The sequence below is a fragment of the Xenopus laevis genome, chromosome 8S (assembly GCF_017654675.1).
Source record: "Xenopus laevis strain J_2021 chromosome 8S, Xenopus_laevis_v10.1, whole genome shotgun sequence".
NCBI classification, from domain to species: domain Eukaryota; kingdom Metazoa; phylum Chordata; class Amphibia; order Anura; family Pipidae; genus Xenopus; species Xenopus laevis.
In genome coordinates, this window is record NC_054386.1 from 93,693,887 (window position 1) to 93,838,065 (window position 144,179).

General features: G+C 37.8%; 6 protein-coding genes across 7 annotated transcripts; 2 read left to right on the plus strand and 4 right to left on the minus strand.

Annotated features, from left to right (window-relative positions):
- Window positions 1–33,876: 33,876 nt before the first annotated feature.
- Window positions 33,877–50,641, minus strand: v2rc-1.S (vomeronasal receptor C-1 S homeolog). The gene is made up of 8 exons (XM_041574697.1): window positions 50,394–50,641; window positions 47,588–47,879; window positions 45,569–46,321; window positions 42,868–42,990; window positions 42,556–42,679; window positions 39,436–40,339; window positions 37,867–38,011; window positions 33,877–34,044 (listed from the first exon to the last, which is right to left on the minus strand). Exons 1-8 carry the CDS (start codon window positions 50,639–50,641, stop codon window positions 33,877–33,879), a joined length of 2,757 nt encoding a protein of 918 aa, XP_041430631.1.
- Window positions 50,642–56,420: 5,779 nt separating this feature from the next.
- On the plus strand, window positions 56,421–76,811 carry LOC108700685. Of its 2 annotated transcripts, none has more exons than XM_041574422.1 (15): window positions 56,421–56,520; window positions 59,729–60,076; window positions 61,676–61,828; window positions 63,136–63,231; window positions 64,288–64,368; window positions 66,659–66,736; window positions 66,858–66,962; window positions 69,441–69,524; window positions 71,739–71,822; window positions 71,936–72,019; window positions 72,102–72,185; window positions 73,361–73,444; window positions 73,559–73,642; window positions 73,725–73,808; window positions 76,207–76,811. In XM_041574422.1, the coding sequence occupies exons 1-15, from the start codon at window positions 56,460–56,462 to the stop codon at window positions 76,293–76,295; spliced, it is 1,599 nt and encodes a 532-aa protein (XP_041430356.1). In that variant the 5' UTR covers window positions 56,421–56,459; the 3' UTR covers window positions 76,296–76,811. The 2 variants fall into 2 exon arrangements, with proteins under 2 accessions (XP_041430356.1, XP_041430357.1); XM_041574423.1 differs by having other exon boundaries at window positions 71,751–71,822.
- Window positions 76,812–84,328: 7,517 nt separating this feature from the next.
- On the plus strand, window positions 84,329–85,255 carry LOC121397642 (olfactory receptor 10A4-like). Its single transcript, XM_041574698.1, has one exon. The coding sequence runs from the start codon at window positions 84,329–84,331 to the stop codon at window positions 85,253–85,255; it is 927 nt and encodes a 308-aa protein (XP_041430632.1).
- A 4,317-nt stretch (window positions 85,256–89,572) lies between these two features.
- Window positions 89,573–101,447, minus strand: LOC121397643 (extracellular calcium-sensing receptor-like). The gene is made up of 5 exons (XM_041574699.1): window positions 101,190–101,447; window positions 97,243–98,085; window positions 94,445–94,672; window positions 94,023–94,146; window positions 89,573–90,489 (listed from the first exon to the last, which is right to left on the minus strand). The coding sequence occupies exons 1-5, from the start codon at window positions 101,445–101,447 to the stop codon at window positions 89,573–89,575; spliced, it is 2,370 nt and encodes a 789-aa protein (XP_041430633.1).
- Window positions 101,448–108,361: 6,914 nt separating this feature from the next.
- LOC108700597 (extracellular calcium-sensing receptor) lies at window positions 108,362–117,768 on the minus strand. Its single transcript, XM_041574700.1, is given in 6 exon segments — window positions 108,362–109,263; window positions 110,518–110,641; window positions 112,455–112,679; window positions 115,308–115,427; window positions 115,430–116,155; window positions 117,511–117,768. Coding segments are annotated over 6 exon segments (2,355 nt in total).
- Window positions 117,769–127,221: 9,453 nt separating this feature from the next.
- LOC108700598 (extracellular calcium-sensing receptor) lies at window positions 127,222–133,162 on the minus strand. The gene is made up of 5 exons (XM_041575068.1): window positions 132,881–133,162; window positions 131,715–132,557; window positions 129,647–129,874; window positions 128,483–128,606; window positions 127,222–128,138 (listed from the first exon to the last, which is right to left on the minus strand). Exons 1-5 carry the CDS (start codon window positions 133,136–133,138, stop codon window positions 127,222–127,224), a joined length of 2,370 nt encoding a protein of 789 aa, XP_041431002.1. The 5' UTR covers window positions 133,139–133,162.
- Window positions 133,163–144,179: the final 11,017 nt, after the last annotated feature.

Below are 144,179 nucleotides of genomic sequence, written 5' to 3' on the forward strand. Positions count from 1 at the left end.
TACCAGCTCGGGGTGTCAGGTAAGTAAATACAACCACTTGGGGGTGCCTAACTTTTGGCACCCCAAGTGTAAATGACTTTCCTTCTCCTTTAAGTGCCAGATGGACATGAAATGCATTAGGCTGTCTTTCTACATGATATTTAAATAAAGAACTGTAATACTGGCCTGTATTTCGGAACTTTTGTCCAAATGCACGTTTATATGCTATTATGGTGTTCTACTCTATTTGGATGATAATTTGGAGCTTGGGATCTAAACCCAATGTTCCTACTTGTAATATTTTAATTTAACATTTTTATTTCTTTGAGTACTAGAATGCAGCCAGACAAGGGAAATACATTCTGTGTGAATGAGCATCAAGGTCTCTTGATGATCTTGTACTTTCTCCCTCTTTCTCTATAAGTGATACCTATTCATGGGGGTTAGTGGGTTTCCAAAAGAATCTGCTAGGATCCGTATGATGCCTAATGGGTGTCAGCTGAGTTTACATAATACTGGTAACATTAAATGAATGGCAAATGTGTCACTACAAATGGTAGGTGTGAGGGATGACACATTCTAGTTCAGTCATTTTTAGCCCCATCCTAAGGTTATACTAGGGGACATTTACTTTCCGCACCACAGTTGCATGAATGAAGAGCTTTTTTTCTTTGAGACATGAAAATTGCATAAAATGTCCTGAAGCACATGATATATTCTGTACATAACACTTGTGGGAGATTCAGAATGGATACTCTATGGGGCAAATTCACTAAGAATCGTAGTTGCGCCAGGCGCAACTTCGCCACACTTCGCCAGGCGTAGTTTCGCCAGCGCTCCGCAAATTCACTAAAATCCGAAGTTGCGCACAGGGGTAGCGTAAGGTTGCGAAGTTGTGCTAGCGTTGATTCGCAAAGCGAAGTTACGCTAGCGATGGTTAATTTGCATACCGCGCCAAATTCAAATTTCAATGGAGGAATACGTAGAATCACTACAAATACCTGGGAAACCTTCAAAACATCAAATAACATTTTTTTTTTTTGCCCTACACATGTGCCCACTGTATAGTTAAGTTGCCATGAGTTAGGAAATGTAGGGGGGAAGGAGGGGAGCCCCAAAATATTTTTCGATCTTTTTCAGCCTATCACCCATAATATAGAAAACACGCCAGCGTTTTTTTGGGACTTAGAAAAAATTTGAACTTTTTTGAAGCAATCCCTATCTACTCTATTGCTCTTCGCCTGGTCTGAGGTGGCGAAGGAAGTCTAGCGTAAAAGGTAGCGTTCAGTACACTGCGCGTGTTAGTGAATTTGCGTAGTTACATCCGTAGCGAAAATTCGCCAGGCATAAGGGTGCGAAGTAACACTAGCGAATTTACGCCAGCGTTCGTTAGTGAATTTGCGAAGTAAAGGAAATACCCAACGCTAGCGAATTGACGCTAGCGTTCGGCGCTTAGTGAATTTGCCCCTATATCAGTATGACACACACAGGGAGCAAAGGACAGGCAGAGTATAACACACACAGGGAACATAGGGCAGACAGATTATGGCACACACAGGCAGAGTAGGAGAGGCAAAGTATGGCACACACAGGGAGCATAGGCCAGACAGAATATGGCACACACATGGAGCATAGGGCAGGCAGAGTATGGAACACAGAGCATAGGACAGGCAGAATACAGCAGGAGCCGGGTAATATTATCAGGACCTGGTGCCTCTTCAGCAGTTTGTGTGGTGTGAACAGGGGAACAATGTGGGCATTAATAGTCTGGAACTGGGGTGTGAAGAGTACCGAGCTTTAGGGATGTGAACAATAGAGATGTCATAGGTGTAAACAGTGTCGGAGGGATTAAATCTGTGAACAGTGCTGGAGTTTAACGTCTAAATTTGAGGTTTAAACAATGCATGGGCCAGTTAATGTCAGTACTGATACCTTTTAAATCTTACACAAGGTAAGCAGACACAACATTCATGTGGAGGCCACACAAGGGGGTTGACCAGTTGGACAGCACTGATCTGTATAACGACCCAGATTCAATTAAATTTTGTGATAAATGTATGAAAATATTTCTTTACCACTGAAAAGTAATGTGAAACGTTTCTGAATTCAATTCATTGTGATATTAAACTTACAAGAAATGGTAAACTTTGCATGACTGTGTTATTGTCGTTTCTGGTTTCACATACTGTTTTTGTGGAATGTGTACTTAATAATCTGTACAAGTTAACACGTGATATCAGTTACATCAAACAAATGTCAGTTTAATGATTCTTAATTACAGTTTTTTTGTGGCAAATAGCATCTGGTTACCCTCACAACTAGTTAATATTTCAGTAAACGTCACTATACTATAAAAAGCTTTTGCACTTCTAGGAATTTTTTGGGACTGCCTTTGCACACTCCATGCTGTAGATTCTTGTGTGCTCCAAGTCTGCTATTCCAGGTAGGTGTGTCCTTTAAAAAACATTTAATCAACCAACATGACCATTTTAGCTTAAATTTCACTTTTACTGTGTTTTTAATGGACTTTTGATTGTATAAATTTGCACTCTAAACAATATTGTGCATACTATATCATATCAAAAATGAAAAAAATGCCAGCCTTTTTTACAACGAATTTCCAGCATACAGGATATGATGTCACTGATATAAGATTGAGGAGGATGTAGCTTCATTTTATCAATTCGACAGGTCTATGGTGAAGAAGGAAACTCTGGCGAGAGTTCACTTTAGTGAATTTGTGGATTAAGAATCATTCACCTGCCCCTGGTGATACAGCGCAAAACTGCAATAGTGACTGTCTCTTTGGCTAGCGAATTGTCATCTACGCCATTAAGTAAATTAGCGATGTCCCTGCGGATGAGATTTCTGGGGAATTCTCGTTAGCTATGGCTTCTTTGCCCTTTTCATAAATCTGCCCCGTTGTGTCTATAAGTCTGTCTAAAACAGGGGTCCCCAACCTTTTTTACCCGTGAGCCACATTCAACTGTAAAAAGAGTTGGGGAGCAACACAAGCAACACAAGTCCCTTGCCAAATAAGGGCTACTATTGGCTATTTGGTAGCCTCTATGTGAACTGGCAGCCTACAGGAGACTCTATTTGGCACTATACTTAGTTTTTATGCAATTAAAACTTGCTTCCAATCCTGGAATTTAAAAATAAGCACCTGATTTGAGGCCACTGAGAGCAACATCCAAGGGGTTGGAGAGCAACATGTTGCTCACGAGCTACTGGTTGGGGATCACTGGTCTAAAAGGTCCAAACATGCTTTATTTCAACCTAGATAAAAAAATCTAATAAAATAAGGAACACAGACGACAGACAGGTTTTTGTTGAGATTTAGAACCTCAATAAACCTAGTATGATGTCATATAGCATTTAAAATACAAGAGAAGTGTCCATGAATTACTTGCTGGAGGACCTGGTGCCCACATTGTCCTGCACCTGCAGGATAAACAGCAGGATCTTCAGTTTGCTGATCATTTTTAATATGTTCAGGTAATTGGAGATCCACCGACAGATGATTGTTTACTGCAATATTGTATAAAATGCAGACCAGGTGAATACTTACATAATATTATTATGTGTACCACATAGATCATTTTAATACACATGGCAAGAAGATATAGATTGGCCTAGTTGTAACTGCCCTTACATCACTTGTATGAAAAGGCACATGTCAGAATAGAAGAGACAAAAAGGCTGTCAGGTTACAAACGATAGCATTTCCGCCAGTTCAAATTGGTGTAAGGGAAACTGGAAGATAACACAACAAACTTCATTCATTATGCTTTTTCAGGATGAATTGAATTGTGAAAATTAAGTCTTCCTAGCCGTTTCATTGAGATGCTAGCTTGTAAAAACTTTAGTAATGAAAAAAATCAGTTAACTCTATAAGAATTTAGAATTAATTGAATTGGGTACATGCAAAAACAAACACTAATCGGCAGATTTATCAAGGGTCGAATTTCGAAGTGATCAATACTTCGAAATTCGACCCTCGAACTGAAATACTTAGAATAGCGAAGTCGAAGTATTTTTCACCGAATTTGGCCATTGAACGATCTAAGTAAAATCATTTGATCGAACAATTAAATCGTTCGAATCGAACGATTCAAACCATTTTAGCATATGATCGAACGATTTTACTTTGATGTGTGAAGACTTAGAAAAATGGTCTAGAAGGTCCCCATAGGCTAACATAGCACTTTGGCAGGTTTAATTTGGCGAAGTGTTGGAAGTTTTTTTTAAAGAAACAGTACTTCGATTATCGAATGGTCGAATATTCAAACTATTTTACTTTTTCAAAGTAAATTCGAAGTCGTAGTATCCTATTCGATGGTTGAAGTATCCAAAAAATTACTTTGAATTTCAAATTTTTTAACTTCGAAAATTCTCTCGAATTCACTTCGACCCTTGATAAATCTGCCCCTTATTATATGAAAAATAACATATTACATTGAATTGAATCAAGGCCGATATGTAAAATAATCTTTCTTGTTTCAGAAATGGAGAATTGCATGAGATGTCCTGAAGACCAATGGTCCAATGAGAGAAGAGATAAATGCATCAAGAGAACCATTGACTTCCTTTCTTATATTGACCCTCTTGGTTTGGCCCTAACCACTACTGCTTTAGTCTTGTCTTTTTGCTCAGCTGCCGTTTTTTGCATCTTTTTAAAATACAGGAAAAGCCCCATTGTGAAAGCCAATAATCAGGAGCTCAGTTACATTCTTCTTCTTTCCCTCACGCTATCCTTTCTTTGTTCCTTACTATTTATTGGAAGACCTACAAGAGTGACTTGTTTGTTGAGACAAACTTCATTTGGTATCATCTTTGCTGTTTGTATTTCTTCCATTTTGGGGAAAACCATTACTGTTATTATTGCCTTCAGTGCCACAAGACCTGGAAGCAGGCTCAGAAACTATGTTGGTACCAGGGTCCCTAAATATATTCTTCTTCTATGTACACTTCCTGAGGTTTTCATCTGTGGACTTTGGCTCATAATCTCTCCCCCATTCCCTGACTATGACACTCACTCTGACACGGGGAAGATGATTTTACAGTGCAATGAGGGATTATCTAGTGCCTTTTACATAATGGTTGGTTACATTGCCTTGTTGGCTTTTGTTAGTTTCTTTGTTGCTTATCTTGCCCGTAAATTACCAGACATGTTTAATGAAGCACAATATATAACCTTCAGCATGTTACTGTTCTGCAGTGTGTGGATCTCCTTCATTCCGGCCTATGTGAGCACCACGGGCAAATATTTAGCAGCAGTGGAGATATTTGCAATTCTTTTTTCCAGTGCAGGACTTTTGTGCCTTATATTTATCCCGAAGTGCTATATTATCTTTTTTAAACCACCAGTGAACACTAGAGTTAATTTAGTAGAATCAAAAGTAAACTATACAGTACAATCTACTATAAAAGTACTAAAATAGTTTAATGATATTCAACATCATTAGTTACATTTTTGCCATTATGTCAAGATATAAAATAAATTGTTGCTACTAGTTAAGGAAACATTTTAAATTAAAATTTAGCCTCATGGGTGGAATCTATTGTAAGGCATTTCTGGTGGTCAAATCTATTTAGAAAAATGTGTCCATCATTCTGTTAACCATCATACACGGAAGGGTGCTAGTAAATATAAAAAAAACTGCTCTGGTGCAAAACTCACACTCAACAAGTAAATGTTTTCTGGACTCTGACCTTGCCTGAATCTCGAGTTCTGGGTGGACTGTATGATACCCCTCTCTCAAGCTCTAGTGGAGGTTTATCTCTGTTCCTGGTCTTATTTGTGAGTATGTACTGACCACTCAATGACTCAATGCTCTGTGTTATTGCATAATTCTCCTTTGCGTTTAGTTCTAAATAAATCAGTTCTGGTTAATGCTTCACAAACCATTGGTGCCCATTCTTTGGACATCTCACTGATTACAGTTATATTGTACCCTGCCTCCACACCATTGCTAGGGCCCACCCCTGAGAGTAATAGGTTTTCATCTGGAGCAACTATCGGGGTAAAGCTAATATATGACTGTTAGAGTAACCGTGCTGTTCAATTCACTATAGCCTTACACATTAAGGGGGTTATTTATCAAAGTCCGAATTTATATCAATAATACTGTTACAAGCTCTGATTAAATCCGCTCTGTTTTTTTACACTTATTTATTATTACATTTTCCCAAAAATTTGCTTTGTGGGAAAAAAATCTGATTTTTTTTTGGATTTTTTCATCCGATTTTCAAAATTTTTAAAGCCAATTAAAATAGGCCCTGCCATTTCAGATACACAGAGGCCCAAACAGTCCCCACCAGCCCACTAAATACTGACTTTCTATGGCACCTTATAGCAGCCCCTCTGGCATTTGCCAGAACCCACAGATTGCCAGTCCGGGCCTGGTCATAAAAACTAAAGGGCAGTCTTCAAATCTGAATTAAGAGAACATAGGTAGGGATGAGTGAATTTTTGAAGTTTCACAGCAGAAATGACGCCCATAGACTTCAATGGGAGAGTAAAACGGACGCGGGCCAAAAAGATTTTGACGCCCATAGACTTTAATGTGTTGCGGCATATTTTGCGGCTAGGTGGAACGGGTCAAATTCGCCCATCCATAAACATAGGCATAAGTCAAAGGTGACTAAAAAAAACGGTAATATAGTCCGAAAATCACTCATACCCGTTGGAAACATGGCATTTACTTTATTTTTAATCCAATATGTCTCTGTATGTATGTATCTATCTATCTATCTGTTATTCATCTATCATAAATGTATAGTTTAATAAAAAAAAAATTATATAAAAAGTATGGCTAGATGTAATCTTTCTCAGACTTGTAGTAGAATCCAACCAATATTGAAGAAAAAACATGAAGTTAGACAAAAAAGACAAGAAAAATGATACCAAAATAGTGCTGCACTTTGTAATTATGTTGACACACCATTTAGTGCTTAAGCGAAATAATGAACATAAGTGCCCTTATTATTCTGCTTATCCAAGCTATGCTCCCCTTGTAACGCCACTCCAAATCATGCGGTGTGATATATTCAAATGGTGGGGTACTCACAAACGTTTAAAAGGAAATATGCATTGAGGGAATTATTGAGCTGAAGATTCACCAATCTGCTCCAAATGCTGCAGCTCTATAAGAATGCACTGACATAGTGTAAAACCGTAAATACTTTAATCGCCAATAAGTTAAAATTGCACTCACAATGGTCTTTGTAAAAATGTGCATAAAACAATTATGAGTCAACGTCTTGCTTTCTGGGTTCTCCGAGCAGTCTGTGCAGATGGTAATTGCCGGTGTCTTGACCGCCTTGTGTAAACCTGGGCGCCTGTGGATGATATCACTGCCCAACGTGTTTCGTCTTTACGACTTCCTCAAGGGCTTTGGAATCTCCATTGCGAATGTCCTTCTTATGTGCATAGTAGTCCTGGTAACGTGAGCTCACTTCCGCTTGCTTTGCTTCCTGCAACTTACTAGCTGCTTTCAAAGTCTACTACAAGTCTGAGGGAGAACAGACATTATTTAATCCGGCAGAGGAAGCGAACCACCGTTGCCTTGACATATCTTTTTTTGTAGATGTAATCTTTGTAACATCTTTGCATATCACATCTTTTTGTCCCCTTAAATTGGGACATTATTGACTTGGCTATAACGATAGGAACAATGCCTTCTACTTAGGGTATAACTTATTATATTGTGCCTGCTGTGAATATATTAACTTCTGTATATCAGAACTTTGTGATTTTTGAGATAGAATGAAACAGACTTTCAAAAAGGTTTGCATAACTCTGTCTCTAATAAAACAATTGCAAAATGTATACAATTTATTTGAATTGCCTAGGGCCAATACTTAGATTTCTGTAAAAAGTCTCTTTGAAAATAAGAATTTCTTGACAGAATTCTTGATTTCAGTGTTTGGTAGGCTGTATGCCAGTGGGCTGAAAAGTGGGGTCAGAACAGAATGGTGAATCGCTGTTGCTAGGTCATATTCTGAAGAGTATCTTTTGTGGAGTTCAAAATAAATAAAGGCTCTGCTTCCATAGAAGAAGAAGGCAGTTATAATGTGAGATGCACAAATTGACAATGCTTTCTTTCGTTCCTCTTGTGTTCTCATTTTCAATATGACCAAGAAAATTTTTGAATAGGTCATTATAATCAAAAAGGCAGTTACAGTTATTGGAAGGGATGTAATGGCTAAATCAAGGAAAACTTTGACTGAGTTGTTGGCACAGGCTAAAGTTAAAAGTGGAGAAGAGTCTGATTTAATTTGGCCCACAGAATGGCATACCTGAAACCAGAATGAGCAAGATTAATGGGGCCAAAAAACCAAAGAGGAAACATCCACAGATCAAGACCTTACATAGCTTAGATGTCATGATAGAATGATATCGCAGTGCATGAACAATGGCTATATATCGATCAAAGGCCATAACATTTAGCAGGTAATTTTCAGATATAACTAATGAATGGAACAAATACATTTGAAGGAGACAAAATCTTAATGAAATGTTTGTCTTTCCAAATAAAACAATAGGAAAAAAAGTAGGGAATACAGATGAAACAATGCTTACTTCAATCACAGACAGGGAGCAAATGAGATAGTACATAGGGGTATGGAGGCGATGATCATAAAGGATAACTAAAGCAACCACCATATTGCCAGTCAGAATAACAAAATAAGCTAAGAGTACCAACAGGCTCAATATTTGTTGATGTTGAGTCAGTTGAGTGAATCCTACTATAATACACAAAAGCCATGAATATCCTGTAAATTATATCCTTATAAACGGTGAGTTCTGATGTCATCAGTTATAAACGGTGAGTTCTGATGTCATTTCTGTCACATGACTCACTGAAATTTGTGTATTATAATTAGTAAAGTACCCCCAGTTGTAAAATATGAGGATATTAGAAGTTACCTCGGAGTTCCATGACCTGTATAAAAACACTCGGCCTCGTGTTTTTATATGGTCATGAAACTCCTCGGTAACTTATAATATCCCTATATTTTACAAAAGGGGGTACTTTATTCACTATATAATAAACTCTTTAACAGACTGATTGCTTTCCATTGCTAGTAGATAGAATTCTGTTGATTGTTGAGCAGAAATATTGACTTTTCTGTGTTTTTCTTGTCCCAATTAGGCTGGCAGGGCATTTTTATTATCAAGTATGTGACATTTCATGGCTAGTTTTCTGCTGCATATTCAGCTTTAATATACTAAGATAAATAAGTATCCTCCTTCGTTTTTCAGATTTCCTTGTGCTATTAAATCAATAATGCCATTTTAAGAAACAACAATCCTCATGCATGTCAAATATATGAAGATTTATTCCAGATGATAAAAGTAACTGTAGTTATGTTAAGAGTGTCTGATTTCATCAGAAGTAACTAGGAATAAGAAATTAAAAATATTAGTATACAGAATGTCCTCAATACCTTTTTGATGTGTACTACCCTGTTTGGCCAGCTTCTTGCAGAATAGCTAGAACCTTGTGAATATTAGCTCTGCAGTGGATTAGTGAAAGTACCTAGTACCAGTGTCGGACTGGCCCACCGGTATACCAGGAAAACTCCCGGTGAGACCAGGTGCCAGTGGGCTCTCTTGCTTCTAACCGTTTGGCCTATTTCATGGTCATTCCCTAATTCTTTATGGGGAAAATGCTTAATAATGGAAGAATTTAGTAAATTGTTATACCCGACTAGGAGAATAGTGAGTGAGTGAGGAGAGGAGGAATAATATAATGTATTGTCTGTCACAATGCAGTCTTTGTATAACCCATTCCAGAAGCCATTAAGCCTCCCAGTCAAGCCCGTGATAATATATAATACTTGCTTATCCATAGGGGACAGAAAAAAGCAAAATATTAAGTCTCTGAGGAGGCTGACAGGTGCCTTTTATTACAATAAATGCTTTGATTGCTAATAAATTGTGTTGTGAGTAATACCGGTAAGTATTACTCACAACACAATTAATTAGCAAACAAAGCATTTATTGTAATATCTTTATAGAAAATGATTCAGAATTACCTACTGTAGGCAGTTGCTGTATAAAATGCAATTAATCTAGGGGGAATTAAATAACTAGGGGTAATTGTCATTTTTCAACATACCTATTTTAATACTATTATTATTTTGCCAGGTAGACAGATAAACAACTTTTGGAACTAATTTACTAACACTGAGCAAAATTGCCATAATGCAATATGCCATGATGAGTCTGCTAATGGTAAAATACAGAAAGCAGATATCTAATTGGTGCTATTGATTACTGCATTGAGGCAATGTTGTCCTTTATTAATAAATGAGCGCCAGTACAGTCTATGTCTAATCTACTTGTTCACTGACATAGTGTAAAGTACTTGTGCAACTAACTCTAAGAAAAATGCATCAGTACCTATTTTTGATTTTTTTCCTTCCCAGAAGTATGTTCTTATTTGAAGGTAATGAATAATAGGTGATTTTTATTGGGTGAAGTTTGAAAGTAGAATTTGTACTGTATAAAACAAAAATGTCAACTGGGTTTCATGTTCTCCACCATTGAGATATTGGGCATCCTTGGGTTCTTTTTTACAGCACTCAAAGGGTTATACTCCAAACCATTGGCACAGGTGAAATCAGCGGGTCTACTTTTATTCACAATGGTACAAGACAGGACTGCCCACTGTCCCCCTCTCCTGTTTGTGTTGAGCTTAGAGCCTTTCACAAACAGTTTAAAACAGTTTAAGACTTAACCCAGATATAAGTGGCATTCACTTGACAAGGAAATTATTTGAAGTCTGTCTATTTACATTGACTTGACCTCTTACATCTCTTCCAAATCTACATCAGGAATTCAGTTACTACCATTCAACATATTGGCAGCTACTTTGAAGCTGTTGAAATTAAATTGTGACTACCAGTGGCAAACACATTGCCTTAAATACTTGGGAATTCTTATCACCCCAAACTATAACACCTTGTTTAAAGCAAATTATGTGACATTATGGAGATCCATGACAATAGACATACAGAAATGGGGGAAATTGAACTTATTGTGGTTCGGCAGGATTGCCATGCTGATAATTACTATTTTACCCCAACTATATCACTTTGTGACCCTCCCAATAGCTGTTTCCAGACTGGCCCTGTAGAGTTTTCAAAACTTATGCTATAAATATATATGGGGATGTATTAGACAAAGAACACATAGAGGGATCTTGCAAAGACAACAAGCACAAGGAGGTCTAGATGTCCCTGATTTTTATACATATTTAGCTACACCGGTCAGGCAGGAAATACAATGGTCCTTCAGATTTGCATATGCTAAATTGATGGAAATAGAGTAACTTTCCCTTGCTCCTATACATCCCAATACACTTCTATGGACCAATAAGAGTCCAAAACTGGAGAGTTTAGCCCAATTTATACACTAAAAAGATATGCTCCAAATGGTTACCCTAGCAACCATGCATTGATTTAAATAAAAGACTGGAATATGAATAGGAGAAGGACTGAATTGAAAGATGAGAAATAAAAAGTAGCAATACATTTGTAGCCTTACAGAGCATTCATTTTTTAGATGGGGTCTGTGACCTCCATTGAAAAGCTTAAAATAGTTACATTCTAAATTACATTTAGTTAACATTAAAGTTATCTTAGAGGTGAACTACCCCTTTGAGACAAGGTTATTAACAATAATGTTTAATTCAATGGAATCACATCACTGGTTAGTTTCCAATAACATTCTTGTGGAATTGTTCAATACAAATAGTATTTATGGAATGCATAATGATTGCAATAAATACTCATTTTAAATTTGCATAGTACATTATACATTTATTTCTTTGCATAGAACTATACCCTTTTAGCAAGTTTTTATTATGAACACTGCGCCTGGTGCAATCAATAAAAATGCAACTTTTCAGTGGCAGACCAATAAATAGATTTGGGGGTTGTTTGAAAAAATTGTTTGCATTTACATTAAGATTTTTATTTTATTTCCCCTAAGTATATAAACCATTAAAATATATTATTACAATATTATAAGCATCATTTTCATAATTTACTGCATATCAAGTATGTAAATCATACCCAGACATGCTCATGGCACTTACACATAGTTGCTAATGTGCCTGCCCAGTCTTCTCTGGTGCACAAGTGTGTCTATAGAAAAATTTTGCTGCAACAAAAAAGTTGCCAAGACAAAATTGTCACAGAGACAAAAAATTCACTATTATAGAAAACACCCGTTGGCTTTAATGCATTTGGAGTGATAAAAAATTGTTGGGCGTAAAAATATTTTGATGCCTATTAACTTCACTGTGTTTCGAAAAATTTTCACTGATTTGCTAATTTTTTCACAGATTTGCTCATCACTGCCTAATGATACGTGAGTTGTATGATGGAAGACATACATTTTTTTCATTCATATTGCGTTCCATAGCCGACATTTAAATGAATGGAAAGTAAATCACCCCCAAAACAGGCAGTTTTTCAGTTCTTTCAGAATACAGCAGTAATGCAATTTTATTTAGTGTAATGTAATGTTTAAGTGTTTATAACTGAGCAGACTATTTATTTTCCTGACAAATTAGCATTCCTGAAAGAATGTTCTCTCTTGGGTAAGATTCTGTTTTCTTCCGATGCTGTTTTCTTCCTTTGGGATCTAACTGAAGTTGGATGTTACCTGGGGAATACACTATTTATAGGTTACTTAATAAAGAAACTAATTACTGTGGTTCTTCCAGTCTAGCAATTAGAATAATTGCACAAATAACATATTCATTATCTATTCCTTCGACTCCCAGTGGAGTATAGAGCATCCATGAAGACTCTCCATTCAGATCTATTTGTTGCTATTCTCTTGATCTCATTCCATGTTTTTCCCATCTTTATAATTTCTTCTTCAACTGATCTTCTCCATGTTTTTCAAGGTCGTCCCCTTCTAGGGCTCTTCTATCTATAGATTCCTCTCCCTTCCTGAGTGTGTGGCCTATCCAGCCCCATTTCTTTTTCCTTAACTGAATTTCTATTGGTAGCTGGTTATTGTTTTTCCACAGTTCTTCATTTGTCACTTTCTCTGGCTATTTTATATTTATAAGTCTCAGTAGGCACCTGTTTACAAAGATCTGGATTTTTGTGGTAATAGGTTACAAAAAAAGACAAAGTCCACCAAGTTCAACCCCTCCAAATGAAAACCCAGCATCCATACACACACCCCTACCTACTTTTACATAAATTATATATACCCATATTATACTAACTATAGAGCTTAGTATCACAATAGTCTTTGATATTATGTCTGTCCAAAAAATCATCCAAGTCCCTCTTATAGTCATTAACTGAATCAGCATCACAACATCACCCGGCAGTGCATTCCACAACCTCACTGTCCTGACTGTGATGAACCCCCTACGTTGCTTCAAATGAAATTTATTTTCTTCTAGTCTAAAGGGGAGGCTTCTGGTACGGTGATCCACTTTATGGGTAAAAAGGTCCCCTGTTATTTGTCTATAATGTCCTCTAATGTACTTGTAAAGTGTAATCATGTCCCCTCGCAAGCTCCTTTTTTCCAGAGAAAACAACCCCAACCTTGACAGTCTCCCCTCATAATTTTAGTCTTTCCTCCCTCTAACCAGTTTAGTTGCACTTAGTCTCTGCACTCTCTCCAGCTCATTTATATCCCTCTTAAGGACTGGAGTCCAAAACTGCCCCCATACTCCAGATGAGGCCTCACCAGGGACCTATAAAGAAGGTTGTGTGACCTTCCAAGTTTCACTTGCTTATAAAAGGACTGCTTTAACATTAGTATTAAAAATGCAAACGTTGGTTCTTTTTGAGATGTTTTTATTTCTCCATATAGGGTACAACTGGATAAATGCTCCATTTACTTTCTTTATTCGATTTTTTACGTCATCATCTTCTGCACCACCATCTCTGGTAACAACACTTCCCAAGTAGGTAAACGACTCCACCAGTTCTATTTCATAGTCTCTAATATTCAATCCCTCAATAAATACCTCAATAAATTATAAAAGACTTTATTATTAGCACATTAGTTTTTTTAACTATTTATATGAACTACTACTGACTAGTTATTGGTCCCCATGGCTAGATACAAATGAAAGCTACAAAAATACAAATGAAAGCTAGAAAGGCACAGCTTGTATTCTGTTAGATCAGTGAAAGGTATTCATGGGCAATAAATTAGGAAGTTACAGATAGATAGAGATCAAATGTAGGGATAATACAATGAATTAGGGTGGGTTGTAAATAGTCCAGGAATCTGGATTCAGTCAGGTCACATAGTGTGACATGAAACCTGTCCATACATTTGGATTCATAAATCTTCCTTTCCCGTTCAGTTTTAAAGTTCCCTTTTAGAATTAAGACCTGCATGCCCTGAAGACTGTGATTTTGACTGCAGAAATGTTGCCCCACTGGTGTATCACATGATTTGCTGTTGATTTTATGTCTGTGATGGTTCATCCTTGTGCGCAATTTTTGTCCTGTTTCACCAATGTATTTGCCTCCTGTAGAGCACCTAGTGCATGTAATCATGTATACCACATTGGATGAAGCACACAAATAGTGGTCCGGAATGGTGTAGACTTTTTGTGTATTCGGAATTGCAACTTGATCTTCAGGGTGTATTTGCAGGTTTCACATCTGTTGCTGTTGCAGGAAATGTCGCTGCTTTAGTTGTTTTAGGAAGAGACTTCTGACAATCATTTCCCTCAGATTAGGTGGTTGTCTATAAGACAAGAGAGGTAGTTCCGGGAATATTTGTTTTGGTCGGGTATCTGTATGGAGCATGTTTTGCAGGTTATTTTTCTAATGATGTTCAGTTGTGGGTTGTAGGTAACTTCAATAGGCTACCCTGTTGTTTTCTGTCTTTTATTTGTAATCTAAGAGTGTGTCTCTGGGTGTTTGAGTTGCTCTGTGGATTTGATCATCAATAACCTGCGGATGGTATCCCTGATTAACAAAAGTTTTGCGTAAGGAATGGAGATGTTTATTTCTGTCATCAAGGTTTGACCAAATCCGGTTGTATCTCAGAGCCTGGTTAAACACAATTGATTTTTTTATGTGATGAGGATAAAAACTGTCCCACATAATATATGCAGGATGGCCTGTTGGTTTTTGGTATAGGGATGTTTGTATGGTTCCATTTTTGATGAAGATGGTTGTATCCAAGAAGTTGGTGTGTGAGTAAGAGTGGTTAAGGGTAAGGTTGATGGTGGGGTGGAATTGGTTAAATATTTGGTGGAATGCCAATTGTTCTTTTTCTGGTGCTGTCCATATGATGTTGTCTTCTATAAACCGTAAATAGGTTAAGGGTCTGGTGTTGCAGGAAGCCAGGTAATATTCCTCTAACTGTGCCATAAACAGATTGGCATACTGAGGTGCCATTTTGCTTCCCATAGCTTTTCCCATCAGTTGGAGGTATATGGCATCCCCTAAAGAGAAGTAGTTGTGTGTCAGTATAAATCTGATCAGTTGTAGAGTTGGGACTGTGGGCATATGATTTTTTTCTAGGAAGTGCTGGCAGGCTGCAATACCATCTTCATGTGGGATGTTGGTATACAGAGACTCCACATCTATGGTAGCTAGGATGGTGCTCTCTGGAAGTGGACCTATATTGGCCAGTTTGTTTCAAAGGTCAGTGGTGTCTTGTATAAAGCTGGGTGTTTTTCCTACAATTGGCTTCAGGATGTTTTTTACCCAGACAGATATGCCCTCAGTTAATGTTCCAATACCAGCAATGATTGATCACCCTGGGTTTCCTTCCTTATGTATTTTGGGTAACATGTAAAAGATGCCATGATACATATGAAAGAATAAAGGCAGTTTTATAATACAATTGGGAGTGCTGCCAATTTCACACATTTGTTCTGTAAAAGCATGTGAAGGTGAACACATGATGTGGCGTGCACCCTTCTGATAAGAAAAGAGACTATTGAGGAGTAGGGATGTAGCGAACGTCGGAAAAAAAGTTCGCGAACATATTCGCGAACTTGCGCAAAAACGCGAGCGGTTCGCGAACGGTTCGCGAACCCCATAGACTTCAATGGGAAGGCGAACTTTAACATCTAGAAAAGACATTTCTGGCCAGAAAAATGATTTTAAAGTTGTTTAAAGGGTGCAACGACCTGGACAGTGGCATGCCAGAGGGGGATCAAGGGCAAAAATGTATCTGAAAAATCTGCCTGTGTGTGCTTGGAAGAGATAGTGTAGGGGGAGAGCTGTTAGTGATTTCAGGGACAGATGATAGTAAGTTTGCTGGCTAGTAATCTGCTTGATACTGCTCTGTATTGGAGGGACAGAAGTCTGCAGGGATTTGAGGGACATTTTAGCTTAGGTAGCTTTGCTGGCTAGTAATCTACTGTTCTCTTTAAACAACTGCCATACGTTGACCTTGTAGGCATTGTTTGCCCAGTTTTTTTGGACGCAGCCACTGAAGCACAGTTGCCAGAAAAAATATGCCATATAAATGCTGAAAATAGTCATTTTTCGCCATACGTTGACCTTGTAGACATTGTTTGCCCAGTTTTTTTGGACGCAGCCACTGAAGCACAGTTGCCAGAAAAATTATGCCATATAAATGCTGAAAATATAAATTTTTTTGGTTGCAGCCACTGAAGCACAGAGGCCAGAAAAATTATGCCATATAAATGCAGAAAATATGCATTTTTTTGGTCGCAGCCACTGAAGCACAGTTGACAGAAAAATTATGCCATATAAATGCTGAAAATATAAACTTTTTTGGTTGCAGCCACTGAAGCACAGAGGCCAGAAAAATTATGCCATATAAATGCAGAAAACATGCATTTTTTTGGTCGCAGCCACTGAAGCACAGTTGACAGAAAAATTATGCCATATAAATGCTGAAAATATAAATTTTTTGGTTGCAGCCACTGAAGCACAGAGGCCAGAAAAATTATGCCATATAAATGCAGAAAATATGCATTTTTTTGGTCGCAGCCACTGAAGCACAGTTGCCAGAAAAAATATGCCATATAAATGCTGAAAATAGTCATTTTTTGCCATATACGTTGAGTCAACGTATGGCAAAAAATGACTATTTTCAGCATTTATATGGCATATTTTTTCTGGCCTCTGTGCTTCAGTGGCTGCGGCCAAAAAAACTGGGCAAACAATGCCTACAAGGTCAACGTCGTTGACCTTGTAGGCATTGTTTGCCCAGTTTTTTTGGCCGCAGCCACTGAAGCACAGAGGCCAGAAAAAATATGCCATATAAATGCTGAAAATCGTCATTTTTTTGGTCGCAGCCACTGAAGCACAGTTGCCAGAAAAATTATGCCATATAAATGCTGAAAATATAAATTTTTTGGTTGCAGCCACTGAAGCACAGAGGCCAGAAAAATTATGCCATATAAATGCAGAAAATATGCATTTTTTTGGTTGCAGCCACTGAAGCACAGAGGCCAGAAAAATTATGCCATATAAATGCAGAAAATATGCATTTTTTGGATGCAGCCACTGAAGCACAGTTGCCAGAAAAAATATGCCATATAAATGCTGAAAATAGTCATTTTTTGCCATACGTTGACCTTGTAGACATTGTTTGCCCAGTTTTTTTGGTTGCAGCCACTGAAGCACAGAGGCCAGAAAAAATTAAACCAGTAGGGTTTGCACCCTAGTTTGTAACGGTGGCGGAGGGAGGAGGAGGACGCTAAAGGACAGCTGTGTGTGGAGGCATGAGGCTTGAAGAGAAGGACAGCTGCATAGAAGTCAGAACAAGTCTTCCGGCGTGCAGTAACCCTCCGAGATCCACCCCTCATTCATTTTAATAAAGGTCAGGTAATCGACACTTTTGTGACCTAGGCGAGTTCTCTTCTCAGTTACAATCCCTCCTGCTGCACTGAAGGTCCTTTCTGAGAGCACACTTGAGGCTGGGCAAGACAAGAGGTTCATGGCAAATTGTGACAGCTCTGGCCACAGATCAAGCCTGCGCACCCAGTAGTCCAGGGGTTCATCGCTCCTCAGAGTGTCGATATCTGCAGTTAATGCCAGGTAGTCCGCTACCTGCCGGTCGAGGCGTTCTTTGAGGGTGGATCCAGAAGGGTTGTGGCGCTGCCTTGGACAGAAAAACATTTGCATGTCTGACGTTACAGACTGGCCAAAGGGCTTTGTCCTTGCAGGTGTGCTCGTGGCAGGATTACTGGCACCTCTGCCCCTGGAATGTTGATGAGTTCCTGAAGTGACATCACCCTTAAAAGCATTGTACAACATGTTTTGCAGGCTGGTTTGTAAATGCCGCATCTTTTCGGACTTGTGGTATGTTGGTAACATTTCTGACACTTTATGCTTGTACCGAGGGTCTAGTAGCGTTGCGACCCAGTACAGGTCCTTCTCCTTAAGCCTCTTGATACGGGGGTCCTTCAACAGGCATGACAGCATGAAAGACCCCATTCTCACAAGGTTGGATGCAGAGCTATCCATCTCCGCTTCCTCATTATCAAGGACTGCATCATCCACGGTCTCCTCCCCCCAGCCACGTACAAGACCAGGGGTCCCCAAAAGGTCACCACTAGCCCCCTGGGAAGCCTGCTCCTGTTGGTCCTCCTCCTCCTCCTCCACAAAGCCACCTTCCTCCTCTGACTCCACTTCTGGCACCTCTCCCTGCGTTGCAGCAGGTGCCTGGGTTCGTTCTGGTGATTCCGACCAGAAATCGTGCGCTTCCAGCTCCTCGTCACGCTGGTCTACAGCCTCATCTGTCACTCGTCGCACGGCACGCTCCAGGAAGAAAGCGAAGGGTATTAGGTCGCTGATGGTGCCTTCGGTGCGACTGACCATATTTGTCACCTCTTCAAAAGGTCGCATGAGCCTGCAGGCATCGCGCATAAGCACCCAGTAACGGGGGAAAAAATCCCCAGCTGTGCAGATCCAGTCCTACCACCCAGTTCAAAAAGGTACTCGTTGACGGCCCTTTGTTGTTGCAGCAGACGTTCCAACATAAGGAGCGTTGAATTCCAGCGAGTCTGGCTGTCAGAAATCAAACGCCTGACTGGCATGTTGTAGCGCTGCTGAATGTCAGCAAGGCGTGCCATGGCTGTGTAGGAACGTCTGAAATGGGCCGACACCTTTCTGGACTGGGTGAGAACGTCCTGGAATCCTGGGTACTTGGAGACAAAACGTTGGACTATTAAATTTAACACATGTGCCATGCAGGGCACATGTGTTAAATTGCCTAGTCTCAACGCTGCCAACAGATTGCTTCCATTGTCACACACCACTTTTCCGATCTGCAGTTGGTGTGGGGTCAGCCACCGATCGGCCTGTGACTGCAGAGATGACAGGAGTACAGATCCGGTATGGTTTTTGCTTTCCAGGCACGTCATCCCCAAGACAGCGTGACAACGGCGTACCTGGCACGTCGAATAGCCTAGGGGGAGCTGGGGGTGCACAGGTGTGGAGGAGGAGAAGGAGGACCCAGCAGCAGAGTAAGAAGAAGAAGAAGACGAGGTAGAGAGCGATGGAGGAGTAGAGGTGGTGGCAGAACCGCGTGCAATCTGTGGCGGTGACACCAACTCCACTGTTGTTGTTGAGCTACCCATTCCCTGCTTCCCAGCCATTACCAAGTTCACCCAGTGGGCAGTGTAGGTGACATACCTGCCCTGACCATGCTTGGAGGACCATGCGTCAGTAGTCATATGGACCTTTGGCCCAACACTAAGTGACAGAGATGCGGTAACTTGGCTCTGCACATGTTGGTACAGGTGTGGTATTCCCTTTTTAGAAAAAAATTGCGGCTGGGTACCTTCCACTGCGGTGTCCCAATTGCTACAAATTTGCGGAAGGCCTCAGAGTCCACCAGCTGGTATGGTAAAAGCTGGCGGGCTAAGAGTGCAGACAAGCCAGCTGTCAGACGCCGGGCAAGGGGGTGACAGTCAGACATTGGCTTCTTACGCTCAAACATGGCCTTCACAGAAACTTGGCTGGTGGCAGATGACTGGGAATGGGAACAGGTGGTCAAGGTGGAAGGCGGAGTGGAGGGTGGTTCAGACGGGTCAAGGAGAGCAGAGGTAGAGCAGTAAGATGCTGGACCAGAAGGAGTGTGGCTTTTAGTTTGCCTGTTGCCTTTGAGGTGTTGCTCCCAAAGTGCTTTGTGCTTGCCGCTCATGTGCCTTCGCATAGAAGTTGTACCTATGTGGCTGTTGGGCTTACCAAGGCTCAGTTTCTGACTGCACTCATTGCAAATTACAATGCTTTTGTCAGAGGCACACACATTAAAAAAATCCCACACTGCTGACTTTTTGGAAGTGTGCGATCTGGCGGTAACAGTAGAAGTTGGCGGAGTTGGCGGTATTGGCGGCAATGGCGGGTGCGTTGGCCGGCTGAACACAGGTGCCGATACATGTTGTTGCCCTGCTGATCCCTGTGGGCTGTCCTCCCTGCTTCTTCTAAGTCTTATTCTCCTACTGCCTCTCTGACTCTCCGTCTCTCCATCTGAACTACCTCCTCTTGCTCTCTTCTACTAGGCACCCACAAAACATCAATCTCCTCATCATCATTCTCCTCAGATGCATCAATTTCTTCTGACACATCACAGAAGGAAGCAGCAGCGGGGACCTCCTCCTCATCACTCATTATGTCCATCTCTATCGTGTTCTCTGCCAGAATTAAATCTGGTGTAAGGTCCTCATCTCCTTCATCTTCTTCTGGCAATAATGGTTGCGCATTACTCAGTTCAAGAAACTCATTGGAAAATAACTCCTCTGACCCCAGTGAAGAAGGGGCACCGGTGGTGGAGGAAGTGTTACGTGGGTGGCCATAGCAGTGGAGGATGAGGAGGATGTTGTGGTAAAGTTAGAAACGGTAGAGGATGGGGTGTGCTGTGTAAGCCAGTCAACTACCTCTTCAGCATTTTGGGAGTTCAGGGTCATTGGCTTTTAAAACTGGGCAATTTGCTAGGGCCACAGGATTGCATAGCAGCACGGCCCCTAGCACGGCCTCTGCGTGGCGGCCTGCCTTTGCCTGGCATTATTTTTAAAAAAACAACAACAACAACAAAAACTCAGTTGGTTTTTCTGGAAACGATAATACACACAGCTAGATGGCGGGTTGAAGAAAACACTGTGCAAATAATGCCTACAAAGTCAACGTATACACTACTACAGCGGTGGATACGGATTACGTAAAATATATGAATGCTGCTTGAAAAAAAGTAACTCAAGTGGTTTTTCTAGAGACGATAATATTATCAATATTTAGACAAAATGTGAACAAGGTCACACAGCTCGATGGCGGGTTGAAGAAAACAGTGTGCAAATAATGCCTACAAGGTCAACGTATACACTACTACAGCGGTGGATACGGATTACGTAAAATATATGAATGCTGCTTGAAAAAAGTGACTCCGGTGTTTTTTCTGGAGACGGTAATATTATGGATATTTAGACAGAATGGGAAACAAGGTCACACAGCTCGATGGCGGGTTGAAGAAAACAGTGTGCAAATAATGCCTACAAGGCCAACGTATACACTACTACAGCGGTGGATACGGATTACGTAAAATATATGAATGCTGCTTGAAAAAAGTGACTCCGGTGTTTTTTCTGGAGACGGTAATATTATGGATATTTAGACAGAATGGGAACAAGGTCACACAGCTCGATGGCGGGTTGAAGAAAACAGTGTGCAAATAATGCCTACAAGGTCAACGTATACACTACTACAGCGGTGGATACGGATTACGTAAAATATATGAATGCTGCTTGAAAAAAAGTAACTCAAGTGGTTTTTCTAGAGACGATAATATTATCAATATTTAGACAAAATGTGAACAAGCTCACACAGCTCGATGGCGGGTTGAAGAAAACACTGTGCAAATAATGCCTACAAGGCCAACGTATACACTACTACAGCGGTGGATACGGATTACGTAAAATATATGAATGCTGCTTGAAAAAAGTGACTCCGGTGTTTTTTCTGGAGACGGTAATATTATGGATATTTAGACAGAATGGGAACAAGGTCACACAGCTCGATGGCGGGTTGAAGAAAACAGTGTGCAAATAATGCCTACAAGGCCAACGTATACACTACTACAGCGGTGGATACGGATTACGTAAAATATATGAATGCTGCTTGAAAAAAGTGACTCCGGTGTTTTTTCTGGAGACGGTAATATTATGGATATTTAGACAGAATGGGAACAAGGTCACACAGCTCGATGGCGGGTTGAAGAAAACAGTGTGCAAATAATGCCTACAAGGTCAACGTATACACTACTACAGCGGTGGATACGGATTACGTAAAATATATGAATGCTGCTTGAAAAAAAGTAACTCAAGTGGTTTTTCTAGAGACGATAATATTATCAATATTTAGACAAAATGTGAACAAGCTCACACAGCTCGATGGCGGGTTGAAGAAAACACTGTGCAAATAATGCCTACAAGGCCAACGTATACACTACTACAGCGGTGGATACGGATTACGTAAAATATATGAATGCTGCTTGAAAAAAGTGACTCCGGTGTTTTTTCTGGAGACGGTAATATTATGGATATTTAGACAGAATGGGAACAAGGTCACACAGCTCGATGGCGGGTTGAAGAAAACAGTGTGCAAATAATGCCTACAAGGCCAACGTATACACTACTACAGCGGTGGATACGGATTACGTAAAATATATGAATGCTGCTTGAAAAAAGTGACTCCGGTGTTTTTTCTGGAGACGGTAATATTATGGATATTTAGACAGAATGGGAACAAGGTCACACAGCTCGATGGCGGGTTGAAGAAAACAGTGTGCAAATAATGCCTACAAGGTCAACGTATACACTACTACAGCGGTGGATACGGATTACGTAAAATATATGAATGCTGCTTGAAAAAAAGTAACTCAAGTGGTTTTTCTAGAGACGATAATATTATCAATATTTAGACAAAATGTGAACAAGGTCACACAGCTCGATGGCGGGTTGAAGAAAACAGTGTGCAAATAATGCCTACAAGGTCAACGTATACACTACTACAGCGGTGGATACGGATTACGTAAAATATATGAATGCTGCTTGAAAAAAAGTAACTCAAGTGGTTTTTCTAGAGACGATAATATTATCAATATTTAGACAAAATGTGAACAAGCTCACACAGCTCGATGGCGGGTTGAAGAAAACACTGTGCAAATAATGCCTACAAGGCCAACGTATACACTACTACAGCGGTGGATACGGATTACGTAAAATATATGAATGCTGCTTGAAAAAAGTGACTCCGGTGTTTTTTCTGGAGACGGTAATATTATGGATATTTAGACAGAATGGGAACAAGGTCACACAGCTCGATGGCGGGTTGAAGAAAACAGTGTGCAAATAATGCCTACAAGGCCAACGTATACACTACTACAGCGGTGGATACGGATTACGTAAAATATATGAATGCTGCTTGAAAAAAGTGACTCCGGTGTTTTTTCTGGAGACGGTAATATTATGGATATTTAGACAGAATGGGAACAAGGTCACACAGCTCGATGGCGGGTTGAAGAAAACAGTGTGCAAATAATGCCTACAAGGCCAACGTATACACTACTACAGCGGTGGATACGGATTACGTAAAATATATGAATGCTGCTTGAAAAAAGTGACTCCGGTGTTTTTTCTGGAGACGGTAATATTATGGATATTTAGACAGAATGGGAACAAGGTCACACAGCTCGATGGCGGGTTGAAGAAAACAGTGTGCAAATAATGCCTACAAGGCCAACGTATACACTACTACAGCGGTGGATACGGATTACGTAAAATATATTATGGCTGCTTGAAAAAAGTGACTCCGGTGTTTTTTCTGGAGACGGTAATATTATGGATATTTAGACAGAATGTGAACAAGGTCACACAGCTCGATGGCGGGTTGAAGAAAACAGTGTGCAAATAATGCCTACAGGGCAAATAATGCCTAAAAGGTCAACTTATACACTACTACAGCGGTAGTAAAATAAAAAAAAGTAAAATAAAAAAAAAAATGAATATTAAAAAAAAAAAATTAAAGTTGGTGCTGCTGAACTACTAGGAGCAGCAGATTAGCACACCAGTCCCACTCCCCAACACTGCTAGACTAATAGCACTGGGCTCTTATAGTAGTAGTAGTAGTAGTAGTAGTAAAACAACAAAAAAATAAATAAAAGCAGTCCTTACAAGGACTACTGTTATTGCAGCAGTCAGCAGATGAGATCAGAAGCAGGACAGCTGCCCACTGCAGCTACATACAGAGCACTGCAGTAGAAGGTAGATTACTAGCCAGCAAAGCTACCTAAGCTTAAATGTCCCTCAAACCCCTGCAGACTTCTGTCCCTCCAATAACAGAGCAGTATCAAAACGATTACTAGCCAGCAAACTTTCAACTGTCCCTGAAATCACTAACAGGCAGCAGCTCTCTCCCTACACTATCTCTTCAGCACACACAGGCAGAGTGAAAAAACGCTGCAGGGCTTCGGTTTTTATAGGGAAGGGGAGTGGTCCAGGGGAGAGCTTCCTGATTGGCTGCCATGTACCTGCTGGTCTGGGGTGAGAGGGCAAAAAAAGCGCCAACAATGGCGAACCCAAAATGGCGAACGTCGCGCGACGTTCGCGAACTTCCGGCGAGCGCGAACAAGTTCGCCGGCGAACAGTTCGCGACATCTCTATTGAGGAGCTGGGCCAACAAAGAAATTGTAACATGTAAAAGATTCCAATTCTGGGGTTCACTGGTATCAAGTTATCAGGTGTCTCTTCCCCCCCCCCAGACACACTTAATGGACTTGATATTGCAGTGTCTGAATTTATTGCTGGTAAAGGTAGTGCAGCAAGTTAAATATCTTTATTCTTTGAATCAATTCAGTAATTTAAAGGGGTTGTTCACCTTTGAGTTAACTTTCAGTAGGATGTAAAGAGTGACATTCTGAGAAAATTTGCAGTGGGTTTTCATTATTTCAGTTATTAACTTTTTATTCAGCAGTTCTCAAATTTAAGCAGTCTGGTTGTTAAGTCAGAAGAAGACGACAAATAATTAAAAACTATTGAAAATAAATAACTACGGCCAATTGAAAAAAGTTGTTTAGAATTAACCATTTTATTAGGCCCTAAGGGGCCCATTTAATAACAACTGACATGATTTTTTTTTCATGAATCAAAAAAAAAGTGTTGTTTTACTATATTCCTAAAAAGCTCATTTTTTTTGGATTGTTCAGATCTATTTTTTGTACTTTTTTAAACCATACATTCATTGACAGTAGTGATGGGCGAATTTGCACCATTTTGCTTCGCACGAAACGGCGCCGGCACCCATTTTAGATGCCGGCGCCTGTTTTTTTGACGCCGGCAGCCGTTTTTGACGCGAATTTTTTCAGGTGAATTTTTGCGCCCGTTTCACGAATTTATTCGCTGCCAGCGAATCGCGCAAAATCGCCGTAAAATCGCGCCTGGCGAATAAATTCGCCCATCACTAATTGACAGTCGTGATTTGTGAGTTTAGTCGTGGTTTCAAAAACCCCTTAACACAACTATAATCCCACCATTAATCAATAAAGCTCCAAAAGGGAACTTAAAGGGGACATTTGGGGGGTTATTTACTAAACTCTTAATGCAAAAATCATGAAAAATGTGTTGTTTTTTAAAAAAAAAAAATCAGACTTTTAAAAAAAATCACACATTTTTCAGAATTTATTAAGCCTCAAGGATGAAAAAGTCTGAATCTGAAAATCCGGCAGCTCAGACCTGTTTTATATTACAATGATCACAAACCACTGAACATGGAAAATTAAGAAGGGTACAAATACTTTTTACATATTGAGGTGTGGGCCCCTTTAACAGAGGTTGCTGAAGCTTGCTTGGCAATGAAAAATGTAGCTTTATTTCTTTAAAGCAGAAGGAAAAAGCGTTACACAGCTCAATTTCAGCATGGCATCAGAACAGTTTCCCTAGGTCTTTCCTTGAAGAGATCCAACATCAGACAGACACTCCCTTGCTGACTGGGAGCGGCCTTTTATACCCAAGGCTCCCAGAATGCTTTGTGGTTCTGTGACATCATCCATCTCACATTAAACAAATGTTAAATTTTAACAATAATTGCAATTTCTACATGTACATTTACATATTAGCCTTCATAGATGACAACATAAAAAAGGTAAAAAGAAACTCACATTTAAACAAAGTTTGAATTCCAAGCTGTGAAATGTCTGTGCACAGCTGACGACAATCTGGCTACACCCATGTGTTTCACCAAACCCTGTGCAGACTCATCAACTTGGGAAACTCAGGTAAAGTATTTTAAACTTTAGATGTTAAAGTTTGAACTCATATATAAAGGGTATATTTTAGTGGCAAGTTGCTTTTCTAAGAGGAAAAACTAATCTTTAAATGTTCTCACTTTATAGAGCTGCAAACAGGCTGCGTTCGCATGGTTTTTTTTAACCCTGTTGTTGCCATGTTGAACACAGGGAGAAAAAATACGTTACAAGGCTGAGAATGGTGTAGGACAGACACAAGAAGTAATGAAAGAGAGTTTGCGCTGGCCAGCAGAGGTAGAAAAGACAGAGAAGAAAGAAAGTAAGAAAGTACTGTCCTCCACACATATCTCAAAAAAAAAAAAAAAAAATTTATTTAAGTGACATAACTTTGTCACACATATATAATGATCCTATTTTATTTCTGTCAGGTATTGCTGGGATTCGAGCCAAGGACCTTTGGGTTTCTGTCTCATTACCTTAACCATTTGGCCAGGTGAGCAGCCTGTAGGATTGCTCGCTATGTGTAACCTGGCCTCTGCAGTCCCAGCCCAGCTGCCGCCTGATTGGCATCTACAGCCCCAACCCAGCTGCTGCCTAGTTTAATCAGCCAATCAGGGCTGACTCTTCCCTATTTAAGGGCAGCACTTAGACCACTCCTTGCCAGAGCATTGCATGGTTTTTCCTAGTACTGCGGCAGCGCCCCTAACTAGGTACTTCTAGTTATTTTCCCTTATTATTCTGCCTTGTCTGCCTGTCCTTGTCTTGTCTTGCTTTATCCTATCTTGTACCTTCCCAACCTTGACCTGACCCTGCCTTGCTTGTTCCTGATTTCTGCTTCCATTCCACCTTGTATCTTGCCCTGACTTCACCTTGTACTGACCTTGTCTCGCCTGTTCCTGATTCTTGCTTTCTGACCCTGCCTTATATCTTGCTCCAGTCCTCTCTTGCTATCTTGCTCCAGTCCTCTCTTGCTATCCTGCTCCAGTCCTCTCTTGCTATCTTGCTCCAGTCCTCTCTTGCTATCCTGCTCCAGTCCTCTCTTGCTATTCTGCTCCAGTCCTCTCTTGCTATCCTGCTCCAGTCCTCTCTTGCTATCCTGCTCCAGTCCTCTCTTGCTATCTTGCTCCAGTCCTCTCTTGCTATCTTGCTCCAGTCCTCTCTTGCTCCAGTCCTCTCTTGCTATCCTGCTCCAGTCCTCTCTTGCTATCCTGCTCCAGTCCTCTCTTGCTATCTGCTCTAGTCTCTTTCTGCTCCTGTCTTGCTTTCCTGCTCCAGTCTCCCTCTGCACTCTATCCCCAGTTTGATCTGAGCTACGCCCGCACCGTCCTGTCCCGTCCAGTCTGTTCCTGTTGAGTTGTCGCCCTCTTCCTGCCTAGTGCAGTCCAGTCCTGATCTTCGCTCTCTCCGTCCTGTTCTGCACCTGATCCAGACTGACTCTTCGCCCTCATCAACCTGTTCCTGCTTTCCCTTCAAGTGTTCCCTAGGCACATACAGCTCCTGCCTCAAGGACTCGCCCTTTCCCTTCAGTCTCCACAGCGCCCCTACCTAATCCTTGACAATTTCCAACTTCTAATAATAAATTATTATTATTTCTTGTTTTATATACATTTCTAATGACCCCTCTTATAACCTTTAATTTCCAACAAAAAACTGATGAGGTAGCAACTATTAATGATTATCGGATCATGTGAAAATCCAATACATCAAATAAATGCAAGTTGAAATTTGGAGAAACGTTGTATATTTGTAATTAAAGATATTTATTTATTTTTTAATTGTATTAAATATATTCTTGTCTTTTGTTCTGGCTTTAAAAGAATGATGTAGCACTTATGGGGCAAATATAAGGCCAAGAAGTCCTAAACCAGAAGTGAGTATGGAAAATATCGCCACAGATGTCAGATACTTCCCCTTGGGGCTCAGATAGGCTGGGATAAAGGAGATCCAAACACTGCAGAACACCAACATGCTGAAAGTTATATATTGAGCTTCATTATAAATATCTGGTAGTTTACGAGAAAGATAAGCAACAAAGAGGCATATGAAAGGTGGGATTCAGTGTAATATTCTGGAAATGGAGGAGAATTTATCAGCCACAAGGAACAGATAAAAATCTCAACAAGTGTGTAAAGCAATCCTTGTACCAACCCAGTCTCTTAATTTGCTTCCAGGCCTGGTGGCATTAAAGGCAATTAGGTTTAGTGTATTAGGGTTAGGGTATTAGGGTTAGTGTATTAGGGTTAGGGTATTAGGGTTAGTGTATTAGGGTTAGGGTATTAGGGTTAGGGTATTAGGGTTAGTGTATTAGGGTTAGTGTATTAGGGTTAGGGTATTAGGGTTAGTGTATTAGGGTTAGTGTATTAGGGTTAGGGTATTAGGGTTAGTGTATTAGGGTTAGGGTATTAGGGTTAGTGTATTAGGATTAGGGTTAGGGTATTAGGGTTAGGGTATTAGGGTTAGTGTATTAGGGTTAGTGTATTAGGGTTAGGGTATTAGGGTTAGTGTATTAGGGTTAGGGTATTAGGGTTAGGGTATTAGGGTTAGTGTATTAGGGTTAGGGTTACATGCACATCCAACTTGTAAACAGCACCAGATACAACATCACAGAGAGATGGTCAGATGTTGACAGAATGGTCCAAGGTCCCTAGACTACACACTGCTCCAGAGATACACCACCTGTCAGCAATAACCTGCACATAAGACAGGCTTGGAAGAGCTGAGCTGGGAGAAGGGGCTGGGTGTCTGTGTTTGTATATTTGTGTGTATGTTTGTATTTCTCTATGTGTGCATGTGTCTCTATGTGTGTGTGTATCTATTTATATCTATATATGTTTGTATGTATGGGTTATATCTTTGTTTGACTGTGTGTGTGTATATGTCTGTCTCTATATTGTGTGTGTGTGTGTATAAATTTTTCTGTGTGTGTCTATGTGTGGCTGTATATGTGACTGTGTGTGTCTGTTTGTGTGTAGATTTGTATGTGCCCTAAGGTGGATCCCAAATATAAAGAGCTTTAAAAGTATATGTTTATGCCCCAATTCATTAATAAAAGATTTGTTTATGCCTTTATAATATCCATTAAAAGAGTTGAAAATTAAAGGTGTCAGCCTGTGAAATAATAAATAAAAGAGATGTACACTATATTTGTCTATGTCTGTCCCTCAAAAATATTCACTAAAAGAGCTGTACGCTTTGGGGCACATTTACTTAGATCGAGTGAAGGAAAAGAAGTATTTTTTTGGCTATTTCAACCATCGAATTGGCTACTTCGACTTCGAATTGAACGTTTCGAACTAAAATCGTTCGACTATTCGACCATTTGAATTACTGTCTCTTTAAAAAAAACTTCGACCACCTACTTCGCCACCTAAAACCTACCGAGCATCAATGTTAGCCTATGGGGAAGGTCCTAGCCAATTTCTGATCGAAGGAAAATCGTTCGATCGATGGATTAAAATCCTTAGAATCGTTTGTTTCGAAGGATTTAATTGTTCGATCGAATGATTATTCCTTATTAATTGTTCGTTCGAACGAATATCGCTAAATTCGAAGTCGAAGGATTTATCTTTGACGGTCGAATATCGAGGGTTAATCAACCCTCGATATTCAACCCTAAGTAAATGTGCCCCTTTGTTTATGACTCAAGAATATTCAATGAAAGCTGTACAACATGTGTCTATCACTCAAGGATGTTCAATAAAAGAGCTGTACAATTTACCCCAGATACTCCAGCAGTTTAGTGCAAAACAAGCACATTATATTTATGTCGGCATATACAGTCATCGTTAGGTTTAGTTCTGGTCTGGAACCATTATCAAGGCCCAATTTGACGTTAGCTGTTTATGCTCAAATAGACACATTTTTACTTTGCACAAAAATTCTGCTGTTTTAAGTTTTATTGTGTAGAGAACAGAAGTGGTGTATCATCTTTTTTATAACATCTATATAGTTAACCATCAAGTTTAATTATTTATAGCTGTGTATTCAATATTCTTTGAACTGGATGGTTCATGGAAATATGTTTGCTGGTCCTTCATAACGGTACAAAATACAAATTTACTCCGCACTCATTGTAATTTAACACTGTGTCTGAGTGAATGTGTTTACTTGTACAAATTAACATGGAAACAATCAAGACAAATTTACATTTTTATGATATGATCAAAAGAATTATGATGAATATCTCATTAAAATGAAGTATACATAGCATAAATCATATATTTATTTCACATCATTGTGTTGAAAAAAAAAATACAATTGGTCTTTGCGATTAAAATGATGTATTCTTTTATAGTTCTTATTGTAGGAGCAGCTTTGTCAATGTTCATTTTTACAGAGAATCTATAAAAAATCTCGACACGATTCACAGACTCCCTTTACTTCAAAATCTGCAGAAGAACGGGTATATAAATAATGTTAGAAATATGTATTTATCTGTATTTGTTGAATATTTTTACTACAACATGTATTTTTTTCAGTATTATTATTAACATGTATTTATATAGCGCCAACATATTGCGTAGCACTGTAAAGTAAATGTGATTATACAACTACATCACATGAATTACATACATAGAATATATGGAGTAACAAACATCACAATCAATACAGGTACAAAAGGTGAGGAAGGCCCTATGCAAAAGAGCTTACACTCTAAAGGGAAGGGAGTAATACACAAGGTGTGGGAGTGGACAAGATCGAATTAAGTGGGTGAGAAATGTGGTGCTGTATGTGGTGTTGCGGTTGGTAATTAAGCAGAGTGAGGGTAGGCTTCTCGAAAGAAGTGCGTTTTCAGAGATTTCTTGAAAGCAGAAAGGTTGGGAGAAAGTCGGACAGACCGTGGGAGAGAGTTCCAGAGGAGGGGTGCAGTCCTTGCAAAGTCTTGAATGCGAGCGTGTGAGGAGGTAATGAGAGAAGAGTTGAGTAGCAGGTCAGTAGAGGAGAGTAGTAAGCGGTTGGGTGAGTATATAGAGATGAGTTCAGAGATGTAGGGAGTATGTATGTGTGGAGTATGAAGACCTCCTTAAATTGAATGTGAATGCGTCCAGAGGTAACCCTGTCTGCAGACTGCTTCCCAATTACTCCTTTAGTACAGGTATGGGACCTGTTATCCAGAATGCTCGGGACCTGGGGTTTTCTGGATAACGGATCTTTCCATAATTTGGGTCTTCATGCCTTAAGTGTACTAGAAACTCATGTAAACATTAAATAAATCCAATAGGCTGGTTTTGCTTCCAATAAGGATTAATTATATCTCAGTTGGGATCAAGTACAAGCTACTGTTTTATTATTACACAGAAAAAGGAAATCATTTTAAAAAATTTGGATAAAATGGAGTCTATGGGAGATGGCCATTCCGTAATTCGGAGCATTCTGGATATCGGGTTTTCCGGATAAGGGATCCTAGTAAAAAAAGGCAAGACAGATTAATAAAAGATCTCATGCAGTCTCCAAAGAGAAATCTGATGATGCAGAATCCAGCACTGTTGCCGAAACAACTGTTCGTAGTCAGGGTAATGCAGATCATCTATAAAATAATGGATGGTGTCATTGTGGAAATTGTACCGTAATGCCCACCTTAATGGAATGCGTTTGTTGCTATGGAGTTCCAGAAATGCATGCCCTCATACCACAAGAAGGATAGTGCATTGTGGATTGGAACCGCTACAATACTGATGTTATAAACCGAGAACGTGCAGCATTCAAGATAACAAATAATAAAAAGTCCAAGAAACCCAGACAAGCAGCTTATATGTAAGTATATTTAAGATATTTGATTTGAAGATATATATATATGCATACCTTATTGATCTTCAATTGCTCTACTGTTTTCTTATGCAAAGTTTAGAATGTTTTTGACAGAAGTATATATGTCTTATAATTACCTTAAAGGGATACTGTCATGGGAAAAAATTTTTTTTCAAAACGAATCAGTTAATAGTGCTGCTCCAGCAGAATTCTGCACTGAAATCCATTTATCAAAAGAGCAAACAGATTTTTTTATATTCAATTTTGAAACCTGACATGGGGCTAGACATATTGTCAATTTTCCAGCTGCCCCAAGTCATGTGACTTGTGCTCTGATAAACTTCAATCACTCTTTACTGCTGTACTGCAAGTTGGAGTGATATTGCCCCTCCCTTCCCCCCCCCCAGCAGCCAAACAAAAGAACAATGGGAAGGTAACCAGATAGCAGCTCCCTAACACAAGATAACAGCTGCCTGGTAGATCTAAGAACAACACTCAATAGTAAAAACCCATGTCCCACTGAGACACATTCAGTTACAAAGACAAGGAAAAACAGCAGCCTGCCAGAAAGCATTTCTCTCCTAAAGTGCATGCACAAGTCACATGACCAGGGGCAGCTGGGAAATAGACAAAATGTCTAGCCCCATGTCAGATTTCAAAATTGAATATAAAAAAATCTGTTTGCTCTTTTGAGAAATGTATTTCAGTGCCGATTTCTGCTGGAGCAGCACTATTAACTGATTCATTTTGGAAAAAAATTTTTTCCCATGACAGTATCCCTTTAAATAAATTAAGACATTTATTAATAACCAAGTGTTTTTTATTTATTCCAAAATAAGGCTCTGATTATGATTAAAATGAAATAATACAGATAAAAAAAAAAAGATCATTAGCAAATGCTGCAAAGTTTACAGTGAACTTTGTTATCCAGGTTATCGTCTAAATCGCGAACAATGTTGTGCAATGGCACCGGATTTTTCAGGTTTCACCATGGAAGCCATATTTGTTGGTAAACCACAGTTTCTAGACTCCCAGCGATGTACAATTTCTCCATGCACAATTTTGGCAGAATCAGATATAATTGAAAATAAATGATCATCAGTCACTTTTTTTCAAAAATTGGATTCAATATCCAATCCTTCTTTTGTTTCGGGGATACTAACTTGAACCTCTTGTATCCTCGCTCTTGTGTACTGTGTTTTGAACTGTGAATGACAGCCTGTGTCTGATGCAGATTTCGGTTGTGAGAAAGGACTGCAAGCATAGTATGTGCATGCATAGAATCCATTTTAAAAGCAATTCTTTTTGGACGGTATTTTAAGACCTTGCTGTGAAAATTCTCTAAATCACCTGTGTGGCAAAATTTATCAATCTGAGAAATGTCACGAATGAGTAGAGGATTATTAAGAATTTCAGCAAGGGTACCATGAGCGGGATGCAATGGTTTAATCCAAATGTGGTTTTCTTGTTCTTCTCTGGTCATTTTTGCATGCTGGCATTTTTTGTAGTTCTTGAGATTTTTGAACGAATGTTTGTTTGCAAAGTGATATAGTAAGGACCTCCATTTGTCTAACAGCATTTCCACATTCTGATCGCAAGTCTGAGCAGACCACCATAAATGATTTGTGATAGGCCCTATCCATTTAGCTATATCCTTGCACTTTCTCTTCTTTTTACTAGGCTTTTGCACATGTGCCATACATCAAACTGGTGGTTTGTGCATTTTGATTTTGATTCCATGAAATTTCGTTTGCTGCTTTGTCTGTCTGTTGCCAAGATTTTTACTTCTACACCGTTTTCCTGTAATTTTACAAAACAATTTTTAAAAGCTATTTTCTCCATTTTAACAGCATTATTTTCTGGAGTAACTTGTTCAATTGAGTAATCAACTATTTTTTTTGTCATGACGTCCATCATGCTGTAAACACAATATTTCGCAGGGCTGTCGAATTGACCATCTCATAAACCAAGCCAAAACCGCAGCTTGTCCTATTGTTATTTTCTAATGTTTTCTGTTCTTGCATCCAAGCTAATTCAATTGAAGGGAAGATGTAACGTTTTTGATAAAGGTAGTACATAGTCTGTGAAAAAAATGGAATGTGCATTAATTTAAACATTCCCTGAACCCTTATGAACGACGATCCACTCAAAAGAATTGAACTCGCAACTGACAAATTTCGTGAAATTTGTCCTGCTATTGGTTGAGAATGCCATAATAGTGAAGAATGTCCTGAAAGACAAGCCAACCGTATTTCTATCATAGTTCCATGGATTTTTTTTTTCAATCTCTATGATGGGTGCTTGACATGGTGGTACGTCATTGTGCTGGCATTTAACGAGGTAAAGCAGTTGATCAAGCATCTCCTCAAAAACAATAAACTTACACTGATGAATAATGGCTCTTTTGCCTATAATTGTAGTATCCTCTTCAGTTGATATTGTATTTAGACTTTCATCAGGCTCATAAAGTGATGATAACATAGCTACTTCCTTACTGCTTTCACTTTCAAGGATGCTAAGGAATGAATCATCAGCGATTGAAGTCTCTTCCACATGACCTGTTTCTTCTAGATTTGCTTTTTTAGATGTTTTTCAGTGTTTTGGTAGCATTATCACTTGGTTATACTTTTATTGTTGTAGAAAAAGCTACAGGATATGGATGGTCTGCCTCCACAGAGTCTTCGCCTGTTTGTACTGCCATATCCTTTAGTATTGATGTTGATCATTTCCACAGGCTGGATGTATTGAAAATGATGTATCATGATGTAGTTGTCTCATTTCCTTTTCCATGGTCTGCATTCCAGTAATGAATACATTTTTTAGAACTCTTAATTATTGTATGTGAAGTAGATGGAAGCACCTGTTCAACTCTTCATCTTTTTCTGCTTGTTAATGGTTCTTGTTCAATGGCCGTTAGCATAGTTTAATTAGGTTGTGTTACGAAAATTGTAGGTACTGCATTTGATTTAAGGACTCTTTTAGATCGTTGTTGTATAAAACTATCATCAGCAAAGTGTAGTGAGCACATTCTATAGCCACTTTGAATATTTGCTGTGCCACTGAATCCAAATCATCCTTATATTGTGAAGTTTGCCGAAGCCAGTTGGTTATTGAATGTAAATTATGCAGAGTAACGTCCGGATATCGATCTTTTATTCCACATCGATGTGGGCACCCACGGACAATGCAGTTTGGCATGTTTTAATTTTAACCTAAAAATACGTAAATAAATAAAATTAATTTAATTCAAAGCGACACGTTGATCCGAATGTCATATGTAACATGGACACGTGGACAAAATCTTCCAGCCTCCCTGCTTTTTTGATGGATAAGCCTAATATAGTTAATATAGTTAACAGTCACCATTTTTTAGTACAAAAATATATGATCTCAACATAAAAAAAATTCCCCTTGCTACAATGAATGTTTGCTAGGGTTCAATTTATCATAGCAAGTATTCATTCATTTTAATAGGAGACTCAAGGAGAGGCTTGAATAGAAAGCAGCAAAAACAACATATGCGCAGCCGTACACAGTATTTGTTTTTAGAGGGGTTCAGTGACCCCCATTTGAAACTGGAGAGAGTCAGAAGAAAAAGGCTATTGATTTTAAATATATTGGAAAAAATAATTAATGAAGACCAATTGAAAAGTTTTTTAGAATTGGTCATTCTATAACATAAACGTTAACTTGATGGTAAACCACAAAATTCAGATAGAATGTCTCAAAGCTGAATAAACAACTTTCTGTTATACTGTGCATATTATGGGTTTATTAAAAAAAAATATTTTTCAAAGCAAATCTGCTACAACCTAACATTGTTTACATTATAGATTACTTATTTGCTAAATTAATCTTTTATCTTCCCCCTCCCTCTGTAAGCTGCATGTTCAGCAGCTCATTTGTTTCTACCCTCCCTCTGAAAGCTTTGCTACGATCCTTTCAGGGACCCATAAAGTTTAGTAACGCGTAGAAAGCAGCTGTGGGGATTGCTTTGGTTCGAGTTTAGCCTGTGTAAAAATGCATAAGAATTAGTGGTATAACAGTGCGGCTACAGAATCCAGACTCTAATGAACTGTAGCACAACCCATGGAATGGCCATCAATGGTTCCTATTGGCCAGGTTTGAATGGATGGTGGGCATATATATGAATATTAATGAAACAGAGCCAGCTGCAGGAGAGAAAGTGCACTCACGCTGAAGGCAGTTCTAATCTGATTAGAATCTGATGCCTTGCAGTCTTAGTCTTGAGAGGCGACTGGTAACTTCTGGGTAGCTGGCATTCTGTACTGTAAGCATTTGTGAGATTGTTTCCTATGGATCTTTTAAAGAGAGGTATGTATCAAAGCCATTTTACACTGATAGCCTGCATAGAGGTACACCTTTTTTTGAACCTCATGTTATATTAACCCTTTCATTGTCCTTTAACCCGTTGTTTACCCTGCCTAAGATTACAGATGAGTGAATCAGCAGAATGATCTGGGTCATAATAGATAATTACCTCGGCCTTGAAAAAGGACTCGAAAGAGGTTTGGCTGGATTAGAAGGGGATAAGATAATTGCCCATTATTGAAGATCCACTTGGAGTAGGGTGATAAGAAAGTTAACTCTAGACTCCTCAGTGGGAAAGGAGCAGGGTAGGAACCCATAATGTAGTGTATAGGCCTCCTGAAAGGTGGAACATTTACTGGTCCCCAGTGAACTTTTTAGTGAATGGGACCTTAGGTCCCACAAAGAGTTACCCGGTGGTGTTGGTAGCTGTCTGCTTCCCAGGACAGGTGCTGGAGTGGGAGCAACAGGTTGTTGCTGAATAACCAACCTTGTAGACAATTTCTGGAGACTGGACGATTTGACCTTACTTAGCTTATTGTTCCTCAAGATGCTGGAGGAGGCTTGCCAGGATAGCTTCTGTGGTAGCAAGAGAAGCAATTGCTCCTTCAGAGTCCATGTCGGGCTCAAAATAATGTCACATTCGGTATTCCAAAGCCAGAACAACCATTGAGGTTCTGGTCACGGCTCATGCTTCTGCCTATAAGTGCTACCTTTCACGTCGGAAGGAGCCCTTCGCTACTTGGATGCCGCCAGTTCTTAAAGTGAGAGAACGAAGGCAAGAGTTCAGGGCAGACTAGGGAACTGGACTGAAGTAATGGGGAAAGAGCTAGACCTAGTTAAAGAACAGGCCAGGGGTCAAAACCAATCAGTCAATGCAATACAAAGTCAGGATCCAGAAGAAGTCAATAACAAGCAAAGGTCAGCACAGGCACAGATTCAGCAGTGGTCAGGGACAGGTACAGGTCAAGAACAGAAAACCAGACAATACGCATACCTATCTCACAAAAGACCTACGTTAGGCAATGAGAAAAACTAATTTTCGATGCACAACTAATTTTTTCACCTATTAGAGTCTAGGGGCATCATTTTCTTGGCGAAACTTTCGTTTATCACTATTCAAGAGTAATTTTAGGTTATGCTATATAATATCAAGTTTTGGGACCTGGTGATGCATTGCTGTTTCTTCCTTGTTCTGTAATTAATTCTGGACTTCTTGTTTAGAATTGTTGAATATTGTGTAAAGAATTGGAAAAGGTTTGCTTTTACTGTTGTGTCATATGTCAAGTGACAAGTCTTTCAAAATTGGACTGATGGAGCCATAGTTTTGAAAGTGTCCTTACTAAAGAACAATGTCTTTGTTAGAATTGCAATGTATATTATGTTCATTAAAACATTTGTGCATGGTTTAAAAATCAGTGTGTTACCTGTGAAAATCTGTATATCCCAAGGAGCAAGTACATTGCATGTGATAATGAGGATACCAAGTGACCTACTAATGCACCCACAGGGCCTTTATTGTTGCACTTATAATTAGGGACATATTCACTTCTCTGAGTTAAGATACCTAATACATTTGCAAGTGCTGCTCTCTCGCTGGAAAATGTGTCATAAATATGGAAGCCTAAAGTGATGTTTGGTAAAATGTTAGTGTTCTTGTTGATTTCTTCAATGGCAAATAAGGCTGCCAGATAATGATGGTAATAGTTGAGAACATGGCTATAAGTGTGAAGAAATAATATATTACATTTTATATAGAAAAGTCACCCATTCATTTGTCATCAGTAATTACTAGACCTCTAAAGTGTCATCAAAAACAAGACAATGGGGGTCATTTACTTAGGCCCCAAAAGAAGTGCAAGTTTTGTATATGGGAGAATGGGAATACCATATTTTTCCTGCGGATGATTATGAAATGTACCTGTGCCATGTCCTTGGATGGCACAGGTATATCGATGACATCAGGTTAATTTGGCAGGGCCCCTAACAACTATTGAAGGATTTTGTGGAAAAACTCAATATCAATACATTTAATTTATCAAATATAATTTATCATTCAGGTTAAATTACCATAGTTCGACATTGGAATTTTTGGACATAGAGATTAAAACTGACAATCAGGGCCTACGGTCCAGTAATCTATTTCGTAAAAAGATGTCCAGTAATAGCCTTCTACATGCTAGATCCATGCACCCCCCAAGTGTATTCATGGTATTCCCAATGGTCAGTACTTAAGACTGAGGAGAATCTGTTCTTCACATGAAGACTTCAAACAGGAGACTTACGTGCTATATCAAAGATTTAAGACACGGGGGTTACAAAACACGTTTTCTTCGTAAGGCATATCAACGTGCCTTGGTCCAGAATAGGGAGGATCTACTTTACAAATCACATACTTCTAGGAGCCATAAGGGAACATCTAGCAGTCAGGGTCAGACTAGATTTATTCTGATCTTCAATTAAAATGACAAAGATGTCCGGTCCATAATCCACAAATATTGGGATATTTTATCTAAAGACCCTACCTTAGGTCAACTGGTTACTCCCCACCCACTCCTCAGCTATAAGAGGAATACTAGCATTGGGGATTTATTGACCCAAAGTAATTTTCAAAAACATTCTAGAACAGCTTGTTGCAAAACACCAGGAAGCTTTAGATGTGGTGCATGTGAACAGTGTCACCACATCAAAGTGTCCAATACTTTTGGGAAGGAAGGCTTGGGCTTTGATATGTACCATTGCATCTGCTGTACCACTACATATGTCATTTATTTATTTACTTGCCATTGTGGTAGTATGTATGTTGGCAAAACTAAGGGCCTTTCAAGAGGCGTATATATGAGCATTTATGAGACATCAAAAATTGCAATTTGTTGTCAAGCATTGCCAAACATATTTTTTGCATACATAATGGACAATATGCGGGATCTTATTTTCAAGGCATAGATCATCTCCATGGAGACATAAGGGGTGGCGATTTAGGCTCAATACCTACAAATCAGAGTTGGGACTAAATGGTCATTTGAATTTTCAAGCTTTTGTCAATAGATATGCCGTTTATGGCTAAAGATACATATATACATTTCATTGGTAAGGTGTTTTTTTTCTTCATTTTTTTTGTATTTGGAAATAGGATTTATTACGATTGTGGTTTCATGTATTTCAGGTGATTTTTGGTATTGAGTTCAGGCTTTAGAATTATAATGTAACATTTTGGCAGAAATATACAGAATATAAGCCCAGCATTAGATGCCAGGATGGTGAAGATCTCCACAGCCACCATATATTTGCCCTTGGCACTCAGATATGTTGGGATAAAGGAGACCCAGACACAGCAAAACACAAGCATGCTGAAGGAGATGTGCTTGGCCTCATTAAACCTGTCTGGTAAATTTCTTGCCAAGAAGGCAACAATAAAGCAAGAAAAAGCCAAACTACCAACATACAATATGGCTAGACTGAATGCAGTGATGGACTGTTCTCTACATTGAAGGGTTATTTTGTTATGTGTTGATTTGGTGTCATAGTCAACAGATGGTGGAGCCCATACCACCCAGCAAATACAAATCACAAATTCCCCAAAAGAACAAATAAATGTCATAACAATTGTTGTCTTAGAACCAAACCACTTCTTGAACATGTTTCTTGGCTTTGTGGAATTAAAAGCTATAACAACTGTTACCGTCTTTTCCAGGAGAGACGAAAGAGAAATGCTAAACATAAACACTGATGTAATTTGTCTCAAAAGGCAGGTCACTTTTGTAGGCTGCCCAATGAAAAGAAAGGAGCAGAGCAAGGAAAGTATAATTGACACAAGGAGGATGTAGCTGAGATGGCAATTATTGGCCTTCACAATTGGAGTGTTCTGATGCCTTACAAAGAGCCATAGAACAGCTGTAGTGATTAAGCTAAATGTGACTGTAATTGCAGTTAATGTTGATCCTATGGGATTCGTGTAGGACAGGAAGTCTATAGTTCTTTTGATACAGAGATCTTTGCTAGGATTAGACCAGTGATCTTCTGGGCACTTCATACAATGCTCCGAGTCTAAAAGAGAAAAAAAAGGAAATATGAACCTACCTTTCTACCAGCCATTTTATTGCACCACCATTAATATGGTAAATACATTGCACTGCCATTAATATGGTAAATGAAATAAATGCATTATTGTTTATGAACCCTTTTATATATATTGTTTATTTTTTGTTCTGAAATAGGATCTGTAAACTGTTATTTACTTACTTAATCACAATTTCATTGGAATTGTATGAAAATCTGAATGCACTTTTTAGATGCTGTCACAAACACCCGTATCAAATCAATGTGTTTTCTCTTTGATCACCAAATAACAAACATTTGTTTTTTAAATTAGCTCTATAAACTATAAATTTTGCTAATATTTTGCTCCTATGCACAGAATAGATTTGCATGGGTAGACCCCTCAAGACACTCTAGTTCTGAGGAAGAGAAGGCCCAAAACACTGTGATTTAAGTCTCTTAAAGGGATACTGTCATGGGGGAAAACATTTTTTTCAAAATGAATCAGTTAAAAGTGCTGCTCCAGCAGAATTCTGCACTGAAATCCATTTCTCAAAAGAGCAAACAGATTTTTTTATATTCAATTTTGAAATCTGACATGGGGCTAGACATATTGTCAATTTCCCAGCTGTGCCATGTCATGTCACTTGTGCTCTGATAAACTTCAATCACTCTTTACTGCTGTACTGCAAGTTGGAGTGATATCACCCCCTCTCTTCCCCCCCCCCCAGCAGCCAAACAAAAGAACAATGGGAAGGTAACCAGATAGCAGCTCCCTAACACAAGATAACAGCTGCCTGGTAGATCTAAGAACAAAACTCAATAGTAAAAACCCATGTCCCACTGAGACACATTCAGTTACATTGAGAAGGAAAAACAGCAGCCTGCCAGAAAGCATTTCTCTCCTAAAGTGCAGGCACAAGTCACATGACCAGGGGCAGCTGGGAAATTGACAAAATGTCTAGCCCCATGTCAGATTTCAAAATTGAATATAAAAAAATCTGTTTGATTTTTTGAGAAATGGATTTCAGTGCAGAATTCTGCTGGAGCAGCACTATTAACTGATGCGTTTTGAAAAAAAAACATGTTTTCTGATAACAGGATCCCTTTAAGGTCCCCAAAACATTAGAGAGATGTTTGTTTAAAGATTGTGCCAACTAGTTGCTTTTCTGATATTCACAAGGGTGGACACAAACGGGGATGTTAGAACTGACCCGCTAAAGCTTTTGCCATTTTGAGAGGGTATTAAGAGATAAGATCCTGGAATCATAGGGGATTTTCATCAAGGCTTGGAGAGACTAAGCCTCCCTAAACCTGTTTGCCTAAAACAACCCTGATTTCCAGTAATGTGGATGAAATGAACATTTTCTATCATTTTGATAAGAGAGTGCTATGAATATTATTTTCAAAATAGTCTGGACTTCCATGGCAAGTGGAAAATTACTTAATTACTTTATGCATATGAAAACTTCTATTGTTTCCACTGGCTGTGGTTTTTGTCCCCTCTGTTTTTCTAACCTGTAAGGTCTGTTTCTATACCTCGTCCTTGGTATTGGCGTTCAGTAGAATATATTGTTGGTTGAAACAGTCCAAGGTCGACGCAGAGCTTTGCTGCAAAAATCTCTTTATTCACACAACATGTTTCGAGCAAAATTGCCCTTTGTCAAGTGTCAAGTGACAAAGGGCAATTTTGCTCGAAACATGTTGTGTGAATAAAGAGATTTTTGCAGCAAAGCTCTGCGTCGACCTTGGACTGTTTCAACCAACAATATATTCTACTTTATGCATATGATATGGAACTGAATCAGCTGTTTCTCCACCTGTGGAAAAGATGTAACATTGGACTTAGCCTACCGAAACAAAAAAATCACCCTCCACGAATGGCTGGAATATATTTTAAACCTCAGTATAATGAGTTTGAGACTGTATGGGCTTTTTCAAACACTTGTAATTCCCTTCTATGCTGGGGTGAGCAGAAACATGGACAGTGGGGTTTGATAAAAATATTTGATACAGAAACTTACAGAAGATTATTTATTAAATGAATTGATATTGGAAGGGAACCTAATATTTGTACTTGGATAGAGAACTGGCTGAAGGATAGATTTTCTAATTAGCCTTGTTTAATTAATGGAGTGCTATATGGGTGTGGACCTGTAGTACAATGCTAATTTTTGAAAAAGTATTGTATTTGTAATTAAGGCTAATACTAGGCTAAAACAGACCTGAAACATTGGCTATTTCTCCACAGGAACATGGAACACAATCATAGCAGCATGGCAGTTTTCCATTCTGAAGAGATTTATGAAAACCAGGTGGACAAGGTTCACTGCAGACTGACCTGGGACACTTAAAAAGAAACATAATAAGAAAAATTGTATTTAGCAGTATTGCTACCTAATAATCTGTATAAATTTCCCACCAGATTAAAATATGGATTCCAAGATATTTCTTCATCATTGATGACAAGCTGTGGAGTGGAGGGTGATGTCAAACCTCATTGACGAAAAAAATGTTCCCACGTGATTTTTTCTAACTGTGTCATTTGGATACATGACCCAGTTGAGGATATCAAAGCTGGCACAATTGCCTTTCTCAGTGGAAACAATGCTTTTTCCAGATGAAGATTTTGAATGAACGCGGTTGAGATAATTGCTTAACTAGAAAATATAAATAGGGTGCAAAATGATACAAAATATGTACAATAGAAGTTACATAGTTAAATCGGGTTGAAAACAGACAAACTTCATCAAGTTCAACCTCTCCAAATGAAAACCCAGCATCCATACACACACCCCTCCCTACCTTCACATAAATTCTATATACCCATATCTATACTAACTATAGAGTTTAGTATCACAATAGCCTTTGATATTATGTCTGTCCAAGAAATCATCCAAGTCCCTCTTATAGTCATTAACTGAATCAGCATCACAACATCACCCGGCAGTGCATTCCCCAACCTCACTGTCCTGACTGTGAAGAACCCCCTACGTTGCTTCACATGAAAGTTCTTTTCTTCTAGTCTAAAGGGGAGGCCTCTGGTACGGTGATCCATTTTATGGGTAAAAAGGACCCCTGCCATTTGTCTATAATGTCCTCTAATGTACTTGTAAAGTGTAATCATGTCCCCTCGCAAGCGCCTTTTTTCCAGAGAAAACAACCCCAACCTTGACAGTCTCCCCTCATAATTTAAGTCTTCCATCCCTCTAACCAGTTTAGTTGCACTTAGTCTCTGCACTCTCTCCAGCTCATTTATATCCCTCTTAAGGACTGGAGTCCAAAACTGCACTTCATACACCAGGTGAGACTTTACCAGGGACCTATAAAGATGCATACTCATGTCTGGGCACCCTGTACTCAGAACCATATTGTGTAGTATTGACATGAAAGGAAGAGCTTTAAACACAAACATGCTATCATACCTCCATACGGAACTAAAATACTAAATACAAGTAGAATTATAATGCCAGTAACCACTCAGACTTTCACAATTAATAATGTATCAGTTCCATGACAATAGATAAAGGTTTTGTACCATGTTAGCCAGTTGAAACAGTTATAGTGTAAAACTTTAGATATGAAGAATAACAGAGATGTTATATAGATGATATAATGACAGATGATAATCACAGCAAGCTTTCAGAACATTTCCTTTTTCAAAAATGATGATCTCAGCTTTGAAAAAGGAACGGAAATGTTCTGAAATCTTGCTGTGGTTATCATTAGTGATGAGCGTATCTCTTCCATTTTGCTTCACCTGAAAAGTTTGCGAAACTGCTAAAAAATTGATACGAAACACATTGAAGTCAATTTTTTTATGCATGCAGTCTTTTATTCTTAATCCAAATGCATTAAAGTCATTGGTTGTTTTTCTTATCTCCAAATGTATGGTCAATGTGCACTTTTTCTTATGGCGACTTTTTTTTTGGTGACTTTTTTTTGTCACTGCAAATTTTTACCCTGCAAAGTATCATCTTGGATAGACAATAATGGTATCAATCTATTTTGTTCCACTTTTGTTATGCTTCATGTTAAACGTTTTACACTATAACTTTCCATGACAAATAAAGGCACAAATGGTAATTTGCAATGCAGATTGCAGTGTGCAAAGTACAAAAGCTTGCACTCTGGGATAAAGTAAATGACCTTGACAAGGTTGAAGCTGACATTTGCATACTTTTATCATGTTATAAATAAGTAAGAATTTTTCACATGGCGTGATGACATTTTGGGGGATTTTTTGTGAATTCTCAGTATTTCACCATGTGGTCTGTTTTGCTGAAAAAAGTGGCCTATCATTATTGCAAGATCTGATGTCTCTGCATCAAGATGTAAACATATAGGGGCAGATGTATTAAGGGTCGAATATCGAGGGTTAATTAAAATCATTGAACTTCGAATATCGAAGTCGAACGATTTTGCGCAATTCGTTTGATCGAACGATCGAAGGAATAATCGTTCGAACAAACGATTAAATCCTTCGAATCAAATGATTCCCCATAGGCTAACATGGACTTCGGTAGCTTTTAGGTGGCGAACTAGGGGGTCGAAGTTTTTTCTTAAGGAGACAGTACTTAGACTATCAAATGGTTGAATAGTCGAACGATTTTATAACTAAAAAGTCATAGTCGAAGGTCGAAGTAGCCCATTCGATGGTCGAAGTAGCCAAAAAAATACTTCGAAATTCGAAGTATTTTTTATTCTATTCCTTCACTCGAACTTAGTGAATAGGCCCCATAATATGCATCAACATCCCTGTCTAAAGATCGAAGCTCCCATTAACCTTAAAATGAATTGTTACTTAGTTAATTGGAGTTAATTGTTAATTGGAGTTAGTGCTCGGGACAGTTGTTGTGCCGTGCTATAACACCTTATAATATTGAATGTGATTGACAGGTTTGTCAATTTGTTTAAAACGTTTCAGAATGGGAAAATATTCAACTTTTGGAAATCCTTCAGGATTCCCCAGTTTGATATTTGATAAAATAAGCCCTAAAATAAGAACGATAACTTATCAAATGATATATATGAAATTAATATAAAACAGGGACAGCAATCTCCATATCTCTCAAACTAAACCAAGCTATTGCTGCCAAGCCTAACAATGTAATATACATTAATTCTATTCCAGTGATAAAACATGTTGCTGCCTAATTTTCATGAAGGCTACATAGCAAGTTGGCCCTTCTAGTTATGATAACTGTCTTCTTGTTACATGATAAGGAGGAAGCCTACCTTAAATGCTGATTTTGAAGCTTGAGTACCTTTTTCATGTAAAATCATATGTAAAGCTTGTGCCAGAACATAAACTGAGTTATAGACAGTGTAGGTCATACGATAAGTGTTGGCTTCTTCTTTTAATAAATCAGTTTTCCACATATCATGCCCACAGGTAGATCCTGTATCCGCTTCATTAAATGCTTTATGTGAGCATCCATAAGAGACTGACCAAAAAAGTACAATAAAAGCATTATCTGCCATATTTTTAAAAGATACATTTGATAGAAAGGTCTTAAAACCAAAAATGTCACCTCTACCAATTGTTACCATAAGTGAGCCATTAAATGCATGAATATATGGTCTAAAACTATCATCTGCCGCTATGTCCAAAGTAACTGAAAATATCCACACCTTTCCAAATATGGACTTAAATGTCCGTTGTCGTGCCATGACTCTTAAATAAGGATCTGCCAAATAAAGAATAATGATATTAGCTGTAGATCTTTTTATATTGCCAATGGCAATATTAATATTATGTGTCGATAATCTTTGTAGTATGGTCAGAAATTCCACACAAATTCCACTCCCCATCAATTCCTTTTTTAGATGTTCACTGGTCTGCTGGCCATTGTCATCAGCTGATCCAAGGATCCCCACCCAAGTCCATCCAAAATGCTCCAGTAGTTGTGTGATGGTTTTGAACTCGCTTGGAATGGATGGATACATAGTGTGGTATTTAGATATGTGATCCATTACACCATAGCTAATCTAAAATAAATTGGTAATAATAGTAAGTATGATTTTGACCTTAAACATTTATCAGTAGTGATGGGCGAATTTGCGCCGTTTCGCTTTGCCGAAAAATTCGCGAAACAGCGCCGGCATCTCATCTTTGATGCCGGCGCCCGTTTTTTGGACGCCGGCGAATTTTTGCCACAAATTTTCACGGGCGTTTCCCGAATTTAATCGCTGGCAGCGAATCTCGCAAATTCGCCGCAAATTCGCGCCTGGCGAATAAATTCGCCCATCACTATTTAGCAGTATGAGACTAACGATATGTTAAAAATCAGTGGACAGGAAAAAATTATTTAATAAAGGTAATCTGCTCAAAACAGCCCAATGGTTTTTATCTTGGCTTTTCTGCCTGGTACAGTTTCATGGCAAAATTTGACCTGTGCTGAGATTGTTTGCAAATGTTTGCTAGTATTTCCACCATGTGTTTTCTTTTGCATCAGAAAAATTATTCTGCCCACCCTTTCCTTCCACGTCAACCAATCAGGTAAGAGCTTGGAAGTAATTTGTAAAATGGGAGTTTTTTTTTCTATGGAGAACAGATTTAGCATAGAGTAAAGGGAAATTTATATCTGTACTATTGGTAGTAGGGTTACAGACTTTGCATAGAGGTAAGGAGGGAAATGTATGTACTATTATTACTAGTAGAGTTAATAAAACCTTAACTGAAATGTAATTTCAACTTCCCATTGACTCCAATACATTCCGGCACAATTTCCATGGTTTTACATAATTTTCAGGCAAATCAATTTCAGTTGTCAATACAGTCAATTATGCAAAAGAACACACTTTGAATAATGCTTGTCTTTTTTAATGCATTTTGCACACTGGGTTCTGCTGTGGTCATGTTGGAGCTCAGTGACCTGTGTTCTGCTGTGGACATTTGGGGCATATAGACCCCCTTAAATAGAGTGTGATCTGCATTAGGCAACACTTCAAGGGGGCAAGGCAAGCATTCCTTTGGGGACTAGTGTTTGTTTGGTGAGCACTAAATTGTGTGCTCTTGGATCCATTAGCACTGCAACACCATCTCCTCTGTAATCATACCCATTCAGCACGTTTCAAAGTGGTCTTCTCATCTAAACAGCAGCTACTTTTTTATCCAATAGGAGGGAGTATGACAGAGCAAAATTGTTGAAGAACATATAAGAGTTGGAGTGTTTTTAAGTTTAGCTGTATCAGATCTCTATTTAAAAAAATTCAATACTGTAAAACAATGAATGATACAAAACACAGTAATACCTGAGGGTATCCATAAAGTTGAGAGATCTGTGCGATTACATAGGTTATAGATAACAGTAAGTGGCCAAGTAAAGCTACAGTCTTGCTCTTCTTAGCACAGATGAAGTTTGGTGTTGGTTCTCTGGACTGTGAAATTATATTCAAAGTACTTTTCAGTGCCAAAACCTCACTGGAACCTGCATCATAAATATGGAATCCAAGAGTAATATTTGGCAAAATATCTGGTCTTGAGTTGATTTCTTCAACAGCATGAATAAATGCAAGGAGATGCAACAGGTGTCCGAATGATGGTCTGTTAGGACATTATTATAAAACAATTTCATACAGATAAACTTCCAAAAAATACTGTAACAATTTATACTGCAAAGGCCATTCTTTATAATAATAATAAGCATAAAAAAGCATAGTATACTTTATAAAATAGTATTTTATATATATATTTTCTAATGTATTCATGTAGGCCATGTTCATCCAGGTGAAGGGTTTTACTATATGATGATTGCTACATACAAGTACAGATAATACATCTGAGGAGGTTTGCACACTCTGTGCCCTGTAGCTTTTTTTGTGTGATTCTGCATTTTATTATACCTTATCCCGAAACCCGATATCCAGAAAGCTCCGAATTACGGAATGGCTCCATTTTATCCAAATAATCCAAATTTTTAAAAATGATTTCCTTTTTATCTTTAATAATAAAACAGTAGCTTGTACTTGATCTCAACTAAGACATAATTAATCCTTATTGGAAGCAAAACCAGCCTATTGGGTTGATTTAATGTTTAAATGAATTTCTAGTAGACTTAAGGCATGAAGACCCAAATTACAGAAAGATCCATTATCCGGAAAACCCCTTGTCACGAACATTCTGGATAACAGGTCCCATACCTGTAATTGCATGGGAAACCTTTTCTATATAAAGGGTATAAGAACCAGATTATGTTCTTGAATTGGATCATACGAGAAACTAAAAGCCTGAAAAGAATGAAGATAATATGGCTTTGCTTTATAAAATGTCATTAAAACAAACATTCATGCAGAATGAACCTCATGTAATAATATTACAGGATAGTTGTAAGCAATTAGATACGTGGGGCCTATTTATCAACAGTCTCATATTAGCGGTTTCAGGTTTTTGAAACCATGAATAAATTCACTTTCTCTTAAACCACAAATGTCATGAAATTGATTAAAATATACAAATTTTTCCTAGTGAAAAAAAAAATATGAAAATCTCCAATAGTCTGAATTGATTAAAAAATGTCCAACAGGATCAGTTCAGCTCCCATTGACTTCTATGGGACCTTGACAACTTTTATTTTGTGGTTTTTATACTTTAAAAATCTAAAATCTTTAGTGATTTTAAAAAATATAGAAAAACCATGATTTTTTTAGGGGGAAATGTAATAAAATTTGCAAAACAAACAATTTTGCACACAAATAAGAATAAACATTTGCATGTCGTAGGGGCCGATTCACTAACTTCGAGTGAAGGATTCGAAGTAAAAAAACTTTGAATTTCGAAGTTTTTTTGGCTACTTCGTCCATCGAATGGGCTACTTCGACCTACAACTACGACTTCGAATCGAAGGATTCGTAGTAAAAATCGTTCGACTATTCGACCATTCGATAGTCGAAGTACTGTCTCTTTAAAAAAAACTTCGACCCACTAGTTCGGCATCTAAAAGCTACCGAAGTCAATGTTAGCCTATGGGGAAGGTCCCCATAGGCTTGGCTAACTTTTTTTGATCGAAGGATATTCCTTCGATCGATGGATTTAAATCCTTCGAATCGTTCGATTCGAAGGATTTAATCGTTCGATCGAAGGAATAATCCTTCGATTGAGCTATCTGCGCTAAATCCTTCGACTTTGATATTCGAAGTCGAAGGATTTCAATTCCTCGATATTCGACCCTTTGTGAATCAGCCCCGTGATGTAATATTCTTCATTAGGCTGTTATTACATTGCAAATCTTAATTGCGCATTGCAAACTTTGAACACCTACTTGAAGGTCAACTTTGGACAAACATAACTTTTTCATTAAGAAGTTTTATTCTATACACTGCACACTATCGCAAACTATAAAATTTGCTGTCACTACTGTTGCTGGAGGGGCAACGTTTCGCAAAATGTTCATAAAGGCAAAATGTTTTATTTTTCATCTCAGCTAGTTTTTTGTCCGCATGCATTAATGTAAATGGATTTTTTTTTATGGCGACTTTTTTGTCTCTGCGTCAATTTTGTCTTGGTGACGTTTTTGTTGCGGCAACATTTTTCGTGGCAGATTTTTGTCGCAGTTTCACAAAAAAAATTGCAGATGGGGAAATGTGCTGAATTTCTCCGCAGATCCATGCCTGGTGAAAAAATGTGCTCATCGATATTTGCTATGCAAACATTTATTTGCATTGTGAACAATTTTAGCAACAATTACCAACTGATATTAGATTTCCCTATTAGAGATTTGTGGAAAAAATAGAAATTCAATTGTAAGTAAACAGACTCCTTAGTGTTTTGCTGACAGAGAGAACATGCCTAATAAAAAAATGAAGAGATGGTACAGGAAATATGCAAGTCTTACATGAAAAAGTAACTGAGTTTTTAGTTTCTTCTTCTGAATCTTATCTTAGCTATAAGAAATACCTGCCTTGCCGTTGAATCTCAAGTTAGGAATTCAGAAGAGATACATCTTGTGAAAATAGTTTGCCTATGTTGTAAAATATCAGTATACGTTAATATAGAATACACCTTAGATTTAATTCCATTACAGTTGTTGAACTCGTATAAATTAATATTATACAGACTTACCCTATACAAACTGGAGGAGAAGGGAAATTCCTAAAATCATGTTTTTCTCCACCACACAATATAAATATTTGAAAGATCCCACCAATGATGAAGTCCCCATCTTTAAAATAGCTTTCGGGGCTTTCACTGTCAATCCTTAATGAGCAGCTCTGTTTGGTTCTGGAAGATGTTTGCAAAGAGTCGACATGAGTTACCAAAACTAGAAAAGGTAACAGACTGGTCAGAAGTATATTCCACATTTCTTTCATTTTGAATCAGATCCCATTAGAAGGTAAAATACTTAATATTAAAGTATGCTTCAAAAACATGGCAAGAACTTGTGTTAAGAATGACATTTCTTGGTTTTTGGCTGCTCTTTTAAATCCTTACTGCGCGTTTTCTAAATAACCAGCTGTGTATAGTTAGAAATGTTTTCCTATTTCTGTATTCATAAAAATATAACGAACCTAAAGTACTAAACTCTAAGCTTTTATTATGCTAAATATCCAGAGAATATCTCAAAATATTCCACCCACAGCTAGAATAACTGACAGTGAATAATGGCCGTATTCAGAATGGTCTATTGTCAATGCACTTAAAGTATTTTAAGAACTTCTATAGACTTACAGGGGACAAGAAGGCAAAACCATAGACAAGGCCAAATAAGCATATTCGCATGGATGGGGTAGAGAATATCTGGATTCGTTTTCATTCATGCTATGTAAAGTGCTTTGTGGATAGTTTTCATGGATTTGATAAACCAAAGTTGTGATAAAACCCCCCCCCCGAAATGTTTATACGCGGGTGGTGAAAAATAAATGGATAAGCTCCCCACCTGCAAGAAATATGGTGTTGTGCGACTCTCTTCCATTTGCTGTTACATAAGAGATTGGCGCAATACATCATGCTCCAACAAAATATCAGTAGCAGTTTAAAGGAGAAGGAAAGGTTAAAACTAAGTAAGCCTTATCAGAAAGGTCCATCTAAATATACCAGTAAACCCCCCAAGTAATGTTGCTCTGAGTCCCCTGTCAAAAGAAATACTGCATTTCTTTCCTTCTATTGTGTACACATGGGCTTCTGTATCAGACTTCCTGCCTTCAGCTTAAACCTCATTGCCCTGGGCAAGAGCATGCTCAGTTTTTTCCTCTCCCCCCACCCCTCCCTTCTCTACTGTAATCTGAGCCCAGAGCAGGGAGAGACTCAGGCAGGAAGTGATGTCACACCACATTAATACTGCAGCTCCTATTCTAAACAAACAGAGAGTTTCTAGAGCTTTTTACTCAGGTATGGTAAAACATTCTACAGAATAAATATAGCATTCTAGCTTGCACTATTGCAGCTAATCTATTGGCAATAAAATGCCTCCGTAGCTTTCCTTCTCCTTTAAGAGTGGGTCTGTTTTCTCTCTTTGATTCTAGAGTACAGCAAGGCCTCAAAGAGGGAGACAGCACTGATAAGTCTGTATGGGCCTGTACAGTAGGGTATAGTATGTAGAAAAGTTCTTTTAACATGGACAAGAAAGACATAAACATACAGTTTTGTGGGGAATGGCGTTGCCTTCAGTATACCTAAATATTTAATGTTTTTATAGCATGGATATGGTTACACGCAAAAGCCAAGGCTAACTTCAAGGATATGGCATTAATATCAGTATTAGGAGCAAATAAATTTGGTGCAACATGGCAATTCATGTATTTGAATGTAATTCATCAATGTAGGCTCAGTACAAGCTGCAAAAGACCATGGGGCAGATTCACTAAAGGGCGAATTGTCGCCAACGAATGCTTTGCACACTTCACGCCACTTCGTCAGATGAAAATTTGTTACCACTACACTAATTCACTAAAATGCGAAGTTGCGTCCTAGGTGCCGAACGCTGGTGACTTTTCGCTAGCGTTACTACGGCAGTGCGAGTGTTTCACAGTGAAATTACGCCATTCTGCCTAGCGAAACTTTGTTAGTCCTCTTACTCTTAGGTCCATTTGAATAGGGAGGGTACATTAAAGTTGTATGGACGTCTTTATTAGAGATGTTGGTGCAAATGCTTGAAGTGGCCACTTATTATTACAAATGTCCAAGAACCGGAATAAAGACAAAAGAGATCATGTAATGAGCCCACCCTAAAATGAATGTTCCATGGCCCTCAAATGTCTGGGGGAAATTATTAACCCAAAAAAGTTTAATAGGACTTTTACAGGCAATCCCACTTAAAAAAAAAGGACAAGTCGCCAGCTTTTTTACAACTTTAATGCATTTCCGGCATCAGATATGATGTCACTAATATTATGCTTAATTTTAGCAGTTCGTCTGGTCTGAGGTGGCAAAAGAAACTCTGGCGAAATAGGTAATGTTCAGTAAAATTCTCACTTTACTGAATTTGCAGAGTAAAGACCGTTCACCAGAACTAAAAGTCGCCTGGGGAAAGAGGGCGAATGGACGCTAGCGAAGGTCCCGCGAGTTCGTCTACACCTGTTAGTAAATTGGCAATGTCCCTGTGGATGGGATTTCTGGCAAAACATCGCTAACGGTAGTCACTTTGCCCTTTAGTAAATCTGCCCCCATATATATGGTGTTTTATATATTTTAAAAAATGGAAATGAATAGATGTCTAATAAAATTAACCACTGTGTATAAATGTGGTAGGAGCCACTTGGGAAGGCACTGATGCCTAAACTTTATCGAGGTGCTGCAGAATAAATTTTTGTTATATGAATAAAAGATTATAAATAGTGATGAGCGAATCTGTCCCAATTAGTGTAACTGTTAAAAAATTCACAAAACGGTGAACAAATTTGTGAAACGCATTGAAATCAATAGACAACATTTTTTGTCACTCCAAATGCATGAAAGTCAATGACAGTTTTTTTGTGGCGACTTTTTTGTCTCGTTCACTTTTTTTCCACATGCCTTAAAGTCAAGGGTGGTTTTTCCTATCGTAATTTTTTTTTTTTTTGTACAAAAAAATGTGGGTTATTAGTTACACAGGTTCCAGAGATGTAAATGCATCAATACATTCCTTCAATAACATTTATACAAGAAATATAAACACCAATAATACTAGATATTTGTAGCAAGGAGCTACAACTTCAGATCATCAGAGACCCTGCAGTGATCCTTCTCCATCATAATGAGCACTCAGTAGCCTCCTATAAGAGATCACTGACCCAATATGCTCTAAATGCAGCGAAACTTCTGATTCCTCGTAAATGGAAATCTCCACAGATACCTACGTTAACAGAATGGATTATGGAGATGGAGGATATACGTAAATATGAAGACCTACATGCTGACTCTTATAAAGCTAAACGGAACCACTGGGCAACTTGGCGATTGTGGATTCAGTACATGGAGGTTGCACAGAGGGGTAATTAATCTAAAATACTACATTGGGGAACTCTGCCAGACCATGACATGGCTATGAAGACTTGATATCTGTTTACTATACTTTTCTGTTTACATTATTGCGACATTGCCCATGATGCGGACTGTGTGTCTTGATGGAAAGATGTTAAAAATTAGCTTGTCTCTAGAACAGACTGAACTGCTAGTTCTCGTGTTTGATTGGATTGGACATGGCCTTGCTAAATCTGGAATTCCACTTCCCCTTTCCCTATTTATTTATTTTTTATTTTTTCCCTTTTTTTTTTTTTTTTCCTTTTTTAATTTTTTTTTTGCTCTATCTCTTCCCTTTCTCCCTTTATCAATCCAAGTTGATCTGCAGAACTTATTTTTCTACTTGTATCAATGACAGCGGATGAGGCAGTCTATATTCAATGTGAGAGTACATACATTTTTTTATTGCAGATAAGTCTGGTTCGATCTCTTAGATGCATATATTGTATTACTTGGACTGTTTCTGTAATCTATCTACTCCTGTGCATTAATGCATTACTGTACTGTATTACGCATACGACTTGGATTTTGCTTTCAAAAATCAATAAAAATTTTAAAAATTTAAAAAAAAAAAAAGAAATATAAACACAAGGAGAACTTGCCATTCTCTTATGTATAGAAACCACACAATTTTACAGTTAAATTATACTTGCCTCTGTTTAACTAGACCCTCTCATATACACTAGAGGGGTCGTAAGCTAATTTTAGCACTGAAAGAAATATTTGTAAAATCACAATACGTAACATTATTTTGCAGATGAGCCACATTCTGGAGATTAATACATTCCTTGTTTGTGCCTATGAGTAAGTGCCCCTATAGGCACGAAACGCGTTAGGTCTTCATGTCCTAATAAATTTTTCTACTTTTTACATTTGCCTCTTTATTTTTGAAAACCCTCACACCCTTTGGATACAAGATTCCTTGTTTGTACCCAACTTGGACTTGAATAATTGCAACTCTTGCAGCGCACGTGTTACTGGGCACTCTCTCTTAGGTGGTCCCTTGCTGTACTAGTGGAGGAAGGCTCGACCACACTGAATCACACATACAAAACTTGGGGGCCGATTCACTAACTTCTAGTGAAGGATTCGAAGTAAAAAAACTTCGAATTTCGAAGGTTTTTTTGGGCTACTTCGACCTTCGACTACGACTTAGAATCAAAGGATTCGGAGTAAAAATCGTTCGACTATTCGACCATTCGATAGTCAAAGTACTGTTTCTTTAAAAAAAACTTTGACCCCCTAGTTCGGCATCTAAAAGCTACCGAAGTCAATGTTACCCTATGGGGAAGGTCCCCATAGGCTTTCCTAAGTTTTTTTGATCGAAGGATATTCCTTCGATCGTTGGGTTTAAATCCTTCGAATCGTTCGATTCGACGGATTTAATCGTTCGATCGAAGGAATAATCCTTTGATCGTACAATCGCAGTATTTGCACTAAATCCTTCGATATTCGAAGTCGAAGGATTTTAATTGCCAGTCGAATATCGAGGGTTAATTAACCCTCGATATTCGACCCTTGATGAATCGGCCCCTTAATCTCACAATAACTTGAGCACCAGTGTTTCTTGCAACCATTTGCATTTTACATAATCTCTTCAGTGGTGCTGTACAAGCATCAGTCACTTCATATATAATTCATCCACAGTTCAGAGTTACACTTTCACAGGTAGAACATATAGGTAAACTAGTTCCCAGCATTGACAGATGCTCACAATGGCCCCTTAATCTAGGAATCTTCTATTCCTAACATCTTGAGTCCCTATACTAGACTCCTATACTAACCCTTCTGGTCTCCTTGTTTAAGCCTCTTCTAAGACTGATCTACTAAGTAGCCTGATCTGTGTCTCTCTCACTAGAGTGAGCTATTGGAGAAGTTGTCTTCTCCTCCGACTGAGCTACCGTCACCTCAGGGTCTTCTGGCAACAACCACCTTCACAATCAAGTGAGGTCACTCAGAAAATCATCAAGAACATATTTATTTTTCTTTTATAGACTAGGAAACCTGACACCCATGGCCAGCTGCTGTACTACCAGGGAAATACTACTACACCTGGATAGGGGATAAAGCTGTAATTGTAAAACAGGACCAAATTCAGGCAAAAACTATTTTCCAATCATTTCTGTGGAAGCATTTTTTTATTTCAAATTTCATTGTTCTTTTAACAAAATTTGTAGCATATTTACAAGGACACTTGAATCAAGAAAACTCAAACATTTCAATTCTTAGATAAAAATAACCTGATTGCAACAAAATGCAAATTGTTGCATTTATCTTTACAAATTATACTGTCCACTCAAAAAATAAAATATATTAATCATTAAAAACAAACCTACTGTTGGCTTATATAGAAGCTTCTCCAGGGTTTAGCTGCTAAAAGTTTTCATTCAATTGTTTTTAAATTGATACATTTCAAAAATTCAAGTTGGGAAAATGTAAGAATGTAATAAAGAGGTCCGTATTGTCTTACTTACATAACATGTATTATATTACATATAAATGTAATCATGAATGGGATTCTTTGTAAATGTAACGAGTATAGAGGAAGTTTGATAAATATCAACTTTTTGAGAAAAAATGATAACTAGTGAAGACCAACCACGTATCAGTAGACAAAGCTTTTTTTTTTTTTTTTTCAAATAGTTGGTTTTGTTCAACAACACGCTGTTTGGAACATATTTCTGAGACAAGATGTTAAAGAGAAGTTTAATATATATGGCTGCTTTATTAGGCCTGTTCACTGGCATTGAAGGTAAGTGTTTCTTAATTTGTCTCCCAAGATTATTGTAATAAATATATATATACATATATATATATATATATATATAAATATATATATATATATATATATATATAAAATAACATTATACATTTTTCTAAATGATTAAAAACTAAATTTTATATATTTTTGAGATGATATTGTTTTCATAGAGTATACAAAAATATTTCATCAGGTACTACTCACATGCACAGAATACATTGACATTTCTGTACTAATATAACTTCTAGTTTCGCTGACTTCTATAAACCTCACATTAAGGAGCAGATAGTTGTGTAATCCTTTTTTTAACTACATGGACATCACTGCTATAAATAGTTGAAACAAGGGACTAAGCAATATTTTCTTACATAGTTTAGCTGGGTTGAAAAAAGACCAAAGTCCATCAAGTTTAATCACTCCAAATGAAACCCAGTACACATACATACATGAGTATGAGTGTGTTTATATATATATATATATATATATATATATATATATATATATATATATATATATATATATATATATATATATATATATATATATCGGTAAATTTCAGCATCACAATAGCCTATGTTATTATGAAATCATCAAAGCCCAACTTAAAGGCATTAACAGAATCAGCATCACAATATCACCCATCCTGACTGTGAAGAACCCCCTACGTTGCTTCAAATGAAAGTTCTTTTCTTCTAGTCTAAATCGGTGGCCTCTATTGTATTGATCTTTTCTATGGAAAAAAGATCCCCTGCTATAATATACTTGTATATAGTAATCATGTCCATCTTTTATCCAGAGAAAACAACCCCAACCTTGACAGTCTACCCTCATAATTTAAGTCTTCCCTCCCTCTAACCAGTTTAGTTGCACTTAGGGGCACATTTACCTAGGGTCGAATATCGAGGGTTAATTAACCCTCGATATTCGACTGTCGAAGTAAAATACTTCAAATATCGAAGTCGAAGGATTTTGCGCTATTCCTACGATCGAACGATTTTAATTCATCGATCGAAGGATATTCCTTCGATCAGGAAATTGTTAGGAAGCCTATGGGGACCTTCCCCATAGGCTAACATTGGCCTCGGTAGGTTTTAGGTGGCGAACTAGGGGGTTGTTTTAAAGAGACAGTACTTAGACTATCGAATGGTCGAATAGTCGAACGATTTTTAGTTAGAATTGTTCGATTCCAGGTCGTAGTCGAAGGTCGAAGTAGCCCATTCGATGGTCGAAGTAGCCATATTCGACCATTCGAAATTCTAACTTTTTTTCCTCTATTTCTTCACTCGAACTAAGTAAATGGGCCCCTTAGTCTCTGCACTCTCTCCAGCTCATTTATATCCCTCTTAAGGACTGGAGTCCAAAACTGCCCCCATACTCCAGATGAGGCCTCACCAGGGACCTATAAAGAGGTATAATTATGTTTTCATCCCTTGAGTTAATGCCCTTTTTTATGCAAGTCAGAACTTTATTTGCTTCTGTTTCTACAAAAAAACACTGCCCAGAATTAGATACTTTGTTATCTAAAAAAATCTTCAGAGCCTTCTCAATTAAGAAAACCCCCAACACACTGCCCACTACTGTATAACTCGCATTTATATTATTTCTACAAATGTGTATAACTTTGCATGTATCAACATTGAACTTCATTTTCCAGTTTGCTGCCCAGTTTCCCAATTTAGACAAATCACTGTGCAAAGTGGCAGCATCCTGCATGGAACCTATAGTTCTGCACAATTTAGTATCATCTGCAAAAATAGAAACAGTACTTTCAATGCCCACCTCCAGGTCATTAATAAACAAGTTAAAGCCCTGCGGTACTCCACTATCAACACTGGTCCAATCAGAAATGGTGCCATTTACTGCCACTCTTTGTGATATATATTTTAGCCAATTCTCTATCCAAGTACAAATACTATGTTCCAGGCCAACATTCCTTAATTTACCTATTGACCTTCAGTGTGATACTGCATCAAATGCTTCAGCAAAGTAGACAGAGCCATCCATTTAGTGCATAACTAGTGTTTATTATTTCTTTCCAAGTGCATAATTAGCCTGGGTAGGTTTTCCCATCTGATGCTACTCCCATAGCACTCCACCCTTAAAGGGATACTGTCATGGGAAAAAAAATCAAAATGAATCAGTTAATTGTGCTGCTCCAGCAGAATTCTGCACTGAAATCCATTTCTCAAAAGAGCAAACAGATTTTTTTATATTCAATTTTGAAATCTGACATGGGGCTAGACATATTGTCAATTTCCCAGCTGCCCCTGGTCATGTGACTTGTGCCTGCACTTTAGGAGAGAAATGCTTTCTGGCAGGCTGCTGTTTTTCCTTCTCAATGTAACTGAATGTGTCTCAGTGGGACATGGGTTTTTACTATTGAGTGTTGTTCTTAGATCTACCAGTCAGCTGTTATCTTGTGTTAGGGAGCTGTTATCTGGTTACCTTCCCATTGTTCTTTTGTTTGGCTGCTGGGGGGGAAAGGGAAGGGGTGATATCACTCCAACTTGCAGTACAGCAGTAAGGGGTGATTGAAGTTTATCAGAGCACAAGTCACATGACTTGGGGCAGCTGGGAAATTGACAATATCTCTACCCCCATGTCAAATTTCAAAATTGAATATAAAAAAATCTGTTTGCTCTTTTGAGAATTGGATTTCAGTGCAGAATTCTGCTGGAACAGCACTATTAACTGATTCATTTTGAAAAAAACATGTTTTCCCATGACAGTATCCCTTTAATATTATCTGCTGTGTTCACAAGATGAATCACTTGTCACAGCATAGTTATCACACGCTTTGCCTGCAAGTAAAAACCAAGCCACAGATCAGTGATATGCACTAAAAGCTTGTGACCGCTGAGAGCTTTCTCCCTTCCACAGCAGTAGAGCAGTAGTAGAGAGTAGAGGACATCAAATCATCACTTTTTTATGTTTATTTCTGTTTTTTTTTTTAATAAATCATCACTTTTAATTAGTGTATAACATACCCTTACAAAATCTCTTTATTGCTAAATCCCCAAACTCTAACACAGACTCTCTTACAATTATACTTTATATAACCATTTATAGAAATCAATGTGTATGGTCTGCTGAAATAGTAAGTCTTATGGAATTTTTTTTTTTAAATATGACTGAGAAATTATGATGAAGATATTTGAGGGCTAAATCACAATGATGTAATATATGTTTTTATTTATAGGCAAGACCAATATCAGGCTTGTTGGAAGTTCCAAATCATGTGAGGGTCGAGTAGAAATAAAAAAGAATGGCGAATGGGGGACAGTGTGTGAACATCTCATTCATCATACACATTACCCAAAGAATAAACTCCTTGCTCTTGTGATCTGTAGACAAATGGGTTGTATGAGTTCTAGTGCTGGCACTGAGCATATGACATTAAAATCTTTTGGTTCTGGAGCAGGAAAAATTTTCTTTAATCACTTGAATTGCACAGGAAGAGAATCTACTCTCTGGGATTGTAAGGATGAACCATATTATCGCCCATATTGTAAATCGCATGACACAGATGTTGGCGTAGTCTGTTCAGGTGAGACATCAGTTATGCTGCAATTATACTCTGCATTTTCTATATGGGGATTATTGGCACAATAGAATTCAGCTTATCAGCTTCGCCATCCCAGGCAGTTTTTGTTCTAAAATCAATTTCGCTCCCACCATGCAGAAAGTTATATTTTTATGCAAATGCCCTTCCCAAAATAATGAAATGATAAAGCTTTGCTAAGTAGAAGAAACTCTAAAGAGTTAAATATTGCTACTTTTTCAGTAATTGCAATAGAAATACAGGTATGGAATCCTTTATCCAGAAACTCATTATCCAGAAAGTTCCAAATTATGGAAAGACCATCTCCCATAGACTCCATTATAATCAAATAGTCCATATCTTTAAAAATGATTTCCCTTTTCTGTCTAATAATAAAACAGTACCTTGTACTTGATCCCAACTAAGATATAATTTATCCTTATTGGAAGCAGGTCCTAGCAGTATGCTGTATGCCCCTTTGCCCTACTCTGGGTCAGAATTCCCTACAATTCCTACAACTATCACTTCTGCCCTGTCTTTGGCTTAGCCATGGCTTCTAGGTCAATAACTCCTTGTTGGGGTCTGGACTACCCATGCTATCTCTCCTGTTTATATGAAGTACTTAGTACTTCTTACTAGGAGACCCGCTCGCTAACTGTACCTGTCCAGCCGATGTCTAGAAAAAGAAGAACCCTGCCCTGGGTGTGTCCTTCCCTTAAAGGGATACTGTCATGTCATTTTCAAAATGAATCGGTTAATGGTGCTGTTCCAGCAGAATTCTGCACTGAAATCCGTTTCTCAAAAGAGCAAACAGATATTTTTATATTCAATTTTGAAATCTGACAAGGGGCTAGACATTTTGTCAATTTCCTAGCTGCCCCAAGTCATGTGACTTGTGCTCTGATAAACTTCAATCACTCCTTACTGCTGTACTGCAAGTTGGAGTGATATCACCCCCTCCCTTTCCCCCCCCCCCCAGCAGCCAAACAAAAGAACAATGGGAAGGTAACCAGATAACAGCTCCCTAACACAAGATAACAGCTGCCTGGTAGATCAATAGTAAAAACCCATGTCCCACTGAGACACATTCAGTTACATTGAGAAGGAAAAACAGCAGCCTGCCAGAAAGCATTTCTCTCCTAAAGTGCAGGCACAAGTCACATGACCAGGGGCAGCTGGGAAATTGACAAAATGTCTAGCCCCATGTCAGATTTCAAAATTGAATATAAAAAAATCTGTTTGCTCTTTTGAGAAATGGATTTCAGTGCAGAATTCTGCTGGAGCAGCACTATTAACTGATGTGTTTTGAAAAAAAAATTTTTCCCATGACAGTATCCCTTTAAATAACCTTTGCACTCTATCCCCCTCTAGTGACCAGGGTCAGAATTACAACTAAACTTCCATTACCTTATCACCATTCTAAAACATTACAATTATTACCATTACTTATGTTTTAACCACAGATTTATAACGTTAACACATTAACTAACTACAGTAACATTCACAGCAATTACTTGGTGTACCCCCTTACATACAGCCCTCATGGTTTATGGATGCAAATAAATGTATTCTACTATTTCTCTTCTTCTTTTTTATTACGTTTAGAACAACCAATCACAGTGGCTGCTCCACTAACTGATGAGTATGTTCCTGGGTTCACTTCCAACATTACCTGTTGTGTTGTTTTGGCAGTGTTGTTGGCTCTAGCAATCATTCTATTATTAGCTCTGATGAGGAAAATGTGTTCATATAGAAATGGTGAGTTCCTTGCTTGTTTTTAGAGCTTTTTACTTACAGGATACAGCTTTGATTACAGGAAAAAAATTGTTGTTCACACAAGATCTTTTGGATGTAAATTATATGGAAAAATAAAATTTTTGGCCTCAATCGTATTGTGTGATGCAATGACAACCATATTGTCATGAGATTAACAAAATGTAGGTGCATGATGTGACTCAAACTTGGGGTTACTATAGTAATAAAATAAAAGCTGCAAAGTTTGCTACAGCTCTAGTCATCTACAACAACCAATCATCAGGTCAGCAATTTAAAAGCATGTAGCTGTCACTGCAGTTAGGTTCTCTGGTCACAGATAGCACATCGTTTTCTGTTATGAAAATGAATGCAAATTGTCTTTCAGTTATAAGAATTTTATATTTTTATTTCCAATGCACATTCCATTCTGTCGGAGGAATTATATATATGTGTGTGTTTGCAAACATCCTTAACTGATGTGAAGGCGATTTACCATTTATGCTTGTAAATGGAGTTTGTAAGCCTTTTTCTCACTTTATAAAGATTGCATTTGTTAATATGGAAGTCCATTCAGAATTATGTCAATAATGCTGATTAATTTGGGCTTCCCTGGGAATTTGTTGCACAGAACAATATTCAAATGGTTCAAGTATGGGACCTGTTATCCAGAATGTTCAGGACCTGAGGTTTTTCGGATAACATACTTTTCCTTAATTTGGATTTTCATACCTTAAATATACTTAAAAATCATATAACCATTAAATAAACCTAATAGGTTGGCTTTGCTCCCAATAAGTATTAATTCTATCCTAGTTGGGATCAAGTACAAGCTACTATTTTATTTATTACAGAGAAAAGGATAATCAATTTACAAAAATTTGGATTATTTGATTATAATGGAGTCTATGGGAGATGGCCTTTCAATAATTTGGAGCTTTCTGGATAACGTATTTGCAGATAATGGATCCCATACCTGTACAGTATGAGTGTTTATGAGAGCTCAGGAAATGCCTGATTTGGAGGTATTTCTATAGATTGGAATTAGTTAACTTGTACATCATATGGAAGTCTTAGAAGTTGAGCCTTGTTTCCCTTTGAGTAGTCAGACAGTTTATGACTGTCCAGCACTAATCCTTCCAGACCTGGAAATACAATGCATTTTATAGGTATTGCTTTCTTTGGCTAAATCGGGGAGGATGTTCCCTTCAATGAGCTTAGAAGTGGAATCAGTTAGGTTTATCCGTAAGTATATATATAAATAGGATAAAATGCTTTATTATTTTTCAGTAACATATTGGTTTATTTGTCAGCTCTCCGCATCAGAAAAAAATCCTCGATTGACTCAGTTTACCTGAACATCGATTCTAATTACAGTAGTATGAAGCCACGGGACACAGAACTCTCAGGTATGTTCAGACAGGTACCATTATATTTTATTCACAATACATGAAACCCTACATCACAAATACTGTTTAAAGAAAGTTCCTAAACGAAGAAACCTAGAGAAAAAGTGTGGGGCCAGAGGGAAGAGTTTAGAAGAACATGAGATTCTAAAAGGTAATAAAGAAAGAAGAGAAGACATTGCGAAAGACATGAAGAAAAACAGAAAGCTGAAAATGAACAGTACAAAGGAACATGACCTACATGTGTCCATACAATTGAAAAGAGAGTTGTTTTGCATGTTGTCCTCCATGTGGAACCACTACTTTGCCTTGGTATCTGCTGCAAAATCAGTTTGAGTGTCCTTGCTGTTAAACATCTAACAGATCTCTTTTAGCTGAAGTATCTTATTATTGGGCTATGGACAGCAAATTTCTTTCACTTTGTTGCCTAATTTGCAAACTTGGCCACCAGCGTCTCTAATGGTGTCATTAATTCTTCATGCAATGTTTCCCTTGTCTATTTTTTGTGTATACCAGCCAAGCATCTTCCAAAATTTTCTCAATTCCTCAAAATTCTAAAGAAAGGAATGCATTTCTTTATGTAGCGAATATGTGTTATGCCACACCAATGATTTTCATCGATTCATGACTACATGAGATGCCAATTCACTAATTTTTACTAAGCGTAAGAGTTTTTTCATAGCTCAAATTAGATTTGACTAGTGCTAGGCAAATTTATTCTCCAGTCATGGAATTGCGGCAAATATCCACATTTCGTCGCACCTGAATGTTTTTGCGAAACTGTGGTGAAAATTCATTGTGGAAAATTCACTGCAACAAAAAAAAAATTGTTGCGTGGACAAAAGAGACGCGTATATAAAAATTGCCGCTTGTGTCAAAATTGTCAAGTTTGGAAACTTCAAATTTGAAAATATTTGAATTGCGACAAAAACTCAAATTTGAATTTTTATAAATCTGGCCTAACTTTTTCCAAACTTAAAACTTAACCCCTATCCCAACTTTAAACCCTTATTTCTAATCTTGACAAGAGTGACTGTTTTGCTGATTTTTTTCACTTAGGCAGCAGAAGAAATTATGAGCCTCGTGGCAAGTTACCAAGAATGCCAGAGATTCCAGCTGAGCGGCACCCATCAAACAGAGGTTTAAGATTTTTAAAAATTTCCATAGCAACTCCCTGCCAATGTTCAGCAATATATGGAAAAATAATGTCCATTTTCTTAAAGGGGATGGGCATTTTTTTTAGTGCCACTTGGCATAAATGTCTTAATATCCCTTGGTATATTGATATGCACGTGTGCTGAATATGTATTGTTTGTCTGTATACATTATTTTATCATACTATCATTGTTCCCCTGCTCTATCTTTTGAAATATATTAATTGAAGAGAACAATCTTCCAGTGCATACCACAGCTTCCTACCTTTTTGAGTGGGGTACATTGTAGTAATCAGTAATCAATGTAAAAGTGGCCATACACAGGCAGATTAAAGATGCCGATATAGGTCCTTTAGACTGATTCGGCAGCTTATCTGCCCATGTGCTGGGGCTACCAATGGATCCCCCGATCAATATCAGGCAAAAAATTGCCCTGATATTGATCGGACAGGTTTAATTTTTTTATGGACCTCATAGGCTAATTGATGCGGCCCTATAACCCACCGGAGCCCATTCTCTTCACTGTAAAGTCCGAATATTCGGATTAATCCAATATCGCTTGGATTTACATAGTGGGCGTCCCTAGGCCCACTGCCGTTTGTCGCCCCTGTCCCCTTCCTCTATTCGTGCAAATTTTCATCATCGGGACTGGAGCAATGGGGATTGGCGCACGGGAAATTTAAAAAAATATTGTATCTCCAGCGTATCCCCAGTGTTTTTGAATAGTGATGGGCGAATTTGCGCCGTTTCGCTTCGCCGAAAAATTCGCGAATTTCGCGCGAAATTCGCGAAACGGCGAAAAATTCGCGAAACGGCGCCGGCGTCTCGTTTTTGACGCCGGCGCCCGTTTTTGACGCCGGCGCCCGTTTTTCCGATTTTTTTCCGCGAATTTTCGCGGGAGTTTCGCGAATTTATTCGCTGGCGGCGAATCGCGCAAATTCGCCGCGAATTCACGCCTGGCGAATAAATTCGCCCATCACTATTTTTGAACCAATGTGGTTGTGGTTGGGCAACATGCCGCATGCTTGATGGCCTTTCCACAAATCCAGGCCTGCCTGCTGTTGGGTTAAGATCTGCTCATTTGGCGACTTTGCCAAATTAGCGGATCTTATAGTGTATGGCCACCTTAAGAGCTAAAGAGGTATAATCACTAAACAACTGTATTACAAAGGGAGGCACACTGCTCCAGAAATGTACCCAGCGGCATGGTAAAAAATACAAGTTTTTCAAAAAAGTAAAATTACAAAATAATTTCGAGTCTCCTTAGAGAAACTTGACTCACTGGTCTAACCTCTTTATATTCTGCTGAACGCAATTATTGTCTGCTATCTACAGGAATGTCAGTTCCATGTACAGGTATGGGACCTGTTATCCAAAAAGGTTGGGACCTGGGGTTTTCCAGATAACAGATCTTTCCATAATTTGGATCTTCATACCTTTAGAAAACATGTAAACATTAGATAAACCCAACAGGCTGGCTTTATTTCCAGTAAGGATTAATTATATCTTAATTTGGATCAAACTAACAAGTTACTGTTTTTTTTTTATTACAGAAAAAAGGAAATAATTTTTAAAAATTTGGATTATTATAATAAAATGGGAGACGGCCTTTCCGTAATTCAGAGCTTTATACCTGTATGACAGAAAGATGACCTTTAAATTCCCTCTTTTGTGTCCCTGTCCTATCTTTGCCCAGCCCTGGTGCAGATACTGTAGTTATGTAACATAACACATGTTGCGGCACATCCACTCCTCATGTCTACATGTCAGACCTACTCTTTCCCTTTTTCAAGCCTGGTCCTGAAACAAAAAGTTGCCTGGTCTTTGACCTAAATAAACCACACATATCATCTTTGGAAATGGATGTGCCACAGTGTGTGCTTTGTTATTTGAACTATCACCTTGGCAAGGATTGAGCTCCCATCCAAAAAGTTTACTTTTAGGTGGTTAATGCCCTCCAGACTGCTAAAAGGCTAGTAAGTACTCTATAAAGAATATCTAAAAAGTCCTAAGTATAAAAAACATTACAGATGCTTTTTCAAAAATGAAACTGCAATGCTGAAACAGCCCCACATGCCATAACCATTAAAACTTGGCCAAATTCCTTTTACTTTCCACATTGCCAATATTACTCCGAATCCTTTTCTTATAAAAACATCTTCAGTTGCTACAAATGAAAATACTGATATATTGGACCTCCACACTTTGGCCAACCTCCTGTGTGTGTTTGCGCATCTATTATTTAAATTTAAAAATTACTTTCATCTTTGTTTTAGGTTCTTTGTTAGAGAAGCTTCTTTCATCTACATATCGTGAAGGATCTAAAAAGCATGAGATTCCACTTGTATCTAACGGTATATCATAACTTCCACTTTGAATTTCAATGCAGACCTGAATTTAAAAAAAAATCTTTATTGAAACATGGTAATGCAATACAAATGAATGACTCTGCTTCCAAATATATATATTTTTCAGATTCATTGTCTGATGAGGATGTCCCCTCTAATTATGATGATGATGATGATGATGATGATGATTTTAAAGGGCCAGAAGAGAATAATAGGCCCTTGAGCTTTAAAGGTAGAGACTGAATGGTACTTTGATTCAAATTATAGACTTGAAACCACATATGCATTACATTAAAATATTCTTGTAAATACGTGCAATCAACTTGTAGCAAACGGCTTGTAGAATACAAAATGTGTTCCTGTTGTTTCCTATGGGGGGGGACAAAAAATATTTTTTATCCTGCTACAGGTGTGGCAGTCTCATTGGATGGATATCAATCCTTCTGGCCCCATACACATGCCATTAAGTTTTTCATTCAGTCTCAAATAAACATGTCAGCAGCTGATGTGTATGAGCAAATTCTGTTCACTTCATCTGTGCTGACCAAATGTCAGGTCTTTTTTATTAATATTTAATTTGTAATTTGTAATGACAGAATAACCTACTTGCCATACTCAACCCAGACTGGATCCATATCTTTTGCAAGGGCTTCATCTTGCTGGTTTCAGTTAGACTCTGGGGTGACCTGAAAACTCAACAATTAAATGGATCAAGTGATATTTGCAGAGACATATGAATGCTATTAGCAAAATGTCATATATTGTAGAAATATCAAGTTTCATTTGTTAGGGACTTATGATTTTTAGATATATTCTGAAGTACTGTATCTCTGGATGCATTTATCTTATTACTAATCATAGTGGTTGAAAGAGTTCTAGGCGAGCAAGGGAACCAAACGTATTAACAGGAACAGAGAATAGAAGGGTGGTCTAGGACAGGCCGAGTCAGTCCCATATCAGACAGCACAGTACAAGGTCCAGAGGCAGGAGCGTAGTAAGGTCACAGGCCGTGTCAGTACCAAATCAAGCATGTAGTACAAAGTCAGGAGGAAGGAGCGTAGTAGGGGTCTCAGGCCAGGTCGGTACACAATGAGCAGGTAAAGACAGGATCCGGAAGAATGGTCTAAGAACAGGCAAGAATCAGAACGGGCAACAGACTAGAATTGGAACAGGAATGCACCCAGGCACTATAAAAATAGACCTTTATGCTGAACAATGATTTTCAGTGCAAGGAGCCCCAAAATCTTCAAACTGACGCACGCCAAACCCGGAAGCCTGCTCACAAAGGAATAGCACGCATCAGTGCACCAAATTCAACAGTCGTGAGCGTCCCCACTAGCAGCGGGCAACCCCGCGAGCAGCTGGCGTACACACTACCCCGCTAGCCCACAGGGACAGGTATATTTCTTATAAACTAGCAGATTGGCAAGTTGCAGTTTATCGTTGAACTCAATGGATGTGTCTTTTTCTAAACCTACATTATTATGACTAATGTATCCTTAATGAATCCAATTGACCTGACCAATAGGGTGCCTCATCCTACTCAAGCACACATGAAAGCTTGCTTTTATTATTGTTTATGTTTTACATTTTAAATCAGACCAAATCTTAATTAAGTATAGATAATCTGGGAGACGGTTGCGACTGATTATCCGAATAGTTCTATGTCACAAAGAGATTTTGATTGATTTTCCTTAAACATTAGCAGGGATAAAGCATAAAGAACTATGGCTTGGCAGATGAAGTAGCCCTTTAAATGTAATTATTAATTGGAATTACAGATATGCCTGTTTTGATTGCAACCGACAGCAAAATATTCCATGGCCTACTGGCCTTGAACTAAAAAGCTATTGAAAGATGACATTTAGGGGCAGATTTACAAAGCTCGAGTGAAGGATTCGAATTAAAAAAACTTCGAATTTTGAAGTGTTTTTTTGGCTACTTCGACCATCGAATGGGCTACTTCGACCTTCGACTACTACTTCGACTTCGAATCGAACGATTCGAACTACAAATCGTTCGACTATTCGACCATTCGATAGTCGAAGTACTGTCTCTTTAAGAAAAACTTCGACCCCCTACTTCGGCAGCTAAAAGCTACCGAAGTCAATGTTAGCCTATGGGGAAGGTCCCCATAGGCTTGCCTGTGATTTTTTGATCGAAGGATATTCGTTCGATCGTTGTATTAAAATCCTTTGAATCGTTCGATTCGAAGGATTTAATCGTTCGATCGAACGAATAATCCTTCGATCGTTCGATCGCAGGATTTGCGCTAAATCGTTCGACTTCGATATTCGAAGTCGAACGATTTTAGTTCCTAGTCGAATATCGAGGGTTAATTAACCCTCGATATTCGACCCATAGTAAATCTGCCCCTTAGGCTTAAAAAAAAAATCAAAATTTTTTTGGAATTTATTAAAGCCCGAATATAAAAACACGGCATCTCAAACCTGTCGAGGTTGCATTTTTGGTTGTGTCGGGGGTTTCGGGCAATTTCACGATGTTTTCAGAGTTTTCGGGGAAAATTCATGAAAAATCATGAAAATCTGAGCTTTTCCCGCAAAGGTAATTTTCGGGAAAATGTATTAATAAATAAGCATTAAAAACCCGAACGGGTTAGATCGGAGTTTGTAGCAGCCGATATTGAGATAAATTCAGACCATGATAAATAACCCCCTTAAATTCCAAACCTTTTTTTTATCTTTCTCAGGATCATCAATTGATGAGCTTTCACTGCCCGTTTATGTCATTGTTGAACCTTCAGATACAAAAGAAATGCCAGTCGTCTCCAATGGTAAAGCATCATTTCTTGTAATACGCCATGTTTTTGCCAGTTCTCCTGAAATGAAAAAATAAAGCCTATTGTTTTGACATAAAGGCTTATTTGTGAATGCAAGCAAAATTGCACAGCACTGAAACAAACACAACATTTTGGTGTCTCAACAACGTCCATAAAAAGTAGATGTACCTTACATGCTCCTTGCATTTACCCCATCTGCTTTATTGAATTATGTGTATGCATTGATCTGGAATAACAGCCAACCTGGACAAGACAATAATTACATGGTACCAACAGCAGGTTGAGTCAATAGCTGGTACAGACTTGGGGTTAATCACGCACTAATATCACATTAAACTGCATACAAAATGGGGGGAAACAATTGTCCATCCAAAAAAGTGCACTTTGCACTATGCCTTGCCTATTCTGGCTGAATTGCTGTGATAGTGGCTGATTTCTATTTGAGACCCCACTGAGTGGCCTGTATGGAGCTGGTAATGACTGGAGCTGATATACAAGTGCAGTAGGTCAAAAAGAATATTATATTTCCTAACCTATGGAGTAGCTCCTCACTCATGGAAGGTAGGAACACAAAAGGATGATGAGAGGAACTGACATCACATATGAGGAAAGGGAATAGGAGGGTTTTACAAACAAGGAGATACAATAGCTTGCAGTATAGCTTTGGTTACTAGGTGGCAGAGTACCAATGGATAGGCATACAAACATAAGCAACTAAACATATATTATATATATTTTAAACATCATAAAAAAAATTACTGTTGGGCAAGCCAGCCCCGATCCACCTCTGATGTCATCGCTTATGTATAGCTAATTATTTCCTTCTCGATTTGTTACTATCATCTCTCACATAACTTGGCAGTGTATGGGCAAATGATTCTCAATCCAGCTATAAATAAGTTGCAGAATTTCATGTTGATGGAGAAACAACCCTATTGTTCCTATTTCTTCTTTATGTTTTTACCTCCATAAGCCATGAGGCCTCATTTATAAATCTCAAGGAGCTGAGAGCTGGGCGCAAAATGTTGGACCCTTTAATAGCATATAAAATGTAATGCTAAATGTAATGTTGCTTGATATAGGCAAAAGCATTCAGCATTTTGTATCCATTCTAGAAATTCAAAGTGCTGAGCCCAAGTCTAGACCACTATGCGATACATTAGGAAGTCTTAGAAAACTCTGGATAATTGATTACATATTATCATCCAAAATGCTTGTATAATAATGGGCTAAAGCCAACTTGAATATATTTAAATTATATTATTATGCCACTCTTGCAGGCAGCACCAAAAATAATTTGAGTTTGAGAATGCCAGTTCTCATCCATTGTGAAATATGATGATTTTGACTTAAATATCTAGGGAATCATCCTAAGTAGTGATGGGCGAATCTGTGCCCATTTTTTCGTGAAACGGCGAAAAATCCACTAAACTCATGGGTGTCTGAATAATTTTGACTCAAAACTATTTTTGGATGCGGCAGATCTTTTGCCGGCTAATTGTTGCCGCAGTTTTGCGAATTAATTTGCTTGCGGTGAAACGCAAATTCGTGTCTGTTGAATTTATTCGCCCATCACTAATCCTAAAAAGGAAAAACATTTAAACTCTGTTTTCCGGATTACCGTATTGCATAGCTTTTCCATATGAATGCACTTTTACGTCTATATATAACCTGCCTAACTGCCAGTTGATCCAGAGAAAGGCAAAAAAAACAAACATCTGAAACCTCTTCAATTTGCCTCAGAGGGGGAATCCTTTCTGACTCCAAAATGCAATGGGACTAGTCCCTGGATGAACTTGTACTATGAGCTATCTCCCATATCCCTGTATTCCCTCACTTGCTAAACACCATCCAACCCCTTCTTATACCTATCTAATGTATCAGCCTGTACCACTGATTCAGCTCTCACTGTAAAAATAAACATTTCCGAATATTCACTTCATGCATACCTTAAATTATGTGCATTTATTGTCAGATAAGCTTTATTCAAGTAAATATAATAATAATGAAGAACATCAACAGTACGGGATTCTCTTGGTGTCTGATGGTCTAAAATAATGCTTTTATTTCCATTAAAGAGCTCTAAAATAATGCTTTTATTTCCATTAAAGAGCTCTAAAATAATGCTTTTATTTCCATTAAAGAGCTGAATTAACGAAAAATACCATCCATAGCACACCATTAACCTTCCATATCTTTCTTTTTAAGATCCATTGTTAGATACATTTGTTCCATCTGATTATGATGATATTGAATTATCAGAAGAGAATAAAATACACACTGGCCCTAAAGGTAGAGTATAAATTCTAATCTGAGTCTCTTGATTGATGTAATTATGGATCCCTGGGTTCTAATGTTAGAGTACAAATCCTACTCTACTTACATCCATATATTTCTTTTTGCAGATTCATTGTCAGATGAGCTTGTTCCATCAGATTATGAAGATACTGAATTATCACAAGATAATAAAATACCCACTGGCCTCAAAGGTAGAGTATGAATTCAACGTATTATTATAGATGTAATTATGGAACCGTGGGTCTAATAGAGTACTCTTTCTACTCTTTTCAGATTCTTTGTCAGATGAGCATGTTTCATCTGATTATGATGATATTGATGGGTTAGAAGAAAACCAAATGCCCCTGGGCTTCAATGGTATGAATTCTACTTTGGTTCTCATTCTAGATGTAAATAGGAAGCCCTAGGAACTACTACTAAAGAACAAATTCCACTCTACTTTCTTCTGTATCTTTCTTTTTCAGATTAATTGTCAAATGAGCTTGTTGAATCGGATTATGATTATATTGAAGGGTTAGAAGAGAATCAAATGCCTTAATATTTGTCCCACTGGGTGATGCCATTGCGCTCGTGCGAAATTCAAATATTTAAAGGCGTTTAATCCCTTTCATGTTGCTCAACATATGTTCTGTCTGATATAGCTCCTGGTGGTTATTCTGTATGATTCCTCTCTACTGACCTGTGCCTGACTCTGCCCTTGATGATTGCTGTCTGTCCTGACCCTTTTCCTGCACTTCGACTAAATTCTTGGATTCTGACTTCGTACTGTACCTCGCTATTCTCATATTTCTGACCACGGCATGTTCCTGACTTTGCTCTGCTTCCTGTGCCCTGGTTCTCTCACTTTAAGACCTGGCAGTATCCGAGTAGTGGAGGGCTCCTCCCAAAGTGAAAATTGGCTGTTCTAGGCAGACGTGTGAGCCGTGGCCGGAATATTGGCCCTTGTTCTGGGTTTGGGAAACCGTGTATGACATATACATGCACCTTGTAGCAGACTTCTTAAAGAAGACAATGGATAGGCATACAAACATAAGCAACTAAACATATTTTATATATATTTTAAACATCATAAAAAAATTAACTGTTGGGGCAGTGCAGCACAAAGCCAGCCCCGATCCACCTCTGATGTCATCCGCCCCCCTGTCCGTTTTCCGGCCCCAGAAAAGGTGACAACCCTATATCTAAATATTTTATAAGTTATAATTTATACAGATTCAATTCACATGTAAAATGTGCTGCGTAATTACCAATTAACAGATCTTCAGCTCTCACTGTAAAAATAAACACTTCCGAATATTCACTTCATGCTTACCTTAAATTATGTGCAGCATTTTTTACTGTTTTTATTTCAGATTTATTGTCAGATAAGCTTTATTCAAGCAAATATAATAATAATGAAGAATATAAACAGTACGGGATTCTCGTGGTGTCTGATGGTCTAAAATAATGCTTTTATTTCCATTAAAGAGCTAAATTAACCAAAAATACCATCCATAGCCAATCCATTAACCTTCCATATCTTTCTTTTTAAGATCCATTGTTAGATACGTTTGTTCCATCTGATTATGATGATATTGAATTATCAGAAGAGAATAAAATACACACTGGCCCTAAAGGTAGAGTATAAATTCTAATCTGAGTCTCTTGATTGATGTAATTATGGATCCCTGGGTTCTAATGTTAGAGTACAAATCCTACTCTACTTACATCCATATATTTTTTTTTTGCAGATTCGTTGTCAGATGAGCTTGTTCCATCAGATTATAAAGATACTGAATTATCACAAGATAATAAAATACCCACTGGCTTCAAAGGTAGAGTATGAATTCAACGTATTATTATAGATGTTATTATGGAACCGTGGGTCTAATAGAGTACTCTTTCTACTCTTTTCAGATTCTTTGTCAGATGAGCATGTTTCATCTGATTATGATGATATTGATGGGTTAGAAGAAAACCAAATGCCCCTGGGCTTCAATGGTATGAATTCTACTTTGGTTCTCATTCTAGATGTAAATAGGGAGCCCTAGGAACTACTACTAAAGAACAAATTCCACTCTACTTTCTTCTGTATCTTTCTTTTTCAGATTAATTGTCAAATGAGCTTGTTGAATCGGATTATGATTATATTGAAGGGTTAGAAGAGAATCAAATGCCCTATGCCCAAATGCCCTTAATATTTGTCCCACTGGGTGATGTCATTGCACTCATGCGAAATTCAAATATTTAAAGGCGTTTAATCCCTTTCATGTTGCTCAACATATGTTCTGTCTGATATAGCTCCTGGTTGTTATTCTGTATGATTCCTCTCTACTGACCTGTGCCTGACTCTGCCCTTGACGATTGCTGTCTGTCCTGACCCTTTCCCTGCACTTCGACTACATTCTTGACTTCGTACTGTACCTCGCTATTCTCATATTTCTGACCCCGGCATGTTCCTGACTTTGCTCTGCTTCCTGTGCCCTGGTTCTCTCACTTTAAGACCTGGCAGTATCCGAGTAGTGGAGGGCTCCTCCCAAAGTGAAAATTGGCTGTTCTACGCAGAAATGTGAGCCGTGGCCGGAATCTTGGCCCTTGTTCTGGGTTTGGCAAACCGTGTATGACATATACATGCAACTTGTAGCAGACTTCTTAAAGAAGTCAAAAGTTATTTTCTGTTGTTTCCTCTGGGGAAAATAATGTCAGCATTTTGCAACTGGCCATTCATTTGGAAAATTATGATATGGTTATATGGTTCATGGGCTAAGTAAAAGTGTAGTTTCTTAACAATGATTTGCAATACCCTCTTCGTGACTTACAATTTATGTTTACACAGAGGCTATATTTTAGTAACAGGGCAGCATTCCAAATAAAATATTAATGGCCCTTTCTCACAGTCTCATTCTTTGTTATTGGTACAGGCCTAGGGTTGCAAAGGTTCAGACTGGATCAAGCTTCTTCATATCCTTGGGCCGCATTTAAATTGATGATAAAATGCATCTCCTCATTCAGTTCCAGTTTTCTCCATTGACTTCAATCATATTTTACTTGACTTTACTCATCCAATTGAATTTGACCCTTTATTGTCAAAGGCAGTGATCCCCAACCAGTAGCTCATGAATAACTTGTTGCTCACCAAACCCTTGGATGTTGCTCCCAGTGGCCTCAAAGCAGGAGCTTATTTTTGAATTCCAGCCTTGGAGGCAAGTTTTGGTTTGGTTTAACACTACATGTTTCGAGCCTCCTGGCTCTTTGACAAAGAGCCAGGAGGCTCGAAACATGTAGTGTTAAATACCAATAAAATCACTTGAGCAGATACCTTCTGCCTCCCGGGTTTTTCCTTGTTTACGCTATTAGATTGTTCCAGATTGAACTGTACCTTGGTGGAGGTACATAACAAGGAAGAAACCGACTACTGCACGCACCAGGGTCAAGGTCAACAGTCACCTGTGTTTATAGTACTGCCAAACAAAGCCTCCTGTATCAGTCCATATATAGGCTACCAAACAGCCAATCATAGCCCTTTTTTTGGCATCCCCATGAACTTTTTCTTGCTTGTGTTGCTCTCCAAGTCTTTTTACATTTAAATGTGGCTCACTAGTAAAAAAAAAGGTTGGGGACCCCTGGTCTAAAGGATCCCATTACACTTCAGTATTGTTAAGAAACATATTTATGCAGTTTTCGCATTATAATAACTTATTTTTTGTAATGTAAGTCTTTTTCCCATACCTGCCCAGGAGAAATCCAGGAAGAAAAGAAACAGAGCACATACGTACTTCACTTTATATACTTTAAAACAGTGACACCCTTTGGGCAGTTCCTGAACTGGCAGGCATAAAATGTGATTTTTTTTTTATATTTAACACTTTTCAACAGAAATACTTAGCTTCTACCTAGGCATGTATTCCAATGAGCACAAAATATTTTTATTATGATGCTGCCATCGGATTTTATATATATATATAGTGAATAAAGTACCCCTTTTTGTAAAATATAGGGATATTATAAGTTACCGAGGAGTTTCATGACCATATTTTTATACAGGTTATGGAACTCCGAGGTAACTTCTAATATCCTCATATTTTACAACTGGGGGTACTTTATTTATTATAATACACAAATTTCAATGAGTCATGTGACAGAAATGACATCAGAACTCACCGTTTATAACTGATGACATCAGAACTCACCGTTTATAAGGATATAATTTACAGCATATTCATGGCTTTTGTGTATTATATATATATATATATATATATATATATATATATATATATATATATATATATATATATATATATATATATATATATATATATACCTTAAACTATGTATTTGATGCTCCTTTAATTCAAATTACAGTGGTGGCAATAAAATAAACATGTTAATGCTGTTTTAGGATCCGAGGCTCAAAGATCACAGAACGGTGCTCCTCGGCCACCCTCAGGTATCAGCGAGGAATATGACGAAGTTGATTTTGGTTACTAGAAAACTGCCCTAAGGAAGAACAAAGGGTTCAACGTGATCTGGGAATTTGCTGGTCAGAGTTATTGGAGGCTCAGCACAAAGCTACTTCCATTCAACTTAATATTCAAACGCAAAGAGACTGTTACTTTAATATAATACATTATATTTTGTAATCTCCCATCTGTCAGCAGTTATTGTTTGCTCTCTTTGATTTCTAGATATGAATTTGCATTATATGTGGTTTTCCTGTATAAGTTCTAATACATCAGATAAACTACTTCTGGCACATGATGTGTTGTTGCTCTAATAAAAAGCTGTGCAATGAACGATGCAAATGTTCTGCTGATTTACAGTTAATATTACATGGAAGAAAATAAAGGAATGGCTACTATATAAATGGGACCTGTTATTCAGAATACACAGGATCAGCTGTATTCCAGAAGATGGATCTTTTCTGTAATTTGGATCTTCATACAGTCGGCTCCTTTATAAAACGTCGGAAACGTCGCTGAGGTCAAAATTTTCACCAGCGAATTTTCGCGGCAAATTCACGAATTTATTCACCGGTGGCGAAACACGCAAATTCGCAGCGAATTTGCATCTGGCAAATAAATTCACCCATCACTAATGAACAGTTTGCTATCTTCTTGGTGCCAGCGTTCGGCATGTGGTTGGTCGGGTAGACAAATTATTGGGTCGGGCTGGACATGACTCAACTGTCTTAGTACATATTGGTACTAAGCTTGGGCGAATTTGACCCATTTCGATTCAGTGAAAATTCTCCTCCGGTGAAATGTTGTTGACGCCCATTAGAGTCTATGGGCGTCAAAAATTTGCCCACCCCTAGTACTAACGACAAAATTAATGGTACAGTAGAATCCCCCATTTTAAGATTTTCACGGGACCCGGAAAAAATTATGTAAACTCCGGGAAAATGTCAAATCAGGTGTGGTAGAGTGACTAAGAAAAGGTGGAAAATGGTCACTCTAGCTTTTATTTTCTCCCCAGGCACTGAGATAGGCTCCAGGAATGGAGTTGTAAAACAGAGAATCCGTTCTCTGTTTATTGACTTTAGTAGTCAGGGACTCCATTCTGCAGATCCAGTCCGGACATGGGAGTTCACCTTCCACAGTTGATATCGTTCATCCAACATATGTTTACTGACAAACATAAGAAATTATTGTATGGGTATGTATAAGATTTTTATTGTTATTGGTGTGAATTGTTTTGCTCTTTAATTACTTTAATTACATTCCCTCCTAAGTTTTTAATTGATTTCCCTTCCCTTATATCTTTCCAGCTTTCAAATCTATTGTTCTGTGAGCTTACAATGATATTTTTATTGCTCCTTTTCCCCCCTTATCTTTCTATTCAGGCTTCTCTTATTCATTTTCCAGCCTCTCATTCAAAACGCTGCCTGGTTGCTAAGGTCAGACCCTAGCAACCCAATTCCAAATTGGAGAGCTGCCAAGCAAATAGCTAAATACTGAAAAAAAAAGAAACACAAAAAATAAAAAATCAACACCAATTGCAAATTGTCTCAGAATATCAATGTCTACATTCACTTTTATTATGATATAAGGGTAGAACTAGGGGTAGGACGTTTTCGGCGTGATCCGATGCGCTGTGTCAAAATGCCTGCTGTACGATGCGTCTGCATCTGACAGTTGTTTTGCGTCGGATCACTCTGCGACACCATCCGACAATGCATTCACTTACCTTATTTCCGTCGCATGTGATTTGACGCAGTCGTTTTATCACAGCGCGTCAGATCGCGCTGAAAACGTCCATGTAGTTCTACCCTTAAGGTGAACAACCGCTTTAAATGTAAAACCTTGGAACAAAAACAAAGTATTCAATGCAATTTTGAATATATGGGATTAGTTCTCTAGAAACCCATTACCTGGAAAACAACTTGTAAGTGTATCACACAGATCTAAGGCAGTGATATGGCATTAATAGAGACAGACTTATTCTCGGTTCCCTTTCTGTGTCTTTATTTTATCTGGTTATAATGATCACACCCTTTCGAAGCTCAAAACCACAGCAACTTATCTGTAACCGACCATGTGCTTGAATACAGGAAGCTCTATCTCTTACATGAAGATACAGATCATCTTGGTTTCACAAATAACTGACAGTAGGTAATGTAATGTGACAGGGATTACTGCATCTTGTGAATAGCTGTACCAATGCTGCCAATGGCAATGAATAGTGATGGGTGTATTTATTTATGTGCGTCGAATTTGCGCCTTTCGCTGCCGGCATCGGCCTGCGTCAAAATTTTTCCGAAGCAATTAACAGACGCCCAATGACTTTAATGGGTACCAGCGTCAAGTTTGAATTTTAGCTGGTGCCAAAATCTACATTTCGCAAATTTTTCGCCAGTTTCGTGAATTTCTCGGGAAATTTGCAAAATTTGTGGTGAACCGTAACGGGACAAATTCACCCATCACTAGCAATGAATGTTAGTGAATCTGTTTTCTTATAGGTTGTTTTGGCGGCTGCAGAAGACGTACCATTTCCAAAATAAAGAACGTTACTATAGGATATTCTCTGCTTTGTTTTCATCACAGCCCTTTTGTGCCTTTCAAAGTTGTCTCATATTCTATTCTCCTCATTCACAGCCTATATTCTGGGCTGCTCTCAGTTACCTGAGCTTAAAGGAGAATTTAACCCTTACTGAAAAAAAACCCACACCCCCCTACCCTACATAGACCCCCCTCCCTCCTCCCCCACTTTCAGTAAGGGTTCAATTCTCCTTTAAGGACCAACTCACTATAAACTGTATATATAGAATATAAATGTCACAATGCAAGGCTGATTAGGAATTGATTCCAATTCTCATTACATGGCAGCTCAAAAATCAGTGCATTCTGAATCAAAATAATAATAACCTTGTAGCAGCATTTTCTATGACAATTTAATTTCATACTCTACTTGATGATTTTCCACGACCCATTCCATGATCCTGTAGAAGTCAATGGCAGAGCTACAAAGACATTACCAGTTTCCTGTAATACACCTCGGTTTAACAATCTAGGCTTGATAAAGGGCCCTGTGCGGCCCGAAACGTTGCCTTTTTCTACTGTAATGAGCCAATAAAACACTTGAAACGCAACAGAAACCTGTTTGTCAGTGTGCTATTGTCGTATGGACTGAATATATGATTTCAACCCATGGCAGAGAGGGTAATTGACCACTAAGCACCTGGTCTGACGAGACGGAACACAGGGGTTGAGCACTTCATTATCGTGTGGAACACCTCGGTTTAACAATCTAGTCAGATTCATTATATGATATTCATTAGGAACAGTTCAATAAACTAATGGCCATTGGGTACAGTCATTGGACACAGGGTCCATGCCCCCATTACTCAGCTGAAAAAAACCCTAATATTTTATCTACAACAATATTTAATTTAGAGTATACAAGAGACATTGCAAGACAAATAGATTATCATCATCCTCAATCATTATCCAAAAATAAAGCAAATTCTGTTGAAGGATTTTAATTCGCCAGTCGAATATCGAGGGTTAATTAACCCTCGATATTCGACCCTTAATACATCTATCTGCCCCCTAATATAATGTTTTATTGCCAAATATATACTGCAGCAACTGGCAAAACATCCAATGGAAGAATATGTATGCATCTGCTAGATGACAGTTTCATGGAAAAATTATTGAAGTCTCAACCCATTAACCCAAACCAATTACAATGGATATTATTAGAACACCTTGGTAACAACACTGGATCATTATCATAATTAATGTATGTTGCAAAAAGAAAATGTGCACAGTGTCATCAAAAGCTCCAAACTTCAGGGAGGAGAACTTTAACTCTTAGGGGCTGATTCACTAAGCTCGAGTGAAGGATTCGAATGAAAAATACTTCGAATTTCGAAGTATTTTTTTTGTACTTCGACCATCGAATTGGTTAAATTCGTTCGAATTCGAACGAATCGAACGAAAAATCGTTCGACTATTCGACCATTCGATAGTCGAAGTACTTGCCCTTTAAAAAAAACTTCGACCCCCTACTTCGGCAGGTAAAACCTACCGAAGTCAATGTTAGCCTATGGGGAAGGTCCCCATAGGTTTGCTAATCTTTTTTTGATCGAAGGATTTTCCTTCGATCGTTGAATTAAAATCGTTCGAATCGTTCGATTCGAACGATTTAATCGTTCGATCGAACGAAAAATCCTTCGATCGTGCGATCGAAGGATTAGCGCTAAATCCTTCGACTTCGATATTCGAAGTCGAAGGATTTCAATTCGAGGGTCGAATTTCGAAGTATTTTTAACTTCGAAATTCGACCCTTAGTGAATCTGCCCCTTAATATTTGGGCATATTTGATAAAACCATTATTGAGACTTATGTTTACTAAAATGTCCAAAATATAACATAAAGATTTGTTTTGTGGTGTGTGGGTTTTGTCCTATAATAACATATTGATAAGTAACATTCAAATTACTTAATATAATTTGTAGATTATATAAATTATGTTAACTATCATATTAACTATTGTTTATTTATTAATTCATTGTAACTTTTAGCAGGACCATCTTGCCTTCAGCTAGATAATTCATGTTTCTGTAATGGATATCAGAAAAACCCCTCACCAGTAGACACTACTGTAGATTACATGAAAAAAAAAATAATTGAAAAATAAACTTTCCTATACAAAATAAATAACTAATAAAATAAAATCATGTATCACTGAATGAAAGTGGTCCTGTTAAACTCCTGGAAAACGTAAATTGCCAGAAATGTAATTTAATCTAATATTCTCTATATTTCATTGTCTAGTTGTCATAGTTTATTGGCTATTTGTTTTTACTGTATTGTATATCTTTACATTTACCCTCTTGCCCTCTTAAATTGATGTCAGAAATGTAACATAATGTCAGACTCTTTTCATTTAATTATGTTTCTTTAATTGAAAACAATTATAAAAAAAAATTAAAAACGTACAAGATATATATAGGTTTAAAAATTACTGTAGAATGAGGATCATCATTATCAGTAAATAAACTAAAACTGAATTTTTGAACCTTTTTATCACATTTGTACAGAAAATATCCATTAAATTCAGAATGGAAGAGATAAACCGGACTATTGCCAGTTACTTTACTCTTTCGGTTTTTCCAGACTTTCATCAGTTACAGATCTTGTTTTTTGTTGCATTCCAGCTAGATACATGATATGTATTACTGCCAATTTTATAATTATTCAGATAAAGCCATCCATCAACACTCCAATGATGAATGATGTTTTCATCTACCATTGTCCCAAAACTATTAGATAACCTAATAATATGGTATCAATAATATCTCATTCATTGGCTGTTTTATACAACTGTTTATCTCAGACACATTTGAGCAATTGAAACTTTCCTCTTAGCAGTCATGGCTTTGATTATGATTTAGCTATTAACAATTCCATCCACTATTGAGCAATTATGAACATGGAATTCTGCAATATGCTTGGAATATTGCTATGGATTTTGGGGGTTGCTTGTGTACAGTATTTACACCTACTGTTTTTACTACCAATATAGAATTCTGAGGCCCATTTGAAATCAATAATTTTACTGTGATCTAGTTCCTTTTTAAATTTTGGGTTGTTCCGATAAGTTTTATTGTCTTGTTACAAGTTTATCTGCTATATTTAGTGATGGGCAAATTTTATTCGCCAGGTGCAAATTCCCGCGTTTCGCTGCCAGTGAATACATTTGCAAAACTGCCGTGAAAATTCACCAAAGAAAATTCTCCGGCGTCCAAAAAATGGATGCCGGCATCAGTTTTTTTAGACGCCAGTGGCGTTTCGCAAATTTTTGGCTGTTTCGCAAATTTCACAGGAAATACGCAAACGGATAAATTCGCCCATCACTGGCTATATTTAATACTCTTTTACAATTCCTAATATTTGTAGAATCCATTATTAATTATGACAAATTCCTTTCACTCTCCTGTACGGCTCACTCCAGTGTTAACATGGCAAATGCTTGAACTGTGAAGTAATAAATTATTTGTCCCGTTTCGCTTTGCCGAAAAATTTGAAATTTGCGAAACGGCAAAAACTTCGCCGGCGTCTAAAAAAAAAAAATTGTACAAAAAACATGTAAGAAAATTGGATGCCGGTGAATTCTCTTACATGTATTTTGTACAATTTTTTTCATGCATGCATGACTTTTGGGGGTAACAAATTAAATGTTGCTTAGCTTGAAACAAGACTAAATTGTTCAGACTTATTTTTCTCAAAAAAAAATGCCAAGAGGTGGAGGCAAGCATTTATTAAAAAATATGAAAAACAAAACAGGTATAGTTTTTAGACCTATGCTGACTCTTTACAACAAGGTGGAGATGGAAAAATCTTATTTATAAAAGTTTAGCATAGCTTTTTGGGGTTTGTCTATTTTTCAAGTGAACCAAAATTAATTTTTCTATTATTAAATAGCCTCCATTGTGTTTCTCAGTCAAAAAGCCAAACATACATTTTCAGAGGATTCTTGTTTTTAACTTGTAAGCTCCATCAGTCTTTTAATTAGGTATCAATGGACACATTTCCCCTGTGGTGTTATAATTCCAATGAGCAATAGTCTGATAAAAAGGAGCCTTTAAAAACACAGAAAACCATACTCTGTGGCAACCTGAATACCAATTCATTATGAAGGATATGTTGCTTGATGTAAGAGAAATCTTTTAGAAATGTGCATAAAGTTGGTTTTGGGTTTACTCCATAGTATCATTGTCCTATGCCAAACTTCTGCAATTTGTTTGAATGATTATTGTATGACATGTTAGACCTTTGATTTTGCCCCATATCACTCTGTTTAGACTCTTCATTACAAATATGTAATATTTTTTTGTTTGTTGGCATACACCAACCACATTGAGTGCCCTTGTCTTTCTGCTTAGACAATTTATAGTTTGGGTTTTACCTTTTTGTTAAATTAGGCTCTTTTATGACATTACTTTTCGCCCTATGAAATAACTACTCACAACTACCTTATGCTACATAGTAAAACTGTATGAATAACAAAGTTGAAGGAAAGTAATTTTATAGTTGGGGGTGCCAAACGTTAGGCACACCCAAGTCATTGTATTTACTTACCTTACACCCCCACATGGTGCTCCTATCAACAGAAAACTTCACCGGCCCGGGGTTATTCCAGCGAGCACCACAGAGGGATCCTCTTCCTGCTTCTTCTTTCAGCTCGACTCTGCATGCACAGTAGAGTGAAAAGCTGAACGTTAACCAAAAAGCCGGCTATTTAGTTCCAGTGCGGATGCATCTGCCCCGGGAAATTTGAAGAGTGAAGAAGCAAGAAGAGGATCACTCCGTAGTACTTTCTGGAAGAGCCTAGGGCCGGTGCAGTTTTCTGCTAATAGTAGCACTGGCCCAGAGTGTCAGGTAAGTTAATATAAGTATAAAATGATTTTCCTTCTCCTTTAATAGTTAATGTGCACAAAATCATAAGTAGGTAGCAGTGTTCTTTCTTATGGAAATATAAAAATACAGGGATCCATTAACTGTACATGGAGCTACCCTACTCTACTGAATAACAAGATAGATGAGTAAAAAAAACTGAACACATTCCCTGATATTACACTATTAACATTTTGTTGAAAGGTAAGATTATCCAGTCCATTCTCTGACAGTCCATAACATACTATGGCTTCCAATCAACCACAAGTGTCAGACTATAGTACTCTACTAGTCAACTGACAGCTACACGACCATACTCATTATGGCATTAGGTAGAGGACTTGCACCCATCAGCACTCCCTCAGCACTCAGTTCGCACATTTGCAGTGAGGTGCAACACTGATCTCCATTCTAGGAGTACAAAGAGCTGCATTTCAAGGTGCAACCTGTTGGGTAAGGTGCTTGCCTAACGTTTCATAAATGGGCCCTTTGATGTTACATGTGAAAGTAAAAAAATACCACACACTGTACATGAAAAGAACACAAAATAAGTAATTATTCGTTTCGTTATTAATATGTTTTAGTCATGTGATTATTTTGTAGATTTAAACTTAACACAGAATGATACAGACCAATCAGACCACAGTAAAGGAATTTATTTTTTTGGCCTTTTCCAGCTTCCACAAATTCCAGATCTTTCTCTTTATTGTCATCTATCTGGCATATATTGCATGCCTCAGTGGGAATGTTTTTATTATTATTTTGATCAGGGTAAAACCTTCACTTCAAACTCCAATGTATTATTTTATCAGTACACTGTCTACATTAGAAATCTTTTTTGTCTCTGCGATCATTCCAAAGCTGCTAGCTAATCTTATTGAGGCCGACAATACCATCTCTTTTGCTGGATGCTTCACACAGTTGTTTGTCTCTGATAGCTTGGGGGCTACAGAATGTTTTCTTTTAGCAGTTATGGCCTTTGATCGAGACTTAGCTATCAACAACCCTTTGCATTACAAAGTCATCATGACTCAAAATATCTGTTTTGGACTCGCTGCACTCCCATGGGCTCTTGGCTTTATTACTGTGTTAATTCCTACAATTTACACCGCAAGTTTGAAATTCTGTGGCCCTAATGAAATCAACCATTTTTATTGTTATTTAGCTCCGATGCAAAATTTGATTTGCTCCAATCAATTCACCAGCAAACTTATTACAAACTCGGCTGCTATTTTTGCCACTTTTTTCCCGTTCATCCTAATCTTGGGATTCTACGTCCATATCATTTTTGCCATCTTAAAAATGAAAGGTGCAAAAAGTAAACAGAAAGCCTTTTCCACCTGTTCTGCACATCTCATTGTAGTTTGTCTCATTTACTTTGCAGCATTTGTTGTCTATCTCGGCCCAAAGAATGGGCACTATGGAAAGTTCTTTGCACTTCTGTACACTGTGGTCACTCCTGTTCTGAATCCATTCATTTATACTTTTAGAAACAAAGATGTTAAAGCAGCAGTTTGGAAACTTTCTGAAGTTCATATGGGATTCTGAAGAAACATAAAACTGTCCTCACTACATGTTAACCTGGGGTAGTGTGTAGCTTGACGTGCAGCTAAACTCCTTCCTTCATTAATTCACTGAGACAGATTGTTGAGCTTCAGTTTTATTAACAAAGTGGAGTGTAAAACTAGATTAAAATAGATAACAGTGCTTATTAATACCTACTAATTATGCTACTACAAGGCTGGATGGGGTAGGATTACTGCAGATGGTATTATCCTAGCAGTAAACAGTATAAAGATGGCAGCTAAACTGATCATTTACTGGTGTTACACATGGTCAGACGGTAAAGGTACAGGAAGCAAAGAAAGACATTTTTAAAACAATCAACATAAACCATTGAATAAACCACTAGGTGATACACACAAACAATAAAACACTACTGGAGGCATAACAGACAGTAATAAATTGTAAACACTAATCACAGTGTTATTAAATATATAGTGAATAAAGCTATTCTGTAAACTCTTTCTAGACTATCTTTTCTTGTGCAGGTTAGATTATCAAAGAATTATAATACTTTCATGTGTGTATCACAGAGGCTATTGGAGAATTATGTAAACATGCTCCCATTTATTTTTAGTGCTACTAATATGTTACTTATACTTCAATGTACTAGTACTTGTTAATACAATTGTTGTCACCTGTAGATAAATAAAGCAATTAATAAATGAGAACTGGAAAAACAGGGATGTTGGTGTCTAATTTTAATTTATGAAATACGGTAAGGTTGAGGCATCATTTTATCATTTCTGCTCTCTTTGTACTACAAAAAAGTAGACTTGTTGTGTTTAACTGAAACAGTCACCATTAACTGGAGGAGCCTTTTATTGCCATTTCTGGTCCAACAAGCTCAATTTTTGCATGGTGTAAACAAAAAGATGGGGTCAATAGAATGAAAATTTTCCAAGCTCACTGTAAACAAAGTTTAACTGTCCTGAAAGGAAGCCATTATTGGTTGCTACTGGGAACTGCACTTGTGCATGTAAGGATCTATGTTAGTGGAGTAATTCTCTTCAAACAGCTCAAACTAGAGGTGTGAAGAGTGTCATGTCTACTGTATAATTAAAAGCTTGTAAGAAAATGGCCCTTGGAGGTACAATACATACATGGTAAATAGAAACAAAAAATTAAGGCAAACTTGCAATTATTTGTATTTTGAAGACCTTTTTTTTTTTTAGAACTTTGCCTACATAGGGCTTAAGGCTAAGTGACTAGGAATGGGCAAATCTGTCCCATTTTGCTTTGCCAAAAAAAATTAGCAAAATGGCAAAATAATTCACGAAACACATTGAAGTCAATGGCCGTCAAAATTATTTAGACCCACATCAATTTTGATGGGCTCCAATTTTCTTTTGTCACAGCGGAATTTTTGCTGCCACATTTTTTGCCGCAGTTCCTCAAATTTATTTGCGGGCAGTGAAATGCGGAGATTCGCCGCAAATCCATGCCTGGTGAATTTATTCACCCATCGCTATAAGTGACTCCCCACTTAACATCTACACAAAGATCTCACAAATGTATATTTTATTGGGCATAGAACAAAAAAGGGCATCTAAGTATCTATTTAAGTCTCTGGTTAAAGTAAAATGTTGCATTTTTAAATGATTCATGCTGTTGCACTATAACCATATACTAAATGTAGAAAGTTATTAACCAATAACTGATATTATATTGCTAATTGTTAATGCCCCTGTTACAGATACACATCTGTCCAAACCACATGGACCTTCCAATAACCCCACCATTTTAGAAGTTTACTGTTCAGGACTGTGTCCCTCCTAAACTGCACCATGGGGAGGTACTGTATGCATATGGACCATGTTCTTTTCTTTTATAGGGTGTGAAATAGATTCATCAGTTTTTATTAAGGAACATTCTGTGGACTCAGGGTTACTCTGGGTTATGTTACATTTAGAAGTGTCTATATACAAATTAAGCTGTTTACTTGAGTCAGTTTAGTTAACTAATTCCCTTGGCTCAATCTGCACATCAACATTATGAAATCGGTGGAAAATCACAAAATATTCTGATTACCGTATGAAACCTAGCACAGACAATAATATCTTTGAATTGCAAATAGGACCTCGGCCATTGACTTCTACAGGACATCAACAGGATGAAGATGGAGTATTTTCGGATTCAGCCTCGGGTATAACAAATCTCAAAAGAGTTTTTAGCATTCAGACTTTAAGAAATAAACCCCTTAATGTGATTATCAGTCTCTAACCTTGTTGTCACTTTTTATTATAACATTAAGCTCAAATGCATAGAGATGTTTACTTAAGGGCATATATATATATATATATAATGAACAGAAGATCAGCACACTCTGTAATATTCAGGTGAAAACAAGTGTTGATTTATTCACACATCTTAGCCGACGTTTCGGTCCCACATGGCGACCTTTCTCAAGGATTCACCTGAATATTTCAGAGTGTGCTGATCTTCTGTTCATTATTACTACAATCTTGATTGTGCACCTCTGGCTTTGTCATTGACTGAGTGCGGGCACTGTCTGATACTATATATATATATATATATATATATATATATATATATATATATACATATATATATATACATATATATATATATATATATATATATATATATATATATACAGTATATATATATATTCATGGCTCTGACACCTTTGAAACCTTTGGAAAACATTTTTTAAAATGATTTCAAATAAATTATATGCTAACATTGTTATATAAAAGTAATGTCCATTTCCATTCAAGAGTAACAATTGATTTATTTGAGGAGAAACCTAAATGAGCATGTCCTGATTGTAACAGGCTCCTACAAGGTAATTCATTTTGTTTTTAAACAGATGCTATTAATAGAACATCCTGAGTATATAGTCAAGTGTTTGGACTCTGATATACATGCAAACCCAGCAGAAGTGTGAGGACCTGACAGAGCCATTGTTGTAGTAGTGGTAAGTACAGGGCCCCATGGTTGCTCCCATAGGAGATCTCTGCAACAATCTTTTTATCTTTAGAGTAGAGTTTAAATTGCAATACCCACAGAGGATGTAACTGAACCCTCTGGCATTTAAGTAACCCTTTAAGCCAGTTCAGTGCACCATTTTTAAATAAATGTTCTGTAACTAAGTGATGTACCTATTATGATATTTTGAAGACTTTACTTAATTGTAAGTAACTCACTGCCATCTTGTTTATTGTATGATATATGTATTCAAAAATTGTATGTTCCCCTACTTTGGATTTCATTCATACTTGGTATTAAAACTCTAACCACTTACGTGGTTGTATAGCAACTGTACCTCTGCTTGTGTTTTTAATGCCTTGTAAAGAGCAGTTTACACTTGTTGTACAGTACCATATAATAATGGCTCATGCATTCTATATTCAACTATTTTGGTCATTGATGTCAGATGGTCCTCCCTCTTAATGATACTGTGAAATCATTTCAACACTAAAATATAATATATATATTATGTATATTGTCAATATGAGTGGTATTTATAAGAGTAGTCCCTTTGTCGTTGGTAATGAATTGCTCTTGTTCGATGACTTTGACTCTGAAGACCTATATTAACCACAGGTGTGTATGATATATAAGAACATTACTGGTCCCCTGCATGGTGTGCAAAATGTGCACAAAACTAAGGAGATAACTGCTCAAGTCTTTTGTGTGTAAGTGAGCCCAAAAGTGTGAGTGAATAGAAAATGCCTTTAAATCTGGTCGGATTGATTCATTTAAGTTAAATGGGTTTACAGCTTTTCCACCCAATAGATTGATATGAATGGAGGAGAAGGGGTATAACATGGTAAGATTTGCTCTCAATGAGATCATGAATAACAATAAGCACACATCATGCCTTTCCCTGTGTTTTATTCTTCAAAGAGCATAATGCAATGCATCTTATAGCCAGAAACACTACGGGGCAGGTTTACTAAGGGTCGAATTTCGAAGTTAAAAAAGATCGAAATTCAACCCTCAAATTGAAATGCTTTGACTTCGAATATCGAAGTCGAAGGATTTTTAGCGTATTTGATCAAACGAACGATCAAATAGAAATCGTTCAATTGAAAGATTAAATCGCCTATTCGATGGTCGAAGTACCCAAAAATTTACTTTGAAATTCAAACTTTTTGGCATTCGAACCATTCACTCGAGCTTAGTAAATCTGCCCCTTAAAATCAACAAGATTTAGCATGAAAATAAACATTTGCATACAACCCATTATACAGTAGTCCTATGTCTTCTTACTTCACAATTCTAGATACCATGCATGCTGTCACAATATACTGTATAAGATGGTGATAGTCCTAATCATATCTGCTGGCTTCTCGCATTTCTTCTTGTGATATATTCTTTGCTGTTCAGTTCTGGGTGCAGTAATATTATATAACATTTTGGCAAGAAAATGCAAACAAGAAGTCCAGCACTTGAAGATAGTATAGCAAATATTTCTACTGCCACTGTCTCTTTACCCTTAGTACTGAGGTAAGCGGGTATAAATGTCACCCAAACGCTGGCAAATACCAACATACTGAATGTAATGAACTTGGTCTCATTAAATGTATCAGGGAGTTTCCTAGCCAGAAAGGCAACTGATAGACTAATAGTAGCTAACAGACCCATGTACCCCAAGACACAAGCAAATAACACTCTGGATCCTTCATTGCAATCGATCACTATTATTCCTTTTTCTGCTGCCATATTGAATTCTGCAAATGGAGCTGCCCTGGTCAACCAAATAATACACAACATTATCTGAACTAGTGTGCATGCAGGGACAATATAAACAGGTATTCTGAATCCTACTAATTTATTAATTTTGCTGTTTGGGTTTGTAGCACTAAATATTATTATGACAGTGATAGTCTTTGCTAGTATGGCAGATATGCAAAGTGAAAAAATGACGGCAAACATGACCTGGCGTATCATGCACATTAACTTGTTGGGTCTACCAATGAATGCCAAGGAACACAGGAAGCCAAACATTAGGGAGATGAGAAGTAGGTAACTGAGCTCTCTGTTATTGGCCTTTACTATGGGAGTCTCCTGTTTAACTATGAACAGACAGAAGACTGAAAATGTAAGGAGGCAAAATACAATTGAAATACAAGCTAAAGAGGAACCCAGCGTCTCTTCATAAGAAAGGAATTTAATGGGTTTCAGTAGACACTCTTCTTTTCTGCTGTTGGGCCATTTATCTTCTGGGCACTTGAAGCATTCACTGTTATCTAAAACAGAAATAAAATGTTATTTAGGAAATACAAGAGACATTTGTGGCTTTTACTGTCACCTTCTTCTTTGCTAATAGCTTTATAAATTACTATCATTCTATATATATATATATATATATTTATATATAGTATATAGTTCCCTACTAACAGTATATGAGTGGTCCATGGAGAAAATGAACTTTCTGGATCTGAGGATCTCCTTTGCTGATAGCAAGATAAGAAAGAGGCCAAAGAAAGTATAGACGTGAATAATTGACTACATGCCGAAAGCTTTCATGAACTGGGAGTGATGAGCATTCCTAAGGTCAGTATCTGTTTGTTCATTTGACCAGCAATACAATGACAATGCCAAAGCAATGTTTTAACAAAACTCTTTAGCTAGAAGGACTCATTTAAAAATTTTGGGGGAATGTAATAAAGATGCGAAAAGATATGCCTTTGCACGAACAAATTTTGCTTTGTGTGAATTTAATATAGCTTTTGCAAACCCGGAAACTGTTTAGCGCCCACTTCCAACAGTGGAAGACCATTTGCAAATTTTATAGTTTAGGCCAATGCGCAGTACATCTCTCAACACCTTTCACCAGTTTCTGCATGTGCCCTCACTATCCACTGCAACCCTGACTGATGGGGTACCCACTGGCTCATTATACCCACTTCGTCCTAGGTGGGGCTACAGCTGCCTGTTCTAACTATCCTTACTAACCTCACACTTCTATCATGTGCTATTACACCAGCTAGACCCTTTCACTAGCTAGTTTTCCTACCTATTCCTGTTGGTGCCTCTACTGATCAGATGACTTCCTACATGTCACTGCTTCCCATGAGCATCTACTCATTTCTTCCGGAACCTCCCCTTTTCCCTCAACTTTCCCTCAACTCTATGAAATTACTTTTACTTGATAGCTCCCTCCAGAGGATCCTGCACTGTAATCCCACTTATTAACTTCCTACATAACTCTGGTTCAATCTAGTTGTCAAAGCTAACAACCACCCCAACATAAAATTACTATTACCTAAACATTAGATTGACATCCCTTTTCACCCCCTTACATGCTACAGCAAAAACGTATTACTCATAATGTGTTATTGGCCTTTGTTGGAGATAAATAACCAATATGGCAAACTGTTTACATAATTACCTTTATTCATCTATAAAAAAAATCAGGACCCTAAAAATACTTTGTGCATTTCAGATATCTAACCTGGGGTACAATACTCTAGATTGAAGGATGATCACAAAACGGGTACATTTTCCTGTTTAGGCTGCAATAGTTGGTAGTTATTAGAGCTAATTCACACAAGTTTATAAGATTCCATTGCACAATTTTGCCACCTGTAAGTCTTCACATATTGCATACCTACATATGTGGCTGTGGGTACATAGGGCAAACATGTAGAGAAGCCATGCCGGACATACAAGAGACTCTAAACAGACACCTTAGTCTCCAGGCAATTCTTCAAAATGAGACATATGCCTCACAACTCCAATGGTGTGTATTTGACCCGTCACCATGCCATAATGGTGGTGGTAGAAATAGCACTGTATACGTGCTTAAAACATTCACATTCTTTATTCAACCATGCTTAAAATATATTGGGTGAGAAACCCCCTTAATCTCCCCTTTAAAATATGAAAACAGTTGCACTGTAATGATCTACTGACCAGTAAATTAATTTATTATAAACACATTGGGGCTCATTTATAAACACTTGGCAAATTTGCAGCTGACAGCATCTAATAGCAACCAATCAGCGATTAGCTTTTCTCAGCCAGCTGCAGATAGAACAAGGAAAACATACATCTGGTTGCCATGGGTTACTGCCCAGGTGCAATTTTGCCCAGTGTTTATAAATTACCCTAATGGTGGTTAATAGCCACTTTAGATTAGTTCAAAAACTTTAAATTGCCACCTCACTGATGAGAAAAAAACACTTTATATTGGCAGGCTCAGCCTAACATGTCCTTAATGTCCCAGAATGCATACGAGTAAAACTTTTATTCGTCCTTTAAATGGAAAATTATATAAAATACTGAATTTCATAAACTGACAAAGCAATAAAGTGGTATATGTCCTTTAATGTACGTGTCCAGCACTATATTTTGGAAAAACTTTTTGGAGATTGGGAAAAAAGAGTCAATGAGCATGTGAGTGCTATACAGTTAAAAAATATTAAAAGCAGTGTGGCAACCCACTTTGAGATGAAGCATGAAGGTGATAGGGGGATATTGGATTGGAAGCCTTTGGGATAGAGAAGGTGCAAGGGGTTGAGAGGTGGTGACCTAAAAGATTTATTAAAATTCTATTTTTTTTTCTATAGTAATCCGATTTTTTTTAAAAAAACTCAACATTTTCAAGATTTAAGTAGAATTTAAAAATACTCCAGCTAACGCCAGTTGAATACATGTAAAAGTCAATAACAGAGGTCCCTTTAAACAGTTGAACATATTTTTGGCCCTGGGAATTTTTCTGGATTTTGTCACGGTTTTTTTTCCAGGAAAACTCTAATTATTTGAGTTATCGGGCATCAAACTAGAAAAATTTGAGTTTTCGGGCATCAAACTAGCAAAGTTGCATGATTCAAATTTTCGCCCACATTTTTCTCTCAATCTGAATTTTTGAGACAAATTATTAATAAATACGTTTTATCTATTAAAAAATAAATTTTAGTAACTAATTCTTAAATCATTTATTAACAGTTAGTTGAGCTTTGTCTTATAAATATACAGTAAGTGCAGTGACTTCAAAACTGCAATCAGAAGGGAAATGGATCAAGGAATTATTTATCTTGCACTTCTTGAGCTAAATAATTCATGCCGCAGCCTTAATTTTAATTTTCATTCCAGGCTGGTATAATATTGTTCTGTCCTCCCTTTAGGTGATATAGATGGACAGGTATCTAAACTCTATTCTTCATCAATTCACTGAAACCAGATTAGTATACTTTAGCTTTATTAACAATAGGTAGGTGTGAAAAAAGCTGTGACCAAAGACATGGGGTAAATTTATCAAAGAGTGAAATTCCGCCACTAGAGTGAAATTCCGCAGCTCTCAATTCATTTCTATGGGATTTTGAAAGGCGTATTTATCAATGGGTGAAGTGAAAGTCTATAAAAATCCCATAAAAATGAATGGAGAGTGGCGGAATTTCACTCTAGTGGCGGAACTTCACTATTAACTTCAATCTTTGATAAATATACCCCTTAGATGGAGTAGGATTGTTACAGATACAGTTACCCAAGATGGTGGTCATACTAATCATTTCTAAACACCAAATGAAAAGCAGATACTTTATGGGCTGTGGCCTTGAACTCTTCAGTGCTCTTGCACTAAAAAAAAATTAACACTTGTATTTATTTGGTGCCTATTTTGTCACTATGGATATGTCAATGATTAGGAAGCTGCTATTCTAATGGTTTTAAATAAATGCCTTATGCTGTATATTCTAGCTTTCTTCTCTAGTAGGGTGGGGTTGTGAGAGTTCTGGTTGGCAGGGAAAAAAAATAACAAAATATTAACATTACACACCATTTGGGTTTAGAATCTCTCCTTCAGAGCATGGCAGACAATCAAAGCAACAGACTTTCTGCCCTTGAAGTGCAGCTTTTCTGTAACCTCTTGGACATGGATCACTGCAGACTGAGACAGGGACCTGTGAGACAAATGTAACTTGATAAGCTATCCATTGTTCTTAAAAACGTTATAATTTAACTTTCAGTGGGTGTGGGATAAAGTATGAAGGGGGAGTTGTGGGGCATTCTGCATAGTAAATAATAAGAATATCACATTTAATATCGGCAGCTAAGATGAAAGACATTATCATGTGTATTTGTCGCCCAGGCCTATCCATCATGCTTCTGTGTATTGGATATTACACAAACATCTGGAAGCTCTAGATTTAAACTTACTATTACATGGCAAGCTTTGGCTTATAATTTAATAATACTTACTTGACTATTTCCTGCATTCCATAGAATCTTGTTCAGCTGAATACTAAATTGTTGGCCTTTTGGAGCTCCAGCGTCAATGCTGCCAATATAGACATACTTATTACTTCCATTGGGGAACAGCTGCCAATTCAGGATATCTACAGAGATAGGAACATCTCCATTCTGATCAAAAAATATTTGTTCCCCTGCAGTGTTCTTGAAGTCAACTCTCTTGAGGTAATGAAGCAGCTACAAGAGGAAAAAAAATCATCATTTATATTGTGGGGCAGATTTATCAAGGGTCGAAGTGAATTTGAGGGAATTTTCTAAGTAAATAAATTCGAAATTCAAAGTAATTTTTTGGATACTTCGACCATCGAATAGGATACTATGACTTCGAATTCGATTCAAAGTAAAATCGTTCGAATATTCGACCATTTGATAATCGATTTTAAAAAACTTCGACTTCAATACTTCGCAAAATTAAACCTGCCGAAGTGTTATGTTAGCCTATGGGGACCTTCTAGAGCAGTTTTTTGAAGTCGAAGAAAAATCGTTTGATCCAAAGGATTTCATCGTTGACCGCAAAACTGTCAAATCCGGTGGAAAAAACTTCCACTTCGAAGTCGAAGTAAAGCCATTCGATAGTCGAATTTGGAAGTATTTATCACTTTGAAATTCGACCCTTGATAAATCTGCCCGTATATGTTTTTGTAAGAATAACGTCCAAAGTATGTGTATGCCTACTCACTCAATAAATCAAGTTAACGAAATGCATTGTTATATAAATAAAAAAGCAATCTAATTAAGTTGATTTCCAAGGACAAAGTATTCCAGCTAGAAACATCCTTATTTAATATAGAAGAGGACAGAAGAATGAGGTTTACTTCAAAATAAAAACAAACGTTATTAATATTGTAGTAAAAAACCAGAAGAGCAAAGAAAAACATAATTAAAACCATGAGAGCGATGGAACAGCACATTTTCCTCAAGAATATTACTGAATAGCAGTCACAAAACAAGGGTCAATATCTCTGCAATGGTGATATCACAATATTTAACATTCTCTATTTGGATAGAAAAGGTAACATAAACAATACTAAATGTAATCACCCATGGGCAGATTTATCAGAATTCAAATTTTTTTCTATAGTATTTAAATTTTTTAGATTTTTTTTTTAAAAAAAACTCAAATTTTACAAGATTTATTAAGCTCTGAAGGTGCAAAGAACTCAATTCTGAAAATACTCCAGCTAAAACCAGTCAAATCCATTTAAAAGACTTTTAAATGAATTCGACTGGTTTTAGCTGGAGTATTTTCAGAATTGAGTGGCAGAGATCCCAAAGATGTATTCGGCCCTGGGAATTTTCAGGTTTTGGTTGCTGTTTTACTCTCAAAAACTCAATTATTAACATTTTTGGGTGTTAGTTTCAACTTTTCAGGTGTCGAATTAGAGTTTTCAGGAGTCAAACTCTAAAAGTTGCAACGATTCAAATTAACGCTCACATTTTTTTCTCGATCCGAAATTTTTGCATTGAATTATTCATAAATAAGACACATTTGTGTGTGAGTTTAGTAGAGTTTGTTTCTTTTTAAATTTTAAAAAAATAGAATTTTAGTAAATAACTCCCTTTTCTCTAGGTGGCGAGATTTCAAATTATCCAAGCAAAGGGTCAATCTATTAATTATCCATAAATTAATATAAATTAAATTTTTAGTTTTAGTTAGTACAATTATATTATATATCATTTTATATATTATACTCATATTCCACCTGTGTGGTGCAATTGAGTTAAAAAAAAAAGATAATCATTCATGCTCTTTACATTGATAGTGAACAACATGGGTGGTACATCCTGCATATTCTAATGATCTTTTTTATTATTATATACATGTATTGGATTGTTTTCATCTACAACCTATTTATCATTGTTCTTGCTGTTTTTTGGGTTTTTAGGGGGCATCTGCCAAACAGTAGGTTTAGAATAGGTGAGTTAAGCAGTTGAGCCAGAAGTTAACAGCTCTGGACAAGCAGAAAGCTACTCATGATCTGCTTGTAAGTGGACACTGGAAGTTTTCATAATGTGTTAATTGGGGTAGCTTTAACATTGTTTAATAAGATTTTTTCAAGCAATGCTAGAGTAGCTTTTATTATCCACTAACAGCATCCCACATGTGTTCTCATGGGGTGGTTTAAACAATAGGGGGTATGACTATGATGTTTCCCAGTCCTCTGCCCCCTTTTATGGCCTTTACTTATAATATTCACCTTTGGCCTAAGAGTTGCTGCTTACATTTCTGTAGGTGGTTTAAAGGGGAACTATCGCAAAAATAAAAATGTAATATAAGCTTCAGCATACTGAAATAAGGAGTTTTATAAATATAATCAATTAAAAATTCTGTATGTTTCTGAAATAATCAAGTTAATTTTCACTATTCCTCTCTCAGCATCTGTTTCTCTTCATTTTCTCTTCATGCAGGAGTTGGGTGTCAGATATTTATTGACTGTTAGATCCAATATATCTTATAGGGGGGCTCCTTTTGCCTAGAAGATGTATTAGAGTTCACTCTATTAAAATCACCAGACATCATGTCTCTCTACATGCAGGATTTGCACAAAAGGCAGTTATTCTGTTAGATTTTGGAAAGTTTATTTCAGTATGATGAAGCTTACATTAATTTTTCATGTTAGGTTCCCTTTAATAATGGATCAGAGAGCTATTTGTCAGCAACATGTTTTAAGTATTTTTTCTTCTTCACAAGAAATCTGGAATGTCTTACACAATACAAAACCCTTGTGTCTTTCAGTATATGGTACCTGCCAAGGCTGATGGTCATAAATATCAGCACAAGATCCATTCTTGAAAGGCCCTTTCCCTGGAACACAGTTCTTCATCTGGTGCAAAGCATGAGCTACTGCAAAGACTGCATTATGTACTTTGTATGTATATTTAAAGTTGTAAACATCATATATGTTAGTATCAATACTGTCCAGTCTCTCCTTTCCTGTGCACCAAACAGTGCCATTTTTAAGCAGTGCTGGAGATGTATTATTGTAGGCATAATTTCCTGGCCAAACACAGTGAAAAGCATTCTCCCAAAATGTCTTCATGAAAGGGTCATTTGGAAATATGGAAGGATGGATGCTATAAAGAAATTCCTTAAATCCTGGTATTTTACCATTTTGATTTGCTAATCCAAGGCTCCCATTTAAGGTTGTTAAAATGTCTCTTCTAGGGAAATCAGTAGTAATGGACCAGCCGGTTGTTCCCACCCACACTTTGTCAGTGATATTGTGAAAAGAAGCCTGTTCCATTAAAGAGACAAGGTTTTCTGTGGTGCAAAATAAAACTATCACTGTTGCTTTGGACTTTTTAACAGCATCAACAATTCGGAGAACAGACTCAATGGAAGGGAATATGGGAAGTATTTCTTGAAGTGCAAAGCACCCACCGTTTTTTTCATGTTCTCTTGTTACTATTTGAAGACTTGCTCTCCCCAAGTCATTATCTGAAACTATTATCCCCACCCAGGTCCAGTTGAAATACTTCAATAGGTCAACAACAATGAAACATTCATAATAAATGTTATGTATTGTCCTAAGGAAGGATGGGAATTGTGTTTTATCACTCAGTGAAGGTGTAGCTGAAGCATAGCTAACCTGTTGAAATGTAATAAATAAATCAGATGCTATGCTACTATTTCATTTTGCACATAATTACATAGTTCAGTTGGGTTAATAAGACCAAAGTCCATTAAGTTCAACCCTTCCAAATGAACCCCAGTGCACATACTGTATATACACATACTTATACCAACCTAACTATACACTCACATACATAAACCAATATCATAATCACTGGGTGGAAGAGATTTGTAGAAGGCTGACCTCTCCGAATATCACCGTTACCGAATATGGGGCACAGCACCGCACCTTAGTAGAGGAGAGGCAGCAGTGCTGGAAATCCAAAATGTCAAAATAGGAATGAAGAAGCAGTAGAATGGTCAGACGGGCCAGGGTCAGTTCAGGCAGCAAGAAAGGCAGGATCCAGGAAAACAGGGTGACATGACGCAGAACCAGATGCTCCATCTTGAGAAGGGGCAGAAACGCGACCAGAGCTAAGTTCCTTAGTATACCAATACCTATACTAACTATAGATTTTAGTATCACAATAGCCTTGGATATTATGCTTGTCCAAGAAATCATTCAAACCACTCTTAAAGGCATTATAGAATCTGTCATCAGAACATCATCCAGAATATGCAAAAAAAAAAAAAAGGATTACCGACAGCAGAAGGTAAAGTGCCGTGAAGGGCTGAAACATTGCCTTTCCAATATGTCTTTTGGAACAGAATAAAGATATTTTGCAACACTTCAATTTCTACAGTGTGCTACTGGTAAGCCTTTTTTGCATGCTTGTGACCCCTGTGGCAGGCGTGGGTCCATCAGCATAGCATAGCTGTGGTAAGGTTTTTTCTTCAACAGTGATTTTGCATCACAACATCATCTGGCAGGGCATTCCACAACCTCACTGCCCTTAAAGTAAAGAACCACCTACTCTGTTTGAAATGAACTTCCTGGTCCTCTAATCTAAAGGTGTGGCTTCTGGTGCATTGGGGGTTTTTTAATTGTAAAAAAATTCCCCAGTATCTGCCTATAATGCCCGTTTACAATGCCCTCTTCAATGTATTTGTAAATATCAATCATGTCCCCTCTCAAGCGTCTTTTTTCCAGAGGACAACCATACATTTGACAGGTTACCCTTACAATTAAATCCTCCTTCTCTTTTACCAGTTTAGTTGTACAGCTCTCCACTCGCTCATGGATATCCTTCTTAAGGACTGGAGCCCAAAACTGCACCACATACTCCAGGTGAGGCCTTACCAGAAACCTATAAATGGGCAAAATTATATTTTCATCCCTTGAGTTAATGCCCTTTTTTATGCAAGACAGAACTATATTTGCTTTAGTAGCCACAGAATGACACTGCCTGGAATTAGACATATTGGTATCTACAAAAAACCCTAGATCCTTCTCAATTAAGTAAACTCCCAATACACTGCCATTTAGTGGAAACTATCATTTAAATTATTTTTTACCTAAGTGCATAACCTTACATTTATCAATATTGAACCTCATTTTCCAGTTTGCTGCCCAGTTTTCCAATTTAGACAAATCACTGTCCAAAGTGGCAGCATCCTGCATGGAACCTATAGTTCTGCACAATTTAGTATCATCTGCAAAAATAGAAACACTACTTTCAATGGCCACCTCCAGGTCATTAATAAACAAGTTGAAAAGCAAGGGACCTAGTACAGAGCCCTGCGGTACTCCACTAACAACACTGGTCCAATGAGTATATGTTCCATTTACCACCACTCTTTGTAGTCTTTTAGCCAGTTCTCTATCCAGGTACAAATACAACATACAAAGTCTAAGTAGACTACATCTACTGCCATACCAGAATTATGGATCTTGCATGCAAATGACATACATAGTCATATGCACTGACAATAATAATAGTAGTACTGTGGCCAGCAAATTCTGTGAAAGTACTGTATGCATTATTTATCCTTTCTTTCTTTTTTCCCACTTCCTATATACGATGGCTTTACATATCCTAAGTTTCAGCTCTGTTTTCACCCTCATTTCTGACTTCCTCCTTTTCAACTGCACCTGTGCTTGAACTTAGGTTATGTCAATATACAGTATAAAAAAGGAAAAGGTGGAACAAATTTTGCAAGCAATGTTGGAAACCCCCCCGCGGGATTAGTGCAAATTTAACAAAGGACATTATAGTCAGGCTTTATGCTGGCTATCATTTCTCAGCATATCCTGGGATTGCCTTCACAACCAGCAAGGGAGTGTGTAATAGATGTGTGATTAATATAGGGCTACCCAAAATGCCATGGTTATTCAATACATTTCCTCATTTATGCTACAGCAAACACAAAGCACCTTTTGACACAAGAGATTTCAAGAAATCTTGCTTTATTAATGTTGAGAAGGTATCTTGCAGCAGATAAAGAATCATGGCACAGAGGAAGAGCCAGGCCTACGTCCTCTTTAAATAAATCTAATTTTCAGTAACTATTTAAGCAAACAAGTTAGCATCAACATATAGACTCTTGTGAGGAACAAATGCCAGGAATATATTTAGCTTGTTGTTGTTGTACATTAGAATTAAGATTATTAAGGTGATTATTTGTTAATTTATAACATTTCTTTAACTATAAATAGTGTAGAGCATTCCCTGGAAATTTGCCAGGGCTTTAGTAAGAAGTAGGTCAATGATAACTGCCATGTTGCACTCTTAAATGTGTGCCCACTCACACTCTGCACTTTGCTCTTCAGGACTAACTTCTTCTCTTTGCCTAAGTCTTGTATCACCCTGTGTCCTGTCTGAAGAAACAATATAGACATTTGGGTTGCTGGTAGATTTAATTCAACGTTTCGGCTTACAAGCTCAAGCCGTCATCAGGATGATGACGGCTTGAGTTTGTAAGCCGAAACGTTGAACTAAATCTACCAGCTTTTTTTCACTTATCAAGACCTATGTGTGCGGAAGTTTTTTTGCTTTATAGATATGAATTTTTGTTCCAGCACCTAAGCATCACCATGTCTATCTGAGTGCACCTATCTAGTTATATGTCTATCTATCTATCTATATATATATATATATATATATAATATATATATAAATATATCTATATCTATATATATATATATATATATATATATATATATATATAGCAATAAAGTACCTGTGGATATCTGTAGAGTCCCAAGATCCTGGCTATAGGTATTGAGGCCTTAGAGAGAACATCACCAATAATTCCCAATGGCCTAACGTGCTTGTTGCAATTAAAATTTGGAACAGCATCTTTTATTCCTGATAAAATCCATTTGGTTCCAGTTAATGATCTCAGCTCATTGTAGCAAGAATCATAGAGTGAGAAGCCCAGTGTTACATTTGGCAGAAGATCATCAGATGCATTAATTTCCATTATGGCATACACCATTGCAAGAAGAAACCGGTAATATCTGATGTGAAACCTTCAGAAAGATAAATCATTCACAGCTTAAAATTGTGTTCAATGGATTTAGATTTCTGACTTCAGAATTGTAGATGTGTTCCCATATCTATAGATCCCACAGTGCATCAAGAACCATAAGACTTCCAAAAATAGGACCATAAGAAATGGAAACTAAACATTTTTTATGTCTCATCTGAATTTTTTGTACTCATCATAAGTACTGTATAATATGTACCCTTCCCCATGTGCGGTTGTTTCCCATAAACTCCAGTGGAAAATGCAGAAATAGTCCCTCCAAGGCAGATACTACCTTTGCCCTATACAATATTAAAAAAATGGCAGCATACAAAGTAGATTTTTGTTCAGTCTCTCCTCAAGAATTACAATACACATGTGGAGATCTATATGAACACCAAACCTTGTAATTACTGTACCATCTGTTAAAGGACAGGCAGTAACTACATGGCCTGTGTATGACATTTGAAACCACTACATTTAGGGGCAGATTTATCAAGGGTCAAGGAATTTTGAAGTAATGGGAGTTATTTTGAACTTCCATAAATTGGAAATTCGAATAAAAAAAGACCACCCGAAATTTCTTAAAAAAGTCTTCTTCTTTGGGTGAATATAGTCCATGTTCAATCGAATTTGAATCACACCAATCAAAGTGATAGCGCATTCGATCGAATTCGAACCTACGTTTTTTTTTTTAATTTACTCCAAATAGGTTCTAGGAGGTCCCCCATAGAGTAAAACAGCAATTCAGCAGGTTTTAGATGGTGAATGGTCTAGTGTTGAATTTTTAAAGAGATCGTACATGATAAATTTCAATATTCAAATTTTCAATTCCCTAGTCAAAATACAAAAAAATTAGCTTGAAATTGGAATTTTCACTTTGACCTTTGATAAATCTGCCCCTTAGTGTTATACCCAGCTGTCTATTCTATATTTAATAACATATATATAATAACAAAATTATTTGTTTAATGAGTTGTCATGCTTCATTAATTTCCAATATGAGATAAAAGAAACTTACATGCCACACTGAAAAGGTTGCGGACTTTCCTTGTAGGTTACGGAAGGTTGAGTTACTTCAATATGGACAGAGAAGAGACCTCCTAATGTGATATTTCCAGCCAGAGAGTAGCCAATGACATCTTGAGAAGACAGCTTGCACCCATCTAATGAAGTGTTACATACGCCATCTTTATGCCATAACAGCATTAGGAACAAATACAGACGACTTAAGATGATGGGCCTTATATATATGTTCATTCTGATCGTATGGTGGTTGGAAGCCAAGGGGTGTTTACTGTAAACAAAGTCAAATGAAAAGAATATACAACATACTGAGCTGTAATACGGCATTTGCTATGTACTGATTGCTAGTTGTATTTCACTATTTGTAGATGTTTATTTAACCAAGATTTATAAGTATTTATGAGAACATGGTATGCTTGTTGGGTGAGGAGGTTATTTGGGATTTGAATCTCTAATATTTGATCGAATAGTCCAGAAAAAAAAAAAATTCTAATTGAAATTGAATCGAGTTTTCCTCCAAAAAAAAAAAACCTCGAATGTCAGGAAGGCAATTAACATATTCAAACAGACCTCTGCCATTGACTTATAAATTAACTCGCCGGTTGGGAATATTGTATTAGAATTGTTCCCATGGTTGAGGTGTGATAAATCTCACATTCGAAATTACATTGAGTTGGTGCTTTTAAATTTGAATTTGTGAGTTTTGGCACGAAAAAAATTAAAATTTGAATTCGAATTTACTATTTGAACCTTAATAAATCTGCCCCTTAGTGTTCTAGGGTAATATAAATGACCACCTGTAACATCACTGTTAGGGGGTTATTCATCAAAGTCCAGTTTTATCTCAACATTTTCTGCTACAGAGTCTGATCAAATCTGCTTGGATTTTTTACGCTTATTTATTATTTCATTTTCCCGAACATTTGATTTTTTGGGATTTTTCACTTGAAAACTCTGATTTCTTATGTTTTTTTGCTTGAAAACTCCGGGTATTGGATGAAACCTAGCACACATCAAAAAATCATTGGGACTATTCCCATTGACTTATATGCAACCTCGACAAGGCTGAGGTGCCGGATTTTCAGATTCTGACTTTTCCATCCTCAAGGTTTAATAAATTGTGAAAAATTTGTGATTTTTTTAAAGTCTGATTTTATAAAAAAATTCAAACATTTTTCAGGATTTTTGCATTCGAAGTTTAGTAAATAACCCCCTAAGTATTGTATTATAAGTACTGTCACCTATTATCTTATTTAAGAAAAAACTCGAATGCCTAAAATTCAAACAAATGTAACCAACTCGAAAACTCGAATTGACTACAATGTTACTGATCCGAAAACTCGAAATTCGAATATACTCACAACTCAAATGGGAGGTTAACAAAAAAAAAACTGAACGTCTAATATTTGAATAAATAGTCCCGACTGAAAAGTCGAATCAAATTCAAATCGAGTTTTGCCTTTCGAAAAAACTTGAATGGCTGGAAGGCAATTAAAATATTCAAATGGGTCAACGGCCCTCTGACATTGACTTGTAAATGAACTCAGCCGGTTTTAGGTGGAAAATATTCGAATTAGAACTGTTTCCAGTTGTGATAGATCTCACATTTTAATTGTTATTCGAATTAGGGGATTAAAATTCCAATGTGTGAAAAAAAATTCAAATTTATTATTCAACCCTTAATAAATCTGCCTAGTTTTGGCCCCGGTTAAACTTTGGTCTTTCAATGGCAAAAACCTGATTCCTGCTTTTTCTTTAAAAGAGGTAATGGGGGCTTCAAATGGGAAGGAAATTCTATAAAATAAAGTAGATTGAGGATCTGTGATGGGCGAATTTCTCCTGAAAAATTTGCAAAAAAATAGTAAAAAGCTAAATTGATGCCCGCGTCCAATTTTAGACTAGTGTCCAAAAAGTTGATCGCGTCAATTTTAACACTGGCATTAAAGTCAATGGGCGTCCGGATAGTGATGGACGAATTTATTTGCCAGGCGCGAATTTGTGCGTTTCGCCACTGGTGAATAAATTCACTAATTTGCTGAGAAATTCGCCGTCATCGAAAACAATTTGAATCGCCGTTTCGCAAAATTTTCAACAGTTTCGCAAATTTTTGTGAATAATTAGCGAAATTTGTAGCAAAGCAAAATGGTACAAATTTGTCCATCACTACGTCCGAATAGTGTTGACGCACGGCGATTTTGACGCAAGCGACTTTTCGGACGAGCAGATTTTTTGAAGCAGGCAAGATTCTTGATTTTATTAGCTGGCGTCAAATTTTGGAAATTTGCTGCAAATTGGTGACAGGCGGATTTATTCGCCCATCACTATTGAGAATATTATTGGTTTGCTGCCTCCCTGATGCTGCCCAAGTCATATCTTACCCCTAATTAAATAAAAGATAAATAGCGATAAAGTCACACCTCAGAAACTAACAGCTCCGCAGCGAAGGTTCTGTTATCGAAGATTTATATAAATGCTCAAAACAGCCGACTGCAACCGCAAAGAAATGTGATTCCCAATCTCTATCCTAGTCGGCTCCTTCTTAAGTCCACCTTCGGTTATTAGCACAAGTTCAGATGCATACAGAGTTTGTTTAAGGCTTTATATAGAATCATGACTATGACACCTTTGAATCCTTTGAAAATGATAATAATTTCAAAATTATATGCCAACACTGTTGTTAAAAAAAAAATTGGTAATTGCATTGCAGGAGTAGCAATTGATTTCTTTGGGGAGATGGTTAAATGAACCTGGTTGTGACCGGCTCCTACATGATAATTAATTTTGTTATGTGACGGCCAGAGAGAAACTAGTTGCTCATAAAGTCCCAGTCCCAGAAGAGTCAGCTGTAACGAAGTCAGCTTACCCTGGTGGTCTAGTGGTGCGGCAGGGACGCCCGCCGCTCTGCTCTTCTTCTTGCGCCATGATTGTTCCTTAGGGCGCGCACCCCCACGTCTCTCCCCTTTGTGGACGTGCTGGCGTGATGACCTCAGTGCGCAAAGGTGCGCAATGGCGTGAAATTCAAAGAGTATTTAAAGGGACTTCATTCATTTTTGCATTTGGTGCTATTTGAGCTTTGGACCTGTTTGATTCCTGTTGTGACCCCTGCCTAGCTATTTGACGATCCTGACTTCTGAATCCTGACCCTTGCCTGATTACCGACTTTGATTCCGTTTAACCCTCTGATTGACTTCCTGGTTTGACTCTTGCCTGCCTGACTACATTTGTTCTCTGCCTGCCCCGACCCCGCCTGATCTGACTACTCTATTGCCGAACGCCTTGTACTACGACCTTCTGCCCAAAGACTTTGCTTTAAAGTTGTGCCCCTCTGTCTAGAACCCCTCGTCTTGCACCTCACATTTTAAGACCTGGCGGCATCTGAGCTGAGGGCTCCTCTTGAGGCCAAAGGCGGCTGCTACAGGCAGAAGCACGAGCCGAGACCAGGGTGCTTGGCATCGGTTCTAGATTTAGGGTGCCAACCATTACATCAGCACAGACATGAAGTCGCACCGGCCTGGATCAGGATCATTGGGAACATTTCCCACACAAGCGGAATCTGGCCTAAATAGGAGAAAACTTTGGGGGTGCTGGCTCAGGCCTATGGGGGTTTATGGCAGGGCTAAGGTAGTTCTAAAGAATAACTATTCTCTTTATGAAGGGAGTTTTAAACTGCCTATGGGAGCAGGATACAAGGCACATATAACAGTTATATAACCGATAGTTCAGGAAGCTACAGAATGCTCTTTTGGATATGGTGGGAACTCATAATACCACATTAACCTCCAGCAGTTGCAAGGCTGAGCAGTTAGGGGACAGTCTGAAAAACCAATATACTGTACTGTTCTTTGACTTATTCTTACGCTTCTTCTTATTTTTATCCCCCCCCCTATTTTCTAAATGCCTCTCCCCCTACAGTTTTAGGGGTACAACACCCACACTATCCACACTTCTTCATCCTATAGCAGAGCAGGTTGTTTGTGCTTTTTGGGGCATCACTCTAAACACCCCAGTTTTTCCATTGACTTTGACAGGGAAGATTTTCAAACTGCTGTCACTCTTACAGCTTTGAGGCTACACTAACCACACTTGAATCACATAGTCATGGGGTCAGTCTGAAAAGATGATATTTGCTGGATGCCACATAATGGGCAGAGCTACAAACAGCCAATCGGATCTCACTCTTTAACTTTCAAAAAACCTGCTACTATTCTCACAGCATTAACACCCAAAACTCCTTATGATTGGTCACTGATGTAACTGCAGATCTAGTTTAGTAAATGTGGATGGAGCCACCAACAGCCAATCAGATTTCATTCATTGCATTTAATTGTTTTACATTTCAGACACTCCCGTTCTCACACTATTAATACCAGGGTATACCAGGCCCAAACTATAGTCGCTCAATGGGTGACAACATATTCAAGTTTAGAAAAAGAGGGTGGTGCAGCTGAGAGCCAATCACATTTCTTTCATTGAATTTAGTGGGGAAATTTTAACTTTTGCCATTCTCACACATGTAATGTCAGGGTCCTCAATCTTTGGACAGTTTGTTACTGGGTGACTAGGGTGTTTCAAGTTTAGAAAAGTGGGCTGAGCCAACAGCAGCAATCACATTTCACCTATAGACTTTCATTGGTTTAAATGTAAACTGCTACCATTCTTTAATATAAATACCAGGGTCCCCAAACTTTGCAGAGGGTAGTCACCTGGGTAACTGTGGTTCAAGCTTACAAAAAGTGGGTGGGTCCACCAGCAGCCAATTAGATTTTACATATTGACTTGGGGAAATTGAACCTGCTGCCATTCTCACAGTATTAATACCAGAGACCCTAAACTCTTCACAGTTGGTCACTAGGAGACTGCAGTTTTAGGTTTGAACAAGTGAGCTGAGCCACCAACAATCAATCAGATAGAAAGATAGATGATAGATAAATAGATAGATAGTAGATTGATAGATAATAAATATATTGCTATTGGTGGTCTCTTCCCTGCATCTAAGAAGGGAGAACCTATACAGGAAGGTACTGGGTGACTGTTGATCTGCACTGTTCATTCATCCACAGAATATTAACTTGTTCAAACATCTCTTCATGATCATATGATTAAAATAAATCATCAAACCATGCAGATATAATGCCTGTCTCCTATATGATGAAAACCTTAAATTATCAATGGTACAATATATGTGTAACGGTGATAGAGGTAACAGTTATCTTTCCAAATCATATATCCTCGTTCAGATAATGACATACTCTTAGAGGGTCATGCAAAGACTTAAGTTTTGAAGAGCTATATAAACTGCAGATTTGTCATTAATGCTATCCTGCTGGTATGGACTTTGTGTGTGACTGCTTCCATTGAGACAAAGGTGATAAACATCTGTTGCACAGATGTTGCATGTGCGGTCACTGAAATCATGTTTTATGGAGGTTAGAAAAAAAATTAGAAGGCTTGATATTATCTACAAACAAGTGCAATGGTGAGAGTAAAATCAAAATGCCTTTTATTTTGGTCATATTGATCCTGTTACGTGAAAGAAATATTCTTATAGGTTACAAATGTTTCACCACATGGGTTGAAATGAATGAAAAAGAAGGGAAAAGACATGGTAGGATTAGATTTTAATGAGAGAATAAGCTATAGGACACATCTTGTCTTGGCCTGTGTTTTATTCTTAAAACAGCATGATGCAATACATCTTTAAGCCAGGAACACATAACTTTGCCAAAATCAACACAATGTCACAAGAAAATAAATATTTGCTTATCTGTCGATATGTCTTCTGATCTCACAATTCTACATCCTATTACGATATATTGTATGTATAAGGTGCCCATAGTCCTAATCATATCTCCAGGCTCTTAGCATTTTTTTCTTGTGATATATTCTCTGCTGTTCATTTCTGGGTGCAGTAATATTATATAACATTTTGGGAAAAATATGCAAACAAGAAGTCCAGCACTTGAAGACAGAATTGCAAATATTTCTACTGCCACTGTCTGTTTCCCCTTGGTACTTAGGTAAGCGGGTATAAATGTCACCCAAACACTGGCAAATACCAACATACTGAATGTAATGAATTTGGTCTCATTAAATGTATCAGGGAGTTTCCTAGCCAGAAAGGCAACTGATAGACTAATAGTAGCTAACAGACCCATGTACCCCAACACACAAGCAAATAACACCCTGGATCCTCCATTGCACTCAATCACTATGATTCCAATTTCTGCTGCCATATTAAAATCTGCAAATGGAGCTGCCCTGGTCAACCAAATAATGCACAGAATTATCTGAATCATTGTGCACACAGGGACAATATACACAGGAATTCTGAATCCTACCAATGTCTTAAGATTACTATCTGGATTTGTAGCACTAAATATCATAACAACAGTGATCGTTTTTGCTAGTATGACAGAAATGCAAAGTGAAAAAAAGACAGCAAACAGGACCTGGCGTATCATGCATATTAAATTGTTGGGTCTGCCAATGAATACCAAGGGACACAGGAAGTCAAACTTGAGGGACAGTAGAAGTAGGTAACTGAGCTCTCTGTTATTTGCCTTTACTATGGGAGTCTTTCTTTTGATTATAAACAGGCAGAACACTGAAAATGTAAGAAGACAAAATACGATTGAAATACAAGCTAAAGAGGAACCCAGTGCCTCATCATAAGAAAGGAACTGAATGAGCTTTGGAAGACAGTCTTCTTTTCTGCTATCAGGCCATTTGTCTTCTGGGCACTTGAGGCATTCACTGTCATCTAGAATAAATGAATATAGAAAAGAAGCTGCAGTTATTTATTTATTAATTTTATTGTTCTGTACAATGTTTGTGTTTGGGACTGGTCATTTTGCTTTCCCTTTAAGAAAACAGCCCCCTAATGTTGGCCAACTACCTTATATGGGCCTAATTATTAATTGGAGAGCTAAGGCAGCCCTTAGCCTCATAAGCTAAGTAAGCCTTTGTTTCCTGGGTCAGAGTATGACCCATAGTGTTCTATAACTTGGCCAATAGGTGGTAGCATCTAGGAATATATATTATCTGAGCACACATGTACTGAGGGTCCGTTTTGCTAATCCCTTTACTTCACCAGACAGTAAGGATGCAGTGGAACCTAGAAAGGTAAGGTCTAGATCTGGTCAGGTCTAGATCTAATAGGCTATTCACTTTCATAGATCACTCTATGTTGGAGCTATCTAAGTGCCTATTGCCCTGTCTCTGGTTCCCTGACTAGGCAACAATGCCTTTGGGAACTAATCCCTTTTATCACTCCTTGGTGGAGCCCAATGCTGCTTAATATGGGTAGCCCTAATCTGTCTTGCTTTCCTAGAGAGATTATTACAGGTTCTAGCTTTTCCTTACTAGCCCTGACTAATACTGACTCCACAGGAGGCTTCCTCAGAGAGGAAGGCAGAATCCTCTGCAGAATCTCTCTGAGCCACATGGCTCTGACATATTATATTATAGCACAGCGCGACCAAACACGTAGCACCTTCCTTAAACTAAGGATCTCCTTTGGGCACAATGTGTAGGGAAAGCAAAGTAAATAGTGATGGATTTACCAGTCCCCTACATTCTATTTTCCAGAATGTTTTATTAAGGGTATATTGTGTCCTTTCCATATAGACAGGGCCTTGAGTCCCTGCATTACTGAATCTGAGGGTCTATTGTGCAGCAGAATCAAGAATTTCTGCCTGAGATCCACTAAAGATTTAGTGGTCTGGGTATAGGTATCATCAATGTGGATTTGTTATAGAATTGTGCTCTATTCTTATATATATTCTGTATGTGTAATTCTGTTAGTTTTGCGCACATCTTTTAAAAACTGTCAAATTTGGAAATGTCTTTGCCGGAGCTCACCAGGGCACTGCCTGGTGCTTCACTCTCTGCCGTATACCTTCTCCTCCCTATTCTGTGCCATCCTCAAGTTAAAAACTGTTAAAGAATGGATTCAACTGTATATTTCTTTCTCAACCCTTAATATCTATTATCCATTAACTAATCTATTACACACCAAATGGATTGAGAATCTCTCCTTCAGAGCATGGCAGACAATCAAAGCAGCAGATCTTCTGTCCTTGAAGTGCAGCTCTTCTGTAGCCTTTGGGACATGGATCACTGCAAACTGAGACAGGGACCTATAAAGAAATGATAATATCTATGTATATAAGAGACTGGGTATGAGTTCAAATTAATAAATGCATGATTAATAAAACGTTTATGAAAATAAAATAAATCTGCCCAATTCAATTTCATTTGAATCAGCATTTGGTCTAAAGTCAGAACTGGCTATTTTTATCATTTATTTTATCATTAAAGGGGACCCGTCACATGAAAAAATATTCCAAATCCTATTTTATCACATTAGTCAAGCAAAATTAACTTTAATTACACTGTATAAATGATTCATTCAGTCTGGGATGTCCTAATTATAGCAAGTAGGTAGGAGCTATTTTGTTGATGCTGTTTTTAAGACAAGCCTTCCATCATCTCAGAATCTTGTTTGTGCACCAGAATGGGGGACCTGATGTCCATCCCCATGTCCTGGCTACACAATTAAATGGTGAAGAGAACGGGGGAATGTGGGGAGAGCAGTGACATGTAGGAAGTGCTGAATGGAAAGTGAAAGTAATTGTCTGCCCCGCCTCTATGCCTAAGGCATAGAGGAGGGGCAGGCAATATTTGATTGACAGTTGAAATTTATAAATGTGTTTACAACACCTATGAATGCTTTAACAAAAAATAGAATTTGGATTTCATTTGAAAAGGACTTTTGTTATACAGTTTTTTATGTCTGGGTGACAGGTCCACTTTAAAATATGAAAAGGGTCATATGATGGCATCTGCATTCACCTAGTCGTTAGATTAAAGGCATTCTTTGAATTTGTTAGCACCCCTGGAAATTTAACCCTTATGTATTCACCTGTATCATTATTAAGGTTCTGTTAGGTTTTTTTATTCATAACAATCGCCACATTTTGCACTTTGCCTAATTTAACCTTGAAAAAGACCCCAAGGAGAAGCTGCAATATTGGAAATTTGTGGGGGGAATAAAGGACCTTAAAAAACACAGATATTTGAGTTTGAAGTGTTTTATTGTATGCGTAACATTTGTTTATTTCCTAGCACCCAGTTTATTCCATTACTACAGTTACAAAAAAATGACTACACCATCTAAGCACAGACAAATCAAACTTTTGTTCCATTGTTTGACACACTGGGGCTCATTAATCAACATTGGGTGAATATTCACTTTGACAGTAATCCAAAAAAAAAAAATCAAATTTTGTTCTGCAGGTGGCTGCAATAATCTAATCACTGATTGGCTTCTATGGGTTACTGTCCAGGTGAAAATCCACCCAGTGTTGATAAATTAACCCCACTGTGTGATACAGTATGTAAATAGAATTGCACACTGGATCATGGTGGGTCATTTGACTCTTTCAACTATGAAGTAGCTTCATAACAAGAAAATGATCTATATTGAAGTGAGTGAAGCACCTTAGACTGAATCAATTATAATTTTGAAATAAAGGCTAACTCAGAGTTAGAGAGCTGAAAAGCAGGACAGGCCCGAATCTGTGGGTTCTGGCAAATGCCAGATGGGCTGCTGTAAGGTGCCATAGAAAGTCAGTATTTATTGGGCTGGTTGGGCCTCTATGTGGGCTGATTGGGCCTCTGTGTACCTGAAATGCCAGGGCCTATCTTAATTCTCATTCCAGACCTGAAGCAGGAAGTAGTGTTCTGGCTATTATGTTACACATCCAGTCACTCCAGCCTTTATACATTACATTTATGCCTAACTAACTATATTAGAAGCATTTTTTATTTTGCACAGCCTATCTATTTAAACACTGAACTGTTCCTTTAAACAGCAAGCACTGGCATCCTATACAGATTGGCGTCTATTGGATGCCATTTGCAGGGTTTACCAAGTCCAACAAAACTTACTTGGCCATGTCCTCCATTCCATAATATCTTGTTTAGTTGAATACTGAGTTCCTTGCCTTTCAAGCCGGCATCATAACTGCCTATATAGACATATTGATTACTTCCATTAGGGAACAGCTGCCAGTTCAAAATGTCCAAAAACATAGGAGCTTCCCCGTTCTCATCAAAATATATTCTTTTTCCTGCCGTGTTGTTGAAGTCGATATTTCTGATGTAATGAAGCAGCTAGGAGAAAAGATGGCACAATTTGCATTATCAGTTTTCAAGTAGTACGAATGCTGGCCTATATTGTAGTTTTAATAAAAATTAAAGATATATATAATTGACTTGGAGATTTTATAGTGCATAATATGCCCCTTATTGCAATTGGTATTAATCGTCATTGGAGAGGTTTAAGACAATCTAAAATCGCAATTTTAATTGCTTTGAAAGATCCCAGGTAAATTCTAAACAGGCAGATTCCCAGAGTAGACTTTGACTAACAGGTGAGCAACAATGACATTTGGTAGGTGTCTGGTATTGCTGGGATTCAAACCAGGAACCTTTGGGTTTCTGGCTCGATACCTTAACCATTTGGCCAGGTGAGCAGGTTGCTCACTATGTGTTGCCTGGCCTCTGCAGCCCCATCCCAGCTGCAGCCTGATTAGTTGCAATCAGCCAATCAGGGCTGACTCTGCCCTATTAAAGGCCAGCCCTTAGAACACTCCTTGCCGGATGCTCTCCCTAGTACTGCGGCAGCGCCCCTAACTAGTTTGTTCTTGCCCCTTTCCTTTGTTATTCCTCCTTGCCTTGGTATGCCTGTCCTTGTCTAGTCTTATCTTTCTTTACCCTATCTTGTTCCTTCCCAGCCTTGACCTTGACCCTTGCCTGTTCTCATTTCCAATTCCACCTTGTACCTTTCCCTGACTTCACCTTGTACCTGCCTTGCCTTGCCTGTTCCTGCTTCCTGTCCTGTTCTGCCTTGAACCCTGTCTTATAGCTTCCCTTGTCTCTCACTCTCCAGTGCTATCCGCTCCTCTTGCTATTCTGCTCCAGTCTCCCTCTGCTCTCCTGCTATTCAGTCCTCTCCTGCTCTCTTGCTAGCCAGTCTCCTTCTGCTCCATTGTCCTTCTGTATCCTGTCCTGTCCCCTAAATCTACGCCCACACCATCCAGTCTCATCCTCTTAGTCTGCCCCCCGATCTACACCCTCATCGCCCTGTCCAGTCTGGTCCTGTCCTGCTTCACTCTGCACCTGTTCCAGTTCAACTACGCCCTGTCTCCCTGTTCCTGCCTTTCCCTTTGTGTTCTGTGGACACAGCCAGTCCCTGCCTAAAGGACTCGCCTTCTCCCTTCAGTCTCTGCAGCTCCCCCACCTAATCCTTGACAGTAGGTGTACCAGAGGAATATAAAGACATATCAAGTTGGGTAACAGTCACAAAATAAATAAACTAAAGGCACCATTAAGTTACTGCTGACTATCTAGAATAGCAGAATAATCTGTTTCTACTGATATGAATTAAATATAAATGTAACTGGTGTATTAATATAATGATTATATTAAATTGATATTAAGGGAGGTTATTAACTAAAACTCAAATTGTTCTCATATTGTACCAGAAACAAACTCAACGTAACTCCCACCCACAAATTTGGCTTATTTACTAATAATTCTTGGAAAAATAAAATAGGATAAAAAAGCTGCGACTTTTTCGAATTGTCACAAACTCAAATTTTTGTTTGACACCCTAAAACCCAAAAATCACGATGGCAAAAAGCATCATCAAATGTTTAAAGGGACTTCTGACTTTTACATGAATTTGACTGGTTTTACATAGAGTATATAAACAAATAACAAAATTCAAAAGTTTTTTTCCTCTAAAAATTCCAGTAAAAAAATAAATAATAAATAACCTCCGAAATGTGCTGAAACTGCAGGCACATTAAACATCAGAACTGAAGATTTCTCAGCTATCCTCACGTTTAGGTTATTTGCCACTGAAAAATCATTTCTACAGAATCATTATTTTATTTCTTAATTAAACAGTTGTGCACTGCCATTTGTACATAGCTACACATTCTTGATAACGCAAATAATCCCATGCCCACACAAAGGGGCACATTTACTAAGCTCGAGTGAAGGATTCGAAGTAAAAAAAAAAGTTGAAGTTTTTTTTGGGTACTTCGACCATCAAATAGGCTACTTCGACTTCGAATCTAATGATTCGAACTAAAAATCGTTCGACTATTCGACAATTCGATAGTCGAAGTACTGTCTCTTTAAGAAAAACTTTGACTACCTACTTCGGCACTTTAAACTTACAGAGCTACAATGTTAGCCTATAGGCTTTCTAAGCTTTTTTTGATCGAAGGAAAATCATTCGATCGATGGATTAAAATCCTTTGAATTGTTCGATTCAAAGGATTTAATCATTCAAACGATTTTTCCTTCGATCGTTCGATCTAACTAAATGCGGTAAATCCTTCGACTTCGATATTCGAAGTAGAAGGATTTTATTTTGATGGTCGAATATCGAGGGTTAATTAACCCTCGATATTCGGCCAATAGTAAATGTGCCCCACAGGTTTGATGGGGCAGATGACTTAACTATAAAGGCTGCATTGGGCTCTCGTATGGCAACTGCACCCAACTAAATAGCGAGTTCTTTATTAAGCTATTTCATATTTGCATTAAATTGAATGCATTTCCTAGATACTTGTACATGAATAGCAGAATACTTTCTATCCAGCTTGAAAAATTGGAACAATGGAACATCTAATAAAGTCATAATATCCTGTAATAATAGATACAGGGACTGTTAGTTGCTTTATTTTAACATTTTAATCAATTTTATCTGTGAATTATATGCGGTACCTGCCAAGGCTGATGGTTATAAATATCAGCACAAGATCCATTTTTAAAAGGCCCTTTCCCTGGAACACAGTTCTTCATCTGGTGCAAAGAATGAGCTACTGCAAAGACTGCATTATGTACAGTACTTTGTATGTATATTTAAAGTCGTAGACCTCATATATATTGGTATTGATACTGTCCAGTCTCTCCTTTCCTGTGCACCAAACAGTGCCATTTTTAAGCAGCGCTGGAGATGTATTATTGTAGGCATCATTTCCCGGCCAAACACAGTGAAAAGCATTCTCCCAAAATGTCTTCATGTAAGGATCATCTGGAAATATGGAAGGATGGATGCTGTAAAGAAATTCCTTAAATCCTGGAATTTTCCCATTTTGAACTGCTATTGCAAGGCTCCCATTTAAGGTTGTTAAAATTTCTGTTCTGGGGAAGTAAGTAGTAATAGACCAGCCGGACGTTCCCACCCACACTTTGTCAGTGATATTGTGAAAAGAAGCCTGTTCCATTAAAGAGGCAAGGTTTTCTATGGTGCAGAATAAAACTATCAGTGCTGCTCTGGATTTCTTGATGACACCTATGATACGGTAGATAGACAATGTGGATCTGATTAAAGGAAGTGTCTCTTGAAATGCAATGCATCCACCATTTATATCCATTTCTCTAGTAAATAGCTGAGCACCTGACCTGCCAAAGTCATTATCTGAGTATATCATACCCACCCAGGTCCAGTTAAAGAACCTAACCAACTGAGCAATGGCAAACCATTCATAGTCAACATTATGTATTGTCCTGAGGAAGGATGGGAACTGTATTTTGTCACTCAATAAAGGCAGCCCAGAACCATAGCTGATCTGTTGAATAATAACAAAGAACAGATACAACCCAACTGTTTCATTCTATACATGTTTATAAATACATCATTATACTTGTACTGGGCTGTAAAAAGACACTTACATTTGACCCCTAAATGCTCATCCAGCACTGAAAATTTGATGGCGACGGCTTCGCTCACAGGGCCACACTTCGCCAGGCGTAGATTCGCCAGGACAACGCTAATTCACTAAAATCCGAAGTTGCGCTAGGGCGCTGAATGCTGGTGAAGTTGCGCTAGCATTACTGTGGAAAGCAAAGCGAACTTGCGCTAGCGTTGCCTAATTTGCATACGGCGGGAAGTTAAAGTTCAATGGACGTAAATGTTGCAGCAAATACATTACATTACACAAGCCTGGGAAACCTTAATAAATAAAATAGAGTTGTTATATTGCCCTACACATGAGCCCACTGTATAGTTTATGTGCCATATGTTAGGAAATGTAGGGGGGAAGCCTGGTACCCCAAAAAATGTTACGCTCTTTTGCAGCCTATCACCTGAAAAAATGAAAAGTCGACAGCGTTTTTGGGACTTAGAAAATTTTTCGAATAAACTTTGAGGAACTCCTATCTACTCTATTGCACTTCACCTGGTCTGAGGTGGTGAAGGCAAGTCTGGCGCAAGAGGTAACGTTCAGTAAAATCTGCATCTTAGTGAATTTGTGTAGTTACGTCCATTCGCCAGAGCGCAAATTTGCCTGTCATTAGGGAGCGAAGAAGCGCTAGAGTCTATCTCCTTCACTAGCAAAGTTACACCAGCAACTGTTAGTAAATTGGTGAAGTTCTGAAATGATGTCGTGCTGGCGAATTTTCACCAGCATTAGTCACTTCGCCCTTTAGTAAATTAGCCCCATATCTCTTGCCAACAATGCCTCTAGAGCAGGAACACAAATTTGTAAGAGGAGACCCTGTGGCAACCATATATAGATCAACGAATTTATGAGAACATAAGAAAAGGGACAATGTATGTATATTGCATGGTATTATAAATAATGTGCACCCACTAAGGGGCTAAAACCAATGATTAAAATCAAACGTATAATGGAGATAGTTGCAAATACTGCACCCTCCCAAATTGGTAAGAGATGACATTGTATGGGTACAGTTGTCTAATATTGAGATTAGTTTGATGCAAATGTGTTTAATGAATACCTTCAATACTTGTACCACTATGGGTCCATTTAGCAAGTACAACCACGTGTGGATGCAAATCACCGGGTGTCTGGAATTTTGAGAAAAACATGGCTTTGACTGTATTTATAAATAACCCATGCTATTGTAAATGAATCATATAAACTCAGTAATCAACTGACATTACTGCAAAGAGGTTATGTACCTGTGGATATCTGGTTAATCCCAAGATCCTGGCTAGAGGCACTGAGGCCTTAGATGGCATGTCACCAACAATAGCCAATGGCATGTGATCCTTGTCACAGTTAAAATTTGATACTCCTTTTTTTTTTCCTGACAAAATCCATGTCGCACCCATTAGTGATCGTACCTCGTTATAACAGGTATCATAGAGGTTGAAGCCCAGTGTTATATTGGGTAAAAGATCATTTGATGAATTAATTTCCATAAGTGCAAACACCATTGCTAGAAGGAAGCGATAAGATCTAATCTGAAAACTTAAAAATAAAATAAAAAACTGTCAAAAGGACAAATTGTTCAAAGGAGTCTTAATACTTGATATATATGATATTAGAAATCACCAAGGAGTTCAGTGACCATATAAAAACTCAGAACCACAGGCGGAGTTGGCTTCAAATAGCCTTACAAAGTCTAGCAGGAGTTAAATTATCCTTTGTAATCCACATCACTTCCATTTGTGTAATGCTATGGCCCCTTAGGGGGATATTTACTGAACTCTGAATGCGAAAAATTTTGATTTTTTTTTTTTTTTTTTTAAATCAGACTTTTTAAAAATCACATTTTTTGGAATGTATTAAACTCAGAGGATGGAAAAGTCTGAATCAGAAAATCCAGAATCTCAGACCTGTCGAGGTTGCATATAAGTTAATGGAAGAAGTCCCAATGATTTTTTGATGTGCGCTGGGTGTCGTGCAATATGGCGACGTTTTCGGGCAAAAAAACATAAGACCCGAGTTTTCGAGTGGAAAAATCTGAAAAAATTGTGAAAATTACCGTGGGATAATTTGATGATCCGTGGCTCAGATGTTTAGTTAGAGACAGTCATCTTTATTTATATATATATATATATATATATATATATATATATATATATATATATATATATATATATATATATATATATATATATATAGTGTTGTAGCTCCCACCCCTCCCAGCTATAGTCAGGTGATCCCACTGGTGTCTAATAAAAGGGCAGCCAAGTTTGGGAGTTTTACTTTGAAAGCATCTAGTAAGTTGCAGGTAAAACTTAGTCCCTTTGTAAAATGTATAATTAAGCTATTGAATTCTTAACGAATCAGATGAAAATGTAAGCGTAGGACTGGCCAGATATGGGATGACTTTGACGTAGTTGTTCAGCTTAAATATATTGCAATATATGGACAAACAATCCCTGAGTTGTTTAAAGGGTAAGGCATTTTTTAGTAGCAGTAGCACAAAATGTCTCTGTCTTAAATATATTGATAATGGGTTGAGTGCAGAGGACTCTTGTATTTGACTATATGTATTTTGTGGTCACACCCTCATTGCACCCCCGCCTAATGGTTTTAAAAAATAGTGGTGAGCACAACTTTCCCTTGTTTGTTATATATATATATATATATATAAATATATAGTGAATAAAGTACCCTCTCTTGTAAAATATAAGGATATTATAAGTTACCGAGGAGTTTCATGACCATATAAAAACACGAGGCCGAAGGCCGAGTGTTTTTATACAGGTCATGGAACTCCGAGGTAACTTCTAATATCCTCATATTTTACAACTGGGGGTACTTTATTTATTATTAGAGGGGAATTGTGGAAGCACTCAAGGCTAAATCAAAATATATTCAAATATAATGGAAGTGCTACTTACAATGCACTTCCCTGGGCCCCTGTCTCATAAATAATTCAGTATAAATGCAAGTGCATGTGTTTACAAAACAGGGGTTTTTAGTTACCAAAGTTATGATCATAAAATTGAAAAGCCACCATACCACGTCAAGGTAAACCCCATATGGCGGTCCCTAACTTGCTTACTTTAAAAAGAGATACTTCTCTGCATAATAGCATTACCTGTGTTCAGTGTGTGTTGAGCATTGGTTTCAATTTGAAGGCTGAATCCTCCCCCGCCAGTGAAGGCTTTTAAGAGAGAGAGATTGCCCAAACCAACGCCCATATTTAAAAGCGTAGGACCACCATTAATTTACTTACGATTAAACTTTATTTATTATAATACACAAATTTCAATGAGTCATGTGACAGAAATGACATCAGAACTCACCGTTTATAACTGATGACATCAGAACTCACCGTTTATAAGGATATAATTTACAGGATATTCATAGCTTTTGTGTATTATATATATATATACACAAACTGTTTATAGTGTGCATTCTGATATCAGAATAATGTAGCCCCTACTGTAAAATATAGTGAAAAAAGTTACAGAGGAGTTCTATGACCATATAAAGGCACGAGGCTGAAAGTCATGGAATTGCGAGTTCTAATATCCTCAAATTTTACAAAAGGGTGCACAATTTGTAATGAACCGGATTATACCAACAAAAGAAGTAAGTTAATTGTGTAATAAGTCTATTTTAGTCTGCAAGATATAATCAATTATATGTGTCATTTTAGATTATACAAAGTATTGCCTTCATTGAATGGATTTTAATATGCATACATGTGTTCATTTTTCTGTGACTGTAAGGGGCATATTTATCAAGGGTCGAATTTCGAATTGAAAAAAAACGTTGAAATTCAAAAAGACCAACCGAAATTAAGTCAAAGTTTTCAAAAGTTTCGGTCAGTTTTCAATCGAATAGGTCTGTATTCGGCCGAATTCGAATCGTACGAATCGAAAAAAACTTTGATTTTTCAAAGTCCACCAATTGACTTCAGATAGGTTCTAGGATGTCCCCCATAGGCTAAAACAGCAATTCGCCAGGTTTTAGATGGTGAATGTTGAAGTCCAGTTTTTAAAGAGACAGTACATGATAAATTTCGATTTTCGAATTTTTTCAAATTCAAATTGAATTTGGACTATTCCCTAGTCGAAGTACACAAAAAATAGCTTGAAATTTGTTTTTTTTTTTTTTTTCCATTCAAAAATTCACCTCGACCTTTGATAAATCTGCCCCTAAATGATATTCCTTTGAACAGCTTAACAAAACATACGATATTTAATATAAATTGTGCACTGTGTGTGTTCTCTTTCCCTGGCCCTGTACGTCTTCCATCTTCCATGCAAACCCACAACCAACGCACCACCTGCCAGTGTGCAGTGTGCCATCACCTTCCCTTATTTTAAAGTAAGAAAAAAAACCTTGAATTCTTCGAGATTTATTATACCCCAAGGATGGAAAAATTCAGAATCAGAAAATCCGGCATCTCAGACCTGACGAGGTTGCATATAAGTCAATGGGAGAGGTCCCTATCCTATGTGGAAGTTTCTGTGGTCTGCACAGGGATTAGCCCAAAAATATGACTATTTCCAACTTTTCAGGCAAAAATCTGAAAAACTGGGGCTGTTCCGGGAAAAAGCTCGGAAAAATTGTACGATTTGGGAAAAATTTAAAAAAAAATCATATATTAGGGGTTTTGTTGTCCTCAATCTGATGAAATCATGATTTTTTTAAATAATAAATAAGGTAATTTTGTGGATTCTACTTTTTTATATAAAAAAAAGTCAGATTTTGATAAATAACCTCTTAAATATGCCAAATGGGATAGTTTTGGCATCAATTTGGACTTATGTAGCTTTGTTAGGATCAAGTACAATGTACTTGATGGGAGATGGCTTGTAATTCAGAGCTTTGTGGATTCGGGGTTTCTGAATAAGGAATCCTATACCTGTATTTATATGTTAAAACCAATATTATATTCATTAAATGATATAGAAGGACATACTGTACCTGCTGCACTGAAGAGGCTGTGGACATTCCCGATATGTTATTAAAGGATGAGTTGCTTCTGTGTGGACAGGAAAGAGACCTCCCAGTGTGATATCCCCAGACAAAGAATAGCCAATCGCATCTTCAATGGACAATCTGCACCCTTCTAATGAGGTTTCACATACACCATGTTTATACCATAAGAGCATTAGGAACAGATAGCAAAGGATAATTGGAATTAAATATGTGTCCATTCTGTGTATTGGTCTATTGTCTGGAAAGTAAAGGAACAACTGAGATTCTCATGATTTATGCTGTAAATGCTTTTAGTGGAGTGGATATATGACATTCTGTTCTGTGCTATAAAATATAGTCATTACATTCCCATAGTGAAAAAGGAAAAATAAAATAAAAAAAATATACATCCCACTTCTATAGAAGCCCACCAGGATTTGTTTCAGAATTTTCTTTCAATTGAAAAGTATAAATTCACATGTATTTTCAATGATTGTCTTAAAATGCAAAAACTTGATCTTATTTTTTTTTAATAAAAAGGCCCCTCCCAGTAACTTGACTTCAAATTTTTTAATGAAAAGGTTGGACTTGATAAAAACTCTCACTGGCGACGATGTTTGCAAATGGCAATCTGGGTTTAGAGAATTTTTTTGTAAATGATGTAGGGTTTGGGCAATATTTTAAATGTATCGGTGCAATATTAAACAAGTCAAAACAAAAAAATAAAATAAAGCATGAATGCTACTTATCCATTTCATTTAAGACCATAATCATTATCCAGCCCCAGAGATAACTTCTTCCTTGTTCAAAAAAAAATCAAATATAATTTCTGGATTACATATTGTCTATTTAAATAAATCAAACCCTAGTGGGAACATTGAACAACAAACCCAAAGTCTTAAAGTCACTGATATATGTATAGACGCATTGATAGTGATGCTAATAAGGGGGTTATTTATCAAAATCCAAAAATAACTTATAAGTATTTTCTGAAAACTACTCTGACCAAATCCACAAAGGTTTTTTTCCCCTTATTTATCAATACATTTTTCTGAAAATTTACTGTGTGGGAAAAAAAACTTGGATTTTCGCCCAAAAACTCATATTTTTTAGATTTTTGCCCCAAAACCACAAAATCTGCAGATTATTGCACAAAACCCACCGCAGATCAGGATATCTTCTCCCATTGCCTTCTACAGGAACTCGACAGGTCTGAGTTGGAGTACTATTTTATTCGGACTTTTAACACCCTCGGGGTTAAATAAATTCCAAAAAAAATGAAGTTTTTTTTAATTCCACTAAAAATTTGGATTTTATAATAAAAAAGTTTTTGGCATTTGGACTTTAATAAATAACCCCCTAAATGTGTGAATACATTGTTTTGAACAGTGATGGGCAAATTTGTCCTGTTTCATTTCGCCGGCAAATTTCCTCCAAAATTCGCAAAACTGCCAAAAATTTTACAAAGCGCTACCGTGTCTATTCGTGTCAATTTTGACATCCGCTTTGAAGTCAATGGGCGTCCGAATAATGTTGACACACGAGCGACTATTCCGACGTGTGTCCAAATTTTTTTAATGCTGACATTTTTGCCCCAGTTTCATGAATTTATCGCCGACGGCGAAATACAGAAATTCACCACAAATTTGCATCTGCCGAATGTATTCACCCATCACTAGTTTTGAAGACTCTTAATAGAATCTTCCCAACTTGAAGATTCTTACCTCATGAAAAGAAGGTTTTATTCAGCAAAGTTGTTTGGTTATTAATGCTTGATAGAAATGCTCAAATACAATGGGCAAAAGCAAACAGGAGTTTATATACTCTGTGACCACTGCTCTAAAAAATGATGATTACTTAAAATGAATTAGTAGGACATTTATTAGAAGATAATGATAATTAGTAGGACATGTTATTATAAGATAATGATAATTAGTAGGACATGTTATTATAAGATAATGGTAATTACATATTAATATAGGAGTATAGCATGACTGCAACATTTCTTTTGGGATTCAATTAAATGATCATGTCCCTGGTTATGAGAGGCTCCTGCAGGACCATTGAGAGACAAGTGTAAAATAGTTAGGGCATCCATTTATAATTAAGCAGAGGCAGAAGAATATACAGGTACAGGATCCGTTATCCAGAAAGCTGTTATTCAGAAAGCTCCGAATTATGGAAAGGTAGTTTCCCGTAGGCTCCACTTTAATCTAAACAATCCAAATATTTAAAAATGATTTTCTTTATCTCTGTAATAATAAAAAAATAACTTGTACTTGATCCCAACTAAGATATAATTAATCCTTATTGGAAGCAAAACCAGCCTATTGGATCCAAGTGCTAAAAACTCAAAATATTCAAGTTTTTTTGCTATAAAATCCTAATTTTTAGTGAAAAAAAAAAATTCACATTTTTAAAGATACCCCAAGGCTGCAAAAAGTCAAAATCCGAATCTTAGATTCTATTTTCGTCGGACTTTTTTATTTAAAAAAATCATAAAAAATTGGATTTTGATCAATAAACCCCCTATGGTAGGTTAGTAGAGAGAGAGAGGTATGTCTGGTGTCTTACATTTTTTTTTAATCTTGAAAGCATGATTATTTTTGCAAAAATTGGGCAGCCAATAATAATATAATAATATATATATATATATAGGTATGGGACCTATTATCCAGAATGCTTGGGACCTGGGGTTTTCCGGATAACGGGTCTTTCCGTAATTTGGATCTTCATACCTTAAGTCTACTAGAAAATCATGTAAACATTAAATAAACCCAATAGTCTGGTTTTGCTTCCAATAAGGATTAATTATATCTTAGTTGGGATCAAGTACAAACTGCTGTTTTATTCACACTCCCCATTTGTAAATGTTTCAATGTCCTTATTTCAGTCCATACCTTGTACAAGTGCTTCCCATCACTGACAATAGGGGGCAGATTTATCAAGGGTCGAAGTGAATTAGAGGGAATTTTCGAAGTAAAAAAATTTAGAAATTCTAAGTAATTTTTTTGGATACTTCGACCATCGAATAGGATACTACAACTTCGAATCGACTTCAATACTTCGCCAAATTAAACCTGCCGGAGTGCTACGTTAGCCTATGGGGACCTTCTAGACCATTTTTCTAAGTCTTCACACATCGCAGTAAAATCGTTCGAATCGTTCGCTCAAACGATTTTACTTTGATCGTTCGATGGCCAAATTCGGTGAAAAATAAGTTGACTTCGATATTCGAAGTGGAAGGGTTTGAATTTGATGGTCGAATTTCAAAGTATTTTTTACTTCGAAATTCGACCCTTGATAAATCTGCCCCTAGGTGTCTTGCATGTGAAGTTTGTGCACATGAATAGAATATAAAACTAGATACATTACTTACAATTTCAATGTTCAATAATACATTTCTTTCCAGACATATTGCTGAGCTGTGTAGCATAAATCAATTACAAAAAACATTTATTGCAGGTACTGTACGAGCTTGTGTTATATAAAAGGAAATTGGTAGAAGGTCAAGTATAATTGTCCATTTAATCCTTGTATTTGTAAGGTGACCTGGTGGTTCTGGGGGACATTGCCTATCACTGCCATCTGAGGGACCCCCGAAATCTGTTCATTTGTGCCAAACTGTGAGGATAAGTTAGGCCATCTTAATTGTATGTGTGTATAAGAAGGAGGTTGATTAAATATAAGTACAGTATATAGTTTGAATTATGTTTAACAGAATAATGACAGGCCTAGATGTTTCATCATAAAGATTGTAACCTTAGGTTTTAGAGAAGAGCTGTTTGGCTTTTAATGTACTTGCTGAGATGTTACAATCAGAATTGTCCATCACTAAAGTCCCCCAAAAATGTTCCATGTTCATCTGAGATCGGACAACCTTGGCATTTCCAGAGGATTCGTCACAGAACATGGACTAAAGTAAACAAGGACTTTAACCTCTGATTGGTCAGAACTGAAGCTTTTGGAAACACCCTTTCAAGGGTATAAAAGGACCAATAGTGATGGGTAGGGATTGGCGAATTTGACCCGTTTAGTTTCGGCAAGAATGTCGCCGACGCCCATTAAAGTCTATGGGGCAAATTCACTAAGCGCTGAACGTTAGCGTTAATTCGCTAGCGTTTGGCATTTTCGTTACTGCGCAAATTCACTGACGAACGCTGGCGTAGTTTCGCTAGTGTTACTTCGCACCCTTACACCCTTCGCGAATTTTCGCTAGCGACGTAACTACGCAAATTCACTAACTTGCGCAGTGTACTGAACGCTACCTTTTACGCTAGACTTCCTTCGCCACTTCAGACCTGGCGAAGCGCAATAGAGTAGATAGGGATTGTTTCAAAAAAAGGCAAAATTTTTTCTAAGTCCCAAAAAACGCTGGCGTGTTTTCTACATTATGGCTGATAGGCTGAAAAAGATCGAAAATTTTTTTGGGGCTCCCCTCCTTCCCCCCTACATTTCCTGACTCATGGCAACTTACCTAGACAGTGGGCACATGTGTATGGCAAAATAAAATTTTTATTTGATGATTTGAAGGTTTTCCTGGCATTTGTAGTGCTGATACGTATTCCTCCATTGAAATTTGAATTTCGCGCCGTATGCAAATTAGCCTTCGCTAGCGTATCTTCACTTTACATAGCGAATCAACGCTAGCGCAACTTCGCAACCTTACGCTACCCCTGAGCGCAACTTTGGATTTTAGTGAATTTGCAGAGCGCTGGCGAAACTACGAATCTTAGTGAATTTGCCCCTATGGGCGTCAAAAAAAAAAAGTCTATGGGCGGCATTTTTGCGGCGAAACAAGACGAAAGAATTTACCCATCCCTATTGATGGGCGCATCTGTCCAGGCAAAATAAATTGTGAAACTGTGAAAATTTGCAAAATGCATTGAAGTCAATGGGTGTCGAAATTATTTTGACACACAACAATTGGCATAAAAACTTGGCTATTTAAATCTAATTCCACAGTATGTCAGTGTAGGTCTATGTTTCATAGTTCCTGGATTCACTTCTGTTCTGTTTCATGTTTCCTTTTCCTGTTAACCTGACCTTGCCTGAACTCTGCCTGGACCAACCCTTGCCTGTTTCTAGACCACACTTCTGTCTACCATCGAACGTATTACTGTGTTTTCTCTAAGTTCCCAGTCCACTACACATTGGCCTCTTTGCTTGCTCAGAACTTTTGTCCTTTTCCTCTCACACTAAGTCCTGGAGACATCTGAGTAGCTCAGCATCCGAATTTCAATAGAAGCATTTCTTGGTCTCCACCCCTAGAAGGTTTAGGCACATGGTCTATTGGCATGCATTTCAACATGGCAAGGTCATGCTGTGCTTCCAACCAGTGTTTTGCACCAGCTGCTGTGCAATATCTTGCTTATCAGTTGTGCAACATTTTTGTCGCATGCAAAATTTACCATGTGGCAAATTTTTGGTGCTGTTCCGTGAAACTTTTCGTCTGCTGCGAAACTCAGAAATTCACGGTAAAGCCATACATGGGGAAAAAACTTGGCCATCACTACTTATCAGGATCTATCTTCCTTTCTGGATCTAAATGGCTGTCATGTTTGCTCTGTGGACGGCTACTCTCTTGTTCCCTAAATAAATCAAACCACTTGATCATTATATTATGTACAGTATACAGCCCCTGTTGATAAGTGTTGTGTGTTACCAATTTGCATAGTGGTTTAAGGTTGTATAACAATGATTATTTTCTTTCATACAGATAATGAGATTTCCTATGACCCACACCAAAACCAAATATTCAGCTTGATCTTTATAAGTAAATAAAAGGTTCAATTTATTTCTATTAAATAATGTTGTTTTTATCAGGTGGAAATCATATGATAATATGGACCATATAATAATTCAATGCTTCAATACAGTATACCAAAGAGGATGATCACATTATTTTAACATTATATCTGGCAGCATTTAATATACACTCAGCAGATTTTGCTTTTAAGCATACAAATGTATTCTAAAATGAATTAAGTCAATAGTTTTAATCATATCCCTTGCTTTCTAGCACTTCTACCTGTGATGTACTGTTTGCTGTTCAGTTCTGGGTGCAGTAATATTATATAACATTTGGGGAAAAATATGCAAACAAGAAACCCAGCACTTGAAGAAAGAATTGCAAATATTTCTACTGCCACTGTCTCTTTACCCTTAGTACTGAGGTAAGCGGGTATAAATGTCACCCAAACGCTGGCAAATACCAACATACTGAATGTAATGAATTTGGTCTCATTAAATGTATCAGGGAGCTTCCTAGCCAGAAAGGCAACTGATAGACTAATAGTAGCTAATAGACCCATGTACCCCAAGACACAAGCAAATAAAACCCTAGATCCTTCATTGCAATCAATCACTATTTTTCCTTTTTCTGCGGCCATATTGAATTCTGCAAATGGAGCTGCTTGGGTCAACCAAATAATGCACAGAATTATCTGAATCATTGTGCACACAGGGACAATATAAACTGGTATTTTCAGTCCCACCAGTTTTTTCAATTTACTGTCTGGATTTGTCGCACTAAATATCAGTATGACAGTGATAGTCTTTGCTAATAAGGCAGAAACGCAAAGTGAAAAAATGACGGCAAACAGGACCTGGCGTATCATGCATGTTATTAGGTTGGGTCTTCCAATGAATACCAAGGGACACAGGAAGCCAAACATTAGGGAGATTAGAAGTAGGTAACTGAGTTCTCGGTTATTTGCCTTTACTATGGGAGTCTCCTGTTTAACTATGAACAGACAAAACACAGAAAATGTAAGGAGACAAAACAAGACAGAAATAGTAGCTAAAGCAGAGCCCAATGCCTCTTCATAAGAAAGGAACTGAATGATTTTTGGAAGGCATTTTTCTTTTCTGCTGTCGGGCCATTTGTCTTCTGGGCACTTCAGACATTCACTGACATCTAGAATACAAGAACCAAAATGTCACAGAGTTAAAGTTATATTCATTTAAACTGTATGATGTTGGAGTAACTTTTAATAGACGGGCAATTGCCTATTTGTTCACATGGATGACCAACAGCAAAAATTCCATGTAAGAAAAGAAAACGAGAAGAGTGCATTTAACAGTTTATACAAGTGAAATCTCCCAAACCTGAAACTAGAGGTTATTCCAGGAGAATGAGAATAAAAGGCCAGCAATCCTTCCTCCACTGTTTTGTAAAGTATAACTACATTTTATTATATATTATATATTTTAACCCAAGCTATCTATATGTGTCTTTAATTAAATGATTATGGTTCATACCATTTGGATTGAGAATCTCTCCTTCAGAGCATGGCAGACAATCAAAGCAGCAGATCTTCTGTCCTTGAAGTGCAGCTCTTCTGTAGCCTTTGGGACATGGATCACTGCAAACTGAGACAGGGACCTATAAAGGAATAGTCATTTGTAAACTATCCATATATATATATCAGATATCAGGTGCCATTGACCAGAGCTATGAGACCATTTGCTTCTGACATCATGGAACATCCTAAATTAGTGCTATTTTTTCTAACATGCAGATGCTTCTGGGTCATGCACTTTAATCACTAGCTGTTTAGATTAACAGACATAGTTTTCACATCAGCTTTATCTGTTAACCTAAATCTACATTGGATTAAGAAATTATTCCTGCATTGGCTAGAAACACTATCCATGAATCATATAGCATTAATTCCCAGAGATTCTGAGGTTTTATACCAAAAGCAATACATTTTTATTGGCCTCCAAGTGCAAATTTTAGTTTTGGCCTATCTAATTAAATCAGCCCTTATATAATTTATATAGCCAAAACTAAAATGTTCACTTGGAGACCAATAAAGAAGTATTGCTTTATTGCACCTATCTTATTAAATCAACCCTTATATAGTTTATATGGCCATAGTGCACCAATGGAGCTGCCTATGTTTGACATGGGCAATAGCACCTATACATTTTAAATGAGTTTTATTACCATCTAAAGATGTCCAATTAATACTTTCAGTTGAACAGTTGGCTTCTTACATGATGGGGGATAGTCAAAATGATGGGTGGTTCCTTCCCTAAATAAATCATGTACAGGTATGGGATCTCTTTTCCCAAAACCCATATACTGAATTTTTATCAAATAATTCAAATTCGTAATAGCAATTTCTTTCTATGAAATAATATATAACAGTACCTTGTGTTTGGTCCCAACTAATAAATAATTAGTCTTTCTTGGAGACAAAACAATCCCATTGGGTTTATTTCAAGTTTAAATGATTTTTAGAAGATTTAAGGTATGGTGGTCTAAATTACAGAAATATCACTTGTCTGGAAACCCCAAGTTCTGAGCATCCTTGATAACAGATCCTATACCTTTACTGGAATGTTTTGGGTTTGGAAGTGTGTTTTTATTGTACATACTCATGCAGCAGTCCTAAAACACACTAAATATATACTCACATGGGTGTTTTGTCCATTCCATAAAATCCTGTTTAGCCAAATGTTAAGTTCCTGGCCTTTGGGAGCACTGGCATCAAAACTACCAATATGGACATACCGATTACTTCCATTAGGAAACAACTGCCAGTTCAAGATATCTATGGCAATAGGACCATCCCCATTCTCATCAAAATATATCCGTTCCCCTGCAGTGTTGTTGAAAACAACTTTCTTGATGTAATGAAGTAGCTAGGAGGAAACAAACTGTCTTTTGAAAAGCTGAAAATACTTGCAAACAGAAATATAGCAGTTGAACATTAAACTACACTCATAGACCTTCAATAAACTATGCAAATACAGTATGGTTTGCAGTGGTACATAATGAAAAAAAAAATTCATTCATAGGAGTCACAGTTAAAAAATGGCCATTGACTCCAATGTGTTTGGAAAAATTTTAGTGATATATCTACATTTCATAATTTTTCTGTAGTTGTGCAAATTGTTTGGCAAAGCAATTTGAGACAGTTTCATTCATAATATATTTTAAGTAGTGCTATAGACATCAAAAGGAAACATTAACCAGCAGAAATGCTACATGCGACTGGTCACCTAAGCTGGACCATAGCAGAAATATTGGAGGAAGCTTCATAAGGCTGAATATGAACCACATGCACCTTCACAAATAATCATGGGTGTTTCTGAACAGTATATTACTGAAGACAAAAGTTATTAACTTAAACCTGAAATATGGTTTTAAGTGCAGAGAGCTGTGCTACTTGGTATATCAAACAGGTGTCTGCCTAATTTTACCAGTATCCTCCCTATCCCTCCATCCTCACAATCCCTCCATCCTCAAAACCCCTTCCATTACACTAATATTTTCCTGACTCCAGACCACTTCAAGTCCCTATAACTTGGTACATGTTAACTGAGGAAACCACCCAATGCTATGGGGGTTGTTTATCAAAATTCAAAATGTTCTCAGTATTTTATGAAAAACTCTCTGACTGAATCTGCAAAAACTCCCACCCCCCTATTTACCAATTCATTTTCACCAAAATTTCTTGTGCGGGAAAGGAAAAAATACGAATTGTATAATCTTTTTCAGCTTTGTCACCAAAAACGGCGACTTTTTTATATTTGGCGCCCAAAACATGAGACATTTCAGGAATCGTAGCCCGAAACCACAACATCTTTGGAATATTGAACGAAACCCCGTGCAAATCAGAATATCTTCAAAATGTCAATGGGGCATCTGCTAATGACTTCTGTGTGAACTTGGCAGGTCTGAGTTGGAGTATTTTTTGATTCATACTTTTAACATAATTGAGGTTTTCTACAAAAAAAATCAAGTTTTTCCCCCTTTACAAGTCCGACCACAAAAAAACTGGACTTTAAAAAACAACCCACTATGTGTCTTCAGTGAAGTACAGGTGATTTTACCAGCTCACTTTGTCTGTCCTAGAATGTGTTATAAAAGGAGTTATCTGCCACTTTCCCTTGCTTCACTAAGGCTTTGTTTACATTAGGACAGTGATCCCCAAGCAGTAGCTCGTGAGGAACATGTTGCTCTCCAACCCCTTGGATGTTGTTCCCAGTGGCCTAAAAGCAGGTGCTTATTTTTGAATTCCTGACTTGCAGGCAAGTTTTTGTTGTATAAAAACCAGGTGTACTGCCAAACAAAGTCTCAAGTAGGATGTGAGACCACACAGGGGCTACCAAATGGCCAATCACAGCCCTTATGTGGCACCCCAAGAACATTTTTCATGCTAGTGTTGCTCCCCAACTCATTTTACTTCTGAATGCTGCTCACGGGTTAAAAAGGTTGGGGATCCCTGCCTTAGGACTAAACAGCTCCAAGGCCTTCTTCTATCTCTGGATATCACATATATCTAATGTGGCTTTATTTTGATATGCAAGGAACAATGTTCTGTGCCATGTAATTCAACTTCAGAAAAAAACTATAATACTCTCATTTAACATTAGTAATGGCTACCATTCTCTTTAACAGTGTTTTTAATATCACATTAATTAAACAAAACGTTTTACGAACTCAATAGTGTGTGTCTAGGAGAGTGATATAAGGTACCTGCCAAGACTGATGATTAAGGACCTCAGCACAAGATCCATTCTTGAAAGGTCCTTTCCCTGGAACACAGTTCTTCATCTGGTGCAAAGCATGAGCTACTGCAAAGACTGCATTATGCAAGTTGTATGTATATTTAAAGTTGTAAACATCATATATAATGGGATCAATACTGTCCAGTCTCTCCTTTCCTGTGCACCAAACAGTGCCATTTTTAAGCAGTGCTGGAGATGTATTATTGTAGGCATCATTTCCTGGCCAAACACAGTGAAAAGCATTCTCCCAAAATGTCTTCATGTAAGGGTCATTTGGAAATATGGAAGGATGGATGCTATAAAGAAATTCCTTAAATCCTGGTATTTTCCCACTTTTAGGTGCTATTCCAAGGCTCCCATTTAAGGTTGTTAAAATGTCTACCCTAGGAAAATCAGAAGTAATAGACCAGCTGGATATTCCCACCCAAACTTTGTCAGTGATATTGAGAAAAGAAATCTGTTCCACTAAAGGTACAAGGCTTTCTATGGTGCAGAATAAAATGATCACAGTCGCACTGGATTTCTTGATGACATCAATGATACTGTAGATGGACTCCATGGTGCTTGGTATAGGAAGTGTCTCCTGAAATGCAATGTAGCCACCATTTGTTTCTATTTGTCTAGTTAACAGTTGAGCACCTGATATACTCAATTCATTGTCTGAGCATATCATACCCACCCAGGTCCAGTTAAAGTATTTAACCAACTGAGCAATGGCAAACCATTCATTGTCTAAATTATATGTAGTCCTGAGGAAGGATGGGAACTGTATTTTATCACTCAATAAAGGCAGCCCAGAAGCATAGCTAATCTGTTGAAAAAAAACAAAAATACTGAGCAGACTGTTGAAAATGTTATAATTTGGTCTGAAAGAAAAACATTTGTCTATTCTGTTTAACACTATAACTGGAAATGATAAAATAAACCTCTTGTCTACAGTAACTCTAAAGCAAGAAAATAATTCCAAGCACAGGGGAGATATCCAAGCATCTCTATGAGACATCAAGATAATCTGCTGGTAGAACATTACACATTACTTGAGAATTATTTTCATACTGAACATAACATTTATGAACACGTGTTTTTATTTAGTTATAGTCAAAGTAATTAGATAAATGCAAAGGAGTTATGTACCTGTGGATATCTGGTTAATCCCAAGATCCTGGCTAGGGGCATTGAGGCCTTAGATGGCATGTCACCAACAATTGCCAATGGCATGTGATCCTTGTCACACTTAAAATTTGATACTCCTTTTTTTTTTCCTGACAAAATCCATGTCGCTCCCATTAGTGATCGTACCTCGTTATAACATGAGTCAAACATTTTGAAGCCCAGTGTAATATTGGGCAGTAGTTCATTTGAAGCATTAATTTCTAGTATCGAAAATGCCATTGTAAGAAATAAACGATAATATCTTATAAGAAACCTATAAAAAGCAAATAAAAAGTAATTCAAAATATTGTTCTAAAATGAAGTGCATGTTTTTCCCTGTAGAGGTCACTTAATCCATTAGAGAAAAGATTTTTGCAGTTGGAATGGAACTGTATAGATCAGACAGAAAAAAATAAAAGCTACTGTGTTTTGGTTTTCAAGATGAAAAGTACAAACTGCGAACTGGTAGGTATGGCAGGTCATCTGTAACTTACCACCATTTAACAATTCTACTTGCCTGTTTTCTTGCTTGTAAACTCCTAGAATGTATTGCCTATTACTAACTTTCTACTTGCCTATAATCTGTTGGACTCCCCGCAGTCTGTTTCTGGCCTGCACACTCTACTGAGACTTCATTGTGCAGAGTTACAAATAATCTTCAGGTTGCCAATGCCAAAGTTAATTTCTCTATCCTAATCCTCCTTGACCCATCATCTGCATTTGATACTGGCCACTCTTTCCTGATGCAAATTCTGGATTCACTTGGTATTCATAACCAGACTGCATCTTGTCTCTCTTCTTACCTTACTAATTGACCATTCACAGTCTCTTATGCTAACAAAACCTCATCACCACTTAATGTAGAGGTGCTGGGATGAACCCTTGGTCTATTGTTGTTCTCTCTGTACACTCTGTCTTTGGGAGATCTCATCATGAAACTGTGACTCAAATATCTGCTTACTAGCAATCTCCAACTGGATGAGCCAGCACCACATCTAACCAACAAAAACTGAACTGATCATCTTTCCACCTAAACCTGGTCCTACTCCCTCATCTGTATTGATGGCATGCTCATTAATCTTGTCAACTCAGCAGGCTGTCTGGGGGTAATCTTTGACTCATCTCTCTCCTTCTCTGATCATATCAACACAACTGTTAAAACCTGAAACTTTTTCTTACACAAATATTGTCACAATTCATCCCTACAGCTAGGATCTTCATGCATACTCTCATACTCTCATCCTATCCCGAGTAGACTACTGTATCCTTCTAACTGGCTCCCATCTCTTCTCACTTAAGTTCTTATCATGGCTTTCCATAAAATAAAGAATTGCTTACAATCTCCTCTTCATAACCTTCAAAGCCCTTCATTCCTCTAAACCTACTACTTCTATTCTCTTGTCTCTCCATAAGTTCCTGGCTGACTCCTCCGCTCCTCTCAAAGCAACCGCTTGACCACACTCCCAACTACTACTGCTGTTTCCTAATTTAAACCTTTCTGCCTTGCTGCTCCTTACTTTTGGAATTCCATCTCTTATCTCCTCTGGAGAGAATCCTCCCTCTCTTCAGTACTAAACTCAAAGTCTACCTCTTGGAGCACTTGCATAACACTTAAACATGGAGCTGGCACTTATATGACACTATTTGTATATATGTCACCCTTCCATTTAGATTGCAAGCTCTATAGAGCAGGGACCTCATCCTCTTGTGTTCTTGACACTAAGCTCCTAATCTTTATTGTAATGTACTTTGTATTCTTTGTATTTTCTGTATTATTGTAATGACCCTCCTGTTATTCTATTAATCTATTGTACTGCTTTAAAGTACTGCATTGTCAAATAGCTCTAAATAAATAAAAATATACATGAATGCATACAAAAATACACACACACACATCTATTTTTTACTAAACCTGTGCCTGTGTCCATTATGAAAGTCCAGAAGTGTCAGATTTGTACTACACACCCCTTTATTATATCAGATATCCTGTTCCTTCCATGTGGACATTTCTATAAAGTTGTTAGAGATGTTAAAGAAATTTGAAAATATTGAAATGACATAAGAAGAACATACCTGCTACACAGAGGAGGCTGTGGCCATTCCTTAAAGGTTATTGTAGGAGTAGTTACTTCTAGGTGGGCAGGAAAGAGACCTCCCAGCATGATATCCCCAGGCAATGAATAGCCAAATATATCTTCAGTAAACAGTCTGCATCCTTCTAATGGAGTTTCACACCCAACATATTTATACCATACCAGTATTAGGAACAGGTGCAGATGGTTAAAGCAGATTAGAAGCATGTTTGCCTAAGACAATAAGATCTGAGAATATTAAAAGTGAAAACTTGATATTGTACTGCAAATGCATTTTATTAGAAATGTTATCATTTTTGCTAAAACATAAAATTAGAATGAACAATTTTTAAAAAATCGTGTTTGAAATTGCCAATTGTGAACCAATGTAATCAGGACTAGACTGTGAGTAAAAAGCAACCTCTTGACAAAGCCACTTTCGTGGCGAAACAGCTGTCGAGTAGTTCGGCGCTGCTGGGCTCAAAGCGGTGTTTTACCCTTGCGGATTGGATGCAGTTTTTATCCCGGGGATGATCTGACGGATATTTGTGAGCGTTCCACACCACGGACGATATCCACACAAGGGCAAGTATAGGAAACCTTTTGCTGGCATACTGAACTGGGGTTCTGCATATATAGCCTTTAGGCTACTACATTGGATCCAGCGTTTGCTACAGCTAACTCCTTACTTACCCTGCATCTAACCTCGGCTCAAGGGGCTTCCGCTGAGGGACTTGCAAGGGGAGCCAGCCCCTACCCTGCTTGGGATATAGTTCTTATACAGAGAAGAAGGGACATTTTGGCATATATGCCCTTAATGTGGTTTCTGCCGGGAGTTCACATCTAATACGTTTTACCAAACTATCTATACTGCTCCAATCACACATTTTTTTACCTATGCAAGGTTTTTCAACCAGTATAAAATATAGTGATCACTAATTAACATCAGGGTATTCCCCGTTTTTTGTTTCCAGCAGCGCTGTTGGTTTTTTAAATATGTTTTAATTTGTTTCACTAGCATGGTTATTAATAAATATTGCTTTTTACTGTAATACATTGTGTCTAATTTTCTACAGTGCAACGGGATAGGGGGATAAGTCCTCTTTTGTATATAGTATAATTGCCTTAAATGTGGCGGACACCCCTCCCCCCTTGCACTGATATATAATTGAATGCTGGCGCAACTGTGGATGTCTGCTTCTTTTTAACTCGGCGTTATAATTTAAAAAGCAACCTGGCAAAAAAAAAATCAAAGCAGGCCACTAATAAATGTACGGCATGGTGGTCAGGTCCCCCAATAAACAAAAAAGGCCCTGGTGGTCAAGGCCTCCCCATAAAAGTTTAAAAAAAATTGGTGGCCAGCCCTCCCAAGTTAAAAAAAATCACATAGGTGACCAGTCCACTGGGCATTTGCCTGAACCTCCAGAGAGCCAGTTTGGGCCTGAATATACTCAAATTAGTTCTTCTGAAACTAGCTACAAAATACAGATTGTTGACGCAGACAAAGTTAAAGGAAGGATTTAGCTGCCGGGATAATAGTGAAAAGCTGGTTCTTGGAACATGTTCAGGCCTAGAAAGTGAGCTCCAGGGTTAGGTTTGGTAAGTCGCAATACAAACTAATATTCAAACAGGGCGGGTGATGTTATCAAGCTGACCGCTTACCTCTTCTCCTTGATTCAATGTATCTATACTACACAGTAATCAGAGAGGGGTCCGGATGTATAGGCCCATAAAATAAAGTCAGGATGGAACAGCTTAAGGTTGGTTGTGCATTTAAATGTTTCAACTCGCCTCTACCAGAATGCAGAGTAAACAAAGCCCTACGTCATTATTACACTAGTTTTGAAAATGAAAAAAAAATATTCTTACCATCTGAGATGTTATACTTCTTATGTAACAGTTTCTTTTTAATGGTTTTTAATACGAAAAATATTAAAGTAAATCATTTTTTAGAATCCTAGGAATTTTGGCTAATGTTTTCCCAGTGAATGCTCATGAGCAGAGTAGAGGATTTGATGAAGGATTTTTACATATACCCCAGGGGAGTGACTGGATTCTTGTCTAAGTGTGCTCTTCTGTCTATAACAGCCACTTTTGGCTTTGAGCCTGGACCTTCTGGGGCTTCCAGGACTTACCGTATGAGAATCCAGGACTCATAAGAGAACAAGAAAGAGAAAGAACTGACCCATGTATTTGCACCCTCCCATCAAAGAATGTCCACAAGCTCGTATTTATACACCATTAAAACTTCACTTTTATTACTGATAAATAAGATAAAAAAGTCCAGTAATAATTAAAACGTGGTTAGGACCGGGGAGACGGATTAACTTGGGGTAGTGGGCTGGTGGTACGGATAAGTGGTAAATGTATGCTAGTGGAGGTCACCCCAAAACACTCTGTTTAAACACTATGCGGTCATAAATATGGGGGTAATAGGGGTAGTAGACTACATGCAATGTTTTACAACACAGATCGCCCCCTTAGAAGCACATAACCCAAAGGGTCAGTGGGGCCTAAATCGGTGGAGTTGTGTAAGTCGCTCACTTAGTTAGCCCCCCCGATGTGTACAACATTAGTATGGGTAGAGGTGCTGCTAATCGTTGGAGAGGCAGGCTTAGTAAATTCTACAGCTTGTGTCTCTATTGGAACAACCCCCGTTGTGCAGCCCTTGGTCAGCCAACCCCTTCACCCACAGCACAACCCTCCCAATTGACGGATATCTGCTCTGATATGAGCGTTGAAACTTCCACCTGAAGCAGTACCTTGTAAACCAACCCCTTCACCCACAGCGTTGCCCCCCCCCAAATTGGCAAAGCTGCCTTAAGTTACAATTGGCAAAAGCTGCCTTAAGTTACAAGAAGGTGGCGGTTGCAGATTGCGTACTGCTATGCAAAATTAGTGGGAAATGCCTGTAAAAACCATTTCCATACCAGCATCTTCAGCACAACCCTCCCACAGCACAACCCTCCCAATTGGCTGATATCTGCTCTGATATGAGCGTTGAAGTTTCCACTTGAAGCAGTACCTTGTAAATCAACCCCTTCACCCACAGCGTAGCCCCCCAAATTGGCAAAGCTGCCTTAAGTTACAAGAAGGTGGCGGTTGCAGGTTTCCTACTGCTATGCAAAATTAGTGGGAAGCCTGTAAAAACCACTTCCATACCAACCCATTCCCCCACCACACCATACCCTCCCAGTAAGTGGTGTCAGACCCTTATTTTCGCCCGTTCCGGGACCCTGCCTAATCAACTTTAAAATCAATAGAGCGCCTGACGCGCGTTTCACCCAAATCTAATGGGCTTTGTCAAAGGCAAAAAAATGCCGGCATCGCACAGATATTTATGACCACTGTTGTGGCAGTTAGGAATTCAAACCAGCCAATCAGCCTGTTGCGTGTCACAGGGGGCGGGGCCAGACAATCAGCCTGTTGCGTGTCACAGGGGGCGGGCCCATCACATTTAACTCTATCAGAGCTTGATGGGAGGGTGCAAATAGATGGGTCAGTTCTTTCTCTTTCTTGTTCTCTTATGAATTACCCCTTGACCCTGCACACCAACTTCTGCTTTTCTCATTTGATGGGAGGTGCTCCCCAACTTCTTTTCTGAATCCAGAACTCAAACTGGGGCAGGCAAGGGGAATGGTAAGAAAAGAGCTGGATGTAGTCAGATAACCAGAACCAGTCAGAAAACCAGAACCAGATAACAGCAGCAGAATCATGAGACAAACTCTGGGTCAGGAACAAGCCGGGTCAGAACCAGGAAGTCACACAGTGGACAGCAGTTCCGGATGCCGGATTTTCTGATTCAGACTTTTCCATCCTCGGGGTATAATAAATTCCGAAAAAATTCGTGATTTTTTAAAAGTCCGATTTTATGTTAAAAAGTTTTGTATTTGGAGTTTAGTAAATAACCCCCTAGAACAACCAGCTTCAAATAATAGGTGACTAGAAAGCTAAATATCTTCAGGTTTTGATGATGGATAAGATTTGTTTAGGGATCTCCGCTCTCCAAAACTTATGGATAGCCCAGGCCCATTTCAAATTCAAATGATATTTATCTAGACTAGTACGTTAACATTGTTAGTTTTAAAAAAAGTTCCTAAAAGATTTTAAAGATTATTTTACCAAAGCTGTGGATTTCAATCTCAGGACAGCTTTTCCAGCAAGTCACACCGAGATACAAACGTGCAGGTAAACGATGTCAGATTCTCCAACATTGGATTTGCTAACTTTAAAAATTGTTTGATCTGGAGAAAATATCTTACCTCATCAAAGAACACTTCCTTAGCAAAGGAATCCAGTTATCAAAGTTTAATAGAAATGCTCAGATAAGGCGTCCTTCTGTAAAGGATAGAACTCCATTAACACAATATATAACGTTTTTATTGGAGGACTAATCTTTATCGTTTTATTAGGTCCACAAGCTGAAAATCAAAGATATCTTTCCATGAGGTTTTATATTCGGCCACAGACCTTAACGAAACACGTGGAGGGCAGAGCAAAGTTATAATTATTTTAATTACATGGACATGGAAATACTGTTATTATGAAATCATAATAATTATATTAACTGAAAGGTAGCTTATGATTAAAATACTTCTTTGAGGAAAACTAAAAACGATATATAACAGTTATTGGCAGTCTCCTGTGGGATCGATGGTGCAATATGTGTTGAAAAATCATTCGTAGCAGCAGGTGAACATGAAAAGGGTTTAATTAGACTTGGCATAATGTTAATGAATAGTGATGGACGAATTTATTCGCCAGGCGCAAATTCGCGGAAACACCCGCGAAAATTTGCGGCAGAAATTCGCCGGCGTCAAAAAAAAAAAAATTTCCAAAAAAACGGGCGCCGGCGTCAAAAACGGGCGCCGGCGTCAAAAACGAGACGCCGGCGCCGTTTCGCGAAATTTTTGGCCGTTTCGTGAAATTCGCAAATTTTTTGGCGAAGCGAAACGGCGCAAATTCGCCCATCACTATTAATGAACTGGTCAAGCAATGTCAGATGAACTAAGTGACCATCTGTCTAATTTGGATCGCCATACCTTACGTCTACTAAAAAATAATTGAAACAATAAAAATACCCAATAGGGTTGTTTTGAGTCTAATAAGCATTAATCATATCTTAGTTGGGATCAAGTAGGTACATAGTTACATAGTTAGATTGTGTTGAAATAAAGACCAAAGTCCATCAAGTTCAACCTCTCCAAATGAAAGTTTTTTTCCGCAAGCGATCAGACTCCTCAACTCACTGCCGGCCCTCCCACTACATTCCAGACACACCTGAACTGTGAACTTAACTTTGTGAACTGTTCATTTATTTGCACAATTCTAAAGGTTTACACATGTATATATCCAATTTCTGCCAATATATTGCACATTTCATGTTTACATATTTACTGTGTATTTTTAAATGCCTTTTTGTGATATATACTAGCTGGAGCCACGTCGTCTCGTCTCACTGTGTATTTGTATACTGCTGAGATTACAATAAAGTTTACTTTGACTTTGACTTTGAAACCCAGTATCCATACAAACACACTGACCCCGAGGCGGACTGAGATGCCACCAGAAAACCTGTGAGCCCACTTTCCAAACTATTATTCCTCCTCTCCCCACCTTTTTATTCTCCTAGGGGCTCATTTACTAAGCTCGAGTGAAGGATTACAATAAAAAATACTTAAAATTTCGAAGTTTTTTTTGGCTACATCGACCATCGAATTGGCTACTTCGACCTTCGACTTGGAATCGAACGATGCGAACTAAAAATCGTTCGACTATTCGACCATTCGATACTGTCTCTTTAAAAAAAACTTCGACTACCGACTTTGCCACCTAAAACCTACCGAGCACCAATGTTAGCCTATGGGGAAGGTCCCCATAAGCTTTCTATGAACGAAGGAAAAACCTTGGATCGATGGATTGAAATCCTTTGAATCGTTCGATCGAAACTAAATTCAGTAAATCCTTCGATATTCGAAGTCAAAGGATTTTACTTAGATGGTCGAATATCGAGGGTTAATTAACCCTCGATATTCGACCCTTAGTAAATGTGCCCCTTAGTCTTTTATATCTACTTACTATAGTCTTCCATATTAAGCCTCTTTCTTCCTACAAAATAGGCTAAATGTTTTGCAGCAAGAGGCCCACTGACACCTGGGCCCACCGGTAGTTTTCCTGGTATCCCAGTGGGCCGGTCCGACACTGCACTGACCCCTCCATACACTCACATAACTATACTGTTCCTCCCATAATTACAATAAATTCAGTTCAGAGATCTTTTTTATACTTTGATGGATAGAAATGATCCAGTAATGCACAAGTGCTGAAGTAGACAAAAATACTAGTAAATATTTTTTAAGTATTTTTTAAATAGTTGGAATTGATTTTTTTTTTTCATTTCAGAAATGCCCCTAAATACCAGTAAGATGTAAAGAGTCATTTATGATCTCCTAGGCAGTATGGAAAATAAAAAAACAGATGCAATTTGCTTGGTTTATTTATTTATTTTTTTGCACTTTTCACACTGCCTCCTGCCACGGGTCTTAGCAATCCTTTTCTGATCACAGAGACCCAGCACTAAATTTATTAGGGACAGTAGGGGGAAGGCACACTGGTGACCCCTCTACCACCCTCTACTCACCCCCCTAATTAAGCATTTTTCAGATAAGTGAAGAAGCTAAGCAATATAAAAGGCACTGAATTTGCCCAGGAGCAGTAACCGATAGCAACTAATCAGCCGGTGCATTTACTGGTTACCTGTTTAAGAGCAAACATCTAATTGGTTGCTATGAGTTACTGCTCCTGGGCAAATTTAGTGTCTTTCATACATAGACAGGAGACACAGACCACAATTGAACCCTGTTCTTAAATCCAGATTCAATGTTATAGGACTTTATTCAAATTATAAATGAGCCCCTATATTGTTAAAAAAAAAAAAAGAAATTGACCATTTTTTCACTGCTGTTAGAAACAGGCATATTGTAATCACTTGAATAACAAGTCAGGCTGTAACACCTGGGGGCACATTTACTTAGCTCGAGTGAAGGCTTCGAATGCAAAAAACTTCGAATTTCCAAGTGTTTATTTGGCTACTTCGACCATTGCATCGAATTGGCTACTTCGACCTTCGACTACGATTTCGAATCAAACGATTCGAACTAAAAATCGTTCTACTATTCGACCATTCGATAGTCGAAGTACTGTCTCTTTAGAAAAAACTTCGTCCCCCTACTTCGCCACCTAAAACCTACCAAACCTCAATGTTAGCCTATGGGGAAGGTCCCCATAGGCTTTCTAAGCTTTTTTTTGATCGAAGGAATATCGTTCGTTCGATCGATGGATTAAAATCCTTCGAATCATTCGATTCGAAGGATTTAATCATTCGATCGAACGATTTTTCCTTTGATCGTTCAATCGAATGAATTGCGGTAAATCCTTCGACTTTTTCGAAGTCGAAAGATTTGACTTCGACAGCCGAATATCGAGGGTTGATTAACCCTCGGTATTCGACCCTAAGTAAATGTGCCCCCTGGTGCCATTTCCATTGCCTGAGGTGAAGCATAAATAAAGTTTGTTGCAGCCTAAGTAAATAGACTCAGGAGAGGAAATGTTCTGTATACGACAAATGTAGGTTATAAATAGTGCTGAGCGAAATTGTTCAACGAGTTTGGCTGTGAAAACTCCATAGACTCCAACTGGTGAAAAAAAAATGTTGAACGTCAAAATGTGTCGAGCAATGTGTCGCCCGTCAAAAAAAAATTGTCAACCAATGACTTCAATGCATTTGGCGAATTTGTCGCCATTTCGTGAATTTTCATTGAAGCAAAACAGGTCAGATTCGCCCCTCACTTGCAAGATCCAAGGGGTGTTGCTCGACATCTCCTCTTTGCCAGCCTTCTAAACCAGAAGTTTGTTTTGGCTGCGGGCAGTGTAACTTCTTTGGAGTCATTTATTTCTGTAAGAGCAGGAGAGTGACGGACTGCAGCAGCACACTGGTCAGCAATAGATCTAAAAACTAACGAAGACCCCTCCTAAATCCCTGCATGCATTCCTTCACCTCTCCTCTGCTCCTACAGAAATAAATTATGCTGAAGAAGAAAGAAGTTACATTGCCCGCCGCCAAAAAGAAATTCTGGTTTAGAAGGCTAGCAAGGAGGAGATGTTGAGAAACGCATATTGGATCTTGCAGTCACATTTTCGCCTTTTTACCCTTGTATGCCTAACTATTCTGAACTCTGCTAATCCTGACTTCTCCCTGCCTGACGATTCTACCGGTATTGACCCTTGCCTGTCTGACCTTGCTTGAACTCTGCCCACACCGACCCTGCCTGTCTGACTAAGCTTTGTCCAAGAACTGTGCCTTCCGTCCAAAAACCTACACAACGATCCTGCCCCTTTGCTTGTCCTGAACTCTTGCTTGGCTCCTCTCTTATTAAGACCTGGCGGCATTCGATTAGCGGAGGGCTCCTCCCGAAGAAGCTAGACCAGGGAGCCTGGCACTTGTTCTGGATTTAGGGTGCCGATCATGTCAGCAACATTTTTGTCTTCCACGCGTCATTTTAGTTACATGAGAAATTTACCATATGGTGAATTTTTGGTGCTGGTCCATTAAATTTTACATCGGCAGCGAAACTCACAGTGAAATTCACTGCGAAACCATACAAAAAAAATTCGCTCATCACTACTTACCAGGATCTATCTTTCTTTCTGCAACCATGCTTGTTCTGTGCATGGCTACTCTTTTGTTGGCGTACAATTTTCCCTAAATAAATCAAACCACTTGGGCATTATATTATGTATAATGATGGGCGAATTTATTCGCCGGGCACGAATTCCCAACGAATTTGCATGATTCGCTGCCGGCTAATAAATTAGCTAAACGGCCGCGAAAATTCGCCGGCGTCAAAAAAAATGGACCTCGGCGTCCAAAAAATGGACGCCAGCATCAAAAACAGATGCCGGCGCTGGTTCCCAAATTTGCCCATCACTAATTATGTGTACCACCCTTGTTAAGTGTTGTTTTTTTACCAATTTACATAATGGTTTAAGGTTGTATAACAATAATTATTTGCTTTCAGGGATTTCCCATGACCCACACCAAAACTGTTCATATTTACCTTGATATTTATAAGTGAAGCAAAGGATTCCATATATTTCTATTAAATACTGTTTTTATCAGGTGGAAATCAAATGATAAAAGTGGACCATAT

Bases quoted from the DNA above. Each gene is read 5' to 3' on its own strand.
- v2rc-1.S (XM_041574697.1), bottom strand. From the start codon at position 50,641: ATGAAAGAAATGTGGAATATACTTCTGACCAGTCTGTTACCTTTTCTA. The intron at 47,880-50,393 runs GTAAGTCTGTAT...ATGTCCTAACAG, and splicing joins TCTCCTCCAGTTTGTATAGG to ACCATCATTCGGACACCTGT. The intron at 40,340-42,555 runs GTCTGTTTTAGC...TTTCTCTTTTAG, and splicing joins AGAAATAGCCAATGTTTCAG to ACTCGGAGCATTGTATGAAG.
- LOC108700685 (XM_041574422.1), top strand. From the start codon at position 56,460: ATGTTAAAGAGAAGTTTAATATATATGGCTGCTTTATTAGGCCTGTTC. The intron at 56,521-59,728 runs GTAAGTGTTTCT...TTTTATTTATAG, and splicing joins CCTGTTCACTGGCATTGAAG to GCAAGACCAATATCAGGCTT. The intron at 66,963-69,440 runs GTAGAGACTGAA...TATCTTTCTCAG, and splicing joins TAGGCCCTTGAGCTTTAAAG to GATCATCAATTGATGAGCTT.
- LOC121397642 (XM_041574698.1), top strand. From the start codon at position 84,329: ATGATACAGACCAATCAGACCACAGTAAAGGAATTTATTTTTTTGGCC.
- LOC121397643 (XM_041574699.1), bottom strand. From the start codon at position 101,447: ATGGTGTATGCCATAATGGAAATTAATGCATCTGATGATCTTCTGCCA. The intron at 94,673-97,242 runs GTACCATATACT...TTCCTCTTGTAG, and splicing joins ATGACCATCAGCCTTGGCAG to CTGCTTCATTACCTCAAGAG. The intron at 90,490-94,022 runs GTGTGTAATGTT...TTTCTGTTTTAG, and splicing joins AGAGATTCTAAACCCAAATG to ATAACAGTGAATGCTTCAAG.
- LOC108700598 (XM_041575068.1), bottom strand. From the start codon at position 133,138: ATGGCATTTTCGATACTAGAAATTAATGCTTCAAATGAACTACTGCCC. The intron at 129,875-131,714 runs GTACCTTATATC...GTTTCCTCCTAG, and splicing joins TTAATCATCAGTCTTGGCAG to CTACTTCATTACATCAAGAA. The intron at 128,139-128,482 runs GTATGAACCATA...CTTGTATTCTAG, and splicing joins AGAGATTCTCAATCCAAATG to ATGTCAGTGAATGTCTGAAG.